The 144179-nt window shown below is 38.6% G+C and overlaps 1 protein-coding gene across 8 annotated transcripts; it reads left to right on the plus strand.

Annotated features, from left to right (window-relative positions):
* The first annotated feature begins 10292 nt into the window (after window positions 1–10292).
* MTR (5-methyltetrahydrofolate-homocysteine methyltransferase) lies at window positions 10293–61619 on the plus strand. 8 transcript variants are annotated; one of them, XM_059841667.1, is made up of 33 exons: window positions 10293–10356; window positions 16568–16782; window positions 19126–19215; window positions 20017–20086; window positions 21159–21251; window positions 21344–21450; window positions 22725–22784; window positions 25945–26039; window positions 29721–29821; window positions 30180–30241; window positions 30953–31020; window positions 32247–32323; window positions 33441–33553; window positions 34926–35066; window positions 35708–35893; window positions 36487–36666; window positions 37649–37765; window positions 37865–38005; window positions 40467–40556; window positions 41200–41352; window positions 41855–41962; window positions 44754–44854; window positions 46840–46907; window positions 47764–47884; window positions 50857–50938; window positions 51705–51803; window positions 52592–52667; window positions 53829–53984; window positions 54693–54889; window positions 57903–58103; window positions 58819–59011; window positions 59744–59856; window positions 59988–61619. In XM_059841667.1, exons 1-33 carry the CDS (start codon window positions 10335–10337, stop codon window positions 60078–60080), a joined length of 3789 nt encoding a protein of 1262 aa, XP_059697650.1. In that variant the 5' UTR covers window positions 10293–10334; the 3' UTR covers window positions 60081–61619. The 8 variants fall into 8 exon arrangements, 6 of the variants coding, with proteins under 6 accessions (XP_059697650.1, XP_059697651.1, XP_059697652.1 ...); XM_059841668.1 differs by having other exon boundaries at window positions 16571–16782; XM_059841669.1 differs by lacking the exons at window positions 46840–46907; window positions 47764–47884.
* Window positions 61620–144179: the final 82560 nt, after the last annotated feature.

Here is a 144179-nt window from a genome sequence, read left to right on the forward strand (position 1 = left end):
GAGATTTTCTTTTCCTCTAAGGCTCTGTTTTTAGTAGATGGCATTTGTATATTTCTGCAGGATCACTTTTCCCACCGGGAATGAACACATCAATGTTTTCTGTCCACATAATTCTGGCAGCAAACTAGTTTTACTACGAAAAAAGTACAGTAGCTGAGTCAAGGGTAATGAATGTGTCAATCACAGGGGCCAAATCAAGGTTTAGTAGCTGGAGGTACAGCATTATTTTGATGATCATGTGAATAAAGGTTGTAGAATAAATTACAATTCACAAAAGTTGGTAAGATTTTATCTTGCTTAAATGACTGTAATACAGATGTCTTCTGTGACTTTACATGAATACAACAGTTCTTTGAAAAACTTCCTGTTAAGATAATTTTGATTTCATAGTAATAATTTTCAGACACTGAATTTTAAAAGGTGCTGATACAGGTAGAAAACTGCTGTCAGCTCTATGCTACCTTCACACCTCCCTTCTTTGTACAGTTTCCATCACTGTTTTTTATCCACTGACCACAAAAGGCTTGGGTCAGAGCCACTCCTAGAGGCTTGCATTTTCATCAGAACATCCTGTTGTTCAGTTTCTGAATTCCTGGAGATCATGTTCTTTTATTCAGTTTGTTCATGGAGTCCGTAAAGGTTATCCCAGACACAAGTGGTCTCACTGAAGGAGGAATATATAGTTCATGTTAGCAGCTGGATTTGGATGGTAAGCAGTTTCCTTTCTTGACTGAAGTAGCTTGTGGTTGAGACTGATTCTGTAAGGAATTGTTTGATCATCATTAGTGAATGAAAATGCTTTCCTCACTGTAATGGTATCAATATTTTTGGTAGACTTCTAAAAATAGTTCCAGTAATATTTAATGAGAAAATAATACCTACCCATTACCTGTGCCACTCTTCCCCAAGTCTCGTGGTTAACAACTGGTGCACTTATTTGCTTGTGCATAAGTCTGCCTTCTGCTCATGTTCAGAGAGTATTTTATTTGGGAGCCACTTCAGCAGCATTAAGCCTGGACATAGGCAGTTGTTAGCATGTTCTGGTAAGACTCTACTTGTTTTAGATCAAATATTTTTATACAAGAAAATTGACTATTCTAAGCTGGATTTTATTTCACATTAGTCTCTTTTTAAAATGTGTCATTCCTTTCTAATTTTAACTCAAGGTGTGGGCTGCCACCACAAAGGACAAGTCTATCTCTGCTTTTTCCATGATCCCATTAATTTATAAATAGAACAGTTCCCTGGTCTGGTTGCCATGCTGGCTGGGAATACATATCTAGAGTGCTTAGAACTGTAGATTATCCCCTGGAGCAGCAGCCTGTATTTACATTACCTTAAACTGATTGTATAACTGTGGAATTAGGGACCCAGCCACCTACTTTCACTGAAAGTCCTTTATTATTCCCAACAAAAGAACATTTATGTGCAGACAACAAACCTTGAGTCAGTACTAGAAGTGCCACTCGTTTCCCTCATTAATTAAGGCCGCTATATTAAACAATAAGCCAAGTCTTTTCCATATATGAGCTTGATTAGGATTTCAAATTCTAATCTTCAAATTAAATTCCTCTGCTAATTTGCTAGGTTTTGGGAAATTTCATTAGCATTTGTAATACTGCTTTTCACAAATTTGTTTATCGGCATATTGCTTTAATTACTTGGAAATCAAATATATTGGATGAATGTCCTGAGACAATAAATGTCCTGAGGCTATTTTAACACCCATCCATACCTCACCTACTTGCACCTGGCTGTTTTGTTTCAAAACCTGGCTCTTTTATTTGGCCCCAACAAATGGAAACTTTCTTCTTTCAGGATTCCTTTTAATGCTTTGAGTGAAAAACGACCTTGAGCGCTGTCCTTGGGAGGAGTGGTTATCCTGTGTGCTCTCCTGAGCTGGAGCCTTCCAGCTGCATAAGGGATACTTATGGCAGAAGCCCAGGTATAGAACAGCTCCTCTGGTTCAGACACTGAAGGTCCTGTTTCAGGTTTAGCTGGTCTGCTGATAAGACTGAAAGAGAATAAATGTTTGCACAAGTTGCCAGCAGGTCTGGCCTTGATTTGAATGGAACTGTCAGTAGAGGCACAGCAAATTCTTAGAACTGAAAAAAAAGGCACCACAGAAAAGCAAAGAATGGCTATATCAAACATCTTGTTCAGACTTGTATCCTAGCTCTGACCATTATGAACTGGAGGAATAATGGAAAAGTCTGAAAAGGAGATGGTAAGTGGTCATGTGTGACCAAAAGAGTCTCCAAGCTGACAGTAATTTGTGCATCACAAACTTGTAGAACTCTGCACACTGATGCCAAAAATTTAATCTGTTTTTCTGCCCAAGTAATATATCTGCTTTGAGAGCTCCTTCTGTAGTCCTTTCAGTTGGACCTACTATAAAGCCTCCACTAGCCTACTGGATGTGCTTGAAAAAAAGATTTACTTTTCATTCCTTTATCTTTTTCAAGCTGTTTCTCAAATTCTTTTTGGTTGCTCTGGTTATCTCTTTATCTTCTGTTAACCTACCAGAATTACTATGGACGTGATTCCAGCTTTCTGACTAAATGTTTGCAAAATGCAGACAGCCCAGGAGAGAGGAAATGTTACCTCCCAGGAAAAAAACCCCAGTAAGAGTTGTGACAAACTCTTTGTCAAACCTATCTTAATGAAAATCAGACATCCAGTAACCTTTGGGGGGGTACCCAGGTGAGTGTGATAAACATGTATGGCAGATGTGATATAGTTGAACACCACATCCCTGTCATTTTGTCTATTGCTGCTGTCATTAAACCAAAGGCACAGGATCTAACATTGGGTGGTCTTGCTGTGATTTGTGCAGCGTCTTGGGACAACACTCCATGGCAGCTCTAACTTTAACCTTCATTATTTGCCAGTGGAAGGTGACAAGGCCTGATTTGCCACAGCAAGCTGGCAAACACCCATACTTGGAAATAATAACTGTCATTATCTGAAGTGATTTGTGGGTCACTTCATGGGCTTGAAATGTCAGTATTTTAATATGTAAAAAAAAAATGTACAAATATTATTACATTCTTAAGCCACTGAATTACATTTAATTTTCCCCCATTTTTCATTTTAGTATAGCTGCATATTTAGTATGCAGTTTCTTACAACTGCATAGTATATGCAGTTGTAAGAAATGAAAATTATGCTTGTAGCAAAAAGAAAAATTTAAACTTTATATAAAAAAAGACAATATCTTTTTAAACATTTTTCATTCTTCTCAACAAACAATACATTTCTATCAGCCACCTAAACTTAAGAAGACTTGTCCCAACAGCACTACAAACCAAATGTTTTGATTATGGTTGTGCAAACACCTTCCATCCATCAAAAATTAATAACAAGCTTTTTCATTTTCTTTCAGCATGAAAAACCGAAGCCATTCAATTATGATACCACCTGACTGCCCCAACGCTCTCACTCTTCTGGGAGCTTAAGCAGATTTTCTGTAAAACTCATTGTTACTTCAAGCCAGACCCTGAACCCAGATGGCCTGGCTGGCCTTATTTGCAAGGGACAACTGAACAGCTCTAGTGAAATGAACATCCTGCCTTTTGGAATAGCTTTTGGAATGAGGCAACATCCTGATCAGGGTGATTACCCCTTCTTGTAGTGGTGGCCTTTAACTGAAGTACTGCTTTGCAGACAGAATTGCCTTCAGCAATCCTGGTCATTAATTTGCCTTTTCTGAGGAGGCACCGCCCTTCCTGCCAGCATTACTGGCTCTTGGCAGATCACTTTCCCTTCTAACTCAGACACCAGCCTCTGTCTGCCACTGCCCTCTTCCCGCTTTTAACAACTGTCCCTTAGAGCTTAAATGTTTCTGACTGGAGATGTTGACTCAAATCTAGTTTAATGATTTTAAGACTCCCTTGAACTGGATTTTAAAGGGAGACACTTTATTTCTGCTTGATCAGAATGCAGTTATTCTTGATTTGTACTAGGGCAATATAGAGTTCCTCCCTTTGTTTTTATTTAATATCTTTAGCTTTACCTGCTACTCCTGAAGTATTTATCAGACCCACCAACAGACAGGAATGATAGTATGCTCTTCAGTCATCAGCTCTATATGGAAAGATGTTTGTGTACCACATGAAAATTTAAGATATAAACCACAGATTATTCCACCAGCACCTGTTGGCATCAAAATCCATGTGCTTGCAGTGAGTTTTGCTCTACATAGTAAAGAGGGGACGTGAGACTTAAGTGTGATTAACCAACACCCCAGCCTCTACCCTCTTCATACCCTTCTGGAGGCTTTGCCAGCTCCCAATGTACCTGCCCTATCTGCACGTGGGAGAGCAAACAGGAGAGAAGGGAAGGATAATACACAGTATTTGCATGTGCAAGAACATACAGGGAGACTCGGATCTACTTTCTCTTGCAGCTCTCTTATGTTGCCTCCAAGCTCAAGTCACTGGCAGTGACTCTACTACATGAGGGGTTGTACAAAGACCACTTTTCTGATCCTGGAAAATATACAATGAAAATGCTAACACGATGTAGCAACACTAACAGAGACTTCTCAGGACTTGTCAGCAGCTCTTAGATTGCTTAATACATTTTAGGCTTAACAAGTTTTAAGGCCCAAAGTGAAGTCCTTCAGTTGGACAAGGCAAAAAAAGAGATACCAAAGGAAAACTCAAACAGAATTATTGTAGACCACAGGCTAACAAAAAAAACGTTCCACTTCAATGTCGAGCACTTGCCAAAGAGTAAGACCTGACAGGTACCTGTAACCAACAGGGTGGAAATACTTGGCCTTTGGGATGACAAAGTACACTCTGGGCATTTTTTAAAATGTAAATGTGTATTACTGATAACTAAAGAAAGACTTTGCCCTAGAGAAGCATTCCCTGTCAGTGTCTCTTGCCCATGTTGTTGCTGGTGTAAGAGACTGCTTCTTCCTCACAATTTTATTTCTGAAGCTTAGGCAAGATTTAGAACCAACATCACCTCTGAGTATTTTTTCGTGTTTCTTCATTTCTTCATTCATACACAAGACTTTTCAGAATTAAGGTTCTTTTTTTTTTGTCTGATATTTTCTATATTGTTGTACCACTTGCATTTTTCTTTCATTTAATATGTTGATTTAAAACCAATTTTCTTTAGTCATAGTACCTCCAGCAAAAGAAACTTTCTAGAAGGGTTTGTATTTCTGGAAGAGGTTCCTTAAACTTGATTTCTACTTCATGTCTGGGACTTAAATCCATGCTGCTTTTCCTTGCCCCTGACCTCATCAGCTTCCTTCTCCCTTCTCTGTTTCTTCTCTTCATTCTTCCTAGAATGAATTGAATGCATTCAAGAGGGGATAGCATTGCTCAAATCCCTCTCAAGGTAAGGGAGATGGTGCCTACATATAGAAAGGGTAGGAAAAATGTCACTGTTAGGTCTGTGCTCATAAACAGCTTCCACAAAGTTTTGAAACCTAATATGTTAGACTTTAAACCAAACTGAATGAACCATGTGATTTCAAAGTCCTTTAACGAGAAGAGAACTGCCTATAAAACATGATTTTTAAGAGATTGTTGACAACATACTAGACCTTTTCTCTGTGTAAGTTATAGAAAGCCAAGTAGAGAACTGGTCTTTCAAGGTATTTTACACAGAAAGATTCCCTCTGCCCTTGTAAAAAAATCTCACAAGGTTTGCTTTTTAATGAAAGAAATTGACAGAATTGAGGCTGCTCTCTCCCAGGGATGGAACCATGCCTGACAGTCAGATGCACTGCTGGAAGCTCTCCAGTGCCACTCACATATCACACAAAAGGAACCTGTACATGTCCCTTTTCTCTGCCTCACTGTGCTGTGCTTGCACTACCAGGATGCAGATGGCTGGGCTGTTTGGCTTTGTTTCCTCATTGTCCAGCATTCAAAGCTGCTCAAACCTTTCTATAATCCTTCTCAGTCACCACATTTTCAGAGATCTCAAGCTGTATCAATCAGAAACCAATGTGCTTGTCAGGAGAAGTGTAATCCCATTTACAGTGCACAGGCAGCAAAAGTATGCCTAGGGCTTGTGCTCTGACAGTTCCCTTCAGCTCCTGGAGTCTGTATCTCTGAGCTTATCTATTGACTGGTATGGCCCAGAGAACACCACCAGCCTCTCTTCTATAATTTTGATGGGAATGCCTGAAAGGTGCATACTTAGAGTTTTAAAAATGCTGCAAAATTTTATAATGAAATAAATATAAAATATTTACAGGCACAAATCCGTAACTAGCTGAAAGCAGCTGACACAATTTGCCAGGAGTATGAATAAGCTCTAAGACTACACCTCCTAATGAATTCCCTCTCCTCTCATGCCTGCATTTTAGTTCTTCCAGGCATTTATACACTCTTTCATCCACAAAGATTCTCTAAAGTGATGCAAAAGGTTATACTCAGTTCACTCTAGTGTGTTTGATTTCACTGTCATGAAGACTTTGGGCTTTTTTTTTAAGCAGTGAAGTCCAAAGTCTTTGGTAAATACGTAGAATAAAGTTGTTGGTTTAATATCTTTAATAGGCTATTCTGACATTTAGAGTGTGCTTAGAATTTATCTCGGAGAACTCAGCTTTCTTTTGCCTTCAGGTAAGATTTTGATCCTGGAAGAAAAATGTTAAGATCATAATTTGACTTATACAGAACAGATAATTTGTATTCGGATCACAAAAAAAAAATCACCCTCTAAGTTGTGGGCCTACAAAATTATAAAAAATAAATAGTAATCCTTAAGCTCAGAGAAAATTCTGAAAATATAAAACAAGTAGTGCAACTTAATAATCCAAAATAGGGCAAGAATCCAGCTGCAGCAAAACAGCACAAGTGGTAACTTCACAGAAGAGAGTGCCAAGACCTGTACTCTGAAATCAAATTAATCTGCTTTCCCCTTCAGACTTCTGCATGGAATTGTGAATGCTTCGCTTGAATACATTTCTCTGAAATGCAACTGTTCAATAGTAACATGACTAATTCTACTGTTCTCATTTAAATAAGGATTACTTATGTGAAAAACCCATTAGGAACTGCATCCTCAGAAATAAAGGCAGATAATATGGGAGAGTGTTGTCTTAGATATCACAAGTTCTAGCATCATCACAGCACAAGGATTTCGTATTATCAGAGCTTCATATCTTCTTGATGTTCCTCACAGGCAGCTCCTTTACACACTGACTGTTCCAGGTCCTTGCAGTATTAATCTGACTCCCCTCACTCCTCTTTCTTTACTCTTACATATCATTAGATCTTGCTGGTTACAGGTGTGGCCTGTCAAGGTCAGGCCCACCTCCAATCTTCAGCAACTGGTCCAGCTGCAACTCATTGGGGGACAAGATTACCCTCTACAGGAGAGCTGTATTTTTGTAATTAATATTGTGGAGGTATTTAAAACACAACCCCAAAAGCTAAGAGTGGGCTAAATACTTGTGTTTGATCTTACACACATGTAAGGTGAGTGTGTTATTTGAACGCGTAGGTGTGCAAGTAGAGTAACAAGCTGGTGAACAGATCCTTGGCACTGGAAAAATAATCAAAACATGAGGATGGCTTTGTTTGCTTCAAACACTGCCTGGTTTTAAAGATCTTTTCATGAGAGTTTATCTCTGTGTGTGGGGGAAACAGTGGTTTGAAGTATACTTGGAATAAACACCAGAACTAGATCTAAATGAGATTTTTTTTTTTTTTTGTTTATTTTGCTAAGGATATTAATTTGGATTTAGTCTTGCTGCAATTAGGAAGATGCTAGCTTCACTAAACCACCCTTCAAAAACCAGGATTCTCACCATGATGTATGAGTGACTCCATGTCTGCACCTGATGTTTAAATAGGGCTAATTCCCCACAGTGCTAAGGTTTCTCTCACACAGGAATGATGCTACCTTTGTGTTCTTCCCTGCTTTACTCACTGCACTGCAACTCTAAGCTGCTCCTGATATTAAAGACAATGCATTAAATGGAACAGTATTTTGACAGGCTAATTCAGCAAAATAAGAACAATGTTCTGTAAGACAAAAAAAAAAACAAAACAAAAAACAAACACATTTCAAGCTTAAGGGCATGTTCACTGCAAATCCTTGAATGTTCCCTCCAAACACACCATGTGTTAGAGTGCCTCAAAGAAACAGCTCAAAAATCTTGGTAATTGCAGGTGTGTGTCAGCCTTGGGATAGGAACACACATCGGAACTCCCAGCACTGCGCAATACTGTCAGCACAGAAACAAAACCAAGAAAAGAGACCTGAGATTTTCTAACACTGCAAAACACATTAAGGCTGAAGTTTAGTGCTGTTACTTTGTTGGATGAATGCTACCTTTACCACTCATCCACATGTTCCTCTTCCCTTCATCCTCTGAAGTGTATCCTGCTTCAGTTGTGCTCCTTCAGTTGTTTGTACAACTCCAGTTTCTCAAGCAGATTGAACACAGTCTGAGGCTGGAAGGTTGTTGCCCTCTCTTCCTGCTGCTGTTCCTACATCAGCCCTAGAGATCATCCTGCTGCAGATCAATTGGATCAGAGATCTGTTACCACTGATAACTGACTTTTACAGAAGAACTGGGTTCAAGGGCTAGCACCCACACAAGGAAAAGAATGGGAACAGGAGGATGGCCCAGGGTGGAATTTGGGACTAACCTTTCACAGCATCAGTCAAACTGGTTTAATTTGACTGCGAAACTGCAAAGGAACTGGGATATGTGAAACGATCCTTTTCAAAAACACCTTCAAATCTGCAGCTTTTTTTTTTTTTTTCCCCACTGACCTACTTTGCAGCAGTTACACAAACAACTGCATCAGCACATGCAAGGATGTGCTGAGCTGTGGTACAAAGATCTGTCGCCACAAAGCAACTGTGTCGACAGTGAGCTTTGTAACCTGCATTGCTGCCAGAGGAAATTTTCACTGTGTTATGTGACATGACAAAAAGGTTGGAAGCTGTCGAAAAGTCAAGCAAGGAAATGCACCTCCTGAAATCTCCTAACTAGCAGTTCTCAAAGCATTGCCCATCTCCGTAATATATGCAAATTGTGTGTATTAGGGATCAAACTAGGCACTCATTAGGAATACATAATTTCTGCTTCTGCTTAGTGTATTCCACTTCTGTTGATAGGTTTTTAAAGAGTATGGGTTTCCCAACAATCACATCTTACACTGGAGTTTTGGGACCCATTTTTGAACTAGGAGCTCAGGCTGACCGCTGCAGTGGTTTGCTGACAGGCAAGGCCTGCTCTCCAGCATCTCCTGTCATTCAAAACTTGAGCGTGAGTGAGGCCTCCTACAACTGAAGTTGGACTATTACCTAGTTGATTTGTGGGCTGCCAACATTTATTCTGAAAATGAATGAAATATCTATGCTACTTAAACATAAGACTAATTTTTTTAATATATATACTTGATTTACTATTGACCAAAATGACAGCTGATTATGAAAGTTCTTACATCACACTGGACTCAAAGGAGTTTGTAATCCCTGTTTCTGTGTCTCAAAAGAAAATTCTAGATTAAATGTTTAGCTTCCATTTTACAGGCTTCCTTCTTTTCATATTTTCACCATTGAACCTGTTTAGATGACAGTGCTCCCCATGCTTGTTATTGGCACTTGAATTACTAACATGAAATTAGAGAATGGGTTATTCCTTTGAGCTACTCCAACTCTTGGCAGGACATTCTGTACACAGTATGGTGATTGCAGTGTTGTTCTGTTAATGTTCATTTCTTTTAGAAGGTGAGCCCTCACATAAACAGTTGAAAGGATATACTACCGGAAATGAAACTCTAGTGCCAAAATACGTCACATTTGGGGTTTTTTTCCATCTGTCAAGCAAACTGTGACTTAAATTTGATTCCTTTAGTATAATTTTGCTTCCAGGTTTACATGACAGTAATGTGCATCCATACACCACTGGCATGTCCCACTTCCAGCTTCCCTAAGGCATATTTACATGCCTCCTCTCAACACTACATTTGTCTCTAATTGCAGCACATTTGTCGCTTGAGTTTGAAATAATCATCCCCCTACACCACATCCCCGCCCCGCTTGTCCCCGCCTGAGAGACAACTCAATTTTGCTGAACTCGGCCTGGCTCCGCAATCATCCCTCCCCCCGGGGCATTTAACGTTAACTGGGTTAGTTCGAAAGCAGAGCTGTCGTCTGGGTCTGTTTGTGCATCTGCCTCTCTGTCTGTCTGTCCGCCTGTCTCTCTGTCTGCCAGGAACAGCCGACTGCCGCTCCCCTCACACCAGGGGCAGCGCGCGCTGCCTCCCCGCGCTCGGGGCGGAGCTCGCGCGTCACGGGCAGCGCGCGGGCCCCCGGCCGCGGGCGGTGACGTCTCGGCAGCGATGGCTCCCGCGGGGCCGACGGGTAACGGCCGCGAGCGCCGGGGGGCGCGGGGGGACCGCGGCGGGGGTGGCCGGGCGGGCTGTGAGGGGGCGGCGGCCGCGCTCTCCCTCCAGATTCCCTGGTGGTGCCCGCGGCTGGGTGCAAGCAGGGGCGGCACTTACGCACCTCGTGTAACTTTTACAGAAGCTGCGTATGGTGTGTCGGGAGTGAGTGAGAGAGCGAGCGAGAGAAAGAATGAGTGAGGGCGCTGTTTGGTGCTGGCCCCTTGGAGCAGCTGCATCCTGCCAGGGAGGAGCTGGAAGGGACCTCCAGGGTACCCGCACCGACCCGTCCAGCGACACAGATATGCTGGGAAAGTGGCTCGGTGGGAGGGGCTGGGTGTGCTCCAGATGCTTGGGAGTCTGAGTCAAAAGTGCCATTTCGCAGGTTAAAGAGAAGTCGTTGGATGGGGAGGATAAGTAAAATTACAGCTCCTAATTGGTGTTGGTGTTTTAAAACGGACTGGTCTGTCAGTGGCTGCTTTCACTGATGCTGCGGCCAGCACAGATCTCAAGCATTTCCCCTTTTAATACTAGTGAGAAACAACTGCTCACTTTGAAAATTTAAAAAGGTTTATTAAACCTTGACAAAAATACAACAAAAGGACTATACAAGGAAAAATTCGTAGCGCTGGAAAGTGTCTCGTGGATATCACGTGGCCGGTTCATCTTCAAGATGGATGCTCAGTGTTTTGTACCCCTGGGGGTTGCATCATCCAGCCCTGGCCCCTCCCAAAGTCTATCAGTCTGCTCTTCTTTGCCATTTTTCGGTGGAGACTGCTTTCTTGTAATTTGATTGGAGATCAGGTGTTGCCATGCCGCAACCCCTAAGCCCCAACCTTCTCCATTCCCAGCTGCCCCATGGAGGGAGTACCTGTGCTTCTTTTTACCTGTCCTAGACAACCCCGGCTGTCTGATGGTCACAGTACAGGGTGGGAAAAGGGAACTATGGGGAAAACAGAGGACATCTAAACTACAACAATGTAACTATACATCACTAAAGCTTTTCTTAATATTCACACAGTAGTTCTCCATTAACTGTGAGAGCCAATCATCTCATTATCCAGCTATAACAATACTCGTAAGGGAGTGCCTGGTGCTGAGCCTGTGCTTCAGCTCGGGCTTGCATCCCTTGGCATGTGAAAACAGGCCTGCAGTCCTGCTTGGCGCCGACTCCACAGCCAGCTTCTGTGGCCTGGGTTTCTCCAGGTTCCTCTGGCAAAGAGGATGTTGAAGTGCCCTGCCCTGCCCTGCCCTTTCTCTTGTGCCACCTGGGGTCAAGCTGTGGGCTAGCGACTGCCCTGCTGCAGATCCGAATAGATTTGGCTGAAATGGAAAGTGTGAAGGTGTTGCGGCAGCAGCTTGGGAAGCGGTGGCAGTGAGAGAGAAGTTCTGCATAGACAGAAGCACAAATTGCATGATGCGGGTATTTGTGGAGCCCCAGTGAGCAGGCACGAGGCAGTAGGTGGTGGTGTGTCCCTCTGGCAGTGAGACAAAAGACCTGGGTTCAGGAGTGGGTTATGGAGAAGCTGAGCACAATGTTCCTCACTAGCCTTTGAGGGGCAGGGCGTCCCACAAAGTGAGGCCATGCAGGTCTGTTTCCCTGTTAGTCCTGCCTATGATGAATATCTGTTGTGGACAGTTTAACATCAGAAGATGAACCAATGTGGTTCTAACACAGGGAGCTTTCTAAACCTGGGATTTGTGTGTTTGGCTGGAGACAGTGGGCACAGCTAACAGGACACTGCTATTCTGAAAATTCAGTGACTTTTGTAGTGGTTGTTTGCCTCTCAAGCTAACTTTGTAAATGCATTGGGTATGTAGGTATCTTGTCTGTCTGTTCTGTAAGAACTGAATAGTTCATAAGACAGCTGCCAACATGGAGATATTAGCAAGGTGCGCATAAGTGCCCAAGGTGAAGTGGTAAGATCCAACACTTCTCTCTTTGGATAGGCTGGCTAACAAATAACATAGCAACTGCCCACTGTTGCAGAGGACCTGTGTAGCATCTGTTACTACAGTTCATGAAATTCTTATTGTTGCCAGAGGGCATCCAGTTGAAGACAATTAAATTAATTGAGTAGCAAATAATGCTGAGGTTGTCATGAGCTGTCTGTGGCAGGCTGATAGCAAGAGCATCCTTTCTAGGTACTAATACTGTAAATTCTGCATGCTGCACAGTAATTTTTTGGATGATGGGCAGACCTGTGCTTGGAGCTGTTGGGGGGAATGCTGATTTGTTGAATTTGGATGTGCAAATGTGGAGAGGCCTTGTTTCCAGTGAAGAGAGGAGCTGATCAACCTAGGAAATAGCAGGTCCTCTAAGTGCCTCTCTCCCTGTGTAGTTCCTCTGCTTGTGTTCTGGCACATTAATGTGATGAAAACACTTTAATACAGTCACAGTTGACTTGCTCCTTTAGAAGTGCTTTGGAAACAACTTGTAATCCTTTATTCTCTTCCAAGTACTTCTATACCAGACTATTTTATACTAAAAATAAATTTGTAATGGAAGCGCATCAATAATAAAAAGCCATACCTTTTGAGAATCATTGCAGGCATCACAAAAGTTTGGTTTAGAGCAAATTGCAATCTTTGAAGTCCTGTTTCTTGTGGAAAACACACATCCCTTCAATTCTGCACATGTGGTCTGTGTGTGATTGGATTGGGATAAGGAGATGAAGGAACATGGTCTTGCCTTATTCCCTGGCTGTTTAGTTGCTTACATTGTGGAAAATGAAATATTACAGTTGGGGAAGTTTATAATTGTTAGTGAATGACTGTAGGGGTGAACAAGCTACTCTACAAGGAGTAGAAGTTCTTGTAACTCAAATCATTTCGCTGTTGCAGACAAGTAATTCCCTTGTTAATTTGATTTCAAGACAGAGTGTTTACCTTGGGGAAGTGAAGCTGGGAATTAGGATTTTTTATTTTGCATTCTGTATCCCATTGACTTTTAGGCCAGTGCTGTTATTTTTGTTCATTTGGTTTGGTCTTCTAAACTAGTTCCAGCCCAACAGTACTCTGTGGTAATGGGCTCTATTGTTTTAAGTTTCAGTGGAGTGTAAAATCAAGGTAATTGGTCCTGGGTCCTGTTACCACTGCAGGTTTCCTTCTATTTCTGTTATGGCTATAGAAGCAGCTTATTTTCCTCGACACTTCTGAATAGAAAAGGATACCAGTTTCCCAAAGCTCACCAGTAACCTTTATTAAACAAAATTTTCATCAGCTCCTGGCTGAGCAGAGGTAAGAGCATGGTACATAAGCAAAAACAACAAAAAAGAAAAGGCTGACCTGATTTTTCCCTGCTTAGGAATTTGTCCAAACATTTTTTTTTCTTTTATTCTGTAATATTCTATCATACCCTGTTTGTGCTGGAGAGGGGATTTGCTTGAGCTGAATGCTGAATTAAGATTATGGTATTTGTTAGTAGAACTGACTCCCAGCTTCCTCCCTACTTTTGTTCCAAGGACAGAGTTCAGCACTTCCTAGCATGGCTTTTAGAATCTATCGTCTTTGATTTCTGGAGTGTTTTTGGACCTGTCTGCAGACTTTGTTTTCAACTTGAAGTTGCACCATCAATATGCCAGGGCATGACAAGTAGTGCATTCTCCTGCTGGAAGAAGAGTCAGTTGTTAGCCATAGCCAGGACAGGTAAATGGGGTTTTGGTGGGCTTGGAGCTGTTGTATCCCTCTGTAAAGAACTGATGGCCACCCTCATGATTCCCGCTCCATTTCCTGCAACTTTTTGAGATGCTGCTGAAGAAGCAGAGATTCCGAAAACTTCAGAGTAAGGTTCTTGCAGCGATGAGGCAGGATCTGTGCTTCTATGAGCAGAAAACTGCTCATTGCTTCTGTTCCACGAGGCAGGCAGTAGAGAAAAGAAGATGGATCAGTTGAGGTGCAGGATTACAACCGAAGGGTAAATCTGTGCCTCCCAGTGTGGATGAGGAGATAGTTGGGAAGCACATAGGTTAAAGCCTATGGAAAGCAGAACCGGTTCTGGGAGGACTCCAGTAGCCTGTCTCAGCTGCCTGGGATGCAGCTCTCAGGGCTAAGGATTTGGCTTAGGAGGCTTGTTAAAGCACCAGTGAGCTTCAGTGCCTGTGTGTCTCACTGGGCCGTGGCTCTTGGAAGCACATGAGTTACACTCCATTAGGAGTCTGCACTGCAGACCTACTTTCAGATAGTTTTTCGTGTCTTGCTTCTAAAAGCCTTTAGCTGAAGGATTCATTTTATTTTCATGAATAATTTGATGGTTTAACGTGAGTAGATTTAAGCTCTTATGTAAGAACCTGCTGAGCCTGCCTGTGTGGTGTTAAAACTTTCAACTTGAAGCAAGGGTGGCTTACTTTTTGGTGTTTTAATCTACTGTCAAATGCTTCATACTTGTTAGAGAGCACATTTTCTTTGACTTCTTTTCATGCTGAGCCTACTTCTGATTTTGAGCTGTTTTTCCAGTGTTGGTATAAATGTAACCATGTAATGCTTTCCTCATGGCCTCAGCTTCTCTCCAGCACATTGCTTTTTTAACAGTACTGATGTCAAAACAGAAGATACATTGCACAAATGCAGAAGGAAGAGAAGTCAAATCACTTAGCAGTTGCCAGTGATTTTTAAGTACCATTGTGTGTAGTAGTAAGTTAAGCTGTAATGAGACATGAGGATGTTTTTGTGCCTTGGAAATAATTCTTTTTTTTTTTTTTTTACAAGGGCTTTGATGATAGTTCATAACCTAAGTGCAAAACAAGTCTTTAAGATAAGATGAAGCTGAATGAATGAAACAGATGAGGAATAGCACGTCATTCACATGTTTGTGAAAAATCTGTGTGGTCCTCCTCTTGTAGTTTGGATTCTTGGTAAAGAGGTTGTTTGGTTATTTTGCTATATTTACAATCTTATCGATGCCTGTAAATATCTAAAGGGGGGATACCAGGAGGATGGATCCAAGCACTTCTCAATGGTGCCAGCCAGCAGGAGAAGAGACAACAGGCAGAAACTGATGCACACGAAGTTCCACCTGAATATCAGGAAGAACTTCTTCACTCTGAGGCTGAACAAGCACTTGAATAAGTTGTCCATAGAGGTTGTGAAGTCTCCCTCACTGAGATATTTAAGAACTGCCTGGTCTCAATCCTGTGCCATGTGCTTTAGGATGACCCTGACTGATCAGGGAGGTTGAGGTGGATGACTCCCTGTGGTCCCTTCCAGCCTGACCCACTCTGTGATTCTTTGTGTGTGTTTGCATTCTCAAATGATTCTCTCTATGTTCTAAAGGGGAGAAGTAGAATTACTTTTGCTGTGGTCTTGGAGGTTTTATGGGTTTTTTTTTTTTTTGGTTTGGGTTTTTGTTTTTCTTAATGCCTCAGATTAAGCTTTTTATTAATGTTTGGGATGGGCTGTGTTTGGGATCTTGAAGCACTACTGCATCTTCATTTCTAGTGATATTGGTGAAATGTCTACAGTATTTTGTTTCACTCATGGTTTAGATTTACCCTGCTCAGTCTCTTGTAATTAACCATGTGATTTGCCTGGTCTATTTTCCTCTGGCATTACTGCAGAGGAAAACAGTATCTTTTCACTTTTCTGCAAAAGAAAGTAAAGCCTGATATTATCTGTTGGCATATCTTGTATTTGTCAAGTTGTCATTTACTACTGTAATCCTCAGGGAATTTAGGACTCAGTTGAAAAATTGGTTTTGTTTGCTCAGTTTATTTCTCTTTCTCATTATGATATAGGCAATTAGAGTAGATGTGGGTATTTGTTTTTAAAATGAAGTTCACTAATTTCCATGTTGTGTTTGTGTACCACTTATCGTGTGGTGTCTGCTATCAAGAGGCAGCTCTGCATTGCTGTTCAGATGTTGCTGGAGTGGAAATTATCACACTTTTCAGTTTTGGAAACTAGTTTATGTAGAGATTTTCATGTTTGCCCTTGTGAACGTCCCTTAAGTTTTGTGGTTGACTGTGTGGGTGACTGTCCTTAGGTAAAGGACCAGTTGAGCCTAATTGTATTTACATAGATGCAGCTGTTACCTTACATCAGGTGATTGGAACTGCAGGTGAAGTAAACCAGTTACTGTCTGATTTCAGTAGAGGATTAGTTTCTTTATTCTTAAATGGGAAGAGCTCAGGTTGGCCATGTGTATAGATAGGCAATTTCAGAACTACTTAAATATTTGGTTTATCTTTTTCCAGGAGATCCCCAGAAAAGCGTGCAAGATGAAATTGAATCTATTCTGCAGGAGCGGATAATGGTTTTGGATGGGGGCATGGGGACCATGATCCAGCAACATGCACTGACAGAAGAGGATTTCCGAGGTCATGAATTTAAAGATCATTCCAGGCCTTTGAAAGGCAATAATGACCTTCTGAGTATAACTCAGCCTGATATAATCTGTGACATACACAAGGTAGGTGGTTCTGGTTTCTGTCTCTTGACAAGAGAAAGAGGGAGAACTTGGCTGCTGCATTCCCCTTTTCCATACCACAGGCTCCTGGCTCTCCACTCTCCTTTGGGGGTAGGGAAGAGAGAGCTAGGTAGCCATATGAAAAAAAATGAGCAGATTTGACTGTTCTGGTTGTGTGAGCACAGCATTTTTATCTTGGTTTTTGATGTCACCCAGGCAGTGCTATTTTTAAATCCCTTTTTGACTTATGTCCCTGATGTATTTCTATTAATTGTAGATTCTGTTTAATTTCATTTTTATTTTCTCTTTTTGTTCTCAGCTAGCACTTGAAATACATCTAAGTAGGACATATCTGAATTCTAGATGTGTTTCTATAATTGTGTATTAAAGGGCTGTTAAATGTGACAGCCTGAAGCAGACATGTGTAGTTAATGAGTAAATGTGCTTCCACAGTCTTGTTTTTCCCTAGAATATTAACGTGTGGCCCAGAGAATAAAACAGTCTAATCTGCTGATGATTAGGAATTTGCAAACAGATTTCATTGTTTTCCTGTCTTCAATTAGACTTTAAAAAACAACTTCCAAAGTCTGTCTATTGCGCTACAGATAATCATAGGTCTTACTGTAATGATTGGAATGCTTGAATGGTGTTGCAGCTATTTGTTATTCAGTTGAAGCCTGTATTTCATTGATGAGAATCATATTTGGCTTATGTTGGTTAAACTTGGAAGGTAATCTGTATTTTTTAATTAAGTTTTGACTGCTATTCTTTGGATTTTAAGAGTGATGAGCTGGAAGGAATCAGTCTTCGACCTATAAAAATTTCAGAAGGAAGTATTTGTAGATTGAGTTCAACTGAGCAATAGTGCTCATGAATCTCGGAATTTATAATACTTTGTGGTTTTAATAAGGTAAGCTGCTTTAACAGTTGAATTTAGCAGGTTCAGCAGAGCGATAGTGATGTGACTTGAGAATATATGTATTGATTCAAACCAAATAGCCTGCTGTTATCTCTGTAATGGCCAGTTATAGGTGCTTTAGGAGGAGTGAAAAAAAACCCTATCTTTTGTGGTTCCCATTCCTCCAGTAACTATTGGGTCAGAGGCTTTCTGAGCAACGCATGGTGACTTCATATTTTAGAGCTACCAGGGGTTATTTGTTCTGAGAACTGGACAGAAGGAACTTGCAATCATAGATGAAAATATTTCTATATCAGTAGCTTAAAAAGTAAATGTTAGCTGTGCTTTGGCTGGCAAAATCAGATTCAAGGGTTAGAGATGTGATGTATTTTCAAAGGCAGAAATTACCTTCCTGCTTTGAGTATGTTATTTCCTTCTGTAGTTGTAGACAGGAAATTTGGAGAGCTTTTATACATTTAACATGTTTAGATAATGTTCAGAAAATTAATATATTGTTGGTTGACATGTAAGAGCTTGCATATTTTCATATCTGTTTGTAGATATTTTTATGTGTTTTCAAGAGGAATTCAGAGAAAGCCTATTTGTTTGCAGCAAAACATGTTTTAAAACAAATTTAATTTCAGCTGTCATTTGGATCAAGACTTTATTTACACTGTTGAACTCAATTAGTTCATCTGCTTCTTGTAGGAAAATCTGAGAGGTTTATGTTTAATGGTGGCATCAGTATTTTTGATTAACTAGAGCTTCAAGTGTTTTAATTTCCTTGAATATGATCATGCCAGGGTTCAAAGGGATCAAAAAGATGAGTTAGAGAGAAGGGCAACTGATAGAGGTTATATAAATGCAGGCTAGAATCTCTAAAAATGTTGAAGTTTGCATTGATTTCAGTTTACTTCAGTGGGAATTAGACAACCAAAATGGAGCAGAAGTCTTAAATGTTTTGTGAATCTCAGTCATTAAACTTTTAATGAGATGTGCATAAAACATAATTCTCCTAAGCTTCTATTCTGTCCCAGTGTGCTCTTGTGCTGTACAAATCTCTTCAGAACATTTAAATTTTCCAATATTTTCTGTTGTTGTTTAATTTGGGCCTTTTCTGAGACTGCCCACAGCAGCCCTTGCTTGCTGAAGGTGATTGGACTGTGGCTGACCATATCCCTGAGCAGAAATCTAGAATGTGCTCCAGTGGCAGAGGTGACTATAAATATCACTTGTTAATAGAAAGTGTGGCGAACACTGGAATTCTAAAAATCGGTTATGTGGAACACTTCTATTGCTTTGGCCCTGTGCTTTTGAATAAGGCCTTTAGAGTTCGATCAGCTTTGAATTGGGAAATGATTTGTGACTTTTTATCAACTGGATGAGACAAAAGGAGTTGGGTTACTTGCATTCCATACCTCAGGCTTTGTTTCTTTCATGTCTTGCAGGAATACTTGCTGTCAGGCGCTGACATCATTGAAACCAACACTTTCAGCAGCACCCGAGTTGCACAGGCTGACTACGGCCTTGAGCATTTGGTAAGAATGCTAAACTATTTACACTTAAATATTAATTATGTACTTGCAGCCGAGATTAGCTTAGTCTCAGGATTCATTTGTGTTGCGCTTCTTGGCTGCGTGCTGCCTCTTGAGCCACGCGATGGGATTGTAGCTCCTTTGTGCTGCTGTGGACATTGCGCTTGCTGTGTCACAGATGCTGTGTGCTTCTTGTCGGCAGACGTACAGGCAGTAATAATCAGTCCTGGATTTTGTTTGAGCATTCACAGGATCTCTCAGTTCTGTGAACAGGGATGTTTTGCTTCAGTCCTTCCAACTTACCAATGCCACAATGGAACTGCTTTTTTCCTGGATATTTCTTATGTGTTGTTTGTGCTGGTGTATGTAGAAGTCCTTTCTAGTTTGCATTTATTGTGCCTATTCTTTGTTATGTATTGTTTTGAGAATTTGGGGAAATATGTGAAAGTAAATACTTGGAAGTGCGCTACTTGAATAAAAAGTGGACTTAAGAGTGGGCTAATTTTGTCATCAAAGTCCTGTCCTTCACCTTTTGTTGATCTCAGCAGGATTTATTTACTGCATTAAAGAATGAAATTTTATGATTAGCAGCTGTAGGCTGGGGCATGTGCGGGATGAGCCTGCCATGTAACTCTGTTGCTGAAATGTATTGAGCTGTTCCTTTTGAAGCTTCTTGATAGTGCTGGTACGTACTTGTGTGACTTGGCACCTTCAGAGTGTACTTCAAGCTGCTGTGTTTCTTTGAGGATGAGTTACCCTGAACTGAACTAAAGGTTGCTCAGTAATTTTCTGTAATTGTTCCAGGCATATCGATTAAACAGAGTCTCTGCGCAGGTGGCCAGAAAAGCAGCAGACACTGTAACTGCTCAGACAGGTTAGTATTATTTTCACTTCTTACTTGTTTGTAGTTTTGACAATGCTGCAATCTTTGAAATGTTGCTAACTAGAGGATAACTTGATGGTTTACATTATGGGGACATAAAATGATGCTGTGCATGTTTGCAAGTTACTCCCAGTAGCAGCAATTTCATATCTCTATTATATCACACTGATTTCATTATATTTGAAGGATCTGGTCCTTAAGGTGTTCAGCACAGCTGTCCCATGCCTGCCTGGTGTAGACTGCAAGTGATACACACGTCTTCAGACATGTTTTAGAGAAAATAAATTCAGTTAGAAGTTCCTTAGGTTTGTACAGCAGAAGTCTTTGTACTCCAGAACTAGGATAGCTCATTGTGGGTAAATTACAGGATTACCAGTTAATCCTAGTTTGTCTAGTGGTTTAGCTTTATTCAGCAACTAATGGAATCATCTTAGTATTTTCATTTCATTTCTACAGATGCCTTCCAGGCATTATGTGAGAAGGGTTAGAGCTCCTTTACACTGCTGTAGACAATGCTGTCTTTCAAGGCTCATTTCTGCTTGTACTCTACAATCAGACTGTATTTCGGGCTAACAGTGCTGCTGCTGTTCAGATAGCACCTTTCTGATGTGATTCAGAGTATGCAATAAAAAAGTAAGATTTGGAACGTGCTTTTAAAGAGTGGGGCTTTTATGACACATGCAAGAATATTCAAATAAGGTTATATAGTGAAAAATGCCAGAACAGTTCTATGCTGTGCATTTAGAGTAAGTTAATGAAGTTTCTTGTGTTAGAGACAAATGATTCTTAGAAGAAAAATTAATTGAGATAGCTGACCTTTTCAGAAATGTTCTTCTGTCCTGTGAACATCCTGTTGGATTGAAATAAAAAAAGTTAGCCATGCTTGGATGATCCTGTGCTGACTAAACTCTAGATTTGAGACAAGAGTTTCCTGTTTTATAGTTCTTCATCCTTGAATGATATGCATGCCTTGGTGTCCTCAGAGGTATTTTACATTGACTGTCACTGTAAAGCCAGAGGTAAATAGTTTGGGGTCTTTTTCTCCTCCTGTGTCTTGGTCTAGGAATTAGGAGATATGTTGCTGGAGCCATGGGTCCAACAAACAGGACTCTCTCTGTGTCACCGTCTGTGGAGAGACCAGATTACAGGAACATAAGTAAGTATTTATAACCATCAAGTTATTTGACTTAGGCACTACTCTTGAAAGGCTTTTCTCCAGATGAAGTTAACATCATTCCTGTTTTACAGCTTTTGATGAACTAGTTGAAGCCTATACAGAACAAGCCAGAGGACTTCTGGATGGAGGAGTTGACATCTTACTGGTGGAAACCATATTTGACACTGCTAATGCTAAGGTGAGACTTCTGGGGAAAAAAACCTACCACACTAATGTAAGTATTTGGTGTACTACCTAAGGAAATTCAGGATAATATTCTTTGAACTATCAGCTACTGTTTACTAAATATATGAAAAGACTCTTCAGTTGATAGCAAGTGGGTAGAATGTGAGGAGACGGTTTTTAATCAGCCTTTTCCAGAAGGTTTCTCTTAATATGTGCCGTTTGTATATTTCTGGCTGCCTGTGCCAGCTGTCCTCTTATTCCCAGAAGCTGTGCTGTATTGCTCAGCATGTCCAAATACTTCTGACTGTATTTTTCACTGTAAGCATGTCTGTCCAAGGGATGCTTGTGATGCCCACTGGAGAGGGAATGTCCAGCGAATCTGGTTTCAGTTGTGGGAAGGCTTGTAAGTCAGTTCTATTAAAAGGTGTCTTTTGCGGGGGAACTCTGCCATCAGTTTTAAGAAAGGACAGTTTGGCATAGAAGATTAGAAGGGTAAAATAGAAGAAATAAAATATTGAAATACGCCACAATTCATGGGATTTTAACACCTCTTTCTTTATCTAATAACTGCTCAGCACAGGGGGTGAAGTTGTTAGGGTACTTAAAACTGTCTTGTGATTTTATGTGGAAAAGTCTGGCTGGATGTGTACACAGTGTTTCTTTAGATTTTTGCCACAGGCTAAATAACGTGCAGTCACATCACTTGCCATTTGCAGATCTGACAAGTCATCGTGGAGGTTTGGCTAGGAGCCTATAGGCTTCACATAATGCTAAGGGCATGTTCACGGGTGACTTTCTTACCCTAAGGAGGGAGGACATTTTCAGGACCTTCCAAGGAGTCTCTTGCAGTTCTTACTGTAAAAATTTGTGGTGGTTGGAACCCTTTGGAAACTACGTGTCTAAATAGATTCAAGGGCAGTGAATGTGTACTGGGAAGAGTACATAGAACCCTATTTGGGGTGGGGATTGTGCTGCAGATGTGAGGGGGAACCATGTGCTGATGTGATTCGGGTTTCAGGTAGTCTTGGTATTATTTAGTTTCCCGGTGATGCTTCCTTTCTACTTGTTACCAAAATGTGTTTTGGAACATCTGGAAGATGTTTGGGTTAAGGGTAAAACTTCCTGAGTGTAGTAAGTTCTGGCAGGCAATATGAGCTAGCAAGTTGCAAAAAACAGCCATAGAATAAATAAATAAATAAAAAGGGCATCAAACCCATAGAAAAAGAAATTAACAGTCTGAAGAACTCTCAAAACGTCATTAATGTTTTGCAACATATTCTTCTGTAGGCAGCTCTTTTTGCACTCCAGATGTTGTTTGAGGAAGAGTATGCTTCCCGACCCATATTTGTAAGTATATTTCAATATTTTACATATCCTTAAGCTTCATTTGTGAGCTAGCTGAGATGGCAGTTGATTAAAGTGCTTTGAAGTGAAGGAAATGAGTTTATTGGAAATGTACTTTTTTCCACATGATTGTGAAACTAAAACCTCTTACAGTTTTGTCAAATCAGCCTTGGATAGCTCTGTTCAGCGTATCAAGCCATAGTCTAAGGAATGACTTTATTCCAGTGTGTATTCATTCTGTGTATTTCCACAAGAAAAGATCTAATCATGGGGTTTTTTTCAGGCTTGCTGTCTTGAGGGCAGTAGGAACCAGTGCTTCAAGGAGGAAATTAAGCAAATTATGACATATTTTCAAGTAGAATAAGTGGCCATTTGAAGTCAGGAAAATCTGTCTTACTCCATATTCGTTTTCTGATGTTTGTTTTTCTGATAGTTGCTGGTCATGAATGCATTGGAAGAAGTACAGAAAATGAATAAGATTGTTTTCAAAGTTCTGATGCATTCTTTCAGTTTTCTACCGTTTGTAGTCCAGGCTTTCTGATTTGCAGTTGATGTCTGTTTGTAGGCTTTTGTTGAATGTGTTTACTCCTTCCTTGCATCTGTGTTCAAACCTATGTGGGACCCAGGCATCTACAAAATAATCTTCTTTCACAGCTTATGAATGTGTTGGTTTGAAAATTTGCTTACTTTTGGCCTGTCCACCTGATAACTTCTATTGTGTCTTGCCATTTATCTCTTGAGAATGATAATGAGCAGCTGTTCTATGTTCCCTTTGCTGCACAGTCATGGCATTTGTAGTCCTTTGTGAGAACCTCCTTTAGTCATCTTTTTTTCAGCCTGATGAGTCCACTTCTATTTAGCTGTTCTATTTGGTTCATTCATTATTGTCCCATTTTTGTTTTCTATTTCTTCAACTCAGAGTGGAATGACAATAGAACACAGCATTCAAAATGCAGAGGATTTTGTGATAGCCTAGTGATACTCTCTGTCTTTTCCATTTTTTTCTTTGTAGTTTCTGATGCTTTGCTTCACTGCTAGTGAGCTCAGAAATTGCATTCTAAAAAGCCTCCTTTGCTACTTAGTTTAGCTTCTAGAACAGTAAAGACTGATTTGGAGGTGTCATTGTGTAGAACTTCTGTGTTCACAACTTTGTACTTGGCTAGTTAGCACAGGGAGTTTTCTGAGTTGACTTTTTGTCTTCATTGCCCTGAACAGAGTGGTCCTTAAGCCTGATTCCTTATTCTTTGTTCCCTGTTCAGTTATCCTGAGAAGTTACAACACTTAGCACAGCTTTTCACAGATCACCTTTCTCTTGACTGAGTACTTTGAAGGCAGGAAGTGGCATCAATGTGAAAGCATGCTTTGGAGTAAATAGTGGATTTACTTTTGCATGGAGTCTTCTAAACCCATTCCATCTTCTGGAAAAAAAGGCTTTTAGACCTGGTGTTGTGGTGTAGGAATGGTACTCTGCAAATCAGTGCCCTCACTGAGATTCTCCAAATCGTGCGCCGACTTTTTTGCTCCCCCACCTTCTTCCCCTCTCTCTTTCCCTGCGGCAAGGAAGGAGAGGAGTAATGGAAGCCCAAAAGGCAGAGATCAGGGTTGAGGTAGGAACAGTTTACTGGAAACAGTAATAAGAAAAGGAACAGTAACAGCAACAATATTAATAACAAAAATGTGTAAAAGAGTGCTGATTCACATGCAAAGATGCCCACCATGGAGCTCAACCTGACTGCAGCCATGCCACCATGACTGCTCCCTCTGGCTTGGCACCGATGTCTCCCAAATCTCCGGCCAAGACCTGGCTTGGAGCTGGTATTACTCCACTGCTTTGTCCCACTGGAAGGAACCACTTCTCACTGAAGATCTCCCTTCTCCCACACCTGGCAATGATGTGGTATAGCCTCTGTTGTCCTAGCCGTGTCCCCTCCAGGCTTCTGCAAGAATTAACCTTATCCTGGCCAGAATCAGGATGTCTGAGGAGCCTTTCCTGGCTCATCCAGATGCCTCCCAAATTCTTGACTTCCTAGGTAGTTAGGGTCAAGATATTATTTGCACATCTCTATATACTGCTGAAGAAATGGGATTGTACAGGTTAAAACTTATACTTCCGCTATTAAGGTGCAACATTTAATGTTCCCTTGTGGTGAAAGGAGTAACTTGTTAAGGTCAGACCCACTTCTCCCACCAACCACCATAAAACAACTTATTAGCATTTCTGAGGCCTGAAATAAATGAGGATGTGAGGAGAAGGTGACTACTTACAGCTGCATAAACAAAAAACCCCTGTGGATTGGTTCTGAGGCTGCCATCAGAATGATACCATGGTACTCATGCTACCTGCTTGCTGGATGGTTCAGAGTAGTTTCCTTTTTCCTTTCCCCCCACCCCCACCGAGGAGGTGAAGCATGGACACAACGACTCTCCAACTAGTTAAAGTTGAAAAGAAGGTTATTTTCACAGCTCCAGACACATGTGGAATCTTTTCCAAAGACATGCATGAGGAGTTGGAGGCTCCTGCTCTCTGTTCATAAAGAAAGGGTTTTACATATCCAAGCGGTTTCTAAGGACGCATAATACATAATTCTTACCTGCCCGCTTCATATTATAATCAGCTGAATATCCATTATGGCTGTGCAATTGTCCTCTTAAATTGGGTTGGTGGGCTTCTGGGGAGGAAGTAAGACATCTTCCTCAGGGTAAACTCTTCACCTGTGTCAAGTTGGCAGGGCTCCTTGATTTGCTTGTCACAGTCCAAACCTTCTCTCAGAAGTCAGTGGTATTTATGGCTTATGTACTCTTACAATACTTCATATATCACCTGTCATTCCCAACCTTGTTTCCATTATCCCGGCCTGGTATCGACTGATTTTCTTGTTAGTTCTAATCACAGTATATGATCTTAGCTAACTACATTTCTAACTTAACCCCTTGACTCAGAGGGGAGAGAGGGAAAGACATAAACCTTTAACCAGTCTTCTTTCTCCTGGAAAAATATTTATACATTTATATGGTGAAAAGGGTTTAATTTTTCTGTTTGAGTTGTGCCTCATCACTTTGAGTGGAGCACAGTACTACTTTGAATAATAGCAGTTCATCCATTTTAATTTTCCATTCTGTTGTGCATTTAATTCTTCTTTCTCTGTGTTCAATTGATATTTAGGTTTCTGGAACTATTGTGGATAAGAGTGGGCGTACCCTCTCTGGCCAGACAGGAGAGGCATTTGTCATTAGTGTTTCCCACAGTAAGCCACTTTGGTAAGGAAATGTATCCTTCATTCTCTTAGTTAAGTAGTTGTAGATTGGGATTCTTTTCTATTTTAACCCTTGCTTGCAGCTAAATGGAAGCTATGCAAATTGTAATCATACATAATCATGTGCATTGCTAATGTGTTTTTTTATCATTCCCTCAGCAGAAATTATGTTTCCAAAGGAAGCAGAATTTTTAATTCATTGCTTTAAATAATCTGAGGCTTTGTGTTTACACTGAAATCACAATTAGGTCAAAATCTGAAACTGTAGTTTGCCATCTCCTACTGTCTTGGGCTGTGCAAGGAGCCAATCCCTGGTACAGGCAGGACTTGTCTCTCTTAGAGGGAAGCAGTGCCATCTGAGAGTGTTTTAGGGTGTCTTGAAAGAACAAAGCATAAAATACTATTGCAGTGTTCTTTTTACTGAACTCTTGGAATAATGTGTCCTGAGTGATTTTCTCAATGTGCATGTTTTTTTTGAGAGCTCCTGATGCCTCCATTTACTTTAATGCTTTTCTCTCCAGGCAGAAAAGTTCAAATAAATGTGAGGTTAAGATCTGTGCAAATGGTTAATGTGTCAAATTTGGTCATTGTGCAAGGTTTTGCATGTTCATTTTAAGACCTTCCTCTGGTTATCTACTCTCCTCTGTTTCTTTACCCTGTTCTACCTCATTGTCTTCACTTCCCTCTTTGCCTTTTTTCACTCTCAGATTGGTTCTCTTCACACAAAGCTTACACCAGAAATAGATGTTTTTTCTTAGAATATTCTAATTGAAAGCACTTAGTTCACTGTTAGTGGTGCACACCATGCACATTATGATGAGCCATTGTTTGTTTTTACAACAAAATTTCAGCTAAACCACGCAATCTGTCGTCTCAGTGATGCAGAAGCAGAAGACTGCATTCACAGTTTTCCTGACTGCCCTTGAGGCTCCACTTTCCCAGACCAGACGGTGTTCCAGAAGTAACATATGGAGCCTCTTGGAACAGGGTGGTAGTTGACTTCTTGTCTCAGCATCAAGACCTCGTGATCCATATTTGGCATGAGTCTGTCTCAGATAATTTTGCTCTAACTTTCTTGCTTCTGAAGAAGAGAGAAGGGCACTGGAGCAGAAATCAAGAATTTATTAAAGCATATTTCATAAAAGCTCTCTTATGGATCTCAATGTTTAGGGCCTGTTTCTCATTTGTGAAAAGGCTACTATACAGCACTGTAGCAGAAGGGTTTTAGTGGTTGGAACAGATTGCGTTTAATGTTGTTTCTGTGGCCAAATTGGTGCAGAGTGGCTTTAGGGTTGTGAAAAAGCTGATTAATGGTAGTATCCTAGGAATCGTGTTATACATGTTCATGTGTTTCTATTTGGGTTGTGTATGCCCTGAATAGGGTGATGTGTCATCATTAAATCAGTTTGGTTTGGACCCCACTCTTAAATTGTGTGCTTTGTGTCTGGATGAGGGAAGTGGTAGCTGAGAAACTCATGAACTGTACTTAATAAGTGCTGAAAGATATGTGTCAAGCTGCTTGCCATGAAAGATGCTCAGATGTGTTGTTTCAGATTCTATGATTGTTTCTACTGTGATAGCATTACGAAGACATACACTGAGTTTTGGGCCATAATGTGGATTTTGTTCTGGTCCCAAGGGCGATCTGCAGCCTTATCTTTCACAGGAGTTTTTGTATGACTGCTGTGGAAAAAATGAGCAAGAGAGGGAGGTGATGTTTAAGATGGGCATGTGATGCTTATTACACTAGGGTAGCATTGACAGAATATCAGCTATTTGGCTCAAGGCTGCTTGCTTTTATGGCATGGTTAACAGTTCGCTTTTCTCAAATGTTTTCGTGCATGATGTTGAGTGCTGTGAGGAGATGATACTGGCCACAGAAGCTACTTTTTGTTTCTGAATGAATGTGCATGTCTTTGGTACAGTTCTGAGACAAGTAATGCTTGGATTGTGTCATGCTCATGAATATACTTTTCAGCAACTCCGGTAATGGGTAATAATTCAGGCAGTTTGGAGTGTGGGGAATATGAGCTGGAAGCTAATAAATTGAGTGACTTAAGAGTAGGAAATACGCTGCATTTGTCTGCATTTGATAAGGGCAGTCTTGCTAACTGTTCTGGACTTGATGTGCTTTGAAAAATCTTAAGTGTGGGGTAGCCCAGACTTAGAAATTAATTCCAGAACCTCATTGCTGTAATGAATTCTGTATTCCTTGGTTTTGCTATTTGTACCTAGGGAATCTGTATGATGGATTTAACGATATGTAAACATCAAATCTTGAAGTGGGGGAAAAAAAGGGTTATTTTCAAAATTTTCTGGTTAGTATAAGATGTATAGAGAAAGCACTTCGAGGTAGAAGTTGCTGTTTAAAAAAACATATACCCTCCCCCCTCAAACACCAAACCAAACAAAAAAAAAAAAAAACAAACCCTTACTGTCTCATCCCTAGGTTATTGGGAGAAGTGGTTTGTGTGTTATTTGATCTTGATCTGTGACTGTGATATTCAAGACCCTTGGTTTGGATGTTGCTGTGAGCCCCTCAGATTTCAACAATTTTTCCTTCTGTTCAACAAGTAAATCTGACTGCAAGTGCTACTACTTATGGAGTTATCAATGCCCTGCCTTCTCCTTGGAAACAGGAGAAAAGTCAAAAACCATTTTATGCTCCCAGTCTTGTGCAGGGCTTTTCTGCTTTTGACCTCTCTGAATCTAAGTGGGCATACAGGCACTTAATTAGCTCTGCTGCCTGTGGAGCTCAGTCAGCTGGGAGATGTGGCTGTTATGCATTCCTGTTTCAGTGGGTTAGTGTGCATCCTCCCTGAGACTCTTATTCCAGAAAAGGAGAAAGCTTTTTTATGTATTCCTCTTCCAGCAGCTCTATGAACACCTTCTGAGTTCTGCAGTGCTCACAAGAGGGTTTTAGAATGGTGCAGAAAGATCAGGAAACATGTAAAAGGTATCTTTCATACTTTCTGCAAGAGAAATTTCTGTATTTAATACAAATGGAGATATTTTGAGTGCAAGTCTCATTTACGTATCTGTCATTGAATGAAAGAAAATATGATTATATCTCATATACTGGTAAAATTGTTTAGAAACTTATTAATGGAAAAATTCTTCTGCTGTAGTGCTGTCTTGGTTAGTAAGATGTAGCAGATTCAGTTGCTCAAGCTTAGTGCTGCCAGGAGGCTTCTTGGGGGAGGCACTTGCTGTCTTCCAGAGTTTATGTATAATTTGTAAAGGAAATGATGAGTTAGCAGCTTGAAGCAGGTCTTGCCTTTTCAACCTTTTTTCATACTTTTTCCTGTAGCACAAGACTCCTTTCCCATCTGCCATTCTCATTCCATTTGTTCTCTCTCTTACCTAGAAAACAGAGCCGTCGTGTTGCTGCAGTTGCTGTCAAAATGCTGCCACTTTCCTCCTGGATTTTGAAATGAAATCTTGATTTATTGTTCCCAGTTCAATTCAGCCCAGCCCCCTTCCCTCTTGTGCTTTTCTTCCACCTGAGGGTTCTCCTTTTGCACAGTCATGCTGTATTGATGATGATGATTAAAGAAATTGGAGATCAGGTTGGTTTTGTTTTAGATGGTTGTGGGAGTTAGCAGTTGCCAGCACTAACATTTATCTGTTCTGTGTGTAAAAGGTGTTTTTACTTCAACATAATTTTTGAAAATTTATTTTCCAGTATTGGCTTAAATTGTGCTTTAGGGGCAGTTGAAATGCGTCCATTCATTGAAACAATTGGAAAATGTACAACCGCCTACATCATCTGTTACCCCAATGCAGGTGTGTTGGTGCCCATGTTCCTATGCTTACAGGCACGTGAAATGTAGTTAACCTGTTCCATCTCATTAGAAATAATAGAGTTGAAGTAGCTTAAAAAGATGATTGATTTTACTATTAAAAAGAAGGTAAGAATATTTTAAACTGCTGAAAGTAGCTGTTGTTAGTTCTGTGACAATGAATCCAGAATGCTTTCTTGAATAATTAATAATTTGCTGAGTTGAGTAGTGATTGCAGGGTGATGAGGCATTTTAGTTCTCATACAATTGTAGCTGTTTTAAATGTGCCTTTTATGGAATTTAGTTCTGTTCTTTTGGACTTTAAACAAATTGTAATACTAAAAAAAAATATATGTTTTAAGGTCTTCCCAATACTTTTGGTGGTTATGATGAAACTCCAGAAGTGACTGCCAAGCATATAAAGGTATAAAATACTTCTTCTGATTATCTGACGTACTAGTAGACAAGAACTCCGCTTTTATCCTGTGCATACTTGTTACAATATTGGGGATAGATTTTTTTTCTTCAGATAGCTATGTATGTCATTTGGATTGTTTATAGACAATTTGCTCAATGATAGTGATTTGAAGTATCACACTAGGAAAACTACTTAGGAAACTGAAAACCTTAATTACTTTTATGTACTAAGCTAAGGTTTCCTGCTGCTTGATCTGTGCATGTTACTCATTGCACTCCTGTGTTCTTACTGTTCTATTTGGGAATTGTTCAAAAAGCTGAGTGGTGTTTATGAACTTGGCACAATTTTGCAGATGTGTGTACACGAACTGCCAGTGTTGGGGGTGTTCCAGTGCAAAGTGTCCTTCCCCATGCCACTGGATCTGTGCAAGACAGAACTGTGTGTCTGAAGCTGCAATGTGTCAGCAAGAACACAGTATAAAATAGGCCAGTTTCAAATGTAGTCTCTTGAAATAATCTGTTGAAATTGCCGGTTGGCCTTGGGAATTCAATCTCAGAACAAATCCTAAAGAGACAATATAATGCAAATAGTTTTTTTAACTTAGTGTTTTTCTGCTGAGCTCCCTGAATTGCTTCACATGTGGAGAAAAACAAATAAATAAATGTATATATAACATAGGTTTAATAACTCTAAACAAAATGTTCCTTCCTCTTCCAGAATTTTGCTTTGGATGGTTTGGTCAACATTGTTGGAGGTTGCTGTGGTACCACACCAGCACATATCAGGTACTTCATGTGCTACAGCTCTGGACTGCAAAGTAACTATAGGTGCTGCTTCTGTGGCACAATGTTCCATGGCTTGTCTTAGAGTTTCCTGAAAAGGGGGATCACTTAAATGCCAATAGCAGCAATATATGAAGTGGGAACAACCTGTTCATATCATGAAGACTGAGTTGAGGTGTGGTGCAGACAAGGATTAAACCTCTTTTGTTTTGTCATCTAAAATTGTTCTGGAATTACTTCTCCCTCTCTGTTGATTAATAGAATAGATTTCTCATTCTCTCCTTTGTTGTGCTGTATCTTCTTTCTCTTTTTTTGCAATCTTAGCCACAAAGTGAAACTTAAGGTTTCCTTTGATGGTAGATGGAAAGAAAGGATGTGTGTGTGTTTGTTGGGGAAATTCCTAAACAGAAGTTCTATGAATGCTGTACAGCTGGTGCTAGTCCTGGCTAGTCAGAAGGAGCATTTGATGTCTTTGTCGCTGCAAGTAGGTCAGTGGGAAAGCCTCCTTTTTTCACTTAAAAAAGAAAGGGCTGTTGGGATTAATTTTTATCCTGATATAAACTGGGAAGAGGTGACATGTAAACATGCAGAGGACAGTGTGTGTCAGTCCTGACTAGTGTGAAGAGAAAATGAATGTGAACAGCATGAATCATTCTGGCATCTGAGAAGTGTGTCTCAGTACAGAGCAATGTTTGTCCCTTGGGTTTTTTGGTTTTGTTTTTGTGGACGGTGATTGTTTGTTTGTTTTTTTTTGTTTATTTTGGTTGTTTTCATGTTTTGTTTGGTTTTGTTTGTTTGGGCTTGTTTTTTGTTTGTTTTGCTTTTTCTTGGGGTTTTGTGGGCTTTTTTTTTTTTGTTGTTGGTTGGTTTTGGTATTTCAGTCATTAGCAGTTGTTCAGCTCAGCAAGTCCTGAATATGGTAAGAATCAGTGTGGTTGAACACTGATTCTGAAATCCTTCAAGTGTCCCATTGTGTCTCATTCTGTACTTTAAAAACCTTCAGCATTGTATATTTCCTGCAAATAGCTAGTTAGAATTTTCTGGGAGTATGTTTTTGCCTTTGGCCTCACAAAGTGGAACTACATAGTTAGTCTTGTCTCTACAGGGCTAAATTGGAAATGTAGCTATATGTCTAGTATATATGCTGTTTATGCTAGTATATATGCTGTTTGAGTCTTGTCTGGAGTAGTTTAATTTTAATTGAAAACTTTCTTATTTCTGTAACTCAGAAAAATTGCCGAAGCTGTGAAATTCTGTAAGCCTCGTGTTCCACCTTCTCTCTCTCAAGGATACATGCTGCTGTCAGGTAAAGTGTGTAACAGTTTAATTTCATAACTAATGCAAGTTTCCTTTATAAATTTATTGGCTGTTTTCTGCTGATCAGAACATTGCTGTGAATGTCTGGTTCTACCTGACTCCAGCAAGCTTATCGATGTGTAACCACATCTAAGTCTTACTGTTTTGCCTAAAGGAGTAGTAGAACATTTTTGCTGCCATCTTGTATAACATAATCAAGCCAGCATATTTACTCTGCAAGTCTCAGATGTGTTGTAATGGTGAATGAGTGTCTTTGTCTTCACTTTACAACAGGGAAGGTCAAACACAGAGAGACCAGGTAATTTGGCTACAGTTACTGGCAGAGCTGGGATGAGATCCTTGTACACCAGCTGTGTGAGGGCTGTCCTGTCTCACCTCAGATGCTGATTCAGTCATACTGGGACTGTGTTCCAGCAATATATCCAGGTCTAGAACATGTTTTGTTTTAACAAAGTCTAGATCTGTATGTTCCACACTTCAGGCATTCTTTTAAGCCTTTGAGCCATGTATCTGAATCAAACAATACCATCTTTTCAGTCTGGCCTTTTAACCTCAGGTCAAATCAGTTTAGCATAAATAAAATATAACATGGTTGGCCTGTGATGTCGTGCCTTAGCTTATTTGGTTCTGCTGTAGAGTTTGTTTGCCTCTACATTGCCTGCTACCCAAGGGCGCAACTGGCCTTGTTTCTCTGAACTGGCGTATGTGGTTATGAGCTCCCCTTGTTGGTCAGTCAATTCAGTGGGCTGCTGCTTCTCTCAGGGTGTCATGCATGAGGTAAAATGGTTGAAAGTTGAGAGGACATACACACAGGTGTCCAAAGAATCATAGATTAACTTGTGTATTGGAAAAGTTGGTTGTTATTTTTTGTGGGTCAGGTAAATTATTGACTGTCATTGAGGAAGGAAAGAAAGATTTGGTGTATGTATTGGCAGCTGTTTCATTGCATTGCTTTGCTAGTTACTCATTAGAGCACTGATGTACTGAGAAATCACTATGAGAGAGAGAGACATTATTTTTTTACAGTTCAGAAAAGAGATTTTGTCTTTCTTACACAGTTTTTTCTTTTCTGTTTTAACAAATATGTTCAAAAATATCTTTTTAAGGTCTGGAGCCATTCAGGATTGGGCCGTACACCAACTTCGTTAATATTGGTGAACGCTGCAATGTTGCAGGATCACGGAAGTTTGCTAAACTCATCATGGCAGGCAACTATGAAGTATACATATTAACAATAATCTCATATGAACAATAATCTTTATAGCTGATGCTCTGATTTTCTATTGCTCCATTACATTATTACTGTTTGTTTTGCTGGCACAAAGCACTATTCTACACCAGTTACAAGAGTAAGAAAATGTGGAGGATTTATTTTTTCACTGTTCTTTGTTCCTCTGCTTGCCAGCTACTGATAACTTTGTGAGAAGGGCTTTACAAGGACTTTTGGGGTTTTTTTTGACAAGTGTTACAGGAAACTTTTAATTTTAATTTAGTTATACAGCTGGTAATGGTTTAGAAAATGTCCTGGTCTGTGCAGCATCTAGGGGTTGGTTTACAGAGAAGAGGGAAAAGAAGGTGGGTGTAATCCCTCTTTCAAGTTATGAGGTTCATCTGACTTGGGATAGATTGTGGCACTGTGCAGCTCTCACTCTGTCTCCCCTTCCTCACTTCCTCAATTCTGCTCAGCATTATGATTACATCTAATTGCTACCTACTTTGATCTCTGACTCCAGCATGCTACACAAGCATTGGTACAGAAAAAGATGCTTAGAGGGTAATTGCTATCTTGAAACTACTGCAGGGTAGAAATGAAGAGGCTGGGAGACTCATTCTTTATTGGTGTGAATTAATGCTCTAACATTGAAACAAATAGCAGAGTGACTTTTCTTGAGAGTTGAGACTCTTTCCCAGAGTATACTCTGATGTTACATCAAATCAGAATGAAAGCCTTAGTTGGTATTTTTGGAAGTCTGACTCTTAGGCTCCTAGAGGTCATGAAGCAGGTCAGGCCTATTAAATGAAGAGACCTTTAAACACCTCTGCAGAATGACAGAAAAGAGAAAGGGAACAGACATGGGTGTTCAGATATATATGTAGGCTGGGGGAAAAACTTTAGTTTTCCTTCTTAGCGCTTGTAATTATTTTGCAGCTTGCAAAAATGTTGAACAGCCTTTAAAAATTAAGTGTCCTGTTACAAAACACCAGAGCTTGTAATGCAAGGCCCTTATTTCATACCATCACAAAGACTGTATTTTCCTGTCATCTTGTGCAGTCACAGGTCCTTGTTACCATACAAATCTTAAATTATTCAATTAAGCATATGGCCAGCTTTCTGCAGTTGGTGATGCTACCAGTACATCAGGTCTCTGATGTCATGTTCTGTAAACAAATTAATTATAGGTTGTTCCATAGCAGCAACTTTTTTGTATTCTTGTACAATACAGATAATTTCCTTATTTCCTTATAGGATGTCTTACAAATTTTTAAATTTTTGACTGCATGCTTAGTTTGGAGAAATGAAATGTTATCCTGAGAATAACTAGGATTTTTTTCTTCTCAATGTTGTTTTGGTTTTTGACTTTCTTCTTTAGGAAGCCCTGAGTGTAGCCAAATTGCAAGTTGAGATGGGGGCCCAGATTCTTGACATAAATATGGATGATGGGATGTTGGACGGCCCCACTGCAATGACCAGATTTTGTAACTTCATTTCTTCGGAACCTGATATTGCCAAGGTTGTAATTGAGTCACAATAAAGAACATGTTACTGACTTGTAAATTGCATGCAGGAGATGTTGATACCGTTTCATTTAAAAACCAGTTTCTGTGCTTAGGCAGATGTAGTTGTCCCCTGAGAGGAAGTGACACTAATAGGGAAGGCCTTTGGGTGAAACAGAGGCTTTTCTGTCTGTTCTCACATAAATGTATGCCAGTCCTTTTCACTGCCTAGAAAAGCTGAATGCAGGTTCATTCTGGAGCAGTTATAAGCCGTAATGTATATGTTAGCAGTGCGTAATGGTATTTCTTTCCACAAACCTTAAAGTTGCTATGGATATTGAATGGCTTTAAAAAAACAGTTCTGCAATATGCTTTCTCTAAAAATGAGTATCTGATATAGATACACAAGATATTACAGGGAGAAGTAGAGATCTCTATATGATATATGATGGAGCTGCCATAGAAGCTCTTGAAATAAATTTGCTCTGAGTTTTGCATTTAAAGCAAAGTGAATCTCTGAATATCATGTGGAAACATTTATTAAAAAATGCTGATTAATGTTGCGTGCATTTTTATGTCCAAATGGACAAACAGCACATAGAACTGTAATTCATAACTTCTGTGTGTGTTCCCTGGCTTACTTCTCTATTATTTACAGGTGCCATTATGCATAGACTCCTCAAATTTTTCAGTGATTGAAGCAGGTTTGAAATGTTGCCAAGGGAAATGCATTGTAAACAGCATCAGTCTAAAGGAAGGGGAGGAAGACTTTCTGGAGAAAGCGAGGAAAATTAAATTGTATGGAGCAGCTGTGGTTGTTATGGCTTTTGATGAAGTGGGGCAGGTGAGTGTTACTTTAAAGGAGAGCTGTTTTTCTTCTGAAGTGTAAGGCTTTCTTCCTCTTTTTCAATACAAAGTTGTTTTGTTTCATTGACAGAGTTGATCTAGAGAAGTTCTGTATAACCTTAGCAGTTATGACCATAGTTTTGTCCCTGATTTGTAAGTATTTCTTATGCTGCTCAAATGTTTGAAGAATCCATGTACTGATCTAGGTGGAGCTCTGTTAGTACAAGAGAGTCTCTTGCTATTCAGACATGCCGAACTGTTCCTTCATAAAAGATATTTTTAGTTTAGAAACTGTTTCTCATGAGAGTGAAATCTTTGTGAATTAATTTAGTTATGTTGAAAATCACATATTAAGCTTTGCATAGAATGATGAAACATTGGGCAGTGGGATTGCTTTTTATAAGCTGACGGAAAACTCCAGGTATAGGGGTGGTGATATTTTAAATACAATATTCTTATGTATAACCCTTTTCTTATATTTGTAATGTTCACGTTCTCAGTCTTGAGTCATTGGAGCTGTAAATGATTTCTGGAGAGTTTATTTTTTGTGTGGTCTGTAAGTTTCATGTCAGAATTATTTTTTTTCACTAGGCAACAGAAACAGAAACCAAGATTGCAGTCTGTTCCAGAGCTTATCATCTCCTTGTGAAAAAAATGCACTTCAATCCAAATGATATAATATTTGATCCTAATATTTTGACCATAGGAACTGGAATGGAAGAACACAACCTTTATGCCATAAATTTTATCAATGCTACCAAAACCATAAAAGTGAGTTGTAAGGTTATTTTAACTTGAAGTATATTGCTGAGATGACTTAAAACACTAAACCCCCATAAAACAGAAAAAAACCCCACCCCCCTTCAAACAACAAAACACTGCTGAAAAATGTTACACATTTTAGCCTAGTGAGGAGGACTACTCTTCTGAAGTCCAAACATTCCCCAGTATTGCTGTATTTCCAGCGGAACAACTTCAGATAGTTCTATAAATATATTTCAATCCATTTTCTGTACTGTAAATATACTGCCTTAATTAAATGAGGTAATGATCACATTTATGTGCAAGCTAAAAGGACTTCTTTGAAGGTGTGCAAAAAGTGCCTTTTTTCAGTAAAATTCCTTTTTCTGTGGAAGACATTTGTTTGGCAACCTGACTTTTTATGTAGCCAAAATATGTGTAAAGTAGTACAGCAGTGAGGAATGTCACCTGCATACAGCCAAGGAAATCTCACCTTTGTGTTTCACAAGACACCTGATAGATGTGAAGATGCTCTGTCAGTAGCTGTCTGGGGGTGAACACCTCACAGGCTGCTTTGTCACCACAGGGCTCCTGGAAGTAGAGCTGGACCCTTGAGTTTAGCTGCTCAGCTGCAGCCTGCTCCTGAGGCATGCAAGCGGGCAGACTGGCTGCTCCTGTTTCCAGAGGAGTGGGGACAGGAAGAGCCAAAAGTAGGTTTGTGTGGAGAAAATAGGGAATACTGCAGTGGGAGAACTGATGTGTTCAGAATAGCGCCTGCGACAATGGAAACCACAGTAGCTGCTGGATCTTTCCCTTACTTGTAAATTTTCCTGCAGATTTGAATTGATTTTTATGAATTTGAGTAATTGGAAGGATCTGGAACAGGGAAAAGAGAAAGAGTACATAGCCAATGCACTGAGCTTGGTGGCCAGCTGTTTTATGAACTGAATGCTTTACTTACATTTCCTTTTTGGAAAGTGCTTTTCTAGAAATCTGTGTGCAATTCCTATAGGAAACACTGCCAGGAGCCAGGATAAGTGGAGGTCTTTCCAATCTGTCCTTCTCCTTTCGAGGAATGGATGCCATTCGAGAAGCAATGCATGGAGTGTTCCTTTACCACGCAATTAAGGTACGATGTGCTTTTGGCTTCCGTATGTTTGCACTTGGCAGATGTGCAGTGCTATGTCTGACAGCCTTGTCTGGAGGATTCTGTATGGTTTTTTTCCAGTATGGCATGGACATGGGAATTGTGAATGCTGGGAATCTGCCTGTGTATGATGATATCCACAAGGAATTGCTACAGCTGTGTGAGAATCTAATCTGGAACAAAGATCCTGATGCGACAGAGAAACTTTTACATTATGCTCAGGTAACTTCCAGTTTTAAGCTTTGAACAGTAGTTAGCTTAGCACCTGAGCCTCACCACCTCCCTGCAGGTGATAGGTAAAACAGCCTATAAAACTGCATGTGTCAGTATAGCTGTGGGTGTAAGAATTTACTGATGGTACTACAAGTGGTTCAGTTATTAACACAGAATAAAATGAGTAATCTGTGATAGATCAAACCTCTCCAGTTTCATGCCATGGAAGAGCCTGTGCCAGAGCTCTTCATATGCTTCAGGTGACCAAGCTGCATAGGCATTCTTTAAAGAAAAAAACAAAACCCTCAAGAAATAAGAAGCAAAAATCCCAACCAAACTTTCCGCCAAAGAAAATGCTCACAAACCAACAAAAACCAGAAAAAAAGGCCAACTCACAAGCAAGCTGATCTTGGTGCTGGAACTTAAATGACGTGTGCACAGTGGGAGATTGAGTAAATCTCTCTCCCTGGTGGTAATAGTTGGAGTATATAAAAAAGTGAAATAGTTGCTTGTGATTTGTGGCTCTGCATAGATTTCCAGTTCATATAACGTGTCAAGATTGAGGATCAGATATTTTGTGGTTTTGAGATGTTTTAATGATGGTGGTGATAAAGGACAAATGTTACAGTTGTCTGTAAGGTAACTGTTGAAATTCTGTTCTTAATGGGAGATACAGCAAAAATATCTCTGGGTTAGGTGGCGGTTAGATTTGATTGCACAAGAAGACTTGCATGCCTGTTTTATAGCTCCTGGAGGCAGTGTTTCTGTGCAGAGCTTTACTTGGTTTGTATTTTGCCCTGTGGTGGTGCATGCTTTATAGCAGCAGTGGCAACATGTTAAAAACTACTACAGGAAGATTCTCTTTATCCCTTGTGCTTAGGCTATTCCAGATGGTTTTCGTGGTGTCCAAGCAATTCACCTGGGAGTGATCTTGTCTGTTTAAGCTGAGTTGCACCATTGGGATATTCAAGATTGCACAAAGAGGAAGAAAAATAAAGGGAGAGTTAGAAAGGGATTACATGAGCAAGTGTTTGTGCAGAAGGCTGAATGTGAATTTAAATGGAGCCTTAAAGGTAGAAATGAAAGTGGATGTTGAGTCCTAGGTCTGTAAGTTTGGGAAGCCATTGTTGGAAAATCTGCTTTTATTTGTGGTGGTAGTTTTACTGAGAGAGTGAAGTAGTCTAGTGGCAAAAAAGAGGAGCTTTATCCTTGCAGATTTAGGGAATCAGTCTTCATTTGAAGTTTGAGATTAAAAATAATTTTCCATGATGTAACTGCAGACATTCTTGAGCACTTTTTTTCCAGCATGTCCACCTTACAGTGTCATGGGTTACTTTTAGGCTAGAGTGGTTCCCTTGTTAAACTTTTTGGCCAGAGGTTGAGCACTTGGTATCATTTCAGTGAATCACATAAGGTGATTCCTGAGATGGATAGAGACTCCTGGAGATCATCTACAACAAGCCCCCTCCTCCAATCAGGGGCCAGCCAAGATCTAGTTACTCAGGGACATGTCCAGTCAGGTTTTTAATATAACTAAGAATTAATATAACTCTACGTTGTCTTCAGGCAACAATTTATTCCTTCCTTCATTCCATTTTACAATCTAGACATACGAGGGGAATAGGATTAGGAAACAAGAAGCTGTGAAGTTAGCTAATATTTGTATAAACCTGAATAAAAGCTGTTCTGTTTTCTGTTCCCATGAGTGAGGTCTTGTTTCCATGGCTTTATCTTAAAAAACTTGCTGATGAGCACTCAAAAGTATAGGAAGTTCATAAGGCCTGAGAGATGTCAGATTATGTCTAATAACTGAGTAAGGAAAAGAAATTACTTGCCTGAAGTGTGTTGTGTAAGGTGCTCTTCTACAAGCGTTCCTGGGGTGGGTGCTTGTGAACTTTCTTGCACTACGAAGCCGTTTTGGCCTCTGTGTTCACAGCCAAGGAGAGTACGAGTGTGAGACAGAGGACATGTGGTAGTTTGGGGCAGTCTGTGTGTGTGACAAACAGTAGTTTTGTAGGCTGACTGATTGAAAACACGTCTGTGATATGGAGTAACATAACCTATTCCAGCAGAAACTGAATTAGTGCCAAATTAATTAGAATTTTAAAATGAAATGTAATGTGTGGGCCAGGAATCAATTTAAAATGTGTTCCCAGAAGTAAATCCCTTAGGATTAGTCATGTCATCATTTTTATGAGCATAAAATTTGTCAAACTGCTCTTTCTTTTTTTAAAAAAATTACTTTGTTTAGATTTCCATTGAGGTGTATACCTATTGGGATGTACACACCCTGGGTGCATGTATTACATCACAGGTGTTTGCAACATGATTTGCATGTATATAAACCTTTTGAATAGTCTAAAATTATTTTATGAGTCACTACTTGGAAATATCCTCATTTTTCTGAATGTGAAGTCCATAATTGTACCTCTAATGCATGCAAGCTCCTATGGATGTCTTTTCTTTTCAGAATCATGCCCAAGGAGGAAAAAAAGTTGTACAGACTGATGAGTGGCGTAAAGGCTCTGTGGAGGAAAGGCTGGAATATGCTCTCATCAAGGTGAATTTGTGTGGAAAACTGTCCTAGCCATCAGCGCTCAGAGCCGTGAGCTCAGCTCAGACCTTAAGGGATATATTTGCCCTTAAAAGTTCTGTAGCCACCATTTTTTTCACAAGCTCTTAATTAACAATAATAAAGGCAACTGATCTATTTAATTTCAATAACAGAGAAAGTGTAGAGGTGTGTCTTTAAGCTTCAGAAGCTGAAGTCTTTGACCCTTAATATTTTATTCCACTAGTGTTGGTAGAAACATTACTGCTTTTGCTTTGGAACACACTCCTTTTACTTCCTAGGGCTGTGTTTAGTCCTTCAGTAGTATTGCATTGAGTGGCATCTGGACTGAGGAAGCAGCCTTTGAGTGTTGGGTTTTTCCGATGACATAGTTAAGAAAAATGAACAAATCTGTTAATTCTGGGGAAATGCTGTGAGTAACTTTATCTGCCTAAGACCTGCAGTGTTTTGGTTCCTTTGAACCAAAGGAAGAAAGACTCCTTTCAATACACATTTGAGATATTTTTAAAGACTATCAGTATCTGCAGTTTCTATTTGTACTTTCATTGTGGGGTTTTTCTGGGGCGAAGGCAACTAAATAAAAGTTGTATTTCTTGCAAAATAAAAGCTTCTCTTTTTTTTTTTTCCTCAGGGCATTGAGAAGTATGTCATTGCAGATACAGAAGAAGCAAGATTAAACCAGGAAAAATATCCTAGACCTCTAAATGTAATTGAAGGGCCTTTGATGAATGGCATGAAAATTGTTGGTGATCTTTTTGGTGCTGGAAAGATGTTTCTGCCTCAGGTAATGAGAAAATAATGTTATATATTTTCCTACATAACAAAAACTAGAATTGAAAATGTAGGAATTGCAGAAATTCAGGTACTGCTGAGAAGCAGACATTTTCTTACTTTGAAACTCGACTTTCTTTGTGTATGATTTTGTTTGTTTCTGTTCTTCCTGTGTGTTTTTGCTTTATTTGAAATGCAGTTTTAAGTCTTAGCCCATGAAAAACTGCAGGAGAGTAAAAGCCCAAATAAAATTTGCTGTGTTTAGCACCTTCCAAGTCTGGGTCTGTCTGCAGCCTTCAGTTCTATTGTGATTGGTCTGGGAAGCTGCACTGTGGAAGAAAGTGTTTTGTGTAGATCCCAGTAAGGCCAGCAGCCACAGAGTGATCTGAAAACTGCCACCTGGGGCTGCAAATGAAGTTTCATTTATTGCCTGAATGAGAAGGCTAAAAGAAAACTGAGTTTATTCCTATACCTTGTCTTTATTGTTCATTCTGACCCCACCTTTACCTGTGCAGGTGATAAAGTCTGCTCGAGTTATGAAGAAAGCAGTTGGCCACCTTATTCCCTATATGGAAAAAGAAAGAGAGGAAAGGAGAGCCAAGCAAGGCATCACAGAAGAAGAGGCAAGATACAATCCTTTGTGCTGTAGTTCTTTAATAGAGTGCTATGACAAATATAAGAATTATTTGTTGCTGTTTATATTTATTATGCTGGAGAGTTGATGCAGTCACATGGAGACCGACAATCTCAGTCAAAATTTGAGTTAGGTTTGAAATTCATGATTTTGTGGAACTCTGCTTGTTGTGTGCCTAAGCTCACAAAGTTTTCTGAACTATGCCAGTGAGCCTTTGTAGGCCCTTTATGCCAATGTAACTAATTTCTTGTATTTTTACAGGCATTTAATTTTGGTGTTATTTATTCTAACTTTATATCAGATTTTTGCTGCTTTCTTCTAGTACTTCTGCCCTGGGCAAACTCTCTAATTCTCCTTTAAAATTTTTAATTGTTCCCAATTCTTAGCTTGAAATTTTCTTACAGTATATGTGCTGTGCATCTGTTGTGTGATTGTCCAGCACAAATGTAACAAATACAGCAAAAAATTTGGAAAGAAAAACAGCGTCATAATTAAATCTGATTGATCTTCATGAAAGAAGGGAAATGCCTTGTCTCTTCTCCCATGCTCTTTCCAGATATGAAGATGTCTTCTCTCCTGTATCTCAAGTTAATCTGTTCTCTGGCTGTCACAAATCACCTTTCACTTCATCATCTCTCTCCAGCTCATGCTGTTCTATTTTAATTTGGACAACAGTGCTGGTATTTCACACCCTCTGTTTTGTTCTGATCCTAAAGTTGTTTAAAATCACTACCCCATTGATTCCATGAGCAGTGGATTAGGATCTTCTGTGAACCCTCTGGCACTTAATTCTCTGGCTAGAAAGAAGTGAAGTGGAATTTGAGACATTCTAAAAAAGATAGCAAACACTCTAAGAGAGTGAGTTAGATGTTCTGTGTGGCTGAGGAGAGCAGGAGAAAAAGGCAGAGCTTCTGTCATCTTGCCTTCTCTACCTTCTGATGGGCAAGGGATATAGTTCCCTCCTCTTAAAAAGACATGCCACTATACAGAGAATCAATGAAAGAGATAAAACAGCTGCATCTGTTCCCAAAGTATACTGGCTTGAAGGAAAAAGATTTGCAGACTCTGGTAACTGATCTGTCTGATGTTACCGAGGCCACTGTACCCTCCGGGACAGTTTTAGTCACATACTGCCAGGAAATGCAAAGCGTTGATAGTTACGTTTGAGGATAAATAGCTGTGGCTGTGGATCTCTATCAAAGATGAAAAAAAAATGAAGGCCTTTGGATGTATGCCCAGAACTTGAGGACCTCCTTGCTTAAGACGGTTGAAATAAGTGTGCCTAAAATAGGGTTTATTTAAAGTGGTATGTGCTGTTGCTCATGTTGCTTGCTATCCAGCAAAGATTTTCCTTCTTATGTGCAAATCCAGTTTTTTTTCTTTTGTATCAATCACTAATGAAATCATCAGTAATTATTTGCTATGATTAGGTGTGATACCTAATGTGAGCCGGCATGTTTTGTTCTTCTCCCAGTCCTTGATTAATCTCTTTCCCCATTCCCCAGCAGCATATTTTCAGCTGCAGAATTTTCTGTTGATTTAATGAGATGGCTGACTTACAGACCTCCATTTTGCTTCCTCTGTTCTCTGGCCTTCTGTAAAACAGAAGCACTGGGGAGATAGATACTAGATTTTAGTAAACAGCAACATTGGTGGAGATCCAGGGATTTTACTCAACAAATGTGTTAGAACTACAGGAAAATACTAATATCACTCTTGGTAATATATCAAGATTTTTTAACCCATAATATTGCAACTACAAAAGCAATATAGGCTCATGAAAAAGAGAGCTGCTCTATATGTCCAGAAATATAACGTGCTTCATAGAAGGATTCAGTCATCCAGTTCTGCCACGTGCGAAGGAGATGAGATACTGTCTGGAAAAATATTTTGTAGTTTCACATACAATATGCTCAGAATTCCACTATATTTAAATTCTGTGCAATTTATGTAGTTGCTTACTGGCATCTGATGCTGCAGCAACTCAGACATACTACTGTTATAGCCTGGAGCTGTTCCAAATGACGGCAGTGATTATACAACTAAAAAGGTATTGCCAAGTCCTGTGTCCTGGTGGAGAACTGCTGTGGGAAGTTCCACTGTTGTGCTGCTGGCAGCACCCTTTGTCAGGCTGAATGCCATCTAGCCTAGGACCTCCTTGTGACAGAACAGCTTCTTTTCTTCAAGCTGATCCTTCTTCAGCCTGTTTGTTCAGCTTGGGTAGTCTGAAGTAGCCTGATCACTGCACTGAAAACTGTTGTTATTTGTGTTGCATAAAAATGAGCCTCTGCTGCTTTTTCTGATTCCTCTAATTTCTAAGTTTGCTAATATCCCATTTTTCTCAGCATTGCATCAAAAGATTGATCTTGATGCACAAACAGACATGTAATTTTAAGTATTCATACCCTTTATTCTAAATATTTAATCTCTTTATTGGCAAGGTGTATATTTGGAGCAGAAGTACCTTAGGAGTTCAGTTACTGCACTGCAAAAAATGCTATCCAGAAATGGTTTTATGCGCTGTTTTGTTTTTTCAAGCACAGATTTTTGAATAACATCCATGCATTTTAAAAGAATAATTCATGTGCAAGTTTCTATAACCTGGATCTTTTAAGATGGTTTTTAATACTTATAATACTTTTTAATACTGTATTATCCGTACTACACTTTGCAATACTATAATAGAAGTCTGGGTCATGGATTAGGATTGCACTATTGAAGGATGTGTTCAACATACCAAGGCTTCTGAGTAATTTAACTCTTGCTACTTCAACTTCCAGGATCCTTACCAGGGTACAATAGTATTGGCAACTGTGAAGGGAGATGTACATGATATTGGCAAGAACATTGTGGGAGTTGTTCTGGGCTGCAACAACTTCAGGTAAAGAGACATCAGGTAGCTGAGAACACAACTGTAGAAGGGTCAGTAATTAGTACCTCTCTGTGGCTGGAGCTGTGGTGATAACAGAACTGGGCATCTCGTGGGTATTGTCCTCTGTTCCCCATTGTGATTGGGATCACAGATCACAGCAGCTATTACTAAATGGGGAGGCAAGAGGGAGTATTGCATCCTCCTTGAATACTGTTTTTCCTAATAAATTGACATCTGAGGTGATTCTGCAGTTAACATCAATTGGAATATAGATGAGAACGTCAGTTTTTGTGTTTGTTTTATATTAGTTAAATATAATAACTGTGATGTTTTTATAATGTGTGAAGAAATCAGATATGACAGTTGCAGTAGACAATGCCGTATATTGGTTGTGTTGGAAAAAAATAGTCTTGTAAGATTCAAATGAATCTTGTAGTTTGTTTTTCACGTTGTTTGTTAACTATGAGGTTTTAAAAGCTTGCTGAGGTGTGTTTTCTTAAATAAGAGATGAGATTCTCATTCTGTTTCTAAACTTCAAAAGTTAGAACTTCAAGAAAAGTCAGGTCTTTCATGGCCCGTCTATGTGCAGAAGGCTTGGCAACAGTGTTGGAATGAATGGTCATGTTTCCATCAGTGCTCTTTTCAATGGTCTGTCAGACATTGTGCAAAGCTGAATTGGTTTTGGAACTCTGTCTTACTGTATATTCCTTTAGTTTAGTTTTGACTTTGGGTTGTCATTTCCTTTGGAAAGAGCCAAATTTATCCCTTTATTTCAAAACACAAAGTGTTGAAGTCAATAGCAGTGCTGTATATATGCAATATATTCCATTGAATTTCCTCTTGAAATTCTGTTGATTGGATTCAGGCTTTCTTGAGCTTTATTTAGACTTTCTTACTGAAAGGAAGCCATAGTGTTCTCTGTCACCGTGAATATGAGTGAGGCTGAGTGAAATCTGCAGGCTGAGGTGGCTTACTTGAAGAAATAAAAACCTTGGCAATTGCTAGGGTTAATAGGAATAAAATGCTAAAAAGGGAAGTTCAGTGTCCTGTTTCATGAAATGAATGCTTTAAGAAGGTAAACAAGCTTGGTGTGAATCATCTTATATTCCTGACCTAAGATACAATGTCCACAAAACATTTTTGTATTATCCAGATGCCTTCAGAAATGCTACTGCTGTGGGTAGCTTGGTAGGTGGATCAGCACCACACAGCCATTCATTCACTTCCACCCAGCCAATCTCACTGAGATGGGAAAAGAGGAAAGGAAGCAAGAAAGCAAGAAAAATGATGGGTGGAGAAAAGTAATAACTGAAGGTGAAGTGGAAGAAGAGGGAAAATAAAGGAAAGGAAAAGGAAAGGAGTGATGCAAAGGAGTGATTTATCACCTCCTATGGACAGACGGGTGCCTAGCCGCTCCTGAACAAAATATGGCTCACCCCTGCTATGCCCCTTACTCTCCCTTTTTATTGCTGAGCTTGACTTCATGTGCCATGAATATTTCTTTGATTAGTTTGGGTCATCTGCCTAGTTGTGTCTACTCACAATCTGTTTCTTGGGGGGCTAGAGTAAGAAACAGAAGAGGCCTTGATGCTGTGAAAGCATTGCTCATCAATTGTTAAACTTTAATTTGCAGAATTGTTTTGGCCATAGATCTAAAACACAGCACCATACCAGCTGCTGTGAAGAAAATTAACTCATTTCAGCCAGACTTAGTACAACCACAAAAATTTATTTTAAAGAAAAAACTCCTCTTACACTTGAATTTTCTTAACTGTTATGCCATCTGGAACTCTTACTAAAAGACCCAGAGATATTTCCTATATAAAGAATCCCCAATTTCCCATTTCCCAAATGGTCTTAAGAGAAACAAAGAATCTCAATCTTAATTTCAATTTTTAGGTCAGTTGTTTACAGCAAGAGGAATGTATTTGCCCTGAAACAGAAATTTGATTTGCTATTTAAAGGATCTTGTGTCATCTCCTTTTTTTCCACAGAGTTATTGATTTAGGAGTCATGACTCCATGTGATAAGATATTAAGAGCTGCTGTTGAGAACAAAGCAGGTATAGAGAGACTTCATTAGTACTTCTGAATTGTTTGATTTTTAAATCACATTTTTTATTGCTGCTTATTGCATTCCTATACTGACTGTGATTTGATCAGATTATCTTCAGAGAAATCAGAACTTCTGCTTTAACCATGTTAATTATTTAGCATTTGGCACTTCTGTGAAACTTAGCCTGAGGAACTGAAACCCAGTATCAGAAGGACAACTCTGAGAGAGATGGTGTAGTATTTCTTTTACAGATGGATAAATGGAGCCTTGAAAAGGTCTAAGTAACTTCTTTTTGAGTCTTAAATCAGTAAAAGAACTTGGCATTTGGCCTGCCAGATCAGTGAGTGTGAAATCAGGAATGAATTGTTCTAATAAATAATGAACTTCCTGAAACAACTTGCAGTTGCTTTGGAACAGTCTACTGCATTTTGGAAAAGATGAATGGTGTGAAACATAGGTGGTGAAGTTTGAAGGCACTTGCTGTTTCTAAGAGCAGAACTTATAATTATTTTGTCTTATTTCCCTCTTCAGTGCTGAACTTCTGAGACTTGGAGCTTGCTAATCAAAAGTGCTGTTTATTTATTAGTGAAGCTAGAGCAGTAGGTGTTCAGCAACTGCAAAGGCTGAGAAATATCTTTAACTGGGGATTTGGAATTGCTGTCATTCTTGGAAAGCTTTCACTTTCTAATTGGGTCAAACATCCCTTTTAGACTAGTGACTATCCTGCTTTGCATCTCATTATTTTCTATCTGAGGCATGAAGATATATGATGTATGAAATATTTTTTTCTGTAGGAATTTCTGTGTCTTTCTTGAATGGATTGGCTAAAGTTTTGTGCATGTGTGTTTGTAAATTTGCAATAGATATAATTGGCCTGTCTGGTCTCATCACCCCATCTTTGGATGAGATGATTTTTGTCGCCAAGGAAATGGAGAGATTGGCAATAAAGATTCCTTTGCTCATTGGAGGAGCAACTACTTCTAAGTAAGATATCTCAATCGGGAAGATGGGCAGTTTGTATGCAAACAGTGTTTACTAGAGAAAAAGAAAATTTATAGCCATTTCTTTCCCCTTTCTCTCATTTTCCTGCAACACACATACTGATATGTATTCAGCCTAACATTGACTGTTACTTCTTGTTTCAGAAGTCCTAGATTATTGAGGTAAAATCTAGTTAGTACATAACAAATGATGGACATCTTAAACATTTCAATTTTTGCAAGTATGTAGTATATGTGGAAATACTGTGTTTTCTCTAAAAGGTTTTGCTCATATAGAAATAAATATAGTCCTGTTCTTCTAAGGGGTTGAATGTTCTATTTTAATTCGCCAAAGCATTTAAAAAATGCAGGATTTTGAGACTAGAAATAGTTGACATCAGGGAGCTGTTATCTTTAAGGAAGTTACTGTATTTTCCCGGATCACTGTTCAATGTGGTGATGACTGTGTTGAGCCTCCAGTGCTGCTCAGGCAGGCTGGTAGGGGATAAAGCCCTGCTGCTTGCTGTGAAGTACTTATGTTGATTTTGATAGACTGAGCTGTTAAAATCTTGTTCTCTCAGATCTGTTCAAATGAAACAATACAGCTGCTGTGACTTCCTGAAGACCATGTTGACAGCTCAGTGACACCTGTTATTAGCATTACTGCAGATGTGTTCTGGGCATGTATAACAGCCGTGGGTCACGCTTTGCTGACTGATTTGTGTACAATATACTTGAGGAGGTGACAGCTCAGAAGACTGTAGAAGTCATTTTCTGTCTAACTAAAAGCTGTGAGCAGTGTTGCTTTCTTTATCAGAGCAGCACGTACTGTATTCTGTATTTTTGGCTTTAGCAAATCATCTCATAATTTGACAGACAGTGGAGAGTAGGATCACTACCTGCTTTTATTGTTCCTGCATGTATAATGTGAGCCTTTTCCATGTGAGCCTCTTCCTACTGCTTTGATACTGAGAGCAAACGTGGAGGATTTTTTCTTACAAAAAGAAACAAAAAAAGCGCCAAATAAAAAACTACCAAAAAATATGGGGAGTCGAGGGGAAGGCTTTATTCTAAGTGGAGGTCTTAGGGAGAGCCTTTTCAGTTCTTCTTAGTTTTTTCACCCAGGGCATTGTGGCCTAGTAATTGATGTCAAATAACCAGCATTAAACAATTCTGCAGAATTTATTCAGAGAGAGGAATGTAGTTAACAGGGAAGCTGCATTAGTTTTATCCTTGAGTATAGAAATTACTAAAGGATATATGTATACTTTTGAGTACGAAAATTGTTTTTATTCATGTGAATTATATATAAATATTTACTTGCACATATGCCCAGATACAATACAGTGTCTATAAAATATATGTTCAGTAAAAGCACTCTTTATGGACGACTGGATTCTTAATGTATATTTAATGTTACTTTCTAGTCTTCAACTTAACCTCCCATGTGCATTCTTAAAGGTTGTGTATATGTCAGAAGTTGCTAATGAAGAGCCATCTGCATTTTTTTTCACTGTAAGAAATAGGCATTGTTACTTGGAATAAGGAGATCATGAGTACTTGGAAGAGTGTATAGTGAGGTTAGTTTGAAAGAGAGAGGGAGGGAGGCTGGATTTAGTCTCCAGAATCCACACAATAAGAGTTTCTTCATAATTTACAGTAATGATGATTTTTCTATTCATATTATGCTATTTTGGTAAATTCAGGTGCTGAGAAATAATGGTGACATTCTCATCGCCATAAAATTTACTTTAAAAAAAATACAAAAGTTAGTATGTAATGGTTGATACAGTGCCATTTTAGGACCATGTCTTCTTTTGTTTCCTCTGTGTGTTCCCATCAAAACAGATGAGATACCTTTTTGTAAAAAACAGAGCTGCCAAGATCAAAAATGCATCTCCTAGAAGCAGATTCAGGGGATGCTGGACAGTTGTTTATACAGCTGTTTTGCACAGACATGAGTAAACCTCCATATCCAAATGCTTTAAATATTTGCCAGAACCTGAAGAAAAGGGAGATCTTACCTTTGTTAGGGAAGGTTGCTTCCTGGGCTCTGATTCAAGTTTAATTTTAGTAATGTTGTTTGACCTTAGTATATAAGAAAGCAAATTATAAGGCCTAAAACATCTTTGTTCCTACGCTTGCTTGCAAAGTTTTGGTAGGACTGAGCAGAGCTCTTTCTTGCATCACTAGAAAGTGTGAGCAATGTTGTTTTCTTTCTCAGAGCAACACATATTGTAGTAGATCTATTAAAGTCTATATTTTGTGGCTTCAGCAAGTAGTCTCATAATTTGACAGACTGTGAAGAGAAGGGTCTGTCCTCATTGCACCTGTAATTACAATGCAAAGTTCACTGCATCTTCAAGGTGCAAGTTTATAATATTTATTGACCACTGGCAGAATTAATTCTTCAGGTGTATAGAGGACTTATGCCTCTGATTTTGAGAAGTGGGATAATCATCACTGAAGTAGGTTAATGCTAATCCACAGACCCAAAAATTAGCATGCGGGAGGACAAAATGTAAGATGAGCAAAAAGGATTAAAGAAATTGCTAGTTCTTGGTAGGCTTAGTTTGGAATATTCTTACTGATTTCTGAGACTCAAAACTAATGATTTGCTGATTTTCATTCGGCTGGTATGACATTGAGGGAATGTGAGTTGGCACATTATTTATGAAGTGTTCTGATACTTTTTGAAGGAAAGTGTTTCTATACCTGTTATTAAAAATCTGTGTTTAATGATTCATGGATAGCAGATGGATGAATGAATTTCTTCTTTTGAAGTTCTGGTCTATGCATTAAGTCAGGATTTATTTCACTGGGGATTTTGTCTGCTTTTTTTGTTGGTGGGTTGCTTGGGTGGTTTTTGTTTTGTTTTGTTTTGTGGTGGTTTTTTTGTTTGGTTGGTTGGTTTTTTGTTTTGTTGATTTTTTGCTTTAGTTGTGAAATGCTCACTCTTTCTCTTTTTCATTGAAGAACACACACAGCTGTTAAAATTGCCCCACGATATAGTGCACCTGTAGTTCATGTCCTGGATGCATCCAAGAGTGTTGTGGTTGTAAGTTCTAAATTATAGTTTCTTGTCCTTGCAAAGATATGTGCCCTGTTTTTCTGTTGTCCCTTTCATCCTTTCCTCTAAGGCTTAGTGTTGTGGCAGAAAATTAAAAGGGGTGCATCAGAGACAAGTTTCTAAATTACACTTGTTTCAGCTGTTTGGTGCTGCCGCGTGGTTCTCAACTGGCTTGTGTCAGTTACTGTCATCGGGCACTTTCATTTAAATGTCCATTACTCTAGTGAGGGTGACATTCACTGAGTCCTTGACTGTAGTTTTGTAGTGAAGACTGGTGGAGTTCTATGTGTACTGCTATTCTGGCTAATTTGGATATATTTCTGAAGTTAGTTAGATAGCAACATTCGTACTGAGAAATGCGTGGCTGGAGTTTTTGGGATGGATTCTCTTTCAGAGAAATGGTGGTCTTAGCTGGCAAATACGTGGTGATAAAGAGTAGGCCAAGCTGTGTGTTGCTTCTGTGACTATTCAGTCTCTGAAATTTTGGGGTGTTCTCCTCTCACATCTTTCCAGACCTGGACTTGGCTCTGCTAATGTTACCTGTGTAGTCGGGCAGAGATCTCAGTAATAATTGTAGTCTAAACATGGCTAGTTTGAATAGTTTGAATGTAGGTTGCAGATTAATGGTAAGGCTTAGTTTAGTGTTGCCAAGAGAGTCTGAAAGACAGGTTGCCTAGTCTGAAATTTGTACTCTGTCTTTACCATAGCGTGTTACACTAGGTACTTAGTGCTTTTTCCTTCCTTTTCTTTTCAGTGCTCCCAGCTCTTAGATGACAGTATGAAGGATGATTTCTTTGAAGAAATATTAGAGGAATATGAAGAAATTAGACAAGAACACTATGAGTCTCTCAAGGTACAAATGTAATTGATTATCTTCTTGTTTGAAGTGGTTGGCACTTGCTGTTCACTTATTAGGAATAACTTGCTGTTACTCTAATGATCAGCTCCTTGTGAAGACCTTCAGGTATATTTGTTTTAATCTAAAACTTGCAGTAAAATGAATTGGAAACTTCCAGAAGTGCTTATGAAATCAAATTTTCTAGCCTATAAGACTTTGCTGCATGACTCTTAACACATGCTTGGCAAATTCTTGGTTGTCCTCAGTGGCTAATCAGTGGTATCTAGGACCTCCATGGAGCTGGCAGTCATGTCATCTTAATCAACCTGCAGGAGACCAGTGCTCTCCTGGAGCAGTAAAAGGATATGTGGAGCTTCAGCTGGCGTAGTGAAAATGGTACAATAGCTTTTGCTGGTATTGAGCTACACTCTATTCAGAATATTAAGCCACCATGCTTTCCTAATGTCTTAGTCTTGTTTAGGTGAGTGATCAGAGCAGTAGGAGAATGTCTTTCTCTGCTTGTATTTTAGTGTATTGTGAAGTAATAAAAGAACTTCTGGTGTAGTTGAGAGGAACCAGAAATCTTGTAGGCCAGTTTCATTAGCATTATACAGGCAAAAATAATGATCTGCTTGTGATGTAATCTTACTTTACTAATGGGAACTCAAGAGTTTGTTGAGACTGAAATTATCTGTTATTAGATTTATCCTGAAGAGTATTCTGAGTAAAGCTCTACCATGAAGCCTGCAGTTACAGTTTGTGTCTGAAAGGTGGTGTTCTGAAAAACCTTTATATCTATGTAGGAAAGAAGATACTTGTCTCTACAGCAAGCTAGAAAAAAAGGTTTCCATAATGATTGGTTATCAGGCCATGTACCAGGTCAGTTATATGTTGTACTTTGTGATTGCTGTGTCTTTATTTTATTTTGTGTGATTATTTTAGATATATTTTAAGTAAAATACTCCTTAAACTTCAGAATGTAGCAGTGTAACAGCTTAAGTAAATTGGTATCTGTCTCAGCTGAGATTTTTCTGCATTACTTTGAACATTCTGTTTCTACTTTTTTTCAGCTCATTTAAAAAATAAATTAATATTCAATAAAGATAACTGAAAAAATCCCAAAACAATGAGTTACCCATCACAACATATAATCAAAGAAAACACTAATGACAGCTTTTGAAAATACTGTCTGCTTGGCTCATTACATTGCACACCTTACAGTACCATATTTGGGGAACACAAGCTGTAACATGGCATTTTAATCAAATTCCTCCTTACATTCTTTCCTACCTTTCCCCCATCAGTTTTTGTACTGTTTTGTTTTTTTAAAATTACACTAGAAGTATAAACAGCATTCAAGTTGCATCCTGCAGTGACATTAACACTGCTTTCTGTTGTTTCATTTACAAGATTCAACAAGATGCTAATTTTCAATAACTTGTCTTTATGTGTTACAAAGTATTGAACAGACAAAACAAATGCAAAGCTTGTGGCTTTACACAGATAGATCCTTCTTGCTTTATCACTTGTGTGTGTGCATCTAAATGTGCAAAAGTTCTTAGAAATTACTTAAGAATTTACAGAAATATTCTGCAGTGTCATAGTACATGTCTGTGTATAGAAAGGAATTGGTAAATGTGAAAGGCCCATGAAGTATGTTAGGGATTGATAAGTTGTATAGGTTTGTTTAGTCTTGTGTCTTGGCCAATATTCTGACCAATCAAATAAGTTCCAAAGTCCAGCAGCTAAAAGCTGTTTATTTATGCGGAAGAACAAAAGGCCTTAATTTTTCTATTTCAACTTTATATGCGCGATTTTTTGTTTTGTTTTGTTTTGTTACATTGTAACTGTGGACTTTTATGGTAACTGTGGACAATTATGGTTGGACTTGGGAAAATGTGACTATGAGAATTTTAGGACAGTTAGTTTGGAAGAGATCATTTGCAGTCGTGGAGGCTGCTGAACATCAGTTATACTGCAAATGTTAAAGCAATTTTAAATTATTTTCATCATGTCCAATTGTACTTCTGATTCCTGCAGTTAAACCAAAATTCATTGGCACAAAAGTCTTTGAAGATTATGACCTGAGGAGGCTGGTAGAGTACATTGACTGGAAGCCCTTCTTTGACGTCTGGCAACTTAGGGGAAAGTATCCCAACCGGAGTTTCCCTAAGATCTTTAATGACAAAACTGTAGGTGAGTACTGAAATTGTATTTACTTCATATAACTAATCCTAACAGGCCCAGTGTGCTGCAGTAAGATTCCAAATGTTTAATGAAATACATTAGGAATAGTACAAATACACACAAAGATTGCCACTGGAATAATTTGTTTAAGCAAGGCTTAGTGAACCAGCTGTTGCCATGTAAGGCTGAAAAATAAGTGTGGAAAAATGCTCGGTCATCTTATTTAGCATTCACCTGCCAAAGCTCAGGGAGGTATTTTATTAACAGAAAATGGCAGCAGAGCACTTAATGTATCTCTTTTCCTGTTGTGGGTGAAGATGGCAAGCTCCTTTTAAAGCTATTCATTAGGCTTTGAAATAAGTGATAAAAATGCAAGGGTGACACTGAAAGTAATGTTCTGGGTCTGCTGCACTGTGGTAATATAGGTATATGCACCGGGTCTCTTGCTCATTTTATTCTATGTTCTCTTCCTCTACTAGGTGCTGGCTGAAAAATTTTCTGCTTTGTTCGGGTTTTTTTATTCCCTAAGATATATGTTGTTACAGCCCTAAGATCACACTGCAATCTTTCTATTTGCTGTAGCTGACAGATCATTGCAGTCATTGGACAATTATGTGGAAAATGATTCAATCTTCAAACAATTCTTAAACCTATTTAGCCAATTATGAAAACATGCCTTTTCTAAGCCAATTTCTTTTTTTCTTTTGTTTTTAATAGGTGAAGAAGCAAAGAGAGTTTATAACGATGCCCAAGATCTACTGAAAACGTTGGTTAATGAAAAGAAATTACAAGCCAGAGGTGTGGTTGGGTTCTGGCCAGCTCGAAGTGTTCAAGATGATATCCACTTGTATGCTGCAGAAGAGGCAGTGGGGTCTTCAGAACCAATAGCAAAGTTTTATGGTTTGAGGCAACAGGTACAGTGACAGCACATTTGTTAAGTGACTTTTCTTCCCCCTGAATTTCAGGAATGTAATAGAAGTGCCTTATTAAAATCTGTACAAAATTGTTGTAATCTCTCTGCAGCCGTTTTCTTGTCATTTTTTTCAATAATGAGATCCTGTTAGTGATGAGCCAGGTCTTTGTATTGTAGTATTTGTAGTATTTTGCATTGTAATAATTGTACAAAATGCTTTGTAGGTTTGACATCTTCAGATATGATGTGCATTTTCTGTCTAAATTTTAAGATGTCCTAAAACAGTACATTGCATAAATTAATCACATGAATCTTTTGTTCAAGATAAATTAGAACCTAATGAATGTTCTCTGACATCCCTGTATTCTACTTTAGATGAAGAATTCTGCTTGAATGTGCTAATGCTTAAACCCAGTTAGAATTTCAGAAACCTGCAAAATAAAGCCCAATGGAGATAAGTGTTTCTGATAGGCTTAACTTTTGTGTAAAATTCGCTATATGAAGGGGCCATTTAGAATTATTTGTCAGCTAATTTTGATGGAGAGAATCATACGTACTTAGATTTGCCTTTAATTTGGTAGTTTGAGCTTGCAAGATATTCTGCCTCTCCTTTTTCCCTGTCTTCTGATTTGGCTTCTTTGTAGTTCACATATTCAGAGTCATCAAATGTGGCAGAAAAAGAGTTTAACTGCCTACATTTCTGGAATACAATTCTCTGTGAGCACAGTCGTGTGCCAACATTGCAGAGCTGTGCTAAGAAATACCTGACTCTTAAGTTTATCTGTTACAGTTCCCTGTCAAGTGCATCTTGACAGTCCATGGCTGATGTTTATATAAAACGCTCTCAACAAGCACGGATGTTCCAGAGACTTATGGCCTAGTTAAACATTTTGATATCCCATGTAAATCAGCTTTACTACTCTTTCTTTTCCTGGCTTTTCCCCAGGATTTTCCCAAGCAAAATATTTGATGTTGTTCTTGTAATGATTTTTATTTTTGGAATACTGTTATATTCCTTAGCCTTTTTTACTTTGTATATTTCAATTATTCAGACTTCTCTCAAAGGTTAAGGTAATGAAACTCTGTGCATACTTTTCTTCTGGACTCCATGTATTTTTGCTGCCTCTCTTCCAGCCTGGTGTATACAGTAACTCAGGAGAGTTTTCAGCAGAGCAAAGTAGAAGAGAATAATTGTCTTCTGTTTCTTACTTAAAATGTTGCTTTCAGTACACAGAGTTCTCTCCATTGATGCTAATTAAGGATGTGATATAAATCTAAAAGTTAGAGATGCATGTAATATTTTCCTTAGCTCTAATAATTGCAAATGAACCTTAAAATTAATATAAATTTCACCTGTGGGGGAAAAGGATATTTTGTTTATTTTATGGTACTTTCTGTAACTTTGCAGGTTAATAGACAATTTTTCTTTGTTTTTTAGGGGTAGGAGCGTTTTATTCGCTTTTAAGATGCAGTTGGGAATGAGTGAAACATATTGCTAAAATATTGTCATGGGTTAAACAAAATGAATCTTCAGCTAAGTGATAGCCATTAAATAACTTTACTCTCTCTGTAAGTTACAAGAACTGTGCCACCTCTTTCATAGCAATCATGCTTCCACAATGAAGATACTGATATGATTCAAGATTTCTTTTTGGGTGCTCAGGTACCTCTTTCTGTTACTTTCTTCCATTTTGGAAGAGGATCCAGTGAACAGTGTAATTCCTTATTTCACAGAATCAATTAGGTTGGAAAAGACCTCTGAGATTGAGTCCAGCCTGTGATTGAACAATCCCATGTCAACTAGACCGTGGCACTGAGTGCCATGTTCAGCCGCTCCTCAGATACCTCTGGGGATAGTGACTCCACCACCTCCCTGGGCAGTCTATTCCGGTATCTGATCACCCTTTCTGTGAAGAAATTCCTCCAAATGTCCAACCTAAAAGCTCCCCTAGCACAGATTAAGACTGTGTCATCTTGTTCTGTCAGTTGTTACCAGGGAGAAAAGACCAGCCCCCACCTGGCTACAACCTCTGTTCAGGTGGTTGTAGAGAGCAATAAGGTCTCCCCTGAGCCTCATTTTCCCCAGCTCTCTCAGCCACTTCTCATAGGATGAGTGCTCCAGAACCATTACCAACTTCATTGCCCTTCTCTGGACTTGATCCAGCACCTCAGTGTTCTCCCTCAGATGGGGATCCCCAAACTGAACACAGTATTCAAATGCAGCCTCACTGGTGGCAGGTACAGGAGAGGAATCACTTCCCTGGGCCTGCTGTCTGTACTGTTTCTGATGCAGGCCAGGGTGCCACTGGCCTTCTTGGCCACCTGGGCACCCTGCTGGTTCCTGTTCAGCTGGATATTGACCAGCACCTCAAGGTCCTTTTCCATTTCCCCTTTCTTTTGCATAAATCCACTCAAACTTTGCTTAGGATTCAACTTTCCAGTAGTGATACATAGATTTTGTTTGTGTGTGTGTGTGATTAGTAAAAAGTTGTCATCCTGGGCACTGTTTTGTCTGGATTACTAGCACGTAGTTTGTAGCATAAGGAGTGTTTATAAACTCATAACCATTCTACAGTGGGAATTGCTGAAGAATTCTTAAGTTTGCACATCAGCCATCAGTTTTGTTAACAAATGTGGAATCTGTTAGGGGTAGAGATGAAATATTCCTCCTCTTACCGTGTTGTTGGCACAAGACTATTCCTTACTTTGTAGTAATTTTTTTGCAGTATAAGCTGTTAAACCTTAGTAGCTGTAAATAGAAACAAAATGTGTGTTCAGTGCTGCATCTCTCTTCTTGGTGTTTTGTTCTTCAGTGGTCTAAACATCCTCAGAGTAAGAGAGGTGGTTTTCTTCTGATTTAACTACAGAAAAACTACCATGGCTCAAAGACTAGTCAGGTTTGTCAGAAATGCCCTAGGCCCATTCGTCTTAAAAATACTGGTCTTTAGCTTAATACTGCACTAATGATGTATTTTAAAATGTTCTGATTTATCGCATTGATTTTGTTACTTTAGGCTGAAAAGGACTCTGCCTGCACAGATCCATATTACTGCCTCTCTGACTTCATAGCACCTCTGGATTCTGGCATTTGTGACTATCTAGGCCTGTTTGCAGTGGCCTGCTTTGGTGTAGATGATTTATGCAGTGAATTTAGGAAGCAGGAGGATGAATACAACATCATCATGGTAAAGGCTCTTGGTGATCGGTTGGCAGAGGTATGAGGTTTTATCAAGTGTTTCCTTGCAACTTTCAGCAAACTTAGAGCCACTTCAGTACGATGCAAGTGGGGCTAGCTCTAGCTGGGGATTTCAAGCTATAGCAGGGTTTCAGAAATTATTATTATTATTATTGTTGTTGTTGTTGTTGTTGAAGATATTTACTGAAGTGGGAATTCTTCCTGAAGGGCAGCTGGTGCTGGTAAAATCACATAGGCTGCAGAAGCAGTTCAGAAAAGCTGTTGCCCACTTTGAGCTAGAGGAAAAGTCCTCTGCTAAAAGGAGCAGCAGCACATGCTTGTGTCTGATCGTAGCATGGAGGCAAGAATGATGTGGCCTTCCATAGCTAGACCTGGGTGAGACACCCAGATAGTCAAGACCTAATGACCTCAGTGCTATAATGAAGTGTCACTACCCTAGGTTAATGAATTCTGTCTTTTTGGGTTACTTGTCCACATCTTTACCTCTTTAAAGCAGGACAATCAAAAAAGCACATCTCCCAATAAGAGAAGTAACTAATTCTTGAATTAGCAAAATAAGTGTTTCATGTGAACTTTAATTCTTTCAAATGTCTCATCTATGTTAAGAGCTGTCTTAAAAATGAAAATGGCAATGCGAGAAAGCGTCTATCATTGTTCTTCTTAATCAATCAGCTATTGCATCAGTCTGTACAAAGTAAAAAATAAAAAAAAAAATCTTTTCATTCTCTTCCAAGGCATTTGCTGAGGAACTTCATGAAAGGGTTCGAAGGGAATTCTGGGCTTACAGTAGTAGCGAGCAGCTGGATCTCTCTGGCCTACGCAAAATTAAATATGAGGGAATTCGCCCTGCCCCTGGATATCCCAGCCAGCCTGACCATACAGAAAAACTCACCATGTGGAAACTTGCAAACATTGAGGAAACAACAGGTAACTCTGCTTTGCTAAGATTCTTAAACTGCTTTTTATGTGAAATCAAAATTCCAACCAAAGAACAAACTGGCTGTTGCAGAATTACATAAAATACTAAACTGAAGTGCTTCTGGGAATTGCTGTCTTCCCCTTTTTATTCCCATTTTTATTTTGCCTCATTCAAGGAAGAATTTGCAAATCATTGCCAGTGCTTTTGGTGGAGTTGTGTCCCTAATTAGCAGATTGCATGCAAACAGGGTTCTGCTGCACAGAAAAAATTTCTGGCATCCTTATTGTGGTAAGAAGACATTCCAGATACAAACAGGAAAAAAAAGTCAATTCAGCAGAGTATTTCCTGGTCCGCAGGAACCTTGAGATGGTAATTTTTAAAAAGGGATTAATTCAATTTGTTTTCCTCTTATATTTTGCATGTCAGATGTTTCATTGTTACTTCCACAATTACAAAAATACTTTTCAGTACTTCAGAACCTCATTTGCCAAAATGTACAAGTTTTTTCCTTCAAACCATGAAGTTACTCTACAGTAATTGTAATGAAAGTCTGTGGTATGTTTAAAGTTCTGAAGTTTTCTTAATGATTAACAAGTGGAAAAAGGGGTTGGTTTCAGCTTTTCATTTGAAAGCTGCTTGATTTTTCTAGTTTGCTTGAAGCTGCCCAACATAAAAAAAGGCTCTGAATTTGTGCTTATTCTTAATTAAAAAAATAATAAAATCCTCATTCTCTTTTCCAGGAATTGGTCTAACGGAATCTCTAGCAATGATGCCTGCTTCTGCAGTTTCTGGCCTCTATTTTTCCAGTCCCAATTCCAAATATTTTGCTGTTGGCAAGATATGTAAAGATCAGGTAACTAACACCATCAATTGTAGTATTGTTAGAGCATTCAAAAGCATCTTAAGAGCAGATGTCTTAAAATTTTGTAAACATTTAAAGCTGGAGTTTCAAATTCTTCATCGTATTTTCTGATCCCTTTGCAGGTTGAAGATTATGCACTGAGAAAAAATTTGTCTGTGGCAGAGGTGGAGAAGTGGCTGGAACCCATTTTGGGATATGATACTGAACAACTGTGATATTTGTGGGTGAACTTCTTTTGTGATGGTCTGTTTGTCAGAAGGAACAAGAAAATTCTTCCCACTGGAAACAGCTTTCTTCCATCCACCCCAATAGCTTGTCTGATGGTCTTAAATTTTTAATCAAGGAACTTAATATTTCAAATCAAGTCTGCCTGGTGCCCTTGGCTTGGGACCATGAATGTATTTAGTTTCTCAGTCACAGCAGCATACTCTTATTTATTTTTATGTTTTCACAAAGACTCTAGCTGAGAACCTAGGTGTAGAGTGAGATGGGGAAACTGCAAAGCTTTCCTATTCTCTGGAAGATTTTGAAATCAGGGGCAAGAATTTTCTCCCATGGCTGTGGATATGCATGGAACAGAATTTGACTTCTGTTATTTTAGTGTGTTTTGGCAAGTCCAGGGACAGAAATATGATGCAGTTCTTCTGCAAAGTCACAAAACGTTTTATACTGAGTGATGAAGAACAACTGAAGTACAACAGATCTCCTTTTTAAAAATCATCTGCTCAGTGTTTAGTCTTGTGCTTGGGAATACACATTGTTCTCAATGGTAGAACTATAAGAATAATAAAATCTTCTGGAGTAGTATCAGAGATCTTTATTGGGAAATGGGATGACAGAGCCCATGGAGTTGTCTTCTTTGTGCTTCCTCTTCCTTTCAGCAAGTCACAGTCTGTCTATTCTGTATAAAGGATACTGGCACTTTGTACCTTACAGTTAATGTTGTCAAGCTTAATTCATACATAAACAATCATTTGTACATGAAAATTATGAGAACAGCATATTATTTTTTGCTACTGTAGACAGCCAGAAAGCTTGGAGCTGACTTTTACAAAATTTTAACCTTCTAGAAAACTGGATTTTAAAAGCAAATAGTACTGTCATATGTAACAATATTGTAGACTATTCTTCAGATTTACCTGAGTGTGCTAATCGTTCACAACTTTCAATAATTTCTGAAAAGTGTCTCAAGTATTATTTAAATGCTAATTTGTAAAATACTAGGACAGAACCCCCTCATTTTTTTGGCCTCTAATTGTAAACAAAAGACCAGTATTGTAAGGAAGATTTTATTTTAATAGCTTATTGCAGTCTAGTAATAGCTACATAATTTTTGTAATATCTTCATCTGACTTTATGCTGAAAGAATCATCTTGTATCAGCAGTTTAATAAAGATGGTGTTATCCTATTAGAATCCTTTAAATGCCAACAATAAAGTATGTGCAGTAATCTGAACAGATAATGTCAAAATTAATATGTGCTTGTACCATCAACCTGAAATTATAGAGGTTGCTATGGGGTTTTTAAAGTAGTTGTGTGAGTGTGTTCTTAACTGAATCTTGTAGAATGGCTCATCCTGTAATGACTTACAAAAATAATTTCTAAATGGATCTCCCCTCCTCCTGCCTCCCTCCATGTCAAGGGACTTGTGACAAGTCCTTGCTGAGCAGCTGATTTTTGTAGTGGGAACGGTTTCTCAGTAGAACACTCGTTTAGACTGCCAAAAATAAAGTAAAATTTTCTTACTATAAAAGATTATTTGTTCCTGAAATATGCAGCATATGAAAATTGAAATCCTCTCTGCTGTGTTTTTGGTAATTGCACTTCTGCTGATCAATTTAATGCTTGGAATCTCTCCTCTCCGGCACTCTTCCATATTCTTACATTTGGAAGCAGCATACCTTATTAGTCTGAAAATTTGATTGTGTGAATGGGGTCAAAGTTTGACTTGTTCAGCTTGGTTTGTTTATTGATTTATTTTCCTGAAATCAGTGGCAGTCAGTTCAGTGAGTACAGCTTGCAGCAGGAGATCCCTGCTGTCTAACAGTGGTGGTGTTACCTGGTGTACAAGCCGAGGGCTTCAAATGGAGTGCAGTTGCTTTAGCCCTTCACACATGCATCACACACTGAGAAAATCTTCATGTTTGCCTGCAGAACTTGTCCTTGGGAGAATCTGTTTGGAATAATTGCTCCTTGTTATTATGCAAATGTTTTTATCAAGGACAAGTTAAAGCTTTGTTATTTTAAATTTTCAGTTGACATACTGGGTAAGACAAATTTTCATTCTTGTCTCTAGAACTAAGTTAAATTGTGAAGCAAAAGAGTGTCATAATTGTACCAGGTAAGGCTGTTTTAACTGAAAGACTGACAAGTTTAGAATGCATAAAATATTTTTTGCAGTGCTCTTCTAAATACTAACAAAGGTTCTAGATGTAAGAGATGGAAAATTTAGAATGCATTGTAAATTACTCTGGTTTAGTTCTTGTGAGTAATAGAATTTGGATACTGATTTTTTTTCTTGTAAGTCAGGCCAGCAGCCTGGAGATTAAGTTTTGAGGCACATATATTTCATGACTGTCAGGAGGGAATATTACCCTTAAACCTGCCCCTTCATTACCAGGTCTGTTTCAGTGCTGCTGTTACTCCTGGGAAAAATCTAGTGCAGCTTATTTTGTCATGAGAGTGCTATCAAGGTCAGTTCATGTCTCAAAAAAAACTCCTAAAACTTTTTTTTTTGGCAAGTATTTCTGGATTTTTTGTGAAGCTTCTGCTTTCTTGTTTAACAGTGTGAAAGTTATATACCCTTTCAGTTAATTTCTGCTTCTTAAAACACAAGTCATGGCCAGAAAATGAGGGGAATAGTGAGAGGCCTATGAGGGCCTTGCCTTTTCTAAAAGGATTTGTTTACTAGTAACTGTGACTGGGTTTCATTACTTTCCCTTTTTAAATCTTTGTTTGGTTTACCTGAGCGTGCCTTTAAAAAGTGGATTCAGGGTCTTAAAATGCAGAACAGAAAAGAAATAAGTCCATTAATTAGTTCAGGAGGTGGTTCCCTTACAGAAACACTAGCACATGTTCTCAGTCACTGGAGAAATGGATTCCTGTGCCTTCAATTTATCATGGCCTTGTCACAGCAAAGCCTGTTCAGCCCTGCTACAAATTTCTTTCATTTGATTGTCAGGCTTCTGTAGGTGCCAGTTTCCAAATGAAGATGCACTGTGAACAGAATGCAAACACATCCACCCTGCTTTCACCCAGCATTTGCAAACTGCCCAGCTAAAGGCAGCGCTGAAAACCCCGTGGAGTTCTCCCCGATGTTTGTTCTAAGAATACCAGCATGGCTGAGTATCGCGAGTTTCTGACCATGCCACGTGCCTGACATAAATCGCTGTGCAAAGGAGACCTCAGGTGAGATTACCAAACTTGGTGGGTTGGGTTTGTGATTCTACTTCAGCCCAGATGGCAAAAGCAAGCTGGTAATTATCCTTGCTGGCCTGACGTTGTTTTCTTCCTGACTGCCCCAAGGCACCGGTGTGTCCTGTGCCTACAGCTCCTGATCAGGCAAAAGGGAGTGATCCCAGGCTGGGGTGGGTGCTCTCTGCTGTTCCTTCCTGCAGAAGGAACACAAAGTATGTGGAGGGAGTGGAAGCTCAAACTGATCCCATATTAGTTCTTAGCTCACTGTCTTTTCTGTCTCATGTCCCTGTAAAATGGCCTCCTCTTCCTCCTTTTCCCTCCAGCAGTCCTCCTCTATAGCTGCACGTCAGGGTTCTCTGTAGGTTCTGCCAAAATGAAGCTGTAGGAGTCTTTTTAAAAAGTTTGTTATATGTCTGAACAAGTTACTGTTCCAGAAAGAGGATTTTTCAGCTGGCAAGCATTGGATAATATTAATAAATAGTGCTGATAGCTCTGCCTATAGGAGCCTTATACTGTGTATGTCTGTCATTCCTAAAATACTGATGAGAAGGCCACACAATGTGGCAAACCATTCCCTGTGTTTTAACTGCATCTTTAGTTACATGGTGGCTTTCATCTAGATAGCAAAACCAAAATGTGTGTTAATTGCATCCTTTGTCAGTGTGCTGTTTTAAACCCACAATTAATAATAAGCTGATAGTAAGACTAAATAAAACTAATGTAATTTTCAACTAAAGTATTTTAATGGTATGAAATACTAAGAAGTAAAGAATTTATCTGTGCCTTGCTGTTATAACAAATGCTTTTAAAATTCTTTAGGCAGCTGATGACTTAAATATTTTATGAAGCAAAATTTATCTTGAGTAAAAACTCAGGTTACAAAACACTTATAATTTGATTGAAAAGGCTTTATCATTGCTTTCTAGAAATAGCTGATAAAAATGATTTATGAGACTTGAAAGTTTGCTGCACTAGCTGCAGAAATTTCTATGCATGTACTACATGTAACAAAAGAAGATAGTGTGGGATTCACAGAGGGTAACGTAATTGCAGAAGAGCAGGCAGTTCTTCAGAGAAGAGCTGAAAGATCAAGTTATGGTGAGTGTCTTACAAGCCAGATATTCACAATATTAGTAATTGCAATAAATGAAAATAAGGGAACATTTTTATGTATACATCAAAGTATAGGAAATGCAAATTGGGAATAATTTTTAAGGAGCTTTCATAAATCTGATGCATACTTGGCATTGATGAGTTGTATTTGCACGTTTAGAGTGGGAGAAGGAGGAGGAAATCATAATTAGGTCGTGAACTTGTTCTAGGGTTAAGTAAGAGCCTGTTGAAAAAAAAGGATAGCCCATGTCACAACACCCTTCCCTGGGTTTTGAAGTTGTTGGATTCATTACTTACATGATTGTTTCTGAAAGGATTTTCAGTGACACTGGTATTCCCTGACTCTGGAAAAATACTGGGAGAAATGAAAATAAAATAGCCACTTTTCTCCATAGTTTTCAAAAGTTAAAACTCTGCATCAGCTTTGTATCTGCACATAGGTAGGTGTCAGTGCAATTTTGACCCAAGAATTCCTTTGGTCTAGCAGATAAAATGGCTCTGGGTGTGTAGGTGTAATGGATTTTTCTTCCTTACTCAAGGTGTTGAAAAGATCAATTTTTCCTAAAAGAGTGCAACTTTTAGGGGATATTTTGTTCTTACTTCTTTATATACTTGATCTCTACTTGTTTCCCCTTCTCTGGCTTCACGGTACAGATGTGGAGATGTGACTGAGAGTTCTCTAATGGCCTGTGAATGCCATATGTTTGTGTTGTTAACTAAAAATATATATTATTTTCAGGTTTTGTTGAATTTCATCGAGGTTCTTGTCAAACGGCTTCTTCCCAGGAAATGAACAACTTTATTCCTTTTGATCCAGCCATCAGTTGGAAATCTAGGTTGAGGTTCAGAAGTGGAGTGCAAATATGAGGTCTAGAAAAGGTGTCAGTTCTCTGTGGTTGGTGGACTCCTTCAGTACCTCTGTTCCTGCTGCGACCTTGTGAGAACAGCTGTGTTTGTCTCTCTCTGTCGATTAGGGCGGCGGTGGGACAGCAAGTCAGGGAGATGAAACGCTGCCCTGTATGGCCAAAGGACTTATTTAGCAGACTGCCCTTTGCAGGTGCATCAGTATAACGTGTGCTCCTGCCTGCCTGATCAGGGCCTGTTTTCAGCTGCTGTCTCAAGCTCATCTGTGCTCAGCTGCTTTTATTTCAGGAAGCTGCAACTCGTGAGATCTCCTGCTAAGCACTGCACGAGACCCTCTTTGCATAATCGGTCATTTGTAATGGCTGGCTTCACAGTAATTATCTGCTGGTACAGTTTTGGCCTTGTTTAATTTTTCTGTAACCAAATAGATAGCTTTCTTCAGAATACTAATACAGAGCACATAAACACATTGTTTCTCTAAGGCCCATAAGATCAGATTTTACTATCACCACTTAACCTAACAACTTTACACATGTGGTCAAGGATTTGCTACTAACGAAAGCATGACATTGTTTGTGCTTTATTTAGGAAATAAATGTAAGCACTTGAGTTTATTGCTTTTATTTCTTCCAAATATTGTTCCTCACCTCTCAGGGCAGCTTAAGGAATAGAAGTTTTGATTCAGTTGTTATGATACCAGATATACACGTGTGGTAAGGACTACTAAAGCAAGACGCTCAAAACTTAACATGATGTAGAAGTGTACAGGGTTACCAATTATCATCTTGTCTCTAAAGATAAGCATTAGCTGAAAATGCTGTAAGACAGGAGTCAGCAGTCAGCTAGGGGTACATGAAGATTTTAGACTTTCAAGTGTTGGATCAGCAGTATTTCATTAGGCATTATATTGTGTGCTTTGCCTCTTTCTGTGTCAGTCTCCCACAACTGGAACCCGCTACTGCATCCAGATCTCTGGTTATTCCACAAAAAGGGTTTGACACAGGTTTTGTTGAAGTTTTTTATGTGCCTTTGCAGGATTATTTGTCCAAAAGTTTAAAGTACCACACTGAAGATAAATGATTCAAGTTCTTGAACCATAAAATACGTGTTTTTTCTCAAAAAGTTCCCATGTACTGATACATTTTTTATTTCTTAGCGAACATAATCAAATATCCTGCATTTTCTCAAAGCCACAAGTATGCTGGAGGAGGGAGTGAATATCAGTGAGAGGACTTTTTGTGGTACTCTTTTATTCTCAGTTCTTGATCAGCATTATCTTTCAGGTGTCATATTCATTGTTTGAGAGCTGAAGTGAGCTAGAACACCTCTTAGCAAGTTTTCTAGTGCTGACCCGGCTGCCATTAAAGTGTCAGGAGAAATTACTACCTCTCCAAAACACCAGTTTGATCAGTCCTAGTGCAGTAATCTGGAAGGAATATTCGCTGTTGGAGTCCTGTCGAAAATACTTGAGGACTAAGAGGATGTGCTGTTAAACCTCCTTCAGTGCTCAGCTTCATTGAAATAGATGGCTGGGACTATGAAAGTAATTTTTACTCTCATTCTGAAGCACTTACCTGAGAGAAAGTGCTACCCTATCAAGCCAGGAATAGATGAGCTTTCCAGTCCAGTGTGATTAATGGTAGCTATCCATCTCAGGGATGCTTGAGGGAGACTGCCTAACAGAGCCAGCAATGTGGGCATTGATTCTATTCTGTACTCTGAGTGATGAAAGTGTTGGAGTGCCTTGGTTCAGCACATGAAGATTGGCAAATACTCCAAAAATATTTTTTGGTGTTTTTAAGCCTTTTGTGATTTTTAAACAAATATTGTTTAATGAGAGTTTGAACTTCAGTCTTTGATAATTGTGAACATACATTGTGCTAACTTTCTATATACTCTTGGAGTTTCACTTGGCCATTTTTTAAACAAGAGCTGCCTTTTAGTTAAACTTCCTCCTTAAATATATGTTTCGTGTTGTGTAACTCTACAAATATCAGGAAAATCACAGTGCTGTCACATATTTCATGCTGTTCGTGCACACAAAGTGCTGAGCAATGGCAAGGCAGCTGCTGCAGTATGGTTATTGCTAATCAATCTAAATAAATTTGAGAATTTTATTGCGGTTTCTCTCCAAAACTGTCAGCATGAAGTATACAAAATCTCTTGTTTTGTAGCTCCAATGAAGCCTGTAATGAGGTGAAATTCCTAATGTTCTATAAGACATCTTATCATGTGGTCTCTAGATCTGTCAGTAAAATATGCCTTGATTATAAGTAAACTGAGAGAGCTTTTTCATTTCATTATAGTACTTTTGTTGGCTCTATACTTCTGGGGAACTTTTTTCTTTTCAATTCATCATATTTCTGCTGCTGCTGCTGCTTCCAGTCTCTCCACTGGAGTTTTTATGTGGCTTCTAGACCATTCCAATTCTCTTTCAGTCATGTGTATTTGCCCAGTGTCTTGGATGTCATGCTTAACAGTTTTTGTATCTTCTGTAGGAAATGCCACCATTTGCAAAGAGTCCATGCATTGCACTCAGCTTTATTATTGCTGGGAATCCTCCTAAGCCAACTGCTGACTGAGGAGTTAAGGGGGCTGGAAAATTAGGCAGAACAAGTAAGTGTGTGAACAATGTAAATGTTTATCTCTGTGCAGTTGGGTTACAGGGATTTCTTTTTTACCGAAGGAGGCCTGATATTCCAAAGCTTGTAACAGTGTATTCGCTGATTGCTTAGAAAAATAAGTGCCTGCACTGTGCTCCAGTCTCTTTCCCAGGTAAGAACCACTTTATTTACTACAAAGCTGATAATTACAGGATTTGAGGAAATTAAATATGAGACTGCTGCTAAAGCTAAATATATTTCTTTGCATTAATTTGACTGAAAAGACTTAAATTAGCTCAAGGAGAATCATGAGTGGTTTTGGTTTTGTCTCTAAAATAAGTTTTCCATAAGATATTTTGTGGGTGTGGCTGCAAGGCTATTTCCTCTGAAGCAAAAACTGAAGCACTTCAAATATTTATGTCACAAACATTACAAGCTTTTTAGTATCTGAAGTGGAAGACATTTTTCCTTGCTGTAAGGAGTACACCTGTTGATGGGTATTGAGAAAAAGCCATTATTTAATCATAGAATCATAGAATATACTGAGTTGGAAGGGACCCTTCAGGTTCTTTGAGTCCAGCTCCTGACCCTGTGCAGGACACCCCAAGAATCACACCATATGCTTGAGAACATTGTCCAGACACTTGAACTCTCCCCGGCTTGATGTTGTGACAGCTATGATTGAAGGATAGCAGGTACCCACATGGATTACTGTTCAAGGGCTAAAAATCCCACGTTATCAAATGTGAGATTTGTCCAACTCTGGTATTGAACTTTTAGGCACTTGATTTAAGTATACTTGTTTTGGTCATCTGCTAGTTCTACACAGTACAGCTGACTGGCCCTCTAGACATACTCTGCTTTGTCAGTCCCTGGAAACAGCCATGTAAGTAGGAAAATATTTCAGATTAAGAAACATATCTGTCACTGCATCTGTGACTGGGAGATACATTTCCATCTTTCAAAGCCACAAGACCACTTTCTGGGTTCAGTTCTGCACAATATGGTGGAGAGTTCTGATACGTTTTTAATTAATTTTCTGAAGACTGCAGTCATTAGGGCCTCTACTTGTACATATTTAAATGGTTGTGAGTCTTGGATTAAAAAATTCAAACAAACCAACTAAAATAAACACAGAGAACCTAGAAGCAAACAACTGTAAATTTGAATGCTAATCTCCAGGCTAGTCTGTGGTACTTGAGTCCAGTTCGTGTCTCCATTAACTGGTACACTTCACCTGCAGTTATGTAACATACATGGAACTGTAACAGTTGTCTTTGCAAGGGAATATTTCAAATAAATCATTCCTAGATGGCTACTGGTAATGACAAGCCAGTATTTACCTATATAAAACACCAATACCTATATTGTTGATTAACATTTTTTGGTACCACTCTGATGGCAGAGGTAAGAAGAGGAGTCAGCCTGGTTTTACATCTCATCACTTCTGTTTTCAGCCAATTAAAAAACTGCCGACAAACAAAAGAATCCATGAATGACAAGACTTTGTTTCAGCCTGTTGAGTGCAGAATGGTCAGCATTTGCCCTGCAACACTGCTGCAAGGGGTGATGGGCTGAGTGTAGACTGCAGGATGCATCAAGTTTCTGGTGCACTCAGCTTCAGCATAGCCCTATGCCCAAATGTATGCAGGGAGGAGAGCCAAGTGTGCACTTGGAGAATGATGTAGACTCATCCTGTTTGATGGCTAGGGATCAGTGAAATCCAGTTCCCATATGTCACCTCTTGATTTACTATGAAGCTACTGTGGAAAATTGTCAGCACACAAAGCAGATTTATTTCTTCTAATAGTTTGTGTGAATTTTTTTCTCTATTCTTGGGATTCTTGACCAGCTGTTGCCACAGAGTAGCTGCAACAGTGCATGAAAATATTCCCTGTAGAAGCAACTAGTGCAGCACAGTGTGGAAGATACCACTGCTTGCTTATAGGATTGGTGAATTGACTGCTGGATAACCTTGCAACAGAGCACTTGAGATATGACTTAGCAGCCTTTAATTTGTGTTCCAATTTGAGCCCCAGGATGGTTTTCTAAAACCCATGGATATGGCTCCCTAATGAAAAACTGTAGATAATGTAGTCCCTGTAATCTTTTGATTCTTCTGTCAAAACTCAACGACTGGCTGAACCCCAATTTATAATATAAACCTGATCCACCTTAGAATGCAATTGGCCTGACTTTAAAATATATTCTGTTGGTAGAGAGCAACCATGCTGCCTTTTCCCAGTAAAATGAAATGTTGCTGAACACAGTTACCCAGTTACTCTGTAAAAGCCAAATATACTGCACTCAAAGTTGTGCTTTATAAGCCAGAGAAATTCTTAGTGATCCCAAAATCTGAAATCTGCTACAGACCTTTTTGAATTCTAGAATGTGTGAGCAGTGGATGTTAGATTATTAGACAAAAAATATTGCTGAGCTTGTTATATTTTCAAAGGCACAATAGTTTTAAGAAATAACTTTTTGCTGGAAAAAATTATGTATAAGCATAAAATATTTCATTCTTCCAGAGAACTAGCTGGGCAGTATATATGTAAGCACATGAGGTAAGGACAGTGAACACACAGGTTGGATTTGGTTCCATAAATATGTATTTAGCAGGTGTGTGCCATCCTACAAGCACAGCCTTATGCTCCATAAAGGAGAGCTGGAGGAGCACAGTGTAGTTAATCATCAATGCTTGTGTGAATCAGCATGAATAGTCTTTAGAAAGAGTGAGAATTCTATATTCAGCTTGAGAGTTTACAGCTTTTATACAATATGCCTTTTGAGTAAAACTAAGCACAGTTCTTCACATGCATTGTGGGCAATTATATTCTTTGTTGCATGTGAAATGGAGAGTACCAGCCTCTTCTGCCACAGAAATGTTAAGTGAAGTGATTAACTTTTCTACTGGAGTGGGAACTTAGTCTCTCAACTTTTGATTATATAAAGGATCCAAGTGCTATATAGGAATGGGTAATTACCAAGAGATGCTGTTCACATGGGAAAAACAATATAAACTTTTTATTAAGGTTCTTACTGAGGAATTCTTATCATCCATCAGCCAAATAGATTTGCTTTGAGCTGACTGCAACTATATATTTTTTTCTTTCATCATTCTTGATGTTGCAATAAATTTTACAAATTTATAGGAAGCACTCTGTTATCAGGTACACATTTGAGAAGCTGCTGGGCATCAGCACATCAGAGTGTAAGCAATAAAATAGACGCATGTACTGTGCATGTGGAAGTCAGATAAACAGTTTGAACCTCCTCCTAGCTGACTAGAAGTAAAGGTTTTGAGATATCCATAGACAAATTGTGAAGAGAAGCACCTTTTTATCACGCTTTCACAGACATCCTTTGAATGGTGTTATCTGTACCCCTTTATATTATTTTAGTAGTTACCTCAGAGAAATGCAATTTGAGATCCTTTGTTTCCAAACCTTCTGGTTTTGAGACTGGATATTTTAATTCCCATGCATGTCATTACTATAGTAGTTTTGTAGGTTCTTTGCACACAGTTTAAAATCACTTATGTTTTCTCTTTCTTAAAACTGGGCATAAACAAGTCTCCGGTAACACCATGACTTATAATGGAATTCTGTGAAAGATTGACCTGAAGTTTTATTCTTGACAAGTGAAGACAAACTGTTGGGAGTTTCAAGACTGGGAGTTTCGAGATTTACTCCTAATACCTAACATGGTACTGAGTTGGATCAGATTGTGTTCAGATATATATTCTTTTTTGACTACTTCTACTCCCCTTTTTCTGTGTTTTACTATATTGTAGTAATCCTGTAGAAAGCAGTGGAGCTGTCCTCTGGAACCACAACTCTTGAGGCTTCTCTGCACTGTTGCGTCAAGAATTTTGCCTTTCTTTATTGTTTCCTCCTCGAAAAGGGATGCGCTCAGCGCAGAACTAATGATGACATTAAGGAGTGAGATGCTCTCCTATGAGATGATGTGAGGCTTGCCAAATGCCTATTTAGACTGCACTAATGCACAGTGGGCTGTTTGAAGTGGAAGCCTGCCAGTGACCTACTGGTGCTGTTCGTGCCTGGGAGCTGGTGCTGTCATTGCCTGGCCCCGTCCCCAGCCTCCCCACTCATCCCTGCTGGCTCCAGTGCTCGTGGCTGCAGGAAGGTGCCTCAACCACCTCAGTGGCTGCAGCTCTGACCCTCTCCCCATGCTGCTTGGGAAGCCAAAGTACCTAAATAACACTGTCTTGTTTCACTATCCAGCTGCTTACTGTGAATGTCCAAGAGAGATGCAGAGACAAGGTGGGCAAGGTGTGAGGACTGCTTTTATTTTGTAGGAGTGAGTGTCATCTTAAATTTATGTTAATGCATAGCTCAAGGTGTTTGCTAAATGGCAGCCCTGACTCCACAGCAATTAAGGTTAGAAATGTGGGAGAAAGGGCAAAAGAAGTCATCATGTTTTGAGCTGGAAGGTATAATGCTACTGATAGGACACCTAGCTTACCCTGCCAGTGTTCATGCTCATGGTTTGCTGGTAGTGTTCAAACTATTCCTAAATGCTTACTTGAAAAGAGTGGTAATGAGATCTGGCTAAAAAGTCCACAATTCAGACATGCACTTTTCTTTGACTAAAAGGGTAATTGACTTAGGTTCTTATTGCTCAAGTTTGTTTATTCACGTTGAACCACTGACATCCAAGGACCCTGTTTCAAGTTATGGCATTACTATGAATTAAAAAGCATAGTAAAAATACCCATGCCAGGGTATAAGTTATAACAGCAAGAAGTACTGTGCAAAGAAGTTTTTTGGACTGTCAAAACTTTCTTGCATTGCACTTATTCTAAGCACTGAAAATGAAAGCCTTCAGAAGCTCTGAAGTATTTGAAGGAGTAAATGTAGAAACAAAAGTTTTGACAGTTTTGCAAAGTCTTTTCTTGTGGCAAGAAAGTCTTGATAAGATCTAAAACGAAGTCCTGCCCAAATATGGTCATGGAAGAGTACAGGAGCACAGTGGTTTTTACAAGAGCCAAAATGTTAGCAGCAGCCATATTTCAATGGGGACAGCTACATCCTTTCCACATTCAGCACAGGACTCCGTAACCCTTGTCTTGAATAGCTGTCTCATGTTTTTGTGACTTAGCAAACACCAGCTGGGGCGGGCTCTGCTTTGCACAACAGCATAAGAAATTTGCCCTGTATGGCACAAAGAAGCTTTGCCAAGACCAGTGCTGCTTTCCTGGTGCAGCTATGGCTGGAGTCAGGGGTTTGTCTCCCAGGCTGTGTCAAGGAGTCTGCCTCCTCCTCCCCATCTTGCAGAACAAGGCTGGCAGGAGCCTGTGGATTAAACAGGAAATGAAAGACAGACCTTTACTTCTTTATACTCTGGTAACTGCCTGATCAACAAGCCAACAAGTCCCGACATACTAAGGATTTTCTAACACAACTAATTTACTGAAAGATCAGTCTTTTTGTCTGCAATTACTCTGCAAGAGTCACATAGTGAAATCTCTGTTGTGCTACAGAGAAGTGACATGATATGGTCAAAATCTGAAACTTGTAACCGGCATGGTACATTGTGGTGGCTCTGTCAACACTTAATTTTAGGCAAAAACTTGTCCTTTTTTTCCCTTATTTTGTCTTAATTGTACTTATTTTTGGCCAGACTAAACGACTGTTATCCCAAAATATATCTCTGCTCACTTACCAAAGGGCAATCCAAAACTCCCAGGCATGGAGACAAACCACAAGAGTTTAAGATGCAGAATAACTTTCTAGAAACAATAGGAAGGCACCCTAGACTGTACTTTGGAGCATAGTAGAAACCCAGTCATTTCACACTGCTTCCCTGACCTTCCTCCCAACAGCAGCAAAGGGAGATAGACACAAATGGCACCCAAATAAAAGGGAAAAAGAACTAAATCTCTCATGAAAGTCCACCAACATTTTAATTTGTTCATTAAAAAAAAACAAAACAAAACATCCTTTTGGCATATGGCAGAAAGAGTCCATCAAGCTTGCTTACTGTGTGGGAAGGAAGGAAGGAAATTCTTGGAGGGGGAGACAGAGGTTAAACAGACAGGGAGGGCCATCTTGGGCCTAAATCCTCCTGGGCAGTGCAGAATGTGTAGGTTACTGCTGGGGAATCCCTTCCCCAGGCAGCATCTGCTGCTCTTCTGCATACTTTTGAGGGCTGGAAGGATGATTCTCAGTGGGGTTGTGTCCTTACTCCATGGGTCATGCCAAGAGCAGGATTCCTTCCTTGTCATACCCAGAGACACTTAGGAGGACAGGCTGAAGGCAGGCTCGGGGGAAGAGAGAGCTGACAGAGGGGCTGTATCCAGACTGATCCCTATGCCCTACACCCCATCATCCTGCTCTCATCCAGGGGCTGCCTGAAGCATGGATTATTTCCCTTTTAGGGATTTCCTCACCACAGAAATGAATCAAGGGAAGACTGTGGGGCTGAAATTGGAATATAGACAGAGCCTAGAGTGGAGCTCTACAGCTGCTCACAGGTCTACTGCTGAAAGTGCAGCCCAGCAAAACAGATCCCTTGTAAAATATAAGTCCTTGGTCCTAAATACTATCATGCCCTTTCCTGTGTTTTCACCTTCTTCATGCTGCTGTCTGGTCTGAGCTCTTTCTCCTCCAGCCTGAAGCTTCCCCTCATACGTCATCGTGTGCTGCTGGCAGAGGTGAGAGCTGGGCAAAGAGTGATTTTACAGCACAGTGACATTATCCAAGACATTCTCCATTCTCCTGGAACTGTGTGTTAGGAAAAATAGGTAAGTACAGGCACTTTGCTTTGAAGGTCTCTAAGCCTACTGCTGCACCTGGACCTTGTATTATCCTGAGATGAAGTTTCCCTGGGCTCTCAGCTGGCCATGAAGGGCAAAAGCCATAGAGCACTTTCTGGCAGATGCATGTAGTGCGCAGAGGTTTCTGCTGAATTAAACTCTGCCAGTGCATGAAAGAAGCCTGCTGGGAGAGTGTGCTCTGCTGTCTGCTTCAAACGGCAAAAGGCTGCCTTGGCTGTGGATGGCGGTGTGTGCTGGGCTGAGCACAGGGCAGTCACGTTGCCTATGGGCACCCAATTTTGGAATGTAGCTGTGCTCGGTTCCCTGTATGGGCTGTGGAAAGAAAAATACTTGTTTGGAGAGAGGTTCAGAACAGCAGCTGAACTGCTCTTCCATTCAGCACAATAAAATTGAGACACTAAAATTTCTAAGCAAATAATTGTTATGAAAGGCCTACACAACATTAACTGGTCTGGTAAAAGACTACATTTGCTGTCTTGTACGCAGAGCTGTAGGTCTGTGTTCTTTACAGCTACTTCAGTCTGGTTTGGATCTTCTAGGAGACTGTGGCATATGGAATGGAAAATTAAAACTTTTGATTTATGTGTTGCTGCTTTCCTACTTTGGCCATGGTAGAAGACTTACAAATGTGAGATGACAACAAATATTTAGTTGTACGAGTAACTGAGATGGTAACATCTGGGAGAAGAGGGAATGGATAATTCATCACTCTAATAGTTTCTATGTGCTGGAAGGGGCTCTGTGGTTTTGTAGAGGAGAATAAATAGAGAGGCATTCCCAGCCCCCCCCAAGCTGCAAAGCTAAAAACTGAACTGCTGCAAAACAAGTTTACATGAGCATTGCCAGCCTGATGGACACACTAAGAGTTAGCAAAACAGCAAGTGCAGTGAGAACAGACAAATGCTGTGCATGAAAAATCTTGTTAATACTTTCATCCTCTTACCTAAATTTTCTGTATGGCTAGTTTTTCAATATTTTCTTTTTCTCAAAAGTTTTATGGAATGTTCTAAATTTTGATAATCTGTGCAATATCTGTATAATCTTGGGACTTGTCCAAAAGTGTCAAGAGGCACTGCACTCTTCATTATCAACTTCGGAAAAAATAAAAAGAAGAGCAAGGCCTTCATGGTTTTTAAGCTCAGAAGAGACTATTAAAATAATCACTTACTTTAATCTCTTTTACCGAAGAAGATTAGGGTACCTTATCAGTTAATTCGGCATAATACCTTTACCTCTGATTTAAACTGCATCTTTCTTAGAAAGCCATGTAGGCTGTGGGATTAAAATACCTGTCTTTAGCTGGTGCTTGACTTTGTTTCAGAAATACCTATTATCTGTGGATAGTATGATTCTTCTCATGTGCTTGCAGACAATGACACAGGGGGAAACCTCTGGCTATAGTTTTCCCCTCCTGAATTTTGCAATTCCATTCTTTAATGTATTCTTGCTGACTGGTGCTGTCTTAGAAAGACAAGATCAGGAAAAACACTACAGGCATTTCTTGCTAGCTTTCTCAGTCATCAGAATCTGTTCACTGTCACACTGAGATCTCTGAATAATATTTATAGATATAAGAGGAGAAACTCAGATTCATAGTTATAAGGAGGCTTCACTTAAGTTTTCTAGGAGGCAAAACTTAATATGCTAAAGTTAGCTTTTGAGAGCTGAAGCAATGAGATTTTTCCTTAAGAATTTAGATTTGCAGGGGCTTCCCACTATGCATTTATTCATCAGAAGTTGGAAAGGCAATGACAGGGCATAAAATCCAAACAAATCAAGTTCTGTCTTGATGAGTGCATGGATGTAATTGTGTTGTCTTTAACAAATTTTGAAGAGTAGAGACAGACAGACTGTTCAAGTCTGTCTCTACAGTATTATATATTTAAACGGGCTAACAGTAAATCAAACACACTCTGGCCTGTTAATTGCAAAAAAAAAAAAAAAAATCTTGTAAAAGTCAAAACATGATAGGCTAAAAGTGCTGAATATTCTGCCTGGGAAGCTTGGCATTCCTCTTCTCATATAGCCCTTCAAGTTTAGGAAAATTACTGTGAAGGCTAACTAGACAGGATTTAATATCAAAGTTGGATATATAGCCAGCCATCTTCTCAATTTCAAACATAGTTCTTGCTTCAATATGTGACAAGTTACTATTTCTAATCAAAATTATATCCAATATAATTTTGAAACAAGTCACCAAAAATTACCTGTTCAACTAGATGCAATTCTTATGATATATGGAGTGTAAGAATCAGTTTTTTAGCATGTGGTGATACATATATGTGTACCACTGACAATTCAGAAACAAAACTAAAGGTCATAAAAAATAAAAATCAATGGCCTTTATGGGTAAAATCAAATTTTGGATAATATATTGAGTGGGAGAACAAAACAGGCAATCTGAAACAGCAATTGATATAAAAATACTAAAGATACGTAAGCGAAAATTTTACATGGCTATATGAAGCTTCAGAGTGACAACACTAGAAATTACCTTTTGAAAATGGAAAGGAACACTTTGATATTCCCTTTACCTAGATAGAATCACTGAGATAGGGGCTATTAATAAGTCCAAATAGGAAAGAAACAGGACAGTCAAACATCTTATTCACAACAGTCATTTAAATAGGCTCAGACTGTAATTCTCTTTGGGCTGTTAATTGCATGTCCACCTGATATCCAGTTCTGAAATTAGGTCTTTGTGTTCTTGTTAAACTGGTTATTTAAATACTGAATAATATTACTGAAGGAAGTAAGTCTGCTTTGCATTGAAAGGCTTCTTTTAACAGGACTAATTTTTTTTCCATTAAAGCAAAAGGAAAGAGTACATCTCCTTAGAGATTAAGATTTCCTCTGTCAGTCTTCATCCATTCTTAGGCTACAAACAAAAACTGTTGTCATTTACCTAATTTGGGGAGCTCTTAAAAAGAACGGATCTCTTTATCTCCTGCAGCTTGTTCTCAGGGTGCTGCTTTGGCTCAGGTGACTGTGAAGGACAGTGGAGAACTAAGGTTTGGTTTGTTTGTTTGGGTTTTATTTCACGTTGTTTAAATTTTAGTGTTTGCGCAGGCATCACTGTCCCACAGGATGTACCTGTCTGGGTTCCTGCATCTTTGTAAAGCTTACCAGAGGTCTATATAAAATTAGTGTATTTATTGTGATTCTTTTCTGTGTGTGTTATAGGCTTGGCATGAAATAACATATTTTCTTTTACCAAAAGTTAGCAAATTGCATGTGGATATGAGAAGAAGGTGACTGCTACTTTAGACAAACACAGAAGTAGTCGCAGATAAGGAGATAATTTAGGAGATGATAATTTTCCACATCTGCATTTCTTAAATTCTTTCAAGAAACTTGTCATCTGCCATCTTCTCTACAGTGTTTGTATACTCAAAGATGTTTACTGTGCCCCTTTCCTCTTGGCAGTTTTAGTTTGAAAACAGCTACAGCATGAGAGATTAACTTTTGTTTCAGTATATCTATTGTTTAGGAAAGTAGGGTCAAGTTACACTTGTCCATGTCGCTGTCTGTCCTTAGTTTAACACTTTTTCAAGATAGTGTTGAAATTTTTGTACTAAAAATATCCACTATAGCTGACAACTGAACGGAATCAAACCTATAAGGTTGTTTTATGTAACACTGAAAGGGAAAGAAAATACCAAACCAAGAAGGAAACATTCCGTCAGTTGCATAGCAGACTTTCAGATTTCAGCTCTTCAGTTTTATGTCTACTGCCATCCCTAAAAATGTGTATGAGTGTCTGGAGAAGATTATCAGTCAGGAGGCACACAAATATACAAGCCTTCTGGTCACCTAAAGGAAATTTTATAGCTCTGTACTTAGCCAGAGCTCTCCCTGGGTGGAGGAGGGCCAGAGAACAGCTTGGAGCTACATTTCAGACGTAACTTTTGGATCTGTGGCTGAGACTATGTAAACTCCAAGGTCTTAAAATTCATATTAAATAAAAATGGGAAATTCGTGGGGGTAGGAAAGAAACAGAATGTATTTGTTGAGCAGAAGCCAGCACATACAGTGTAATGGCCTTTACTTTGAGATGAAATATTAACCATCTGTACAATGAAACTCATCCTGCTAGCAAAATATGTGTTCAGATCTAAGCTTCTGTGATTTCCTCACCCTTTGAAATTATCAAACCTTCTTATACTCACTTTTAACTCTCCCACTGTTTTGGTGTCCCTCTGGCCCTACTGTTCCTCCTCTAGCCCATGGTGTACAGCTCCATGGTCAAACGAGACACGGTTTCACACTTTCCTGCTGTCAAATACCTCTTGCTTCAAAAACTGCTCCAAGCACCAGGCTCCACTCTTGCTTCTATGATGCACACACTAAGAACAATCATTAGAGTTTGTTGGGGCAAGGAACTTCCTCCTGGCTTGGTTGTTAAGCATTACATAATTGCATCACCTATATAAACTGTTTTATGAGTTGATCTTTGATCAGTAAAGCATTGCTGATATCCTCTTGGGTCTCTTGGTCTTCCTCCCATGACAGTGGGAGTTTTTGAAGTTCTCATCTTGTGATGAAAGTCTTGTTTGTTAAAATGGGATTAAGTGTGCATATGCAACAATCTTCTTATGGATGTTCCTGTACCAGCTGTTTCCCTTATGGCATTGGTTGTCCTCAATGGCCATGGCTCTGTTACAGTCATGCGTGTCTATGTGCTTCCAACTTACACTCAATGTGTAGTTAAATTACCTAAATTAACAAAATTTTGCGGTCCAAGCACTGTATGTTTGGGTTGGCATGCGAAAACAAGTCCCAGGTGTCCTGAGTATCCAGCGCTAGAACTGCTTTTCTTGTCACTGCAGATTTCTCTGTGGGAAGGAGCTCTGTGAAGGCACTTGCAGGGACTCCTTGCTGCCACACTCAGACACAGACCTGGCAGGTGTGGTGCTCCTGGTCAGTGTGGCTCCAAGCAACCCAGAGCAGACCCCGTTGCTCTTTTTCCCCACAGGGCACAGCCCTTCATCCCACAGATGTAACCTGCTGCTCCATACCCACTTGTGCCTGTCGTGTTGCCTTTTCCCCTCGTGGAGTGACTTCTGCTTCACTTTAGAAAATGGGTAGCAAGCATATGAAGAGATTTTTTTGCTGCTAATGTCACCACAGATGGGAGCACAGCTTCCCTGAGAAATCTACATTGGATGTATTCCACTAAATGTAGTGAGAGAGGGCTTTTTCAGGAGTATGTAGTTTGTGTGATTCATATTCTGATCAAAAAGATGGGACTCATGTATTTATATAGTTTTTTTAAAGTCAAATGTCTTGTCTATTCTTGACACATGTTCAATTGCTGGGCCACAGTTTCTGCACATGAATTGATCCTTGTATACTTTCAGTTGCATATGAGTCAAAAACCTGTTCACATATCTTTTGTCACATTAAAAAGTCTTATTTTTGCAGTCTTATCATAACAAAGCCATCCAGAAGAACAAGAGTTGTAGTAACAGGCCCTGTGTATGCAAACAGAATTCTAATAAGCATTCTGCAGAACCCTTAGTGATAATATCTTAAATTATGTATATTTAAAAGGATTGTTTTAGCATACGAAGAAGAATTAATAGCAAAAAAATTAATAAAGATATTTTGGATGGATAACTAGTTTTTAAAATTTGCAATACAGGTTCTATGACATGGAATAATATCCTGAAGGAAGCTGATAGATACAAATAAATCTCAGCAAAATACTAAGGAAGCTGCAACTGGCAATAATACTGGGATGGCTGAAAATCTTTGTTATCTCTAGATCTAATCTTTATTATGTCAAGATTCTGTGGGATCAAGAACAAATCAAAGGCAAATCCAATTGGACTTTAAAGTAGTGACTTCTGTGTGCTCAAGGGCAACCCTGATAATCTAAGAAAACTGAGAAAAACAGGCTTTTGTACTTTGAAAAATGCAGTTACTGAGTGTCGCAGAGTTTAAGGAAATGACATAGTTATCTCAGCTTGTGTTTCCTTTAGTACATTTCCAACTATCTGCTTCCTTTTGCCATGTCTGATTAAGTCTTTTTTCTTCTTTTTAATAATAGGGAGCAGAATATGTAAAATACTCCATAGTGTAAAAACAACCCAAAATCCATCAGTGACCAATCTTTCTAGGATAATTAAACATCGTAAGTAAATCCACCATCTTTCCCCCATCATTGGTTCTTTGGGCCTACAGATATTGAAATGAAGGGAAGGGACAGATGAGGCTGATGGACAGCTGTCATCTAATCCTGACAGATCTTCTGCCCACATCCACTGAGGAGAGACTGAAGGGTGCTGTCATTCCCCTGAGTTAAGCCAAATCCATGGCACCAAGCGGAATCTATGTAATACACAACAGTTGGGTTTCACCATCACCTCCTATCTCATTTCTTTTCTGCCCTCCTCTTAGAGGTCTTTTTCTGACCTTTGTGTGTGGGTGTTTTCCTAGGATGTGTGACTTAGCTGATTAAGGCTGTGGCATGTCTTGTTTCCCTGCCATGAGCCCATGACTAAAAGGGCAGCTAAAAGCAGCATTGTAGTCATCAGATGCTGCTCAGAGTTTGCCAGGTTTTGGAGTGGCTGATAAGACCATGTGCTGTCTTTTTCCAAGGGCAAGTGTGTTGAAATATAAGTTATTTTTCCTTTCTGTTTCCCTTGCTTTGCTCCCCTTTGCTGTATGGGTTTGGTTTGCTACAGGGAAGTAGTACTGATTTAGTAGTCCTCATTTCAACTAACTGTAGCTTTGGTGCTCTTTCACACAAAGTAAAATTTTCCCTTAAAAAAACCTAAAGACTGTAGGTAAAGGCAAAGGAAAATCCTTTACTATTCTGCTTAATGTGTTGTATCGTGGTTTTGGGTTTTTTTCCTAGTTAAGAAGAGTCAAAGCATTTTAATTTTCACTGTGAAACCAAATGGATAGTTTGAAACTCTTAATCCAGATGTTATAGACTGTCATATTTAAATAAAGACTTTTCCCCCTTCTTTTCTATCAAACTTAATATACTTCCCTCATCATTTGACAGAAAGAAATGTGTTTGGGGAATGACCAAACCCCTTGGACATCTGGCTGGTTAGTGTCCTACCCTGGATTCTTCATAAAGCTTACTTTGTACCTCTGACTAGCAAGAACAATTTTATTCAATACCAAAAAATGTTACATAATCTTAGACATAAGTCAAATATGCTTAGAGTAATTTTCACCCAGCCCTAATCAGAGACCAAGATATCTTCTGTATGCAGGAATCACCTCTAACATTCATTTTTCAAATTCAGCACACAGTAAGTACGATCTAAGACTTTGCTCTCCACTATTTGCACCATGGGGCATAAGTATACTACATAAATTTGAGGGATTTTGCTTTTAGTTTGGCAAAAGTTAAAGCTGTGCATGTTGCCATATGCAATGAAAGCAATAAACTCAGCTCTGTGGATGCAGCTAGTTTTCTGTGCCAGTTCAAGTGGACTAAATAGTACTGCACTTTGAACGGGCACTGCTCAGAAGGAGTAGTTTTAAAAGCATCCAGGAAAATAAATGAATGGAAATATCACTACAAATAGCTACCTCCTTGAAATCCAGTATATATTTTGTTCCTAGGTTGTTTCTTTCTTTGACCGGTAGTGAAGGATAATGAACTTCAGGGACTGTGGGAACCTGCAAGTGAAACAGAACCTTGATATCTTGTAAAAATAACATTGAAAGGACAATGGGGAATCACACTTAATGGGAGAGGAACTGCCACTACCAATCTGACTATTTGAACCAGAACTTTATGTTAAGACTCACTAAATGCTCTCCTTTGTCCTTGGCCAGGACTAATGTTTCATTTGAATGTTTTATCTTGTCTGTGAAAAATTGTATTTATGAACTCTGAGAGCAGATCCAAAGTGCAGGGGCTACTGCATGCAAAAGTCACAGTTCTTTCCCCTGTAGCCAACTGACATCAAAATACAGCTTAAGAACCCAACAACCAACTACTGATCATACAAGCTGGAGTGAAGAGACTGCAGGCAGCACCAATATAACTGTAGAAAATACTGATCCTAAAGCTAGGATTACTTGATTTGGGCAAAAATTGTTAAAACAGTTTCCTCTCTTATGGTCTTGCTTGGATTTAATTAAAATAAGTTCAGCTGTCAGTAGGAAAGATCTGTTTTCTTGACCATTAATAAAAGCACATTTCTGCAACAGGAGAAAAGCAGTCTTAGTTCTGTCACTCTTAAAGTCTAATTCAGAGTGGATGTTGCAGTTGGTGCTGCTTTATTTGTACTATCTCCATCCTCACTTAATGCTGATGGGTATACCTACATTCTTATCTGTGTGTATTTGTACTTTCATTATATCTATTCTGTGTGCTAAGACAGGTGAAGAATGTTAACATTATCCTTTAGGATCACTAGGCAGGGACTGAAATGGATTAGCAAATTATGTGTTTCTGTTAGGAGACAAGCAGTGAATCACCAGCAAATTGTTGCCTTCTGCTAAATCAGCAGAAACATGAGTGTCCCATTGTTAATTGTTTATGAGCTCCTAATAGTTTCCTGTAACAGTTAGCTCAAAATCTACCAATATTGTTCCAAAGCATAAAATCCTTATGCTCTGCTGCTTTGTAGTGATATACATCTGGATAATGTGTGTGTGTAAAATGTTATCAGTCTGTTGTGGGAGAGCTTTACACCCACTTTTTTGCTGGTGACTATATATGTTAAGAGGGAAGCATGAAACCAAGTCTTTAAAAAACATTTAATAAGCAGATTAGGCAGAGTTGTCAGAGAAACCTGAGCTGCAGTGCTGCTGTTAATGCTGGAAATCATGATGTATTGCTAAAAAAGAAAATGTTAATTGGACAATTAAAATCCCTATTTATGATTTGCAGAATTGCCTGGGGGTTCTGCTTTAATGTAAAGCTGCGTTTTTCAACTGGAACCATCCATGCCTGCCTTGAACTGACGTGTGGCAATTTACTTATGTATGGTTTATAAATATCTGTATGTTTATGGATTTCTCTAATTTCTAGGTGGGTGACACTGCAGTGCAGTTTCCCTTCCTTGCTGAGGAACATGCTAGCCTGTTAGAAATGCTGGAACTGGATGACGCTTCAGTCATGCCATGGTGTGAGAACACTGGCTCTGCTCAGACCGAATCGTCCTGCCCTGAGCTGCCCTTTTCACACTGTCATTACCAGGAGGTTAGCCCAACTGAACTGGAGTTCTACAATCTCCAAAGCTATTGAAATGACCTCAGGAACCTCAAAGAGTAGATGATTTTCTAAGTGCAGTAAGAGTGATTTTCTTGCTTTTAATGAAGTAAAATCATACTGCTCAGAGTGACTCACTAACACCACTTTCCAATTGTTACTTCATGGATACAGATTTCAGGTGATTATTTTGCTGTATCATAAGGCACACAATGCAGTGTCATATAAACAGACTTAACGGGTTGCACAGTGTTTATTGAAAAAGAGCTGTGCACTAAAAGGAGTGAAAAGAAAGATACTACAGTACTATGATTGATATTATAATGCTGATTAATATTATGTATTATTAAAATCAAAGAGAGAAAATCAGTAATAAAGATGGGAAATACCTGATATATTACATAATATTGTGTTTCTGTTATATGACTACATAATTAGTCTCTGCTGTCAGGAAAGTAGAAGCACCTTAGTTAAGAATTTGAGATGATGCAAAAAGGAAACAGTTCAGCTTGTTTTCACTGGTTGCTCGGTGAGATACCCATGCAACTGACAAGAGCTGTTCTTTTAAAATGCCATGTTCTGGGAAATGTAATGGAACTTTGCCTGTGGAATCAGTCTGAGCTACAAGCACCACAGCAGAATACAAGGACTGGGAGGGAGAACTGAACAGGAAGAGTAAGGTCTGGAAGAAGCTGGTATTTCTGAAAGTTATGTGTGCAGTTCTACCAAATGCCAAAAAGTCACATCTAAGATTTTCGTGACGATACAAAATGATCCAATCAAGAGGTAGAAAATATTTTTGAAACAGTTAATAATTTGTGTATGTTGGACCCAAGAAGAGTCATTGGGTTTTAAGCAAGATTAAATTAGAATTTTGCACACAAAACAGGAAAACTCATTAAAAAATCAACTGTACAAAAGATTAGGTAACAGATATTCAACAATGATGAAAAATTTATGACTGAAAATGAGGGGACAACTAAACAGTTTTCATTTGCATCAGTTCTTTGCTTGCCACAGAAGCTGACTGGAAAATAGCTCTCACAGATTTTAGGTCCAGTTCACCATAGCAAACTGTATCTGTCTTTAAAATAACAACACAACCCCCCAAATCCTTCCTCTTAAGAATTCAGCACATTATACTCCATAAAATTTGATTTAGGTGCATTTCAGCATATGTCCTTATTTTGTTCAGTGAATAGTCACAAACAGATGGTGCTTCCAGTTTCTAGAGGTGAGGAATTTCATTGGGGCTATGGGATAAGATACTAGGTACCTCAACTAAATATTTATATAAGAGATTTTTCTCACAGAGCTTCAGAAAATGGTTTTCTTTTTAATCATAGAAGTAACCGAACCATAGCAAATGTAAGTTTTGTGCTCTAGCAAGAATGCTGTAAGTACTGTTAATGTCTTAATTTATTCCTGGAGTGTGATACAAGACTCCAATTCAGGAATTCTGCTACTTCTTTATAATAACTATTGTTTTTCAATAAATTAATCTATTTGTTTCTGCTTTACAATTGTGTTAATGACTATTTTCTTTCATGTTAGTGAAACAGACAAGTGAATGTTGGTTATTTACTATATATCATTTCCCAGATACCTTATCTACAACCGTTAAGTGCTTGTTGTGACTGGAATGTAATCTCAGTGGTTTTGGTTCTGTTACCTCCATGGAGCTTTCACTTCTTAATGGCTACAGAGACTAATCTTGAGTTAAGAGCCAAACATTTTTTCCTCTGCAATAGCGCAATGATGTTTAGATTTGTGGCTTTTAATGTCAAAAGGAAATTATAGCTCATGCATGCCTTTCCAAGCACAATAACTCATGTAGAGGACATTAGAATAACTTAAAGGAAGGTTGGAATAAACTCATAATAATTAGAAAGAAAAACAAATTATGTAACCTGTGTAATTATCCTATATTAAAGAAATTAATAATTAACTGTGTGTGAAAACTGGGAGCCTGTGTTTATGCTGGCCTGTGAATAATGGTGGGGAAAAGTAGCCTTGCTACAGATTTCTCTGAGGAGTATGTGGAGAACATCTATTTTTTTCCTCAGTTATCTGCACTGGCATGTACACAGTGTTATTTGTGCTGACGTACGGTATGTAATAATGCTTGTCCTTCTGACTCTGTCACCCAGTGAGGCAGCAGAAACAATACTCTGTCACTTACATGACATCACAGACATCACAGAAGCTGTGAGAAGTATTCTAAGGAAAAACCCAGATGTATACCTCTGAAAACTATGGCCCTATATTTTGTTAACAATGCTGAATAACAAATATATTAGTGAATGACTTGGCACAAATTTTTTTACTCAAAAAAAGCTGAATTAGGTTCTTCACGCAGAGGGTGATTGGGCACTGAAACAGGCTCCCCAGGGAAGAGGTCACAGCACCAAACTGACAGAGTTCAAGCAGTGTTTGGACAAAACTCTCAGGCACTCTTGGGATGTCCTGTGCAGGTTCAGGAGTTGGACTTGGATGATCCTTCCAACTCAGCATATTCTGTGATTCTAATCATTTGTTCACAGTGAGTTGTTTGCCTGGTAACAGTTGTAGGCAACACTGAGTTGTGATTATGACAACATGTGATTATATTGTCATAATCACAACTCAAATAAGTAGTTTGCATTATGACCAGCTTAAGTTTTAGTTTTAAATGCTGGATGGTTTTGTGTCTTGTGTGAATATTCAAATCTTGGGCTTTATGTTATGATACACTTGAAGAAGTGTACTAGGCAGGCAGGCAGAAGGTAAAAATTAAGATATTACTGTAACAATGTTGTGGTACATGGGTTCAATATTTATGATTGGAAGACCTTGAAAGTTTTCCTTTTCTCTTTCTTTGTTTCCTTTCTCTCCCCTTTTATTCTGGCAGCTTCTCCAAGCTACCACATCATCACCTCACATAATATTTATGAGAAAAACACATTTCATCTGCTGACAGAAAGGATATTCAGTTAGAGAATGGTCAGTCTGTGTCACTATGGAACACAAAAGAACTAGACGCACACTGCTGCTCTAAGGTGAAGAACAAAAAGGGAAGTTTATTTCTTGACTCTAACATTTATAGTTTTCTAAAAGTGACAGTGGATTGGAGGGTGACAGTGCCACCTCTCCAATGCCACTGGGCAAACTAACAGTCTATCAAGTCTCTCTTCCTCCATAAAGGAATGCAAAACAATGTGTTATCTCCAGACAGTGTGTGATAAAGTTTTCTACAAGAAGGTAAACATCAGAAGGCTTAGAAAATCCTAGCAAATCAGGGCAACAAGTCTTGAGTTTTGCATTGATTACCAAATTATTTTATCGCTAATTTATAAGCATTTTAAGTAATGTAAATAATTCCCCATGGAAGAATATTCTTTTTATTGCCTCTAAAGACAAAATAATTAGTTGCTTCTCCAGAACCTGCCAAAAACTTTGACCTTTGGTAGCTAGTATCTGATTAACACCTGTAATGCACCCTAGCAGAAGTTTCATGTTGTTCCTAGTATTTATCCTGTCTACTTTCATCCTTCCTCCACCTACAATTGGTTGTCTCAGCAGCCAAGGAAAAAATATTCTTTATACCTTTAGAAAAAATTCAAGTCTGCTGTATTACTGAAATTTCATTTTTTGAAAATGAAAGTGTGAATATAATGCTTTCTCAAACAAAGTTTTTCTGTTTTTCTTTTCTTTTTTTTTTTTTTTTTGAGGAAGAAAAATCTCTTAACAATTATTTGCATTACTCAAGTTTCAGAGAAGCCCTATGGCTACTAAAATTTCTCCCAGAAAACTGCCTGTTGCTTTAGAAACAGGGTTGTTAAATATCACAGAACTGAACTTTACAGCAAAGATTGTCATGGTAGGGACAGGGGATGAAATTTTTCTGGTTTTATAAGTTTACTGGAAAGTTGTACAGTGGATTGCGGCATATTAATAAGAAGGAAGGCTTTCCCTGCCTTTGTTGTGCCTTTATAATAATAATGGAATTAAGTCCTCAGATATTAACTCAATCAGAATAAATCAGGAACATGGAGTATCCAGAATCATACTTTAAAAGATTTTGGAAAACCTTGAGGAGCTGATTTTCTCCAACTATTTGCAAAAGCATTGATTTTTGAGATTGACATGTGGTTAACATAAATTATTAACAAAATTAGAATTACCTTCCTACTGATTCCTTTTCACTGGCTAAAAACTGATGGTATTTCATTTGCAAGAATGCAAGCTGAAGAAGGCACCAGAAACATCTCCATTTATCCATAAAAGTGTGAGATAGATATATCCTTATATACATTATAGTCATATAGTACATGTGAATAGTTACATAATGACACAACCTGTTACAAGACTAAGGAAACAGGAAATTCTATTTTAAGGATGCTATTTGATGTGCTCTTTTAATTTAAACCAACATTTTTTAGAAAAATAATACTTTATTGCCCCCCAAACCCAAAATGACCAAAGGGGAAAAAAGGCCACCTTCAAAAAACCACTTCTTCTGGATTTGTGCCACACCATAGATTACAGTGATTTTATCAGAGTATATCAGAAAAAGATTAGAAGAGTAATAAAAGCCTCAAAGGATGCAGGAACATGAAAACACAAGCAAACTATTTTCCCCCAAAAGATAAGCCACAAGATCCATAGCTGCCCATTAATCTTAACAATCCCCCTTCCTTCCACCTCCGCCCCCTGCCCATCAAATAATGAAAAGAGAAATTAAAAGCTTTGAACTTTGCCAGGAAGGATGCTTCAGACAGCGATGGCTTCTTGGTGAGAAGTATAATTTCCAGACTTTGGCACAGCCATGTTCCAGACTACGCTTAGACATTAGCTCTGTAGCTGCAGAACAGAGGTTTTTATAAAAGGAAAAGCTTTGCTGTCTAAATTTTATTATAACACTGTATGCCTGTGTAAATCCTTGCATACAGGCTATATATAGAGTACAAAACATGTACCTGATGACAGACATGTAATTAACACTTATACTGTACTTTATGGGTTCAGGATAAACACTAATTGAAGGAAATGCAGTATGTTATTGAAATCCAGGGTGATCATGACAAGCATATAACTATGTGATCTTAGACATAATTACTCTCACCTAAACTCTGCTAATCTGCAATAAAATATTTTAAATTCTGTGCAGAATTGGGTCTACTAATTTTATTCTTTCCAAGTCGCATTTGGGACCTAAACTGGCATAGATTTCACATTGACTCAATTTTATTGACCACAGGGTGTTGATTTATGACATGTGATAGGAGATGCAATCTTGCTAGTTTTACAGTATTTGGAATAACATGTTTGCAAGATTGATATTTGGCTGGAAAGTCTGACATGCTGCAAGAAAGAGCAGCACCAAGAAGAAAGGATAGTATCTGCCCCATTTAATTCCTATTGGCATTATCTTATTCTGTGCTCCCAAGAAGAAAAAATAGTGTAGTAATATATTCTGCTATAAAAAACAAAGAAACACCTGGGAATTCCCCTCACATTACTGAATACTGAATGTTCACAATATTTGTTATTATTATAAATAGCAAACATTGTTTGTTTCGCATAGATTATTACTTTGAGTGTGTGCACACAAAATTACCTATGAATCTTCTTCTAATATTTAATTTAGATGATTAAAATTTATGAAATGAAAGTGCTAAAATCCTTATAATGGTGTAAATTTATGTTCAGTTCAGAATCCTGCTGTGATACCTCAGAAGCGCTGTCACGCTGGTGCTGCTGTACTGCCTCTGCATCACACAAAGAAACCTGTTTTTTTTGTGAAAATTGCTAAGGGCATATTATGGATCTTCACAGTGCTGCTGCCTTGATAATCTAGGCTTGCAGGAGCAAGAAGCCCTTGCTGTGCAAAGGGAAAATGCACTAAGTAAAGTATCTGTTGTAGTGACAATTACAAACGGCACGGACATGGGCAGATTTCAAGTGAGATTTTAAGAAGAACATAACAAGAACAGGACCACAAAAAGTCTACAGTAAGTAGCTTAAGGGTGTATTAGGTGGGAGAACTGGACCAAAAATTTGAAAGCTGCTTCTAGATTGGGTGACAAAGAAGTAGACATAGTACATGCATGTCATGCAAGACAACCAGATGGCTAACAAAACATAAACTGGAGCTGGAAGGGAACACCAATTTTCTTGTGAAAACACCTTTTTAAGCTTCAGAGGTTGAGTTAGAACCTTTAAATTCATAAACCAGTACAAGATTGTTTTGGCAGAAGTAAAAACTTTTGTTCTGCATTTTTTCTATGGAAAGCACAGTTATCAGAAAACATTGTGGAAAGTTGTGGAAAACAGTGGGCATGATGAGATGTAATATAGACTAAAATAGATCAGGTAACAGCAGGGAACACAAAGTGAATTGCCATGGGGTTGACTGACATCTTGAACCTTGGGACTTCCAGTCTGGAGCAGGGAGCCCTGTTTTTCCGCACCCACACAAAATATGCAATTTTCCTGAATTCCACCTGTAAATATCAGTCATAAAGGATGTTTATTCTTTCGCTTTTCCCACTAATTAATCTAAGAAATAATTATGTAAACTTTAAATTACTTCCTGTTATGATAGAAACTATCATGTTTTTCCATTTTTTAACCATTATTTCCCATTGTTTTAACCAATCAGTAGCTTTTAATTATTCAGTGCAGTTAACCACAACCGTTGATTAAAATCTCACTTCAGCCAAAATGCTGGAACTATATTTAATATGTATTTTGCACATGTGGACATATAATATTCTATGTGTACTGCACATATGAATATTTGTCCTCGATGAGTAATTTAACAAGAAGCTTCCATCTACGTTAGTCCTTTATCACCCTGTTCAGAAAGTTTCTGAAAGAATCTTTACTACTTTTTAACTTTACTTCCTAAGCAAATTATCTAATGTGGCCAGATATGGTGCACATGTCTCTGTTACTGCATAGTATCTTTTGAACTTAGTGGAAAATTCCAGCAATTTCACAGAAGGTTAATAGTATCATACATGTTCCTAGCCATTTCATTAGAAGAGATGCATGGGTAAAGAAGATACCAGATAACACTCTTTGGTGTCTGAACAACTGCAGCATACATTTCACTCATATTAGACACCAGCAAAACTGTGTGTTAGAGAAATATTACTGCCCTAGCATGAAAAAGCTTCAGATGGAGTTTTTGTCCTCATAAACACCAAGGAGTCTAATTATGAGCTCCAACTCTGTAAGAAACCAGGTATTATCAGTTCCACAGTTCTTGGAATGACTTCCATGATGTCATAATGTGCTGAAAACTACAAAATGTTTCAGGCACTGATGTCATAGCAACTATTTATATTTTTTTTCTTTCCTTTCTCTATAATGTCCTTGCTTTACATGCAACAAACCAAAAAGGCATCTAATCTGATACTCATCTTCAAAGCCTTTTGGAAAGTACCCTGGATGTTCTATGATCAAGACCTTTGACCAGGTGAACTGAAGATTTACAAATGTATGAAATACATTCACAAAGAGTTGTGCTGGAACTGACTTGTGTGCTGAGCAGGAGAAAGAGATAGGATACTATGATAAAGTATATTTGTGCAGGGCCTTTTCATGAAACCTAATTTTTTTAAACTTATCCAATTTCAGGACTTTTCTTCATAATTGGGGTCTATTTCAATAAATATCTCTCAGTCTAAATAATTTGGAAAAGAAATATTTAAGAGGTTTGAGTGAAATATGAATGAACAACATCAAAAAATGTCTTTATTTTATCATTCTTAAAAAAATATATTTCCAGTCAGTATTAATCTTGAGAGGTAAAAGTCACTTGAAGTCAGTAGTAACTGAAACCAGGATATTACAGAGGAAAAGCTTAAGCTGTCATAACTCTGGAGTTCATCTTCAGAACCTCTATATTAAACATTCATAGATTACTTGCTCTAGAGGTCTTATGGGTCATGACTGCTCTTGCAATTTCCAATCTGTCAGACGAGCAGGTTTTCCAGTGCTGGAAGTATTGATAAAATCTCACAGCTGCACTTTTTCATGATGTCCTTGAACAGCATAAAGTTACAGACTATGGGTATAACTTCTTTAGAAGCACTTTCCATGTATTTTGCTCTGCTAGCCACACAGTCTGTTTACCAAAATGATTGTGATTTCATTATGTTTACCAGTTTTGGTCCTCCAGAAGCCTTCTGCAGTTATACATCCCGCACACATTTCACTCTGTCAATGATCCAGTGTTAATTTTACTCTTTTCTGAGATACCCTGTTGTCCTCCCCTCATGACCAGAGACTCTCTGCCATACACTTGTTTTGGAGTGCTGTTGCTGTTAATACTCTGGTGGCTCTCTGGCTTGCCAGACTTCTTTCTGGAGGCCAGTTATCCTCCCTGATGGACATAGGTGTCCTTGTAAAGGTACGATCTGCACTAATGCTCATGAAAGATGAGCTATTCCCTGGCAACTCTTCACTTCACCCTATGGAAAACGCATGGTAGCTATCCTTCAAGGAAATGGTATTTTAAAGCCTTACATTCGCCCCGGGTTAAGCTCACTCACACGATGGTTCAAGTACAACACCCGCTGAAGCCATGTTGTACCTTCCATCTCTTCTCCCCGACAGTATAGTCGCCTGACAAAATAACTGGCGCAGAGCCGTTTAGTTCTCCCTCTCCCGAGGCATCACTCAGTGCAGCACATCACGCCTAACTCCTGCGGGACAGCCGTGCCAAGGCAGGCACGGGGCCGGCCGGCCTTCCCGCTGGCTCCCGGAGGAGCGGAGGCGGCCCGAGGCTCGGGCCGTGGAGCTGACGGCGGGCCGGGCAGCGGCCGCGGGCGCGCCCCGAGCCGGGCGGCAGCCGCCGATCCGCGGAGCACCGGCAAGGGGCGCTGGGCGGCGCCTTTGGAGTGCGGAGGGAGCGGGCTGCGGATCACCTGCAGCGGCGGGGGGGGCCGGGAGCTCCGCCTCCCCTCCTCCCCCGGTTAATCGCATCCCCCTCCCCGCGGCAGGCACAGGCAGCCGGGCAGCGCTGTCAACCTGCTGCAGGCGCACGGGCACCCGCACCCCGCTCAGAGCCAGGGCCGGGCTGGGGCCGCCGGCTCCGTCGCCCTCGCACTTGCCCCAGCCCGGTGCGGCGTGGCCGTGAGCCTCCTGCCGCCGCCAGCCCGCGGGGAGCGACCGCCGCCGCCCGTCCGGGCACCGGGAGCAGCGCCCGGCAGAAGGATAGACAGGGGCAGCCATGGCCGAGGGGGGCGAGGGCGAGGACGAGATCCAGTTCCTGCGAACTGTAAGCGCCGCGCTTGCCTCCCTCACCTCCGCGCTGTGGCGGGGCGCCGGGCGGGCCGGGGCTGTGGGGGCGACGCCTGGACCGGCCGGGGTGGGAGCCGGGCGGGGGCAGCTCGGAGCGGGCTCCGAAGCTCCAGCCCCGTCCCTCTCCACCTGGCAGCGTGTGGCTCCGTGGCCGGGCGGGGGGCGATAGCTGGCTGGCCGCGCCGGCATGAGCGGGAGGGGCGGGCGGCCGTGCTCGGCCCGGGCGGGGGCACCCCGGGCAGGGTGAGGGGCGGGCGGGGGCGAGCGGCGCCTCCCCAGCGGCGCCTCTCCGCGCTGCCTTCCCGGCCGCGATGTGTGCGCCTACTGCAGATACTAACCGAGCAGCCGTCCCCAGCGCGAAAACTGCAATCACGCTCTCTTGGCAAAAATAGGCTTGGGGAAAAAAGCCTACCTCTCTCACCCTGTCCTCTCCCCACCGAGATTCCCACTAACTTGCAGGCGTTCTCCTCGCCGGGCAGAGACTAATACGGCTTTTTCTGGCGTGCGCATCCTTTCGTTACTTCGGTCCAGAGCATGTTAAGGCGCTAGAGCGCTTCTTTCACCCGTTTAATTAATGCATCGGGACTGCTGCATCTAATGCTTATCTGGATTATGTTTCTACAAGCAATGCTATTATTTATCTTCTCGGCCATCTCCCAAGTGCCGTTTATATGCACAATCCTAGCAAGTTTACAGATAGGCATCTGCATCTAGAATGGTGGTGTATACAAACCGTGCCACAGTTGGAGGAAAAATTGCTGAGACATTTGTTAAGTAGAGCTGGAAACACTGAGACTGTAGGATAAAGCTTGACTTCCCTTTTATTTAGTACAGTCTGATTTAGAAAACGTTCACGTTCAATGGCTTGTAAGAAAATACATCTAAATGGGGGTGGAAAGAAAGCAACATAGTGTATGTGAAACATATTCATATGCTGTTTGCGGCATTAAGAATCCTGGTTCTCAGTTGTCTTCCATTTCTATCAGAAACCGCACAGTAGTAGATGTATACCTTAGTCATAATATTTTTTTATTTGTTAGAGGATTCTTAGAAAATATGCTTTTACAGAAAATACAGCTGTTACGCAACATTGTCATGAAGATCGACAACTTTTTTTTCCTGTCAGCATTATGCGACTTGTATTGTAGTGTTGCCTAACACCTAAAGACAAAACAGAAAAATATTTCTGTGAAAGAAAATTTGTCATCTCAATTTACGAGTGGTTTCTTTATTAGCACTTTTCACTGGTAAAGATTTTTGGAAGACTTGTACCACGGCAGCCTTACTGCAGGCGGGAATGTTAAGCTTAGTTGGTGTTATCTGAATGCTTAATAGGGAAGGAGAAGCATTGAGCATGCTAATACAGCTCAGCACATCTACAGTGATGTTAAAACTCCAGCACCTGACAGCAGCAGCATGTTATGTAAAACAGCACTCCTGATAATGTGTGTCAGGCTTGATACAGATTTGGCAAACCCAGTCTTAGATAATACTTGAAAATATTTAGAATGTTGCACCAGTGGTAAAATGACCTTGAATATGGTAAACTGAGGCTCTGGGGAGGCATGTTGTGTAGTTTAATCAAAAAGGCCCGAGAAACCTGTATAATCTGTAGTGGTATGTAAGCAGTGATTTTTTACTCTTCTCTTCCTTCCACTTTGTCCAAGTTATGAGCATTACTTAGAAAAGTCAGTGCTTTCAGATTTTTTTTTTTTTTTTTTGATGTAGTCTTCCATTTCTGTTGTTAGAAGGCTTGGATTAGTGGTCTCTAAAGCTATTAGACATGTGCAACTTTCTGCATGCTGCTGGTAGAAAGCACTGGAAATTTGTTATTACCCTGGTAATTACTGCAGCTTTCCTTTTTATTTATTTTTAAAATACTAATTAGGGACAGATGGATTCATAAATGTTTTGTAGATAAACGAGAACTTTTCAAAGAACACTGTATGCAAGCAAAAAGCATTCTGTGCTTTCAATACTTTGAGGATGACATCTGTAGGCCTACTACATGTAAACAGTGCTCCTCATATTTTCTTCTTTTGGTAGAACCTGATAAACTTCCTAAAATCTTTAGAGTCTACCCTGGAATGTAAACACTGTATTTTTTTGATGTTTAAAATTGCACATGAGATTTTACTCAATTAAGAATGCCCTTTATTTGCATGAAGCTACTAGACTGAATTTGTATTTTTGCCATGTGTTTATTGAAAATTTTGATTTTTCTCTCCTCTTCACACATTCCTGTATTTCTAATGATTAATCTTCTTTACTTTCTTCTTTGTTTTGGTGAAGTGGCATTAAGCATTACCTCCTGCAAATTGTGCTGCCTAGGATGGATTTTTGTTTCTTTTGGGAATAATCTGTGTTTGATATGTCACTTCTGAGACATGATCACAACCTATTAATGCCCAGTATTTCTGGAAGCATCAGAGCTTATATTGTTTGTGACAACTTTGGACAGACTGGAACTCAGCTCTCTGCTGTTCAGTTCTCCTCAAGGAACTCTTCTGTAGTCCTGTGAATTACTTGCTTCTCTGGAAACAGGGATCTCCCTCATTAGTTTGCCAAATGGTCCAGGTGGAGGTGACCTTGTATTATGTGTGGCCTTTTTTAGGCTTGGACATACATTCTCCTGATTTCTCCCACGGAATAACCACATACTGTGCAGGAGAAGTGAAGGGCAACAAGTATCCTGCTGTGTGTTTATTATTTGTGTGTCCAGGCAGGACCTCCTCCCTGTAGAGGCATTTGTTTTTTATTTTATAACACTAGAAAGATCAAGGGTATATGTAATATAGATTTCACTGCTTGGTCTTTACAGTCGAGAGTCTAAAACATGCATAATTGATACGGAAATCACCTGGTTTTTATTTGTTTGTTTTTATTTTTATTAGGATGTGTAATTTGACCAGAGTGAAAATAATTCCTAGTTCCAGGAGAAAGCAGAAAATATTTTCCCCTAAATGCATAGGCTCCTTCCTTAATATAGACGTGCAAGGACTGTTTTTTTGTGACACAGAACCCCCATAAGGGAAGGCCTCTGCAAGAAATGGGGTAGCAAGCTGGTGAGAAGATTAAAACCAATTGCAAGATTTCAAAAAAATGTTGCTTATATTTGTCCCTTATATTTTTTAAAGGTGTCCTGACTTTCAGGAGCAAGATGTACCTAAAAGTGATGGGAAATGTGTAATTTAGCTATTTGATCTTGTGATGTTCCTGATGCCAGTGTGTATGCTTTTCTAGAGTTGTAGAGTTTCTTAAATTAGAGGCAGGTCTGCTTTTAGCTGTTTATGGTAGGAGACACCAACAGGACATGCTGAAGTAGGGCTGACAGGGTTATGTTTTTTTTCACTGTCTTCTGAGACAGTGATGACTACCATGCCTGTCAGGAATCAGAGGCGTAATCAGCGTGAGCAGCACATGTTCCCCAGGACCGATGGAGTCATCATCTTTTTCCATCTTTTTTTTTTTTTTTTTAAAGGTTTGAATGCTAATGTTCCATGTTGCACTCTCTTCTAATGCCTTTTTCAAATTTTTTTAATTAGCTGGCAGTAAAACAGAACCTCTTGCTTGTGTGAATGGATTCTGTGCTGCCTTATTTTCTACATGGATTTAATAGTTTTGAGTGTGACTGCCAGTGGAAAGTGTAAGTGTGCTTTGCAATGCTGGAAGAGTAGTTTGAAACAAATTTAAACATTACTTAGGATTCCTGTTTGATATGCAAAAGATTTTTATTCACTCAGTGCTGGGTTTTAGAATGAAGTTTATGGCAGAGAAGGTCTAAATGAAGAATGCTGTGTTCAAATTTCAAGGACAGCAGTTCTGTGATTTCAGAGTCTCTTCTATTCCAGATATTCCTCATTAGGGCAGCATTTAAACCGCTAGTGCCACTTTAAATCTGACTAAAAGTCATGTGCTTACATGCCATCCTACATGAAGATTCTGTGGAATTAGAGGTCACAAAAGGAACCAGAAGAAACAAGATCTGAAGATTATTTTAAGATAAGTAACTCAACAGTAGAAGAATTATGCGGGTCTCTCAGTGAAACAGAAAAGAAAAAAAAAAGTGGTGTTTTTTTTTTAAATCCCTCACTGCTTTTCATGTGCTGCTTATCTTTTAAAGGGGTTTATCAAAATATGTGAGATTTGGTAGCTGCAGTCATCAAACATAGGATTGTCAGAATGCACAAAAAGAAAATGCTCAAAAGCAATCTTGGCTATTAGGAGCTATTTTAGAATTAAAATATGCTGAAACCCACTTTGGATATCCTTTGTTTATTTTAAAAAGTGTTTCTTGTACTTGTCAGTATGTGACTTTTGAAGATACACCAGGGACTGGCACAAGAGACCACTGTTTAACAGCTCATGTGAGGGATGGTGTGGCTGAGATTGCAGCATTTGTACCTTCCTCTCTAAGGCACTGCACTGCAGTACAGATACTGAATATGATCTCAAATTCTATTTCAGAATTGAGCTGGACAGCTTGTTGGTAGTGAAGGGGTTTTAGCTAGGACATGCAGTCCGTTTCCTTTTTGGAGATTACATGTGAACCTTTCAGGTATAATTTTTTTGATTCCAAAATTGGTTGCCAAACATTTTTTGCTACCTTTAAGATTATATTAGTGGATGAAATCACTTGTCTAGTACATGTTCTGTCTTGTCCCATGTTCTGCATCTGGAAGTTGTCTGTATTTGATGTGTGAGAAGGCAGCTGGGGAAACTCTGTAGCTAATAAATAGTTGGTCCACCAGGGAAGTTTCTTGATTGCCCTGTGAGTTGGCTGATTGATATTCTGAGAGATAGAGCTGCATTTCCTGTCAGAGTCTGAAGATGTTTTGATGCATCCTGCTTTTTGGAATTGTGAAAACCTGAGGAAAATCCATTGTAGGAACTTAAAACGTGGGCAGACTGTCAAGAGAGAATACCACTTTTTTCTGATCCAAGATTTAGAATGGGCATGAGATGTCTGACTTGCACTTCTCTATTTATGTGCTGTATTATTACAGGGATATTTTAAAGGTGGATTTTCCTCTTACACGGCTGTGTGCAAAGTGCACAGGATGATTCTAATTCAAGAAAATAAGCCAGTCTTTCTTTAGCAGGGATATGGATTTGTTGAAGTATTTCTCTGAATCAGGGTAGAAGATTGGAAGTTGTGTGGTGAAATACTGACGGTGGGCTGACCCCAGGAAGTATGTGAATTAAACTGAAAAGACAGAAATACCTTTCTTCTGATTTTTGATTCATGTTGAAAATCTGCATTAGTTTTGGAATTGTTTTCTGAATTACACCTAGGCTTCTGTTTAAATTTCCTGATCTGACTGAAATGAAGCTTTGTGTGGATGTCAGTGACATAAATTTCTTTCATTTGGTAATAATACATCAATAACTTTGAACTGTAAAATGACCACATTTTACCAGGGTGATTGAAAGAATTTGAACTTCTTACTGTGTTTGTTTGACACAGTTATATTCTGGAATTTCTCCCCGTAGCAAAGTAAGGATAGCCTGGCATAATTTTCTGTCTCCAGTTTGTGTTCTGGTAAAGACCAGTACTATGTTTTGCAGGTGTGTGGCACTTATGCCATGTCTGGCTGTGTTGTCTGTACCACTCTGGAAATGGGGCGCCTCTGAGTCTGCCTGATACATCTCAGTGGCTGAGAAAAGGCCTAAAGGAACTGGTTTTGATAATAGTTTAAGCCTTTTTTTTATAGGCAACCACAGTAATATGGGACTTACTGCAATATCCTGTGACCATCAGAGGCACAGCTGTGATATTTCTTTGTTCTCCTTGCAAGAAATAGAGCAGCTTAAGGGCACTGCCTGCACCATCATGAGAGGTCACCCCAGTTTCCTAACAAAGACTAGCAAGAGCTCCCATGTGGTTTTACTGCAGTGTAGTTTTATACTGTAGTCCCTTGTTATTAAGTGTGAGATTCATTAACTAATTATGTATTCAGTTATTAAAGAACTTTTTATTTTTCTTTTTTTTTCTTTTTTTCTTTTTTTTTTTTTTTACCATAATAACCATGGTGCAACTTGTGAGGCGAAGGGCTTAAACTCTTCAAATGTGTTGCTGCTTCTTGAGCCCAGTGATGTTACTCAGCTACTACAGGTTGGAACAAATGTTTTTGAGGCTTGTGATTTAGTAGAAGCTTTTCATAGCTTCTCAGCATTGCTAAATAAAACTAAACTGGTTAGTAAAGGTATTGTAGGTAAGGTGTCATAACATGAACTGTGTTAACTTACATGAAAGCTGCGACTCCTCTGTAAATGTAGTGTTCAAATGGTCAGATTTAAAGTAATATTGATGTGTTTATAAGAACATTCACACTAACAACTACATAAAATTTTAAATAAAAAGATGATGTCATTCCTTCAGTGTTGTGGCATACTTTAATGTTTATCATGGTCAGGAATGACCTCCTTATAACTATCATGTACTTGGAAAAAAGTATAAGTGTATGAGGTTTCCTATTAATTCAGACTTCCAGAGGGACTTTGGCAAAAATCTACCAGGTATCATTCCATAAGATGCGTTGGTCAGTTAATTTTTAATGTGGATGATGTTTTGGTTCAGGACAAGTTTTTTTTTTTGTTAGTGAGATGGAGTGACAAGCTCATTTTGTGAGACAGCTTCCCAGAGGATTTGAGTAATGCTGCATCACAACAGACTTGTGTTACCTAGTTGTCTTTTACTTGACTGTGGGAAATAATACCTGAAGGATATTAGCTAGCAGAACCAAATGTCAAACACTGGCATGTCTTATCGTTACCTCTCTGAAAACGTCTCTGGAATTCTACTGTGAAAGCTGGGTGCCCTGAATTTGAAGTATATCTCTGCTTAAATCCTTATTTCAAAGGAATGATGAAAGGAAGCAACACAAAATTTGCATTGGCTGTCTGAGTTTTCCTGGAGATTGCCAGAATGTGGAGTTGTATTAATGGAATCAAGCCAGAAATGGCTGTCTCTTACAGCTATATTTCTTCCTTTTAAACCAGGCAAAGCTGGAAAAAACAAGTACCTAAGATTTGTGTGGGATGCGTTCTTTGGCTTCAGAAAAAGGAAAATGAGAGAGAGGAATGTATCTTCCTTTGCTGAATATGCCAGATAATTTCCTGTGGTGTATGAACATCTTCATTCCTGTGATGGGCAAGCAGAACTCCTTGTATATAAATTTAGGTGGAAGAATGAATGGAATTTATAGAGTTTTCAGAGTAAGCCTAGGCAATTGGATAGATCTGCAGTAAGATTCGGTAAACTTCTGGGTTGTAGGATCCATTCACTGATAACTGATCCTCATTGTACATTAGGCATGTAGCCATGCTGATAGACATTTGAACAGTGCCTACTGTGTGTTTATTTCCTAGTTGTGGAACTAGGAGATAATTTAGTTAGAACTAACAAGCTAAGCACAAGCCAGATCGTTAAACCTCTCTCTGCAGAAACACGGTCTTCATCCTTAGGCTGCCTTTGTAAAAGCATTTGATTCCAATGGGGACAGAAACAACCTAAATAACTGTTCAGATAGATAAGAATCTCTAACCTGCAACAGTCACAAGAATTCTGTGAGCTCCTAACACTGGGGATTTGCCAAAGAATAAGTGCCAATCCTGTGACTTCATATTTTTGTCTATTTTCCGCCCATTTATATAGTGGATTTTTGCAATGCTAATGCATAGATAGTTATGTGTGTTTGCACTCTTTATGGCAAGTACCAGGGATATGGAATGCATATTCCCTTTTCCATACAAGTGGAAAGTAAAATAAATTCACAGTAGGGAAGTATTCAGTAAGGTTCTCTCCATGCCCATTTCTTTCTTTCTTCTGGTGTTACAGACAATTTAATAGCTCTTTGTTGCTTAGGAGTTGGATTAATCTTCTCTTAATATCTTGTATTAAATAAATGTGGGTTTTGGTTCCTTTGCTCTGCCCCAGCTAACACAGAAAGCAAAGGTTTATCCTGTGCCATGCCAAGTCTGCTGGGCTTTGACTTTGTGCCACACCATCTCCACCAGGCTCTGCTGGGCTCAGCTGCCTATGTCAGCAGTGTGCCTAGTTTATTGTAGTCTTGGAACTATGTAATCTTGAGTCCTTAAGAAAAGCTTATGAGCAAAAGAAAAACCACTAGTCTACTATTTAGCAATTGCAGGAGGGTGATAGCTGCACAGGTAAATCCAGAAAACTCAAATGCCATCATTGTTAACTGGATTTCAGTAGGGTAAGCTTGTGAATTAATGATTCATACCCCAAGATGTTTTTCAGTAGTTCTTTACATGATGGTCTGACTGCCTGCTCAGATATGTCAGCCTTATTATTTAGTCTTTAATCACTTCTAATGTGTCTAATGAATTGTGCATTTAGAGTTAGTACTTTTGCTAGTCGTATGTCAATGGAAGAAGAATCAATGGAGGCCTGGTCTTCTTCATTTTGATGTGACCAGGGTTGTCGTAGAATATCCTGTAACTTTGATTTGAGAAGGTTCCTGAAATCCTACAGAAGAAACATTGCATTTTTGCATCGTTTCAGAATATTGTAATCTTATGCCTCCAGGTTCATTTCTGGAAGCTGTTAGCAGCATCTTTTACAAGAAGGGTACTGTGTTTGTTCTCTACCCTATCTTCTGGTTCATTTTAACTTGCTTTTCTTCGGAGTTTCAAGATCTGAGTCCAAAACTTTGTTTAATCCCTGTCACTTTTTCTTGGTCTTGTCAGAGCCACTGAGATCCTTCTCTTCCAGTATTGGGTTTGATGTCTCTTCCTGATTTTAAGTGTGGCACAGCTTCAACCTATGCCTGTGGTAGGACTTGCTATTGTCTGTTATGAATTCAAGAATTCATTTAAATTGATAGAAGGTTATGTGTTTGGTTTTTTTTTTTTTTTTTTTTTTTTTTTTAAGGATTCTCTTTAAATTTAGTATTTCTTTGTCTTATTTCTTTCTTTCTTTTTAATTTTACTCTTGGTCTGACAGAGGTCAAGGTTTTGTTGTTTTGTTCTCTCAGAACAAGAAAATAAGTGTTTTAAAAATGTCACACAGTTTACTAAGATGTCAGATGTTATCACAAGAATTTCAGTAAAATATATTCAGAACATCATTTGTCTTGATGTATGATTAGTCTGTATTTTCTTTCTCCTTTTCCTTTGCATGCTTCACCTCTGGAAAGCTTCATCTTATTGAACTGAATGACTCCAAAATCTTCAAATTTCAACTGAACAGAATTTGTCTAGAAAGGGAGAGGGATGGAGTGTAGGAGGGAGGGATGTCATAACTTGCAGGTGAGCTTTGTCATCCTTTTGAGAGACATAGTTTGTTGCCTGGCTTTTCAGGAAAACAAAACAAAATAAACCAGCTTTTGCATAGAAAGTGTTATTTGAGATGCAAGAAGCAGCACTTCAATTTTCCATGAGTGGAAGGTGAAGAATGAGTAATTAGGTAGTGAGAATTAGATTTTCATATTCCTAAAGGTGTATGGAGGTATCTTTTTCCAGGTGAGATGTGTTGCTCAGTTCAGCAAAATCCTGTATGCGTGTATTTTAAAATACTGGGATATTTACACTTGTTTATTGACTTCAAGTAACTGAAAGCATATTTGATTTATTTTTCTCCCATCTGACCTTGGAATTCTCATACCTCTTTTAATATACTGAAAATTAAATAGATGTGGTTTAAAGGTATATCAAGTTGCAGTGTTGGCATATTCTGTTGAAAATGTTACAAGCATCACTTTATTCTGATTATGTCAGAAGTAATGTATTGCTGTTTTTTCTTTTGAAATTTCTGGTTGGATTCTGCCTCATAATTTGTATGTCAGCTGCAATTGCAGCTGAATTTTCTGAATTTTTTCCTTTCTTATACTAGAAATCTGTTACTGAAGCAGAATTAGATGCTTTCTATTTTATGCCCATTTTTTTTTTTCTGCTTTCTGTTCTACAGTTTATTTTTCTCTTGACAAGCTGTAAAGATAAAATAACATCAGTGACAATATTTTTCCCTTCAAAACCAGTTTGTTTTGGGGGGCTGTCCCTCAGACTTGGTAAATCAGCTCATTGCAAACATCCTGTGCCTGACTTATGGAATAGTTTACTCTGGCCCTCTGCACAAAGGTACTTTCTGCTGATGCTAGGCAAACCTCGGGGTGAGAGTTACTATATCAGTTTTCTGAGGCTGTAATCCTGTAAAGTAATCCAATTAATATGGTGTATGAGAAGTGCTCAACCTTCCGAACTCGATGGGGGGCATTTATTTCTTCTGCATGGCATTTGCACTTCTGTTTACACAGGAAGGCCTTGCTGCACTTTTTGATTTACTAACAAAATAAACTAACATGGGTCAGAACACATACTCAATGAAGGAATGAGGTTAATTGGTGGTGAATTGTGTGGTATTATCAGTGCTAACAAAATTACTTCTTTATGTACCTGTGTAACTTCTGTTGATGAGTGAGGTTTTTTTATGATGGTTTATGTCTGTTACAGAATTACAGTTTGACAATTGGAACCACATCTAGAGCTTGGGAAGCGCACTTTGTTGTAGTAAGTTCTTACCCCAAAGTTACGGTTTGCTATTAGTGGTTGTACCTTAGTAATTTGTTTTATTGGGAGGGGCAGAGAAACAAGGACTTCTGCAAATGAGATGGGTTTGTAACCTTGCTGTATACCTTTCAATTAAAGAGTAATCAGCTGAAAAAAAATTTATATTCCTTTCAAAATTTCCAGCTGGATAGCATTTTCCTTGCCTAAGGAATAAATCTTTTAAATGAAAGAAATACATAAAACAGGCAGATTGGTATAACAGGTTGTTAAAGGTTATTCTATTAACAAAAGTCTGGAAGAAAATACTTATGGCACAAATACACTTTTTGGCCAGAAGCCTAAAAACAAATCCTGTATTACAAGACTGCTTCAAATAAAAACCTGTCTCTCTTACCTCTTGCTTAAATGATACTGCAAATCAAATGTAAATTAATTGATTTTAGTATATTGTCTAGCAGAATAACCTACTCTTCATCTGTTAAACATTCCAATGAATGTTTAAATGAAAATGATTTGTTGGTCCATGACTGTGATGTCTCTATATGGCCGTGTATGTTTTTTTATAAGTCTGGTTCTGTTCTCGCTGATGTTTATGTCAAACCTCCTCTAGATTTTAACCAGAGCTGAATCATACACTAATTGTGTTGTGTGCTGTTGTATGTAATGGCCTAAATGTGTTGAATTCATGTCCTTGTCTGCCATTTTAACACAATTAAATTAATCTTGCATAGGTGCCAGAAGTGTGTGACCTGGCTTTTGCAAAATTAGTTTAAAACTGTGTGTGTGTTGCAAACTGTCCGTCAAAATATTTACATCTAATGGTAAATTGTTCCAACTTTGCTACTCAGATATATCATCTTGTCCAATTCAGAAAAGGTCATAATCCCTCATACTCTTCTCTTTTCTGAGAAGAAAGTTAGGTTTTTCTTTTTCTACAAATCTCCCTGATGTCTTTGTTAAGAAGATAATATTCTTGCAGAGTTGCATTTGCGTGTTTTTCTGTTAACAGTGTGCTTCTGCTGTGTCCAGCATAAATTTTATTATGCCCACCATGGAACCTGAAGTCAACTCTAACCTGAATTTGAGATTACAAGTACTATTTAATTTTCTCAGGAAGTTATCTATGCTGTGGGGGAATACTGCTTTTTAGGTACTAGATACATGCAAAAATGCTACTTCTTACTATTTATTTTTTACACTTTAAATGTCATATTTTAATTAATACCTTTAAAAAATATATATCTTTTTAATGGGTCTGTATTACAAGGTTGTGAGATCTGTTTGTCTTGAAGCATTTACCACTGCAATTACTTTTGTTTAGTTACTGAGGAAAGTATCAAGTATTCTTCAAAGTAAGAAATTATCTTGTCACAAAGTTTCTGAAACATCAGCAGTGCACCTGTGGTTTTTATTTGATGTCTGCAAGCCTAAGGAAAGTCCATTTTAGGAATATCAGCACTTGGTGGAGCTGAGCTCTTGCTGTGCAACATTGCTTTTTCAGCCTCATGTATTAACTATGGCAGTGGCAGAATAGCTAAAATTATGTGCACTTTCAAATTCACTGTAGACATCAGGTAAGCATTAAAATGCATCTGCTAGTATTCTGAGTTCATCTGAGTGCTTTGCCTTGCACTTGGCTTGGAGCAGAATAAATAATGAAAAAATATATAGGCATAGGAATATGCCTTTTGCTCATATTTGTCTAATCTGCCTAGTCCAACACTTGAGCTCTTGTCTCCCAGTAAAACTGCAAGGCTTGAGTGGAGAGAACTTCAACCAGTTTTCTTGATTGCACATGGTTTGCATGGCAGTATATCTGGTAACAGACCATTTCCAGCTTATATCCTGCTGAAGTAGTCTGTAAGTTTCTTCATATTCACTATTTTTTCCATTCACATAACCAAACTTTCTGTGAACCCTTGCATATGTTTTATTCTACAGTTTCCAGCTATCTCAGCTATCTTGTTCAGAAACTTCTATCAGAAACTAACTACTCCAAACTATGGTATGGTCTCATGACTGTGTTTACTTGAGATGCTGTATTGCAGTTTGGTGTTGTGTTTTTTTTTTTTTTTGGGGGGGGGGGGTGTGTTTGTTTGTTTGTTTTTGTTTGTTTTTTTTTTCTCCTTATACAGGAGTTAATTTTATAAGAGTTAAGAAGATAGTGATACTTCTATGAAAATGTGCCTGGTTTCCTCTTTTGGTTTTCTTGGTGCTTTTTGATTTGTGTATGGGGTTTTTGGAATCTTTTTTTGCATCTAAACTAACTCAAATGTGGAATTGAAACTTTTCTTTCTAAAACATATTTCTCTCATTGTGAAGAGCTGGAGTGGTGAGCTAAAAATGGTAGTATTTTGTCTTGAAAAGGATGATCTTGAGAAAAATTGAGGTGTGTATAAACAACCTCTTGCTGTGTTTTAAAACTGACCTACATTCTTTTCTTCTTTTACCCGACTCTTGCTGAAGTAAAGGTTAATATATTTCTTGATTTAAATTTAACATTTGTTCAAGTGTAATATATTTTCATAATAAAGATTTATGCCCTAAAGAGATAAGAGCATTGTCTCTTAAACTAATAGTAGTTTTATAATTTAACAAATATAGGTTTCTTTTTTTTTTTTTTTCTCAGGGTGGAAAGCTAGTTCTAGTCTGTAATCTGTGTTTCTCAGTAAGGAGCTACAGCATAGTAAAGTCATAAATGACTACATTTTTTAAGACTGGACATGTTTTTCTGAAAGCTGTACTAAATCTTTTTATTGTCTGACACTAGTTTGTGTCAGAGAATAGAAAAGAATTTTGGTGGACTTGGATACTACAGGTCTAGAAGGTAGCCCAAAATACCTACTTTCTCCACACCTTATGAGGTGTTGCAGAAGAGAGTTACATCACTCTACTCAATCCTGCAGGATGGAAAACAGGTCTGAATTGGACTACACAGATTTGGTTCTGACTTCCAGGAGGAATTTATCCCCCATTTGCTTTTAGTTGCAATAGCTTCAAACTTCTCATCGGGAAGAGAAAGCTCACCAGGAATGGATTGTGCTTCTCCCATGCAACCCTCTGGTCTATGGAAGGCAGTTTTGTCAGGTTCAGCTGGAAACATGAACCTTTTACTTCAGCTCTAACAGAAGCTCCTGAGTTCACAACTCCTGGTGGCCAAGGATGTTTTTCCTCTGGATGTGTAAGGGAATTCAGATTAGAAAGTGAGCAGTGTTAGAATTCACTAGGTTTTCATTGTGTAACTTTGTTTACATCAATAGTGTTCTTTTAATATCCGGTCTAGGGAGGGTAGCTCCTGCTCTTAGCTGTCGTTTGCCTGTTTTATTTTCAGATTTGTCATTTGTGCCAGGGATTGGATTTTTACATGCTGTGTATTGAAATAGTTTTTAACAAGTAGTAGAGGCAAGGAGCATACAAATGCCAGAGCATTGTGATGAGCCCAATGCTGTAGAATGTTGGTAATTGCAGAGAGGCACATTCCTAGCTGAAGTTAGCACAGAGTCCATCATGAGCTTTTGACAGTCAGAGATGTGTCTATTCAAAATATTGTAACTGATGCAGCACAATGTGGTGCTCATGAGCTGACTCTGGATGTTGACAGAAGGTGCTGTTAGGAGATTTGGAGATAATCTGGGGGACAAACAGAGTATTATTAGAGATTAGGTGACAGAGGTACCACTCCCACCTCTTTGGTCAACATGACATCTGTGAAACCATGGTACAGCTTGCAATACAGTGTGTAACTCTTCTCTCCAGTATTGCTTTAAACTTAAGACTTTTCTTATGCAGAAGTACTACTTGTAGATTGTGCCTTTGTTGTTTTTTGGGGGTTTTGAGTTCTTTTTTATTTGTTTTAACAACATCTTATGTTATTAAGGTTTCTTCAGGGAACTGTTAAACTTTGAGCTTCCTGATAAGTGTGGGAATTTTTTTTAGTAGTTTTTTTAAATTTTGTTTTGTGTTTGTTTTGTTTTGTTTTATTCTGCAGACTTTGGCCATTAGAAATCTTACTGCATTTTTCTGGTACATTTCAGTGCATTAGTTGCACAGCTCACCTGACAAACTGGGTTTTGCTGGCAAACTGGGTTAAACAAAGGAGTGAATGAAGCAATTCTTTAGTTTTGGAGGTTGTAAGATAAAGAATAAAAAGGTGGTTCGTTTTTTTTTTTTTGGAAGATAACTAAATCATGCGCAATGTGATGATTTATCACTGCTCTTAACTATTTCACTTAATTATGGATTGATTTTAAAACAAAAAATATTGTGATATTCATTTTTCTTTTGGGTTTAGCTTTCTCTTTGGATCAGGGAGCGAAATCTGGTAGGAGGGCTTGAAAGATAGTGGGGTCCAGGAAACTGAGAATAAAGTGCCACTTTGTTTAGTTAGAGGTTGTAAAGATCACCAGTGGAGCAAGTATTATGGATTCAGGCTATTTGTTGCATAAGGAATTTGGGATCTTTGAAATATATGTAAAAACTTAGTCTTCAATTAGCTCTTGCCACTCTATCCTGGTACTTGGCTAAGAATCTCTGTAGAAAGCACCTCTGTGAGTATGGATGTTTTTGAGTGAAGATTGAGGATCCAATGACAAAATGTATCTTTACTGCTGGAGAGAGTGTGTGGTCTAACTGACAGCACATTGGCTAAGGCAGTGTGGCCTCTTATCACTGGCCAGAAGCTATGTACAAATCACGATGGGACTGCTAGGAACGTACCTCGAGCTGTTTTATTCTCCAGCATCAGTCTCATTATGTGGTTATGACAATGGGAAGATGCCATCTTCTCACATCCCAGGCCACAGACCAAGAACTTAATGTTACAACTTACTTTATAGGTTTCTTGACCAATCACACAACGCAAAAGCACATTGACAGTAGTTCTATCCAACCGCTATAGGCACACGTACCTTCGGTTAAAACGATGCTTGCTTTTTTTGAATGCAACACCTGCTTGTAAGCCTTAAAACACAATGCACAGAGCTCCATTATTAAACTTAAAACTTCCTAATATCTCGCTAGATATACTTTTCTGCAGCCTAGGGAGTTATTCTAGACAAGTGTTAATACACAGACCATTGTTCTATTTGTTCTTACTTTTCTCCTTTTTACATATTTTTTCTGCTGACCTATCTTATGGCAGCTGTTTAGCTCTAATCACAGTTCTGCTGTCTCTGAGGCCTGCCTTTTGCAGCTTTCCCAAAACTCTCCAGTTTTAAGGATTCCCACAGCTTCTGATTTTTGCAAGTTCATCCTCTGAAGAAGCAGCTTAAATACAGTGTTGTTGGAAAGTAGAACAATCTTCAGAACCCTCATTAGGTATTGAAAACCTCAGCTAAACTAAGCCATATAATCATTATATCCTCCACCTCTGCTGCTAAAACTGGATTTGGTAAAATGTGTAGGATTTGGTAAAATGTGTATCAGTGTGGGAATTCAAACCCAGATTTCCATCTATAATATGAAGTCACATTCCACTCCCTGTAAATTGTCTGGAGACTGATTGATCAAAACTATCAAGTCCAAATTAATTATAACCATCATTGTTTTCCTGCTGATTTTTGGCTGTTTCAAGGGACTGAGCAGGTGTTTGACTTGAGCTGGGGTTGTCTTGGTGATGATTGCAGTCTGAATAGTCAAAAATATTAGTGATGCAACATTTGACATTTTTTTGATTTTTACAGAACCGCTGGGGTTGAAAGGAACCTCTCAGCATCATCTAGTCCATTTTGCTTTTGAGCTCTCCACAGTTGCAGTTCACAGAGTCTTGTAGCAACTTATTCCGTGGTTTGCAATGTCCTCCTAGAGAGGGATAAAAAAAAGTAATTTTTGGAGTTCAGCCTGTCTCATGTCAGAGCTCACCAATAGTTTTAGAACCTGTATTGGTCCAAGCAAGACATCATGAAATGTCTCTGACATCATGTGCTGAGCCCTATAACATGACTATAGGACTTTTTCACAATGAATAAAAGTACCATTTTAGAAAAACTTAATTAAGAAAAGTTGTTCTCATGCAGAATTGAAATGGTCAGTGATTAGAGTACTCTTATAGGGTCAGAATTCCTGTTTCAGTCCATATCTACCCTGTTCCGGCTCTGGATGTTGGAGTGAATTACGAGACCTCTTGACACATGGCTTTTCTTTGTTTTCCAGAAACAACACTAGAAAGCAATAGAAAAATGAGTATTTCTCATTAGGAGGCTATCTATATATTTTAAGATCAGTAACTAACTGCTATATATGTAACCTCAGAAAAGACTTTGTTACGAGAAGAAAAATATTACAGGAAAGAACATTTAGAAAATGCAAAATATATATGTGAAATATTTCATCACTATCAGAGGCATTAGAAGGCACAATTAATCTGATGGCCACAATGAATAAGCAGAATTATTTCTGCAAATATATAAATAAGAAGATGTAAAATTTCAGGTGTTTAAGTCAGCTTTGATTTGAGATAAATAAATGTTGAAGAGTCTTTTGCAGAGAAATATTTGGAGTGTTCAGATAGTTGCAGATGTATTGCATCACTTTACATTTGCAAAGCTGGATTTTCCTCCACTGTTTGAATGGTCTAAGTCCATTTAAGAGTTGTCACAATCTGACTTTTAACCTGAAGCAGGGAAGTTTCATGTTTTGGGTTCTAAACTGAAGCAATTTTTTTGTCCATTTCCTGGGTAAGGATGGAGTCCCTAAACTGTCAGGCAATCTGTAACAAATCTGGCTTTGTTTGGCACTGTTTCAGTGCTAGACATGATACTAAAACAAGTACTAAAACATTGAAACATCTTCATAAGATGTTGTACTGTTTCGTGCATGGTGCTGCCCTGGTTGACAGCAATCAAGTGGTAGTGATGTGATTTGGTAGTGCAGATGACCTGCTTGTGGTTTAACCCAAATTTGACTTGGTTTTGCTCAAAGTGTCCTGTTGGTAGTCACTTAAAATGGCACAAGTTGCTTGTGATTTCTCTACATTTTATGTCTCTGCTGCTTAATGGGAGCACTAAAATAGTCATGTTAGAGATAGTTACGTGGAAAGAACTTGGATTTTCTGTCTAGGAATAGGTTCTCAGTGTTTAAGACACTGATACACAGAAATTGTTGATGACTAGTGCTGGCACAAAACACTAATTTTCATTTGAGGTTTGTCTTGCCAAAAGAGCTCTGGCTTTGTTGGACTCTTGATTGCTTGTGTGGGTGTGTATGTGTTTATGAGTATGGGTGAAAGTACACAAATGTTTTTTCTGTGCAGTTTCCTGTGTCTAATGTCAATAGGAATCTTGAACTAACTTAAAGCATTGTCAGAAGGCCCACTCTGTAGTGGAAGATCTCCTGTGGTTTCAGATTTGTACTTGTCACCTGTTAGTTTGATAAGAGATAATATATACATATGGAAAAAACAATTTTCCATGTAACATTGGTATTTTAATTCTGAAACACTTCTTGTATTTGTCTCTTAGTTGTTTAACCTGTAAGTTTGAAGTAGTGCATGCTACCTTAAATTAGTAATGAAAGTTTATCTGAAAGAAATTAATTTTGGGACAGAATTTGAATAAAGAGAACCAATTGCTGTGTTTTTCTTAAAGAATTGGGTATATGTAGGTCTTATGAAAGGAGAACAATAGATATCTTTCTTAATGGGACAAAACACATAGAGCTACAATGTATATTCAGTTATCGGAGGAAAGACCACAGCAGTTGGATAAAAGAGGAAACAAGGGACAAAATTAATTACTGTTATTGATTGCATTTCGTAGTGCCTGGAGGGCTCAGCTGAGGCAAGGGTGCCACTGTGCTACTGTACAAGTGTGCAGCATGTCACAATTCCTGCCTCAAAGAGCAGAGGAATGCTGGGATGAGACCAAGGGACAGGGAAATGAAGTAGTGTGCCCAGGAACACTGAGGATATCTTGGGGTTCATTTCCATCTCCTCTGGATTCCTGGTGAATTTGAATATGGAGAATTGGAGGGTTGTGCCTTTGAAGATGAGGACATACAATGCAGACATTCTGTGGGAGGATGCTGGAAGTCAGTGCATAGAGTCAAGGCCTCATGGACAGAAGACTGAACCAAAAAAGGTGAATTTATTTGCAACTTATTCAGTAGTTGTTATCAGAAACATGATGAAGTCTTTGTACAAAATGTGCAATACTGTTAATAATAGTATAGTTGGATAAAAGATACATTGCAGTTATTGAGTTGAAAGTTCTGAATTGTGGTTGCGTGATTGGTTTGAGATGTGCCTGGTCCTAAGTTAAAGTAGAATGCATTGGGATTCCTGTGTTCATGGCATATCAGGCTAAAAAGGCTGGGAAGAAGTTCTTTCTGAGAAGCTATTCTTAAAGGAAAAAAATCAAAGGGGGGACATGGCAGTTATTCTGGCATAGCCAAATAATAACTGTAAAACATGCATCCTAGAGACCTGGAAGTGTTGAGCCCTCCTGTACTGGGTGGTGTGGGAGCATACACATCCTTACTTAAAATAATACTGGAGTAGAATGTTTTACATAAATGAGCAGAAACAGCAACCAATTTTTTCATTTAACTACCCAAAGTTTCAAGTGTTAATGGACAAGCTTTATCTGCTCCATCCATATACTGTAAAACCTGAAAGGAACTTTGGCATCTGTATAGTCTTTATGAATGTACTTGTCAGAAGTTATTTCTTTTGATTTCATGTAACCATTAGAAGAAGGAAACTAGGCTAACAAGGTGGGGGGATTTTTTTTTTTTTTTTTGGTCTGCTCTGATTAAAAAAATTGGAATTTCCTGAAGTGTCTAAAAAGAAATTGTAATTAGAATTGAATAAATGTAGGAATTCTCAGATAATGTTTTCAAGGAGATGACTTTGGAGGTAATTTTTAGCTCTTATGTTTTTTTGTGTGCACCTACAAAATGTGTTGTGTTCCATGTACGTAGAATTTTTTTTTCATCCTGTGTTGTATGTATACCAATATTATAGATGGTCTGTCTGGCTTTTAGTTGTACTTAAAAGTTGGCTTATTTAAATGTTATTTCCTTGCTGCTGTATTATGTGTATACACGATACCTTCTGGATGAGAAGTCAAAGCACATTACAATTCGCTCTTGGACATAGGATTGACCATCCTTAGTCATGAAAACGTATGCAATGAGGAAGAAGGGTCCCTAATGCTAGCATAAATTAAACTCTTAATTTGGACTTTAAAATCTTGAATTGTCGTTAGCTGTTGGTTTCCTTCCCTGAACTTCAGTATATTATCATTACTGTAGAAAATTCTGGATTAAAGATTTCAAGTGAGGGTAATGAATTTTTACAATCTGGTTATTCTGTCTGTTCTGTAAAAACAGTGTTAATTCAGTTTGATTTTTTTTTTTTTTTTTAGTTTATTTGAGATTATGATTTCTTGGTACAAACAAAATAATGAAAGAACAATGAATTTTAAGACCTTACAGGTTTTGGGGCTCGTGTTCTGGTAAAGCAGTGAATTTGTAGTTAAAAACTTGAGTAAGAAAAATGCTGAGTGGTTTAGCACAATGGATTTGTTTAATTTGTGGAAATTGCCTTTAGTAAACTTTGAATAGCTCAAGATTTTCAGGTTTTGTTTCAGTATAGTTCAAGGATGCTCTTCTAGCCAGGTCTTCTAGCCAGTCTTTATTGTCCTAGTCAAGTTACTACACAGATGTCTTCTCAAGGTATTACTAGGTTGTAAGAAGAACAAAAGATGATTTTGTTGTTGCCATTAAGTCCCAAGGCTGGCATTTTAGCTGGACTTAATGACTCACCTGAAATTGGAATGCAGATCTGTACTAGTGAATAAAAAAGGCAAACAGAAGCAAAGATGTGCAACGTGGAGCACATTGTTTCTAAAATGAACAGAAATACCATATGAAGATGGAGTCTGAAGATTTAAGCAAAACAGGGATGTCACTCAGCATGCAGTACCAACTGTTTTCAGCTTATTTAGTATGCCAGAGCATGGTTGCAGATGACTCACAGTAAAAATGCCTTACATAAAATTGCCAAAGTATTTGGTTCATGTCAGGTGATGGAAAGACACTTTAAAAATAGTAGTAACAACTGTATTCAATTACTCTCACTGGTTTATATTTTTGTGGAGGTTTTTTTAATTTTTTTTAGGATCCCTTCTGTAGTCTTAAAATATAAAAAGGATGCCTTAAAAGGAATAATTAAAAGAAATTATGCAAGACTGAATTTTTTACTTGTGATTTAGTGCCAGAAGTTTACCTTACTCAGGAAAAGCAAATTTCAGTCCAAAGCAGACATTGCTATGTGAAAGGAAAGGCTGTTCTAAAACTCTTGACTCTTGCCATCATATTGTGTTCCAAAAATATCTGTATCTCCTATGCACTTCATCAGTGCTCCCAAGGAAATAGGCTAGACTGCTTTTGACCTTAATAGCAGTGCTTTGGGGTGTTGTATTTATGTATTTATTTACTACAGATTACATAACAGCGTAAAAATAACTGAAGGAATAGCTGAAGGTCAAGGGGTACATATAGTTCAGTATTTTATCTCCAGTGGTGGTCAATAACAGAAAGGGAAGAGGACAAGAGTATACTTTTCCTGTCTCTGCTGTGTGCTGTCAGCCTGCAGCAATTTATGTCTTGGGGGAATTAGTCTCAAGCTTGGTGGCACTGAATTTGGTAGCAAATTGAGTTCCTCAGCTGCAGTGGATGTTAAGTGAGGAAGCATTGCTTTTTGTTTGTTTTGAAGCCTCTGTGTGCAACGTTTCATTGATAATCTCTAGTTCTGGTACTAGAAAGGGCTGTGAATCATAACTGAAAATAATACTATATGTGTTTGCAACTATTGTGGGCTTTTTTGGTAGGCTTATACAAAAGCCACTTTTCCCTTTTTGTGGTTCTTAATTTGTACATTTATGGAAGGCTTTGCAGCTCCAGATTTTCTGACTTTTTATAGTCCTAACAGTTGCATTTGTGTGTAGCCTGCACTCTGGGGGCTTCCTGACCCTTTGTGGCAGCAGCAGCTGTTTTGTTTCTGTTTTTGGCTGTTGGGATAGGTGTTTGGGGAATTAGGAATATTGTCAAACATGCTTATGAATTTCACCTGAATTGAGATCATTGCTACTTATTGTTCTTTCATTGCTGTGCTGAAATAATTTTCCTCATGGATGCGGTGCTGCACGCTTTTGTTTCTGCGTCCTGAAATGGGGTTTGAGTTGGAAAGCCCACAGAAGCATTTCTGGGAGTGCACAGAGAGGGCCATGGTGGCTGATGCAGCTTGGGCACAGAAATCCAGTCTGTTTTAGCAGGGGGGGCAGTGAGAATCAGAGTGCCTCAAGTGAAATGGTATGGACTAAGCACCAATATGTTTTTTGGGGCTCTAATTGCTGACCCTTTCATTTGGCCTTTTGAAAAGTTGCTGCTGTCATGTATTTGAGAGAGATGTGATTGAGTTGGAACTTAAGAAACCTGCAGTTGTGGTGTGCAGTTCTTTTTAGCAGGACAGCCTAAGAAGTCAACAGCAGCTGTGGTCAGATAGTTGTGGGCGATGCTGTGGCCAGAAGGAGGAACAAGGTGTGATCTTCTGTGGTTTCCAGCACTGCAAAACAGGCAGTCTGTGCAAAGAGATCCATCCCTTATTATCCTCCTGGCATGCCTGTATTGTGAGGACTGGCAGGATGAGAAGGGATTCAAAGCCTGACCTTCATGCATGTGTAGGTGAGCAGAGCAAATAGGGAACAGGTGGTGGATTATGTGGTGCTGTGAGAGGACAGGCAATCTGTACTATGCCACAGCTAAATGCTCACCCTTTAGTCAGGGTAGAGGACAAACTTACGGTCTAAATGCTTTATTGTTAAGGTAAAAAGGTGAAGTAAAGTCTCTTCTTGCATCCTTTATAATGTTACAGTAATGGTGCTTAGCAATTATGTCTTGTCTTTGAGCCCTGGAAAGTATTAGCTACTGCCAGTGCTCAAAGTAAATCTTAGAGGTTAAAAATGATAAAAAATTATCATTCAAATAGCTGCAGTTTGTTTAAAAAAGCAACCAAGCAAAACCCAAATAGCAGTATAGGTATTTTTAATTTGACTTCTATAGTTCAACATACTCTTTACAATAAAGTGGATATTTTTTTCAAAAGGAATTCTGAAAGATTACTGAATTGATTAATATTCAAAGTGGGCCGCTGTCTTGAATGTAACAATGGTAAGAAATAAGAATTCCATTAAAACTAAACATTAATAATTATTGCTGTTCCATATGCTTAAATTTAATTGTGATGAGAACTTCCTCCCAGTCAAATATTCAAATGAAGGCTCTTGAAGCTTCCAGTGTGAGGTTAGAAGCGAGATTAAGAGAATGTCCTCAGGTAGCAAAGAAAATGATGTTGCTCCTTCTATTGCTCCTTTTCTATCCAGGCAGCAGAGATAGTTTGCAAGTCCCACAGTAAAGATTTAGGGAAGAGAGAAAAATCCAGCTGCTTGTGGTGTTAGCTGTGCATTGCAAATAAAAATGTCTGTAAGTACGGGGCTGGTAGCTGAGTGGTGAGCATCGCCGGGCTTCTGAAGTTCTGGAGTGGTCGTCACTAATTCTTACCTTTCAGTGGTGGCCCCTAGTGCTTGGAGATCCTGAGGGATGAAAATTGAAAAATATAAGGTTGGCTAAAAATACTGTGTGTTTCAGGTGGAAAAAATTGTTAACTTTTAGGTTTCCATTTAGTTTCGATTTTAAGAAAGCCATGTTTTAAAAGTTTGGTAGTAGATTCTTTTTCTTATATAAGATTTAAGATTCTTAAGAGCACCTCTATTCCATTTTCAAAAGCAGTATTTACTGGAAAGAACATATTTCATTGTGGTTTAGGGGCAAGAAAAAGTGCATGCGATTTTTAATTATTAAGATATAAGAGCAGAGAAGTCTTCAACTTTGGCCTTGAGGGTGTTATTGTAATTCCAGCTTTGGTTTTTAAAACCAAACTTCTTTTTTTGAAACAGAGAATTATGAGAGGCCCTCAACTTGTTTTCTTTTTTGTTTTTTACCCACTGGGCTGTCTTTTTGGAGATGAGAGGCATACGTCCCTGAGGGATCATAAGTACTCCCCTCCTCCTTAGTAGGTGGACTTCACACATCTTTAGGCTAATAGGGAGAATGATGAATTTACATTATTGCTTTATTTAAACAATAAATGTTGATAAGAAATAAATACTTCATTCCCAAGTGGCAGTATTTAAAGGTTTGGCAAGTTTTCAGGAGGATAGGCATGAATTCAGCCCTAAACTGCTGCTGCTTCTGTGGAAAACAATGAGCTGTGTCATTTGATCAGGGACAAAGTGACTACTGAGCAGGGGTGATTTCGGGAAAATAGCTTTTAATCATAAAGAAAGAATACAATTTCCCATGTGAAGCCATTCCCATAGCTTCTTTGTAAAGTAGATAATATAGTTCATGTGTTAGAGGGAACAAACAGAAATGGGTTGTAACAAACACAGTCACTGTCTGTTTCCCTAGAAATACTCTTCTGGCTTTTTGCTTCTTGCTGCTGCTGGTGTACTTGTCCACTGGTTTGTTTTATGGAAACACCTCCCTGTATTCCCTTGCAGTCCTCCTTGCATAAGAAGCATAAAACCTTTTTTTTTTATTTTTCCCCTCTTCCTTTATTTTTCCTGCTCAGAGAAGCCGTGAAATATTCTGTTGCCTCTATTGAACTCGTTGTATGAATGACTGGAGGTCAGTTGCTATTCTGTAAAAGCTTAGTCTTTAGTTATCTGTTTTTCTGGTTTGGTTGGGCCTTTACTTTGTAGTATGTACTGGTTCTGGCCAGGACAGGGACAACTTTTGCAGTAGCCAGGAGAGGGCATGGCTAGGACCTGGAGGTTGTTCTGTCCCACCTCACATCATTGCCAGGGGCAGGGGAAAGGGTTCTGGTCTGGTTAAATATGTGTGATGGAGAGAGCCAAACAATCTGTATTTGCCTATTTTTAGAGAGTTTCTCTCAAATGTTTATTCCTCATAACTTCTGTTATCAGAATTTTTGCTGTTACTGTTAGTTTTCTTATCTCATTGCTGTTTCCAGTAAATTTTTCTTATCTTAACCTGTAATATTTGCCTTATATACCTCCAATTCTCCTCTCCATTCCACTGCAGGGGTGAGAGGGAGGGGAAGGTGGGGGAGGGCAAGAGAGGCAGTGTGACTTAAACAGTTCTGGTGGGGGCACTGAATTGGAGAGAACTATTCCTAAACCACAACGTACTAGGACAATGTAATAACTCTGGCAGATTCTGACATACTGCTCTGAACTGGGCTAAGAATGCCTGGATTGCTCACCAGATGCCTGTGAGACTTGTGTTTTGTACCTTGGACAGAAACAGTCTCGCACTGAGGCTTTTGCTGTGATATCTTCTCTGAGATGATGCTCTCTCAGAACTGCCTGATGCTGGAGGCTCTCACTGATTTTTACTGGCAGCTGTAGCTACCATTTTTTAAAGTCAAATCCTGAATATGTATGATCTGTCTAAAAGTGGTTATGGTAGGCAGAGTTTGCCATGTCTGCACTCCCTAAACAGCCTGTATTGTCTCTTGAGCTTTTCATTCTTTCTGAGAGTGCCATAGCACCTTTGAATTGAGATACCTTAGAGGTTTAGCTGTGGTTGTTGGGGCTTGCAGAGCCCACTGTTGCTCTTTGGTCTCACTTCCCATCTTAGCACAAGTCAAAGTTTTGCCCAGTGATTCCACTGTTCTGTGATAGGTCACCTAATGTGTCTAAGGTTGAATATTCAGTGACTACTCTTAAGTCCACTGAGAGCAGCTGAGCTAAGCAAGCAAAGCCCAAACCCCTAAGCAGATAATATTCTGTTATGAATTAGTAATTTCCTTTGACAATATACTCCTGTGGCTATTTACCCTCACAGTTAAAAATCATGCTTTCTTTTCCTGTGACTTTTTACCCCTCATTTGTCCTCTAGTGATGTCTAATTACCAAAAGATAAATTTAGAAGGCATTTATAATCTACAGTTGTATAAATACTTGCAGTCTCTCTGTGTGATATGATAGCAGTCTCATTTGTACCTTTCTCAGGTTTAGTTTTATTTCTGTGTGGAGCTGGTTTTTCCACGCAGTGGCTTCACCATAAATTATACTCAAATAGAGACAATCACTTCCCATATCCTTTATTGTATGTGTATCTCATCTGCTTTCAGTAAATTTTTCTACCACAAGATTTTGTAGTAGAGGTAGGTTGTCCTTTCGAACAATCTCTAATTTAGATCCAGTTGTAAATCATGATTTGGGACATTTTTTCCCCAGTAATTTCTTTATTATGCCAACTAACGTTTCAGTTTTCTTATATAATTCATTGATGGTTTATCTTAACCTTTCAGTTTCCTGAAACTAGAAATTAGAATAATTTCTAATTATTCTAATTTCCTGAAATTAGAATAATTTCTTTCTCATTTAATTGCTATTATAATTTTTTTCTCAAATAAGGATCACTGATGTATTATTTAAAGTTTTTAGATATTTAATTACTGAGAAGTAAATGTGCTAATATTGGGTTTCTTTTCTTTCCTGGTTTACATCTCTCAGGTTGTTTACATTTTCTGTTTATCTGCAATAATTAAATTATCATCTATGTATTTCAGAAGAAATGCATTATAGGCTTTTTATCTTAAAAAAAAAAATCACATCATATTTCAAGAGTGGGGTGCAACAGTATTTTTGCAGGTGTCAGAATGTGCCAACAGAGTTCAGGTTATGTAGCATAATAAAAGAAATAAAAGGTAGGATTTTTTTCAAGTTGCGTGACTAAATAAATTTTATTTAGTTATTTGTTCTACAGATCTCTGAAACAATCAACTGCTGTTAAAGCCTGTGGTATTGATTTTGATTTGTAATATCACAAGCAAGCCTGAAGGCAGTGGTGGTGGTGACATGCTGAATGTGCCCCAGCAGTGCCTGTTAACAGAGACAAGCACAGGAAGGCTGGAAACTGGTCCAATTTTCAATTTTTGGGTGCACAGATAGAAAGTGAATGAGCTTACAGGAGTTGGTCTTGCACTATATATTTGGACTTATTACACCTTAGGACTTTGGTTACATGACTGATTTAATAAATCCATTCAAATTGGAGATTTGTTTTCTGCTGTTGCTTACATAATGATGATCTCACATAGTTCACGTCAGTGTGAAGCTCCCAGATGTGCATGAGTGCTTGTGTCAGCTGTGAAAAATGTGTGTGGGGGCTGAGTACATCTGCAATTTGCCATCGTGGACTAACTTAAAATTAGGTGCATGCATATGCACACATTAAATTGTTGAGATTCAAAATATGCACATCAATATGGTCTTCAAGTTTTTATTAGTGAATTAAGCAAGGCAAGGGCTGGAGAAGTGGGTTGAAATCACATTATTGTAAGGACACCTTTTCAAAAATTGTACCCCTTGCCGTGGTCATCTTTATACTTGTACTGTGCTTGGTTTATCGTTAATTTTTCAATGTCTTTCATTTTCTCTTGTGATCAAGGCACACAGTATAGCTTGAGATCAAAGTACTAACAGCATTCTGTAGTCATAGACAGGATCAATAATACAGTGATTTAAATTTTGTGAAACCTTTCAAAAGAGATTGAAGCAGAGAAATTTTTTCTCTTATGTCTTAAAAGCAATAGTATATTCAGAAGCTACTTCAAATTTTACGAAATGTTAACGTTATCAGAGCATCCCTTTGCTGTATCCCATGATGCTGAGTCTTCACCCTGCCTGAAGTTATTTCTCCTTTGCTGCCCATGTTGTCTACAGCTCTTGTGCAAAGTCTGCTCTCCTAGGCTAAACTCAAATGGGCCTCTTCTCTCTGGGCAGACGAAGATGTGTCTCTTCATTGCAAAGAGACTTTGTTTGCTCAAGTGACAAGGCAGTGCTTTTTAGCATTCTTTGCAGTGTGTTTCAGCAAAGGATATGCTTGGTGTGTCTTCTCACGCAGGCTGGATGAAATCAGGCTTCTGCCTTCAGGTCTTTGCTTTCAGTGCAGTTGTATTGTGGTTTGTCCAGGTCAGGTGGTGACATAAATGAGGATGGTGTTTTTTCTCCTCCTGTCAAAAAATATTAAACCAAGAACACCAAGATTACTTTCCAAGCCCTGGACTGACTTTGCCTTGGTTCCAGGTATTATTGTGGGGTGTGATGTTGGAGTATACTCTGAGACTGGATTGTCCAGTGTTGAATTCCTCAGTGACATGAATAGAGGAGGCAGATATACTGCAGCATGGGTTGATACTGTTCAGTTTTGATTCTGAAGTTGGATTTATTCTTAGGTCTATCAAATTTCCCTGAAGTACTCTGCATAAATTAGCATGCTGAGGGCTTTGGTGGCACTTTTGAGAGATCTGTTCTTCTTTTCATGATGAGAGCTATTATCTATTTAACTAGGTGTTAGGTGTTTATTAGGCCTTGTCTTACTGATATCTGGCTGTAAGAAATGAAGAATAATAAAATGAAAAAATTTTATTGTCCAACTATTTTATTGACCAACTATCATTAAGGGCTGGCAGATGAGCACTTATCTTTGTATGTCCTCAATTTGACTTCAAGTCTAACCTGTTAATTGGAAAGGAAGATTTTCATATGTTTAATTTCAGGCCCTTGAATCTATTTGAAAAGTTTATTGACATTCTCTGTTGTGACCTCTGTGGGAAGAATAGCAACATTTAGACTGTGTTGTCTGAATCTGCCCTCTGTTACACTTGAGCATGCTGTGTTTGCTGAGACACCATGAAATTCAAGAGTAGCAACATTGATTTAAATTCTCTCTGCCTTAAAACCCACGACTTCCAAAGCTGTGTATTTCTGTTTGTCAGCCCTCAGCTGTCCCAAATACACAGTGTAAATAAGAAAAATCCAGGGATCCCATCCTGCACAAAATGGTGATTTTTCTTCAGTTTTAAAACCATCAGTGGCCTGACCAGGGACACTGATAAACTTGGCTTTCTGTCTGTGAAGCCTGCCTGAAGACTCTTAAAATTTGTCTTTGAAGTTCTTCTGTCAGTGTTAGAATAGGTTGAGTTATAATCAGATTATTTTATAAATCATGTAAGTGTGTGCAAAAATTTGTAAAATAATTTTTTTGTGTTTTTTATTTTCCCCTTTCCCAATTAGAATGAAAATACATAGTGGATTTGTAATTTAAATTTCACATCCCTGATAGCAGAAGCTACCTTTATATAAGCATATTTTGCTTTTACATGAACAGAATCCAATGGTTTGCTTTGCCATCAGACCGAGTCACAGCCTGCCTGGTAAATTAAAGTTATTGCTAGCCTTTTTTCATACATCCAAAAATTTGGATTAAGTCTTTTCAGCTCGGAAATTTCGGATTAATTATTTGCTTTTTGAATTCAGATTGTACCAGACTGTGTCTTCCATCTTAAATCCTGTCTGTCTCTAGGATGTCCAAGAGCTTTACTCTGTTCTGAGTGGTGGCCTAGCCTGAACAGTGGGAATTTTGAAACTGTGCACCATCAGGGTTTGGTAGCTAGAACTGCTGCTCCTCCACCCCTTCTGTGTAAAGCTGACCAACTTTGCTCGATGCTGACACTACTGGACCAACTTTCATAGATGGTTGTGTTTTCTTGATTATCTGATACGAAATACCTGGATCTGAGTTGGAAAAGTGCTGAGTGCTCACAGAATCCAGTATGGGATGTGTTTGGAACATGTAAATTGTTATTTAATTATAAGTATTCCAAAAGTGCTGCTCCCAAGCAATGCATGTTGGACACTCAAAATTAGTTGGTTGTTTTTACCTGCAGTTGGTTTTTCCTGTTTGCCAATTACGGCAATGGCATTTTACCTTGGAGGTCTTCTGCATGGGAATCTGCAGTGCTTTTGAAGCTGTGAGGTGCTGGAAGGCTGTCTGCCTGGCAGGGTTTGAATATGAAATAGGAAGTACACTGGTAGGTGGAATGAAGTGGTGTGCAGTGGTGGCAAGGCAAAGGATGCAGTGATACTAATTGCAGAAAATCCAGAGGGAATTGTCTAATGCTATGGTAATTGTACACATATAGAATGGTCCATTGGAGCAGTTACAGCTATTATGCACAGCTTGGCCCTCTGAGAAGTCTGTGCTTCCTGAATAGGATTAGAAGCTCTTTTCTCTTCTGTTAATTCAGTGCTAGTGCATTGGTCTGGTGTTTTCCTTCTTGCTGCCTTATCTGCAATCCTTTTCTTCATGCTTTTAATTTGTGTTTTCAGTTCAAGGCAGTTTCTACATAATTTTCTTGACCATGGGTGAAATATAAAATGTACAGTAGCTTGATTTAACTCTGAGTAATAAAGATATCTACAGGAATTGCATCTCCATGTGCATTTGGCAATGTAAGATTGACTTGTTAAAATTTCTTTCATTCCCTTTCACCTTGTTGGAAGCATTAGCATAGCAGAAAGTAAGTGTAGAATAAGTGCAGTGTAAGTGTTTCTACTTATTTAGCATAAGTGTAAATTACATTTTACAGGGTGCAGGATAACAGAGATTCAAGATTTGTATCTCTTTTTGTACAAGCATCTACACTCTTACATCTGGTATATGAAAGTGTGCCTTGTATTTCCCATTCCTGGTACTAGAAAACCATGGATTAAGTTGTCCATTATTTTCTAGTATTACCAGGTATGGATCCAGCAGTTAGGCTTATAGACCTAACAGAAAGCATGAGTTCCAATAGATTATACCTATGCTGTCAGAGGAAATAAACTTGTTTGCATTTTTTAATTGTGGTGGGTTTTCTGGTAATTAAGCAAGTTAAACATTTGCTGCAAATTAATATGCGAACCCTCCTGCCATTTTCAAAGACAGACTTTGCTCTGATGTTTTCTAAGAAATGGTACAATGGGTGAATAAAATGAATATTTTGAAGCATTTTATTACTCTCTAGTATCACTAACATAAATAAAATAACCAATTTTATTTCTAACACAGATTTGGATTAAAAACTAAAGGACATGTGAGTCAGTACATGTACTGATTTATGGATCAACAGACCTTTAGAGATGGAATCAAATCTGTAATATGTGCCAAGTGAGATTTTAGGTGTGGAAAAAGAGAAACATTAGGTGAATTTGTCAAGCTTTTTGGTGGGGTCCCTCTGCATTTTGTTTTTTAGCAGTCTTTGTCTTCTGGAGCATGTGGACCAGATTTGTGTAAGGGGAAGCTGAGTAAATGGGATGGAATTGAAGACTTTGCCTCTTTGTTCATTGGTGCATTTTGTTTTTTAGATGACTGCCTAAGAAATAGGTGTTTTTGAGAACAGTTTTTCTGTTTTCTATTCCACACATTTTAGTTTAGGCAAGTTTTGTTGTGTATTGTAACAGCACTTATGCTCGATGAGAGGTTGATAGGTTAAACAGTGAGTCTTAAGGGATTCTTTTTTATACAATTAGCTTAGGTCTTCTTCCTATGTGTTTAAGATAAAACTCTCAAATTTAAAAGCTGTTGTTCTGTTTACTCCAAAGCAGTACCAGGTGAGGGAAAAGAAATTCCAAGGCAGACTAGGAGATTTATGAATTCAATTTTCATTTCCATCTTTTTTTTCCCCCACAAATTCCTGGCTACTTTGACTGTCTCTTGGAAGAGGTCTTTAGAAATTCTCTGCCTCCAGAGAGCTTGCTTTCATAGCATCTCTAATTTGTCCAAATTGACTCATGTAAAAAAGTTAGTCTTAAAATCTTCTGTCCCATCTGCCAACTTCTCAACATTTTACAGGAAATGCTTCCCAAGAGGATCATTACATTCACCCTAGTGTGCTGGTTAAAAGGACTCTGGCTGTCACTGGGATACTTGCCATCTGCAATGCAGAGAAAATGACTCTTTCTAATATGGTAACTACTGGGAACCTCACTGAAAGAGTGGGCCCCCTTTGTGCTAGGTGATTCACTTAAAAGCAACAGAAAAAAAAAAGCCTAGTTATTGATCTTTAGAGCGTGCAATTCACATTTTAGACAGAATGAAATGGATTAAAGGTATTAAAAGTAAGGAGGATAAAATAATAAAGCAGAACTAGAAAAACTTAGTTTACCACAGAGTAAGCTACAGTTAAGAGTAGTCAAATGATCTGTTAGATGGACAGCTGTGGTAGGCTTCTTTTCTTGATAAATAATGGGAGAAAACCTCTCTAAATTAAGTAGCTTTTGAATAAATTGCTATTTCACTTTTTCACATGGTGGTTTTGTGTTGTTTTTTCCTTCTGGCCAATCCTGAAGGAATTGTAAAAGCAAAGCTTCCTTTTTGTGAAGTGTGATAGGGGTTTATGGAGTGAACTAGATTCTAAACTCTTTATCTGTTCTTTAGCACTGCCAGCTGCTAGACACTAGCTCATCCTCCTGTTAAGAGTAGCAAGTCCCTTGATTTAGCACCTGTTTCTCTCCTGGGGTTGAGTCCAGCTGGTCCCCAGGCTGCAGGAGAGGACTGAAAGAGAGAAGCTGCTGCAGTTGTTAGCAGCAAAAAGAGCTGAAGGGCTTCTTGAGAGACTGGACACTTAAAGGTGATGTTGTTGTTCTGGATTCAGTTTTCAAATGGTTTTTGCTTCACTTGATTTCTGTGCTGCCGAAGTAAAAAACAAGTAGGTAATTGTATGTTTTATTTCGTTAAGCTAGAATTTGAATTCTATCTTAGATATAAGATGGTTAGGATTAATATTAGTTCAGATACCATCCCTACCAGAAAGTTTCCAGGAATGTAGGAAATAGTTACTCTAGTATGTTTTCCCTAGACAATATTATATTTTCAGGTTTTGAATGACTGAGTAGAGAATGTACCACTAGGACAATAAGAGAGACTTCTCATTATTACTGTTCTTTTGTGTTTCCTGGATACTGATTTCAACAAAATATATTAGGTTTGGACACTTTTTTCCAAGAGATTGAATTCTAAACAAAGACACGTGCTTAGTATTCTTTAGCGTTGTGTTGTTGCGTCCAAAAATGGTTGCAAACTTTAAAGACTAAACTGGATGTTAAGTGTCTACTGCTTTTAAAAAATGATTGAGATTTTCACAGTAGAAAGAGTTACTTTTTTCCTTAGGAATAAATATTTTGCCAAAATGAAAATTTTTCAAAGTTTATTGCAGAGTGAGAAAGGTGATGTAAGTGGTATCAGTGGCCTTTTGAAATTATTTTACTAATAATTATTTCAGGTTTGGTGTAGAAACATGACTAAGTTTTCTTCCAGCCATCCTACCATTGATCCATTTTATCTCTGAATGATGGTTTTGTCAGGAGTCTGTTCACTGGTAATTATTGTATGATGCCTTTTCCTTTCCATAGTTCATTTTCTAGGCCTTGTGGCAAACTGATGGAATTGATCACTGGTGAAAATTCTGAAGGCTAATATTCCTTACAAAACCTGATTAACTTCTTTATTTGCTTGTATCAATTTCCTCTATTTTAGAAAAGGGTAGGACGGAAGAGAAATGCTGCTGCTTTCAGTACTATGGAGGAAATATATAGTATATAAAAAATGTGCATTGCCAGCAGAAGCACAGATGTATATTACAGTGGGTGCTGAGAGTGAAATTGAAGCAGCCATTATATTATGGTATATTACCTGCCTGCTTTCTGCTTCACCTGGAGGACATTAAGTTTCATCCCAAGTTCTCCACATAACTTCCAAATCAGTGCAGCAAGAAGGGATAAAATGAGTATCCAAATGAGGACTTTATTTGTGAATCTTATTGGTAGAAATGAGCAAAACTTTACTTGTTCATAAAATTGTTTGGAAGGTGTAGCAGAGCATAGGTACAGCTTTTAAATCTGGAAACCTTCAAAATATCATAATTTATTAGATGATACTGTTATTCTGGGGATGAGTTAAAATATTATTGTAGTGACGTGAAAGTCAGTCTTGAATCTAGTAATTTACTTCTTTAAAAAATTTTCTCACCTGTTGCATTGTATTAGTTTTTGGAGTTTGTTAGTCAAAAATTGCATGCCACTGGAAAGTAAATAGCAGGAGCATGAATAGACTTGAAAAAATGGGAATGGAAGCCTAGAATTAATATCAATCATTCTATCATCTGCCATATCTCCACAGTGAATTGAATAGAAACATTATTTTGTATGTTCTCATGAAATACTTATTTAATGAGAAAAATGTAATTATAAAGTATAGTACATCTATATAGTTTCTTTTGACTTTAGTGCTGGACATGAAGACTTTACATCACCTCTTTTTAGGGGGACTTTGGAAAAGGTTTTTCCTATTGTGTGAATACATTTCCAATGATGTCGATAACATTTTGAAATTTACCTCTAAAATAGGATGATAGTGTATACACAAACTAATATAGGAATATCTTTGTATTGATGAACCCACCCAGTATGTATAGACACATGATGTTCTCATGTGATCATCTGTTCTTAGGAGGATTGTATTGGACGCTGGTGTTGAGATAATTGTGGACCAACATAATTACCAACATCATTGCTAATTCTACTACTCAAGGTATTAAGAAGGGCTGTTCTTGCATTTTCTTATGCCATACATTCAGCCTCTTGCTTAAAATATATTTAACAATCAGATAAATGACTCTATTGTTCTTTTATTAAACCATCACTTGCCCTCTAAGTTCCAGTAGTGCTTCAACAAAACTGCGGTACAGAATGTGGTATGCAATAGAATTGCTTTATTTTTCTTCAGTTTTTCAGGCATTGAGCATTAAAAGAAGTGAGACAGTTTGGCCACAGGTGAATTTCTTTCCTAAATGTCCAACAAGAAAGTGTAGCAAAAAACCCTGAACTGGGAGAGCTTTGAAAGACAGATACCTGTGAGTTTAAAAAAAGAAAAAAAAAAAAAGAAAAAAAAAAGGAAGAGCTGTGGGGTAGGAAGCTTTGCTTTGCTGAATATTTGATGGAACAGTCTGCAGATCTCTGCAGTGTGAATCTAGTGAAATCCCTGATGGTAGTTAAGAGTTGTCCTTTCTGGGCTTTGCAGTGATTTGATCTGTCCAATATTCCTGTCTGATAGAGAGGAGAGGGCATAGCAGAGACAGCAGTGAACAAAATTAACAATTAACTTAAACAGCACTCTCTGCATGTCTGTCCAAGTAAAAATAAATTATTGGAAGGTTTCTTAGTTCTTAATCAAGGATATGATTTTTATTTGTAAATTGAGTAGGCCAGGCCAGGATTGACAGAAGATATTGTGATATTTCTGTCAATAAAATCTGTTGTGGGGGATGTGTTTTGTTTGGCTTTTTTTTTTTCTTTTTTTTTTTCTTTTTTTTTTTTTTTTTTTTTTACTGGTGCTTTCCTTATGAACCTTGCTTCTTGATTCAGAAAAGCCACTTAGAATCTTACTCAAGGCCCAGTAGAGTTAAGGTAGCACTTACTTGAAGCCAGGGTACACTTCTTGAATAGATGTAAAAATAATGATTCTATATGATTTCATGAAAAGACAGCTCTGTTTTGAGAGTGAGAGATGCTTTCTGATTTTCAAAAGTTAAGTGTTAATGCATTTACACCCTTAATGACTGTTGTACAATAGGGATAAAAAATGACATGAGAAATGCTGAAATGATTCCAGTGTGATTACATACAAATTATACTGCTCGTTTCTTTCAGAACAAAAAACAATGGCAGGCTAATGAGAGCTCTGCTCTTTCTTAATAGAATAAAGATATTAACCGACTGGTTCTGCAAATTTTTGTTTCTTGCAGTTTGCATCTGTTCAAATGGCATTATATAGATAAAACCAGTTAGATTCTATTAGCTCCTGAAGTCACTTAAAAGCCTAGAAAACTACTGTGGATGTAGTTATATTTTCAGTGATGCATTACTTCATCCAGCCTTAGGTCAAAATAATAATAAGTCACTATCTGGGCTGTATATACTTCCTGTCTTTTCAAATCCCATCATAAAATTATTTATGGATTATTTGCAGTATTCATTTCCTTGTTTATATCAGGATTCAATAAAGATAATAGCAGTCAGATACAAGACAACACTAAATGCCTTCATGCAACACTGCTTTGGAGGAGTAAAATAATCTTATCACTTCAGTTAAGTGATAAGAAAGAATCTTATTACCGAGCAGGTTAAATTATGGGCAGGTAAGCTTGAAGCAGAATGCAGGGGTTTATGTAAGTAAGCTCAGTAGTGATTAAAATATATAAGTTAGCCAGGCTTGTAATCTTAGACTGATGTTTTCCTATTAATATATAGGAGTGGAGGATAGGGATGGGCGCCTGGAGTCACCTTTTTCCCCAAGCTGGGAAATGTCAGCATCTCATTTTGAAACGTTCACATTTTTGTTTCTTCTTTGGTTATAATAAACTATTTCAGGGACTGCAGAATTAGAAGATGGCTTTTGAGAGAGGCAAAGACTATGTCTCCAGGTGTTTTCCTTTAAAAGGATCTCTGACAGTATGTAGGGCTGCAAATCCCAGTGAAATGCTAGTTCAGTATCCCAAATCTGGTACCTCACTGCTACCTGTCTGTCCTGGTTATCATAGGTGAGGAGGAGAACTGGAAATCTTCTGTCAATCTTCACACCTTTGTACTATCCGCTCCTAGTGTGTGTATGCCTTGTGCTGGTGAGAGGTTTGGGAAGCAGATGGAATGTAGCCCTCATGACACTGTGGTGCAGCCAGATCAGTCAGTAAAACTGCTGAGTGTTGGATGAGACAGGCATGCGGATGAGAGTGACCTGAATTAAAGCCGAGAAAGCTGAACTCAGAGAGGATGTTAGTTGGCAGTGTGAATTGAAGGAGGTCTGCTAGGCATAATACCAGATGCTGTGGCCAAGTACTGGGTGCCCTCTGTCAAGTGTATTCTGAATCTGGGTCTGTGGTGGCTCCTACCTGCTACTGGACTGCAGCAGCAGTGGCCACCAGTGTTCCTGTTTGGCCAAATGGCCTGTGTTACTGTACTTTGGCAGAGCTCTGCACAAGGTCCTGCAGTTCTATTTTTAATGTTTGTTTTTCCATGAGTTCATTAGGTTTAATCTACAGTGTAATTATTCTTCTTCAAATTGGCAGGGTCTGCAACCCGACTATTCATACTGTAGGAGATAAAGGATTGTGAATCACTCAATTATCTAAGTACATGTGAAGAAACTATAGGCAAGAATGAATGCTGTTTGTTTTTGAATCTCTTCAGGAGCTTACTCTTCAAGTTGTCATTAGTTTTTCTCCCCAGTATACACTGTATTGGATTTTTTAATTCTCCCAAGACTCTCACCAAGAACTATGTATAACCTAACAATATATGTGCTATATTTCATGATGGCTTTGTCACAAAGAAACAATTCACATGAGTTCATGACAGTCAGAATGTGTTGGATATTGCCTTTCATTAGGGAAAAAATGACAGCACACCAGTATGTTCCATGTAAAGAATGTGTCTAAAAAAAGTAAGTGGTTCTAGAGAATTTCCAGGCTTGCAAATAGCAGACATGCTACAGTTTATCTCAGTTTCTAGAGGAACACCATCTGAGTGCTGAACTGAACTTTGGTCAAGATAACAGGGTGTTAGGATTCAGAATAACTAATGATGAGCCATGAGAAATACCAGGAAAGGTTCTGATAATTTAAAGTAACTTGCCAAACGTGTTGGTGGGATTTATTCTGTGTGTTTTTCAAGCCTGTCATTGCTGTTACAGTAGGTTCAAAAGCAGTTTTCAAGTATTCACAAATTTACTTTAAGTCATGAAGTATCTCTTAGTGATAGAAGAATTTTGTCACTAAGATACATTAAGATCACTAAGTTTTATACAAGGTATGTATCACTAAGATACAAACAAGAATGAGTGGTTTTGTTTTCCAGAAATAGTCAGTAATTCAGACCTTGATTACAGTCCTTTTAGTAAGAAACTGGGAAGAGGTATAGAGATTAAAAAGAGTTCTTTCATTTTTATTGACAAATTTTAAACAGATAGGTGATATTTTGATTTCAAAATCTCACTGATTTATTCAGTTTATATATGATAACGAGGTAACATTGTCTGAAGCACTGGGCTACATGACTGGGCTCAGAAATGTTACATACCCTGGCTTCTGTAAAAGCAAGGTGGATAGCATGCTCTCATCTGCAGTGCTTTATAATGCTCTTGATAGAGCATTATAAAGCTGTATTTCTCTTTAATTAGGAAAGTATGGATTGAATTTAATGGTAAGATTTAGTTGATGGTTATGTCAGCATGATCCCCTGGAACTGTTGTGTTTTCTGGCCAGACCGGCAGTAGAAAAGGAAAGTGGAGCCTGTATGAAACCAGTGGCAGAATAGCTACATTGAGTGGTAACAGAGAGGGAGCTATGTGGCCTTTGTGCAGCTCTGGGAAATGCTAAGCCATTGGTATGGTGGAGTTTTGTGAAGCTTTTTCAACGAATCAGTTAGGTTGGAAATGACCCCTGAGATCATCAAGGCCAACTGAACACCCCCATGTCAACAGGACCATGGCAGTGATGTGCCACATCCAGTCTTTCCTTGAACATCTCCAAGGATGTTGACTCCATCACTTCCCTAGGCAGCCCATTCAAAGGCCCATTTTGAAAAAAAGCTTCTCAGCCCTAGTAGGCATTTTGAAATGGAAAACCAGTCATGACAGTGAATGTGCTCTCTCCTTCTATGGGTATATGGAGGTTTAAATTATTTCTTCTCTTACCTGTTCCTATGAAGGCTATGCAACTTGTGTTCATATGGATTATTCGACTGTTGTTCAAAGTTTCCTGGAAGTTGTTTTGTTTGTTTGTTTGGGGTGGGTTTTAAAATTATTTTCTCTGTCTTAGTCTAGTGTAAAAACTTTGTATTGCCTAAAAGCCTTGCTGGTGTAAGTGCGTAATTGTATATATTAATAATAGTATCTGTTACCAGACTAGAGTCTTGATTAAGGCAATTTCATTTGCCAGAGGGCCTTGTCCTTCTTTATCATACCCAGACATGTTGAATTTGCATTCAGCTGACTACAATCAAAGATTTCTAGTGAAAATGAAAGTCCCAAAACAGAATCTTCTCTCTTTAATTAATTAAACATGAAACTAGCTGTTTCTGTTCCCTCCATGTTGGCTTAGGAGATATAAGCAAGAACAGTGTAACTTGAAAGCAACATTTTACTCTGACAATCATTATACACTGGGTTTCTGAAGCTTAAGAATGTCCAAGAGTCAGTGCTGCTTTTGAAAAAGGCAGAATCATCTACTTGAGTAAGATTTGTGGTATTTCTGGAATGAGAAATCTTAACAGAGATGTTTATACTTATTAGTTAAAGTTTTTGTTCAGTTAAACAGTTTGATATTCTGCACAGCATGTTGTAGGTTCATGTGTTTCTGCCACATAAATGGGGCATATATTTACTACTTAAATTTCCTAAGTTTAGCTGTCTTAAGTATCCTAATGTGGTGGAGGAATCATCATATTCACTCTATTTTTTAATATGTTTTGTGGTTAAAACTTGCCTTCAGTCATTACTTTTATTTCTTGGTGCTGTTGTAGCACAGGCACTGGTCTCTTGAGCAGGGCAAGCCCTTCTGTGACCCAAATATTCTAAAACTAAAAAGAGAATCAAGCTCAGAGGTTGACCAGAATTGTGTTCTTTGGACCACTTCAATACTTTTTTCTTTCAAAACTACCTGTTTTTCCGTTTCAAACAGAAAGACTAGATGATGGCATAGCTCCCTTGCACCCCTCTTTGAAATAGGACTAAATTAATTGATGTCTCTCCTTGCAGCTACATTGGCAAGTTCTGTCAGCATCTTTCATCTTGCTGAATTCCTGCTGGGAGAGGCAAGGCTCCTTGCCAGCCTAGCTCCGGATTGTCTCCCTTAAGAATATCTCCAGTAACTCTCTACCCTCATTAGAAATCCCAGCTTCCTTTTAATTGCAGTATTCAGGAGCTCTGCTGAAATCAAGAGTGTGATGCTGATGTGCAGATGAATGTGAAGTTCTTACTGTGGGGTTCTTAGTTGTTGCTTGGCTTTGGCCACAGTCTTGAACCTCAGAAAATCAGTACAGCTAAAGGGAAAAGAACATTCGAAAATGAGAGAAGATTGATTTGTACAGACCCTACCTCTGGAGGCTTAGTGGATTGTGTTCAAGGTCCTTCAAAGAAGGGTCTTTGTATTAAAAATTCTCTGTAATATAATCTAAACAGAATACATTCTGTCTTAACTCCCTTTGCTCTAAAGAGTGAGCAGGAAATTTGACATTTTTGGCTTCTATAGCTTTGAAAAATTCTAACATTCTTCATAACATACCTTTGTACATGTGTTAGTAAACTTTAACAGAAATGTACTTACATAGCATTTGTGCTGTAATTTGGTGAATTAGGATTTGTAGTTTGTCACCATTATGAGAGGGATGTTCATATTAAAAAATCAGAATAAGAAGTTTACCCCTTGGTTATTGAGCATGTGACTCACTAGGATCTTTCTCCCTCCAGACTACAATGATGCAACTGTTTCCTAGATATTTGTAAGAGTTGCCATCAGAATTGCTGTATCTTCCTGACAGAACTTGCTTAAGTTCACTATGGAATATTAGGAGAAGACAAGCTCAGTGCAGTGTCCCATTGCACTTGAAAAAAGCATGTCAGGCAAAGCTGTAAAGCTGTGAGGTCATTTGAGGATTATGAAATTGCTCCTTGAATAAGAGAGAGCCCTGGATTAGTCCCTGTAAAATATAATGGGAGAAGTATCCCCTTGGCAACATTTGCATTCAGTAATCAAATGGAGCTTGAATTAAAGCCCCTCAGCACCCAACTACTGTGAATGCAGTGAATGCTGTAGCAAACAGGTCGTGCCTGGGACGGTGCTTGTGCTGCTTCTTGTATGGTACCTAGTGAGGTACGTCCTAAATTCTCGAAGAAGAAAGCAAAAACTTTGGGAGAAAGAAGCAGCCAGCCTCTTGGCTGGATATTATTGTCCTTATTTAAAGCTTGCCCTGCTGCAGGGACTGTTCTACCCAGCTCCACTTGCCCTCCCCTGCAGGATGTCTGTGACAGTGTAGTGAGAAGATCCAGAGAACAGTGTATCATCAATTTATCGTTAGTAAAATGTATAGTGTTCAAGAACTAAATTAATTAATGCCTAGCATGAGAGAACTTCGTGAATATCCCAGGAAAATGAAAAGACTGTTACAAAACTGCATGTTCCTATACAGTGGCCTTTACTCATTAGTTGCAGTGTTAAGAGTGGGGAAGAAGTAAATTCTGAGAATCTACATGAGTAGTAGATGACTGGATTATGTATGAAGGCATAAATAGTAAAAATAGTGTAATGGTGATAAAAAGGAACTTATGTTGATGAGATTTCTGTCTTTGGCATTTGCTTAATTTGCAGTAATTTCTTTTAAATTTCTAAATGCTTGTCTTGTTGCAACTTTTGGCAGGGGAAATTGATCACTTTCTTTCCGAAATTCTTTTGTGATTCTTGTCCTTTAAAATCAGTGAAAAAAACAAAATACAAAACTGTGCAGATGAATTAACTTTAAAAAATCATTAGAAAACTTAGTAGTCCTGTCCATTTAGAATCATGGTTGAGGAACTTACTTTTCATTCTCCTTCTCTCTGACTCTTAGTGCAGACAGGGAATAAAAGAACTAGAAGACTAGATATCCAAACATTTTCCTCTGTCTTTATGGTCCCTGAATTTTGGACACCATTGTAATACAAGATGTTGTCAGTGAATGGTAAAGTACGAGGAAAAAGAGATAAAAAAACGTGATGAAGATTATCAGCAAGACAGAGATGAGGAGCAGAGTAGGCTGAGAAGAACAGGAAAATGTTAAGATTGGAGAAAAGGAAAAGTCTTTGGATGAGGTGCAGGTGAAAAAAGGAAGCAATAGGAAGTTAAAGAAAGTGAACAGGTATTGAAAAACAAAAGTTGGAGGAAGCTATTCCAGGACAATAAGTGAGGAAGGCTTTAGAGGATAAGATTTGAACATAGCGGAAAGATGATAAGGTGGAAGGACTTTCTCTCCTGTAAAGAAATGGATGAAAAGGATAAAGAACCTCCACACTTAGAGAGTGAATGATCCTTCTGTGATTCCACAGCCAGTGTTGTGTAGGAGCCATGTGAATGGGAAAGAGAAACCAACACTGCAGAATCAAGAGATCCTCTGCCTTACGAAGAAGAGAAGATCAGGAAGAGTTTAGCTTTATGAAAACATCCCACCACAAATCCATTCATTTATGTCTGCCTACATTGTAAGGACCCTGCAGGCACTCTCAGACATTGCTGTCCCTGCACAGCCCCTTGGGCTCCCGTCCCAACCTGTCCATGTACTGGGACCCCGTGCCAGCCCCCCCAGCAGCACTGCAGCAGGGTCAGTCTCCAGCCATCCACAGCCCTGCTCTGCCCAGCCACTGGCCTTGCTGAGCCATGATCACTGGTGGCCCACATCCCAGCACAGCTTTGGACTGACTCTGGGGAGGTGCCCAGTGTCTGGGGCTGGGAGGTGGGGTGAGCCTTGGCTACCAGACCTAGAGGCACACCCCTCATGGGGATCTCCCACTACTCCTGGCACCCATGGAACTTTGTCTTGACATGCACATGGTTGGCCTTTGGAAGCCTGTTTTTTTCAGCTGCTTTAAAACACTGTGAGGTAAGCAATGTTGTTGTTGGCATTCATGAATTATTGGCAAAATGCTGATTGAGTTGCATGGAACATCCAAGTTAGAGGAGCAGTTTGTAGCACCATATATTTATTAGGCTAGCATAATGTTTGGATGTAAAGTAGCTTTCCCGGGTCTGCCCTTGCCTCCCAAAGTCCTAAAGGCTGATTATACTGTCCCAAAACGGGAGGGGAGTTCTTCTAAAGAAGAATACATTCCACTGGACAGCTGAAGGCTTTTCTTTCTGAGAAGAGTTACTGGAAGCAATGTTGCTGGTGAGCTATGGGGAGAAAACAGAAGGTTTGCTGGTCATGCCAAAGTAATTTATTTGTAGACTAAAAATCTGTATTTTCTCTCCAAATGGTTTTGTTTTAAACTTTTAGGCTTGAAGGTACTTCTTGCTAGTTGATCAGGAAATTTCTTTACTGTGCTTCCAGTAATACTCTATTTATCAGTGTACTTAAGATGATAGCTCCAATTATTTTCTTTTAACTCCAGACCTGAGTGTAAATGGTGTTGCACATTTGAAAGTTTCATACATGGAAAAAATAGAAGTACTTATGGATGTGGGGAAATATACTGTGCTGCGTGTGCAGAGAAAATTGCCTCTCTCTTTTTTTTCTTTTTTTTTAGTAATGATAAAAATAGCAAGAATAAATCTTGAACTACATTCACACACTTGCACATGCAGCGTAGACACAGAAAAAATATTTCAAATTGGATATTTTGCTTTTTGCAAAGTCAGCACAAGTCATGTAAATTGCCTAATTTATAGGACTCAGTGTGAACAGTAATGGAATGTACTTGTGAGGAAGGGAAATGCAAATATAGGATATGTCACAAAAGGTATTTCCAGTAGAAAATAATATTGATATTATTGTATTAAGTCACTGATGAGAACTGTTCTGTAATTTTAACAGTAGTTCTTTCCCCTTTTGTTCAAGAACTGCAAAATTTGGCTATGGGCTGGTTATAACAAAGGGGAAATTGGCTAGGGAGAGCTTGCCTTGTCTGGCCTAGGACAATGCAGCTTAGATTGTGGCCTTTAAAATGTTGAGGATATAAACATGAGGGAGGAATAAAAAATAGTTAATCTTAAAGACAATGTTGGCACTAAAAACAAAGGCAATACACTGACCCTGAATAAGCTCAGCCTGAAATTAGAAGATGGTTTCTGATTCTCAGAGGAGTAGAACTTGATGCTGCTTCTGGATACAGAGATGAAGGGCAAAAGAAAGCTATGATAAAAGCAGACCTTAGTAGGTTGGTTGATATTCTCAGATGATGTCTGTGATGATAGAAGCAAGGATGGAAACAAAGGCTCAGATTGTTAGGGTTATCTGGAGTACTTTGCTTATCATCCTGAAGACAGTTTTTGTATAAGATTGCTATCTGTTTTGTTTTTATTCCAAACTACTGAGGAAATAATGAGATTAGGTGACTGTGATCCATGCTTTTCAGTTGGTGACAAATGCCTCACCGGTGTGCCAACATCTAAAGTGAACTTTAGCAAGATGAAATACTTAAGCTAGTGCAGGCTCTACCAAATTGAGTCGTGACTCTGGTCTGGCATTGCCTCCAACAGTGGCAAGAGTAAGGAGATATCAAAGGATGCAAGAAATGCAAACCATTCTATGATTGATGTCTTGATTGCACTCCCTCATTTAGGAGGGGCACAGTTGATTTCCTTATTATGCAAACCTTCTAATGAGAAACTCTTTGCTGTAAGCTCTGTAGAAGAAGCGGGATGTTCTTTTATAATTCTTGTGTTCTTTAGGGAATCTCTATTTAATGTGTATTCTGCACTTAAATTGTATTGCTGTGCTATGGACACAGTGCTCGTGCATTTGCAGTTGGTTGAGAGGGCTGTATTGTAGGCAGTAAAAACTTTCCATGGACATATGCAGGCCCAAAATGACATGAGTTTCCTAGTGCAGCCTGGGAAGCAGCCCATCCTCAGCTGTCTTAGCATGGACACACAAACCTCTATAAAAATGACCATATACATCTGACTCTGACAGTTGTAATATATTGATTACTTTCAACAAGTTATTTTATCAGGGAAAAACCAAAAAACCAAACCAGACTGGCTGGTATATGTAGCCCAGACCAAATCCACAGCTTTAAGTAGTATGGTGATGTCTTTCCATTTTTATTTCTTTGTTCTTGAATGCCTTGCTGATTTTCCTTAGCATCTCTAAGAAAAAAAAAAAACCTCCAACTTTTGTGTAAGACAGTGATAGCCCCTGAGAAAATAAGCACCATTTAGACCTTTCCTTTCCTTTCCTTTGAGCTCCCCAGATCTGTTTTTTCCCCTCTTAACCCAAAGTGGAGAGTCTGAAAAAAGAAAATATAATGCAGAATTCATAGCAACTCTGTTTCTTATCAGGATATAGAGCTGGAAAAACAGCACAGTGTGTCATGGCTCCTAATAGATACTGTAAAGTCCTTGAAGAATTCCTTAGATTATAAGGATGTATATGCACACATATCCATGTATATAGCAAATGTCAGAAAGGGACTTGTTAAAAAAGAATGCTGATTTTCAGTTCTTTACCCTTAGGTGTAAGGTCTTGTGTGCCTTTAATAGAATTTGATTAATTAATTTTTGGATGTTCCTGTGTATTATCTGTTTTGCGTCTCACTCATGAAGAGTGATCTTCCTGTAAGTAATAACAATAATGATAATAATAATACTAATAACGAAGTGACAGTTGTTGGCAAAGGATTTGCTACATTTATTTAAAGTATTATGCTATTCTTTCAGACATAGTTATATAAATTTACCATGTCCTAATAATTTATTACTGACAAAATGTTGACAACTTTCAACTCATTTTAAAGGCACAAAAGTGAAGAGGAAAAGGGAGAAACAGAGTGGTGGTCTCTACAAACTTCTTTTGACTATATGAGGTTAAATCAAGAGTAGACATTATATTGTGTATTCTTTTACAGATCAGCTGAGTAATATTATGCACTATATGTGGACTACACAGATTATGTGTGAGCTATTTATAAGGATGTAGTTGTCTAAGATTATTACCTTATTTAAAGGTATACTGTCAAGTTTTAAGATAGGATTATTTTTTTAACTTTTTTTTTGTGTCACTTTCAAATCACTTTTGTTAACAGCTGGTTCTTCAGAGTATATAAGAATGTGAATGACTTGTATAATCTGGAGTTTTTCCAGTTTTACAATGTAGAGCTTCTTACTCTTCCTCCCTGAACTATTCTTCTGCTGTATTGCTCTTCAGGAGTTACATTAGAGTGAGCCTTTAGGACAGACTCCAGGAAAGAGCAAAACAAGAAGTGACTCTCACAATGCTGGATGCAGCTGATAGCTGAAAGAGCTCTTCTCAGCCAGTTAACAAGGATGCCATTTAGTAGTCCTTAAAAGGTGATGGAATTTTTTTGCTGCTGCCTTAGGATGTGTAACTCTTAGCTGTGTCTAGAGGTTTATCTAGCCATATGAGTGCAAAACCCAAAGAAAGCAGTGTAAATACCTATTGAACAGGGTACAGTTATGTAATTGGCACTTAAGGGATATAGCAGAGGATAGTGGTGATGAGCTAACTAATTAATGAAGGGAAAGTTCAAGTGTTACCTGAATGTTATTTATTCTTCTTTGGTGAAGGATAAAATACAACTGCTGCTTAGCAAAAGTAGATGGAACTCTCTTTTTCTTCTTAATGTTTCATTAAAAAATGACACTGCTAAGAGCTCAGAAAATTTATTCTGGGGCATTATTATCTGTGTTGATTCAGGGGGAAGAGTGCCATCTGCAGAATCCATAATCTTCCCTGCTGTAACAGCTCTGTCATGCCAGCAGTGCTCAAATGTTGGTGGACAGGATTTACTCTTAGCTTCTGAGATCTGGTGTGCTCAGCCTTTTCTGAGGAAATCGCCTAAAACCTGCTACAGAGCAGACTGATTTTCTGTTGTGCTAAGAAAATTTCATCTATAAGCTCCTTTCCCCAATATTGTCCAAAAAAGATTAAGATGCACATCCTTGTTGCTTTTATAATCTTCTCTAGATTAACTGTGAGGAAGCGGGGGAAAGAGATGAGTATTAGGTCAAAGTGTTTAAGAGGGGATGAAAAAAGCAGCTGCTGCAAAGCAAAAGAAGCACATACTCCCAGCCAAAATCCCACCACCAAACCACCCAAAAACCTGCACAGAAAATCCTCAGGGAAAACAAGAGAGAGAGGCTTTTTAATTAATTTTTTTGGGTGTTTCCCACCCTCTCACCCCACGCCACCTCGCTTTCTGGACATTAAACTCAAGTTACTCCATGCTGTGGCTCTCACCACTGTTTCTTAGTTGAGGAGGGAGGTGTTCTTTTTACTGCCATGAATATAATGAATATTGAAAGTTTTTTTTGTAGGGGCAGACATCTAGGGCAGGTTCTAACACATTTCTGTAGCCTTGTATTTAATATCTAGGCTTCTACTGTTAAGTTCTCCTTCCAAAATGTGATGAAGAGGTTAAATGAAAGAATGAAAGAGCCATTAAATGAAATAAACGTAGACAACTTTTTGACTTAGTAAAGCAAAATAGAATAACTGTTTTTCCCTAGAAAAGCAGAATCATGACACAGTGAGGGAGAAGAATCAGGGGAGCCAGAAAACAAGACTTTGACTGCAGTGGTCAGTGATATAACACAAGATAGCTCTTTACCTAGCATAGGCTCATGTTGGCAAGATGCAGAGACCTGGTGCATCTTGCCAGGCCTCACGTGATGCTCACAAGCACTCTGCAGACTGTCAGATAGCTGTGACTATCAGTGGCAAATGCCTGGGACCTGAGGATTAGAGCACTATTTCTGTATTTATGTAAATACTTCTCCAATGTCTTTGAAGCATGTAAGAAAGGAAATGTGTCTGAATATTGTCTTTGCATCTTGACAAGAGGGTCAGGGTCACGTAGGAAGTGAGGTTTTTCTTCATGAGGAAAGGAGATATTGCTGAAAGTTTGTAGCTTTCATTGTGACTTGAAATTTAAGCTGTTTCTGGATTTAGAGGAACTGAAGACAGAATCCCAGAGAATCTGTGTGCCTTGCTGTAAAGCCAGGCAGCTGGCAGAACAAGCCCATGTGACACCATGCGTCCTTGGTGGTCTGTCAAATCTGGCAGCCCCACAGGCAGAAAAAGGTAGAGAATGCAAGAAAGCAGGAATGCTGCCAGCCCAGCATTTTCACCTACAAAGTGGTGAGCAAGGGGCTTGGAAAGTCCAGGAATTCACTGGGTTTGGTGAATGAGTGGAGCAGTTCAGTAGGTGTGCAGTTGTGAACCAGCATCCCTGGGTGCCTCTAGGCAGAGAGGATAGGAAGTATCTTCAGCTGTCCCAAAGAAAATGGAACGTTTTTCAAGTAATATCAAAGACACTGTGTGTGGTGATTGTTTATTATTAAGGCAAGAAGGAAGAAATTTTTTGTGATGAGAAAGAAACACTGGAACAGGTTGCCCAGAGAGGTGGTAGGTGTGGCCAAGATAGTAGATGCCTCCTTCCATCCCAAACCGTTATATGATATTGTTGTTGATGCTGTTGCTGTTGTTATTATAAGATGCCATTTTTCCCCAAAGAAAAGAAAATTGTGTTTTAGTGGAAAAATCCTGACCTGAAAGTTGTATGTTTTGATAGCTTGAAAAGAATTGTATTTTTCCATAAGCTTTGGAAGGGGTGGATATGCAATGGTACTGGTTTTCTTTTATGCATCCCTTTGATCTGTTCATCTTTCTGGCCCACCTCACCTCCATCTGTAGGTTTGTTCCATCTGATATGCAGATTTGAGCCTTCTGGGATTGAGTTGCTTTTCTGTTGTGCCTAGTGCAGTGATATTTATTAGCCAGGATCTGTTGTTATTGAACTGTATCATCTTTGACAGTATTTCAGGTAACTTCTGAAAAGTAAGTATGTGGAGGCCTTTCATATCCTTAGGAAACATATGAGAACTTGATCACGGGATGCAATGAATTGGGGCCATTATTTTTGCATCATAGGAAAAACTTGTCCATGTTGTGATTTTAGTGGTTGCTAAAAGAACCCCCAAAAGAGTTTTTCTGAGCTGCCTTTTGCTGCTCTATCAACAGTAGTTTCAGTAGTTTCAGTGCTGTGTCGATGAGATGGTGGGGAATGCAGAAAAGTGGTGATGAGGCAGGACTTCTAAAAAACATTATTAGAATGAACTATGATTTCTGGAGTGAAATAATTTAAGAAAATTGTAGCTTAAGTAAAATCTGTATGCATGAAGAGATTGTTATTAAAGCAAATCATAGAAGATCTAGCTGGTATGCTCATTTCACTGGTATCAATTTTCTGTCTTTTAAATTCACAGTTTGAATAAAGACTATTTTACGAGTATTGTAATTTTCCAATAAGTTGTTGGAAAATCTTGAGCCTGGAGATTTTTACTGCTTGAGCTCATGTGGATGAGATGTATGTATGCTTTGGATACTTTGTGTGCTGCACAGCATCTGTGAAGTGACTTTCTTCATGCTGCTCTTTTTTAGGTTTGTTTTTTTTTTTTTTAGTTGGATGTACAACACAGTGAATACATGAGTGTGAGAACTAGGCATGTATAAGTAAGAATATTAATTGGCAAGACACTGGCTAATGAGTTTCAGTAGTGCAAGAGACATTTCCAGATGGTCAAATTAGCCTCCAAGAAGTTTTGAAATAAGGATTGATGGATTCCAGAAGAAAACTCAATTGGTAGTTTATTTTTTAACACAGCTTTTCTTACAGTAATGCAGCTTAATTTAGCCAATTGGAGTTTTTTCAGTTATTTAAGTGTAATTTAAATTTATGTGAAAGTATAATTGGAAATGGGTTATTTTTGCCAAGTCATCAATGAAATGTTGCTTTAGTAAAGTGTGCAGAAGATATTCCTGGTCTCTCTATAAAATTTGGCTATGCTGTAGTAAGCAACATACATAAACATAAACTGCAACTGCAGATAGAAAAATACTATATGATGTAAAAGAATTGTAGGCCGTGAGGAAATATTTTGTATGGCACCTAAGTGCATCAGGGTGGAGAGGAGATACAAAGTCTTACACTAGCCCTATTAAACTTACTGGACAGGGAGAAAATGAGATTTTGTGTATATAATCCCTGCTTCATTTCACTGTTTTCTTTCATTGTATTTGTTCTCCTTACCTTACGTTCTTAGCCAGTTATAGCTACATCACAGTACAGTCATGTAACATGTATGTATATTGGTCATTTTTTCAGCTATATTTCAAAAACATTTTTTTAAAGCAGTCAAAGTATGTTGGATAATAATTTTCAGAGTTGTGGTTGTTTTGTTTTTTTTAATTATAATTTTTTATTCTTCTTTTATGTATGTACAGGAGCTAAGCTCTTCTGGAGATGTCTTAAAATGAAAAGTTCTGAGTTCTTTTAAGGACTCTGTCCCATTTCAGTTTGAAAGGGGAGACATCCAAGAAAAAGGTGGCCTTTGCCTAAATTAACAAGGTTAAGTTATAAATGGAGTGAATAGTAAAAATCATTTTTTGTGTGTCTTATTTCACAACCTGTGTAATAACCCAGAAATAATCCTAAGTGCTCTGAAAATCCTCAAAGGCAGTTTCCCTCAGCATTATTTTGGCTCTTAGTTATAATTTCAAAAAAAAAGCTTTTATTTGTCTTTATTGAGACTTGTGGTGATCAGCACCAGCACTCTCAAATGCCTTGCTCAGTGTGCAGCAGATGGGAAGTTGACTCTGCAATTGCCTTCTTAACATTAAAGCATCTCATCAGTTGCAGTGTGCATTCAAGGGCAGCTGCAGGTTGAGCCCAGGATATTGATCTGGCAGACTCTGGAACCCCTCAACTCTTCTGTCATGTTATGTGGATCTCATCCAGTTCAAATACCACATATTTATTGTGATGACAGCTGTTACCATATGGTTTTCCTCAGTCTATCTCTATGGCTGCTATATATTTCATATAAATATGACCATATATCATTGACTACACTTTTTTTTAGCATTTTGACTCATTACAGTGTAGTCCAGTAAAATTTATAGTATTCAAGGGCAGTCTTATATTAGAGATGCTTCTTAAAACCATGTTATAAAATTTTATAATTTAGTTAGTAAAGACTTTAACCTTCATAAACCTATGAAACCACAAAAATCCATATAGGCTTCACACTGAAAAACTAGGGAGCTTGGCTTCTCTTGACAATTGTTTTTGTTCATCTATCAGGAGCAGATATTAAGCCTCAGTGGAACAGGCTGTTTTTAGCCTTACCTCTTAATTTGTGGTAGGGATTTTTTAGTGTTACTTGCCTAGAATGAGACTCTAAAATTGGAACGTAATTTTAACATGCTTGGTCATAAAACTTCACCTTGTAGCCTTATTTCATAAGAAAAATGGTATTTTTAGCCAAAAAATTCTGAAATTTAACTTCATTCTTTTTATGTACAAACAACTAAGTCAAAACTTTCATACAGCTTCATGTCCTGTTTTTCTCTTTCAATATTTTATTGCATTCCATAGTTTAAGAATAAATGCCTTGAAAAAGAAACCATCCGTTTTCTTGAAAGTTAAATAGTCATTAAATGTGTGCTCCTTAATTTTCCTGTGTTGTGTGTTTGCCTTTCTGGGATGTACAGTTACAGTCTACAGCTGATAGTAAGGTGTTTATTGCAGTATAATTTATTCCTAAAAGATGAGAGATTCATGGCATTTAAAAATTTTATATAATTTTCTTACTGTAAATAATTACATGAAAGTTAATGTAATTACCTTAATGATGTGAGTGGAGTTGTATTATTTCCCTTGAAAGCTGCTACCCTTATGGCAGCTGTGTGAGTTAAGTATTGTTCTGTACAGTAACGGGCATAAAAGCAGTGAGTTTATCCTACAAAACAAACACTCATTCTTATCTCTGATTCTTAAACTTGGTGCTGCATGACCCTCTGGTTACTTCATTCCTGTATTCTTGCCTGG

This window comes from Haemorhous mexicanus, chromosome 3 (genome assembly GCF_027477595.1).
Source record: "Haemorhous mexicanus isolate bHaeMex1 chromosome 3, bHaeMex1.pri, whole genome shotgun sequence".
NCBI lineage: Eukaryota > Metazoa > Chordata > Aves > Passeriformes > Fringillidae > Haemorhous > Haemorhous mexicanus.

Bases quoted from the DNA above. Each gene is read 5' to 3' on its own strand.
- MTR (XM_059841667.1), top strand. From the start codon at position 10,335: ATGGCTCCCGCGGGGCCGACGG. The intron at 21,451-22,724 runs GTGAGACTTCTG...ATTCTTCTGTAG, and splicing joins TTGACACTGCTAATGCTAAG to GCAGCTCTTTTTGCACTCCA. The intron at 22,785-25,944 runs GTAAGTATATTT...ATTGATATTTAG, and splicing joins ATGCTTCCCGACCCATATTT to GTTTCTGGAACTATTGTGGA.